Source organism: Arvicanthis niloticus, chromosome 4 (genome assembly GCF_011762505.2).
Source record: "Arvicanthis niloticus isolate mArvNil1 chromosome 4, mArvNil1.pat.X, whole genome shotgun sequence".
Taxonomy (NCBI): domain Eukaryota; kingdom Metazoa; phylum Chordata; class Mammalia; order Rodentia; family Muridae; genus Arvicanthis; species Arvicanthis niloticus.
This window is the reverse complement of record NC_047661.1, coordinates 12901689-13029349: the sequence shown is the minus strand read 5'-3', so window position 1 is coordinate 13029349 and position 127661 is coordinate 12901689. Positions and strand designations below refer to the sequence as shown.

At 40.9% G+C, this 127661-nt stretch overlaps 1 protein-coding gene and 1 pseudogene across 4 annotated transcripts; one reads left to right on the top strand and one right to left on the bottom strand.

The window, feature by feature from the left end:
* The first annotated feature begins 24376 nt into the window (after positions 1 to 24376).
* Ect2 (epithelial cell transforming 2) lies at positions 24377 to 79994 on the top strand. Of its 4 annotated transcripts, none has more exons than XM_076932198.1 (25): positions 24430 to 24559; positions 29014 to 29169; positions 29710 to 29789; positions 29894 to 29986; positions 31828 to 32010; positions 32417 to 32506; positions 33551 to 33658; positions 36897 to 36970; positions 38382 to 38512; positions 38901 to 39016; positions 39112 to 39174; positions 41039 to 41261; positions 42750 to 42886; positions 47683 to 47802; positions 49502 to 49570; positions 51495 to 51605; positions 52608 to 52704; positions 55446 to 55527; positions 57059 to 57137; positions 57498 to 57617; positions 62220 to 62358; positions 64771 to 64925; positions 73709 to 73816; positions 75165 to 75308; positions 78726 to 78956. In XM_076932198.1, exons 2-25 carry the CDS (start codon positions 29040 to 29042, stop codon positions 78813 to 78815), a joined length of 2742 nt encoding a protein of 913 aa, XP_076788313.1. In that variant the 5' UTR covers positions 24430 to 24559; positions 29014 to 29039; the 3' UTR covers positions 78816 to 78956. The 4 variants fall into 4 exon arrangements, with proteins under 4 accessions (XP_034356743.1, XP_076788315.1, XP_076788313.1 ...); XM_076932199.1 differs by having other exon boundaries at positions 24438 to 24573; XM_034500852.2 differs by lacking the exon at positions 29894 to 29986 and having other exon boundaries at positions 24377 to 24559; positions 78726 to 79994.
* LOC117708046 (small nucleolar RNA SNORA17) lies at positions 69685 to 69809 on the bottom strand (annotated as a pseudogene).
* Positions 79995 to 127661: the final 47667 nt, after the last annotated feature.

The following is a 127661-nucleotide window of genomic DNA, read 5'->3' as shown; positions in this document are numbered from 1 at the left end:
GAGAGACCTTGTCTCAAGAAAACCAAAGTATCAGACAAAGAAACAAATAGAAAACTCAAATAGTTGCACTGTGCAACTTCCAAAGCATGTAAACTATCTGATCCAAAACAAAGATACTATTGCAAAAGACAACACAAGTCCTCTCTCTAGAGAAAGACTTGGAATGGACTCTAAATTCAGTAAGTGGTTTTAAAAGAGAGTTTCTGGGCAGAGTGGTGCACACAGCCTGATCCACACTGTGAGTTCTAAGACATCCAAGGCTACATGGTGAGACTCAATGGGGGTGGGGCATGGCATAATGCAGAGAGAGAGAGAGAGAGAGAGAGAGAGAGAGAGAGAGAGAGAGAGAGAGAGAGAGAGAGAGAGAGAGAGAGCTTTACTCCTAGCAGCCATCCAGCTGGAGAGCTGGGCTTTAAGCTGAGTCCATATCTAGGGACTTTGATGGTTTATCACTCATCTCTACTGCTATGAAATAAGGAATATAAGCTAAGGATAAAGCTCTCTTGGTGGAATGCTTGCCCAGCCTACAAACAGCCATGGGCTTGAAGTCAGCACTGCATGAAAGAGGGTACAGTGGCACATGCTTGTAAGCCCAGCACTCAGCAAGAAGGCAGATCAGAGTGTCAAGGTCTTGCTTGGCTGTGGCCATACCAAGGAAAAGAAAGGAGACCAACTTCCTGACTAGGCTATGCAAGAGTGGGTCTGATCTCCCTAAGAAAGGACCATCCTCTCTCTTGAATAGCACATCAAATACGGCATGAGAAAGGAGGGGGGAGCTTTGTCTTCATCTGTTACAAGAGTTTTACTTCTTGAAGAAATTGATTTTCTGACCTTCCTGGCCCAGGACAGCCAGCAAAGCCACAAACCAATGTCATCAAACTGTCATTTTCAACGTTTCTCTGGGTCACTTCTTGCTTTCAAAGCATTGCTTTCTGGTGGCCTTGGACCTAATGACCACACTTCACCCAGCACATGGCTCTGGTTCCGAGGCTTGGAGGAGTTATGCAGGAGAAATAGGGAACAGGGTTTAAGGATAAAACTACTGTTCAGCTTGTGAACATTGATTGCACGGTGAGTCCAAGGTATGGTAAAATTGATGACATCGTTTTCTTAAAGGTTAGTTAAATCAAACAAGCCAAGTACATAGTGCGTAGTTTGAAGTGATCACAGTCGTCTGGTTAACATGTCTACAATATTGTACTGCGTGATCAGGAGGTTGTGTGAGGTAATGCCCTGTGAGTATCTTATAAACTGAAATTCCAAGAAGAAAAAAAAAAGCCACAAGCATGTCAGTGGGTTTGTAATGCTGATCCATTAGAACTTAGTGACTGTGGAATGCTATAGATCTGGGGCCAAAGTCACTTGAGCTGTCTCTTGTACCCTCCCCCTGCCTCTTTTAGAAGAAGTCTCTGTAAGATCACTGACACAGGCCATGAGAGTGTATAGCCCATGACTGACCTCCAAGGTCTCCTTTTTCCTTTAAGAATTATTCTGTGTTCTGTGCCAGCCCATCCATCAGCTGTGAGATGTTAAACTCATCTTTGTATGTATTCACCTCACAACTAGGAATGATGGACTTAGTCATATACAGCTGGATATTCTGTATCTTTTTTTTTTTTTTTTTTTTTTTTTTTTTTTTTTGGTTTTTCGAGACAGGGTTTCTCTGTATAGTCCTGGCTGTCCTGGAACTCACTCTGTAGACCAGGCTGGCCTCGAACTCAGAAATCCGCCTGCCTCTGCCTCCCAAGTGCTGAGATTAAAGGCGTGTGCCACCACCTCCCGGCATTCTGTATCTTCTTTTTAGAAATACCTCTTCATATCCTTTGGCCATTTTCATTACATGGCCCTTCAACTTAGATATATTCTGGACATTTACCTCATGGATTGTTTGGACTTGAAACACATTCTTAGATCCTCTGCCTTACATGTTCACTCTGCAGACTATTTTGTTCTATGGAGGCTCTTTGGCTTTATAAAACCTTGTTCTTATGTGTCTGCTTTTGGTTTATGTCACAAGATTTGTCTCCCAAACAGATGCACTCACTCCTGTTCTCATTGACTGTGTAAAGCATTCAGTTGTCATACTTAAGTCTTTAGTCCATTCGAAACTGATACGGTTATGAGTTGTAAGATGAAGATCTAATTGCACTCCACTTTCTAAAAACATAAGGTTTATTATAAAAAGCTTTTAAATGATAAAAATCAACCAAGAACTGGGGAGCAGGCTCGGTGGGTAAGAATACAGTGCAAAATTAGACCTGAGTTTGAATCTACGGCCTCCAAGTAAAAAGCCACGTGTGGCCCCAAGTGCGGGTAATCTCAGCCCTGCAGGAGGTAGAGACAAAAAAAAAAAAAAAAAACAAAAACAAAACAAAACAAAAAAAAAACAAAAAAAAAAAAACCTTGGCCCGAGCCCTACTGGCTGCCAGTCCAGCTCCAGGTTCAGGGGAAAACTCTGTCTCAGTGACTCAGAATAAGGCTGAGAGCCACAGAACAGGACACCCAATGTCTTCCTCCATGTCTTCCTCCAGCTTACATGTCCACAATGCTGAGGGTAAAGGCTCGTAGCACAATGCCAAGTGGATCATTTTATCTGTAGATGAAAATAGATGTAAATTTTCATTAACTTGAGGAGGGCAACCTGGCAGCTGTAATGTTCCAAGGTGTGCACATGTCATCATGTGCTCTTCTTGGTTGTCAACTTGACTACATCTGGAACTGATTAAAAACTCAAACAGCTGAACATACCTATGAGGGAGTTTTAGAGGTCAGGAGACCTACCTTAAATCCAGATCATTTGAGGTCAGAAGACCCACCCTAGATTGGGGCCACACCTTCTCATGTCCTTCATTGTCACTTGCCAGTTCATAGGTCATGCTCCTGAGGCGTTCCTTTACAGGTATCAAAGCCTATATCTTCAAGATCCTGATATCCATTGAAGACCTGCTGAGACACCCAGCTTCATGGACTCAACAACTCCCGGATGCTTGGCCATTCTGTTGGGATACAGCCATTATGGGACTAGTTGGACCACAGACTGTAAGACTGCAAGCCACTTTATTAAATCATGCTTGTTGGGGAGATACTTTATTTTCTATACACACACACACACACACACACACACACACACACACACACACCAGTTCTGTTCCTCTAGAAACCCCTGACTAATACAACACACTTAAATTTCCTCTGTGTGGAGTTTCTTCCTGGGCTCTGATGCCCAGCAAACTCAGGGCAGAGCCTTTTCCTAGGACACAGGATGTGGGAGACATAGATGGGGAGGGGAGAGAGCCCTGATAGTGACTACTTGCTAATTGGCAGGACTTGAAAGGGTGTTAACCTGGAGAAGGGCTGGAAAGTATGTGACAGATTTTATCTTGGTTTGACTTAGTTGTTTTAGATTCTAGAGACACTTGCTGCCTTACCTTATACCCAAGGCTCACTTTGAACTAGAGACCCTGCCTTAGCCCCTTGCTTATCATCATGAGCTGACCTGACCTGATGGATTTGAGATGTGCTGGATTACACAAAAAGCTATTACAGCTTTGAGAAAGGGAAGGATATTGCAGAACCCCGAGGTTTTCAGAAATATGGGCAGCTGGGTAGATGGTACCCACAGGCAGGGAGCTGGGTGTTGTGGTACATACCTGTAATCTCAGCCCTTGGCTGGTGGAAACAGGAAATGCCGAAGTTCAAGATCATTTGCTACATAGTTTATGGCCAGCCTGGGCTATATGACACCTGTATCAAAACACATAAACAAAACAAAAAAGAAAAAAAAATCATAGGAGAATGTGGTAGTTTGAATAAGAATGGCCCACATGGGCTTATATATTTGAACGTTTATTCACTAGGGAATGACATTAAGAATATTAGGAGGTATGGCCTTGTTGAAGGAATTGTGCCACTGGGGTGAGGGATATGTTTTGAGGTATCTCTGCCTGCCTAGGGATGAAGAGGTAGCTCTCAACTCCTGCTCTAGCATCTGCCTGCATGCTACCAGGCTCCCCACCATGATTTCCACAGATTCGCCCTCTGAAACGACAAGCAAGCCCTCGTCTCTACTAAGAATTGCCTTGGTCATGGTGTGTCTTTACAGCAACAGTCGAGTGACTAAGGCAGAGAGGAAGATATTTGGGGAAGAAAAGGTAATATCAAGGAGCTATTTAAAGCTAAAGTTTAAAAACTTGTGTTGTCTTTTTCTTCTGAAAACTTGTGTTTCCAAGGGGAGATTCCGGCGGGCAGTTCAATGTGTGCATTTAGATCCCAGGAGGGATCTGAGGTAGAGACTATTTACTAGACTGACAGTATGAAAAATGAGAAACCCCCGGAGAGTATAGGCTAGAAGTGACAAGCCCGCAGAAGAGCAGGCAGGGAAGGTCAGCCTGCGGATTGGCTATGAGTTTCCCTGCCTTTTCACCGATGGTAGCTGGCTCACAGTTAACACCGGGCTTTAGTGACTCAGTTGAAGAACAGCTCCTGTTTGTTTGGTTGGTTGGGTTTTTTTTTTGTTTGTTTGTTTGTTTGTTTTTGTTTTGTTTTTGGGGGGTTTTTTTTTTTGTTTTTTTAACTGTACCTTGGAGCTGAGGGTGTGGATCTGTAGATGAAGACTTGCTCTGTGGATGAAGACTTGCTTCAAATGCACAGGCTTTGGTATCCATTGTCAGCTCTGAAGAAGAATTTTTTCTTTTTTTCTTTTTTTTTCTTTTTTCTTTTTCTTTCTTTCTTTCTTTTTTTTTTTTTCGAGACAGGGTTTCTCTGTGTAGCCCTGGCTGTCCTGGCACTCACTCTGTAGACCAGGTTGGCCTCAAACTCAGAAATCTGCCTGCCTCTGCCTCCCAAGTGCTGGGATTAAAGGTGAGACGAATTTTTTCTAATTACACTTTTTCTTATTTTTGAGAATTACATATACACATACAGTAAATTGTGATCATATCCAGCCCCCATTTTCTCCCCCAAATCCTACCCAGCATGTCCTCTCCCTAACTTCATGTTTTCTTCCTCTTCCTCCTTCTCTTCCTCCTCTTCCTCATCCTCTTTTTCATAACTCACTAAGTCTAATGAATTAGTGCTGTCCATGTGTGGATGGGTGTGGGCTCAGCTCCTGGAGCATGGAACCTATCATTTGGAACACACTCAGAACAGTGATTTTCCCTCCATCAGTAGAGGGGATAAGGCCTGCACCTTCCCCATCTCTGCTTCAGTCCTGGCTGGGTTGATCTCATGAAAAGCTTGTATCAATAACCACACAGCTGTATGTCTGTGTGTGTGCTAGCAATGCCATATCCAGAAGCATTTCCTAGGTCTCCTCCCCTCTGTCCTGCTCTTAGATTCTTTCTTCCTCCTCTTTTGGGCTATTTCCTGGGCCTTGTTGGTGGGGAAGGGTTGGCAGATTTGGTATAGGAGAGTATGGGAAGACTTGTTAAAGACACCTCATGGTAATTAGCTAGGAGCACTCAGTCTCTTATTCTCAGGACTTTGATCAACTATGTCTCTATTTAGACTGACCGTCTGCTGCAAACAAGAAGCTATGACCAGAAGCTTCTGTGAGCAAAGTTGAGAACAGCCTGTGTCTGCGGATATAAACATCAGTATTTAGGAGGCAATCGGACAACATGACCACTGTAGCAGATTTTACCCTAGGACCTATGGCCTGCTCAGCCATGGTGTTCTGACCAGGATTCCAATAGTAAACATGAACTCCATCAGAAAGCAATTATGTCTCCCCCATTACAGCCATGCCATGATTGGACCTGTGGGTACATCCTGCCTATCCAGCCAGCATCATAGCAGCCAGTGCTGAGTAAATCCTTTGGTGTCTTTCCTCTCAGCAGCCCACAATAACATCTTCTGGGACTGGGATCAGAAGGTGTATGTGTGTTTGTGTGTGTGTGTGTGTGTGTGTGTGTGTGTGTGTGTGTGTGTAGTGTAGTGTTTCCTTTTAAGATTTGCTTTTGAAGTTCAGATTGTATTCTTACTTTTGTTGTAGTGAACTGGGAATTACTTTTTCTTCACTACAAAGACCTCATGAATACCAGACAAGCATTCTACTGCTGAGCTTCATATTCCTAGCTGTATTCTGAAATTTTTATTTTGAGATAAGGTCTAGCTAAGTTACTCAGCTACTCTGAAACTGGAACGTCTCCCGAATCAACCTCTCAAGTTCTAGAATTATAGGTGGAAGTCATAATACCCTGTATTGCTTATTTTTTTGTAACATCTTCATATAAATTAAAATTATAGCCAGGTGTCTGTTCTTATGATTCTCATCCCACCCACACGAAAGATCTAAGTTCCCTTATAGACCACTTCATGAAAAAATAAACGTCAGAAGAAATATACACCATGTAAGGCCAGCAGCTCAGCTCTGGAAAGAACACCAGGCCCAGCACACTTGGAACGTGAGCTCCTATGCATCGCTGGCCATGGCCATTTTCTTTCAATACCATAACTCTAAAGGTGTTCGACATTTTTAAAATTCCAGGGAGGCATCAGCTAAGAAGAATCAAAAATAATAATGATAACCATACAGAAACAGTAGAAAGCACACATTCATATCCACAAACTTAATACTTTTTAACAGGTAAAGTTTAAAATTAGTAATATACTTTGCTATAAACATAATTTTATAATTTCAGTTTGTTAAATGTACATGTAAAATTTGAGATTTTTTTTAAATTTGCTTATTTTTAGATAGGACTTTGAATTTGCTTTGTAGCCCAGGCTAGCCTAAAACAATCTTTTTGCCTCATCTCCTCCAGTGCTGGGGTTACAGATGTTCTCCAGCATGCACAACAAAGGTAATCTATGAAACCTATGATTTTAATAATTATGAGCCTGTTGTGGTGGTTGGTAAATATCTGTAGCCCCAACACTCATGAAGTAGAGGCAGGAGGATCAGAAGCTCAATGTAAACATAAGATACATAGTCAGTTAGAGGCTAGCTTGAGCTACATGAGACCCTGTGATGGTTCGTATATGCTCTGCCCAGGGAGTGGCACTATTAGAAGGTATGGCCCTGTTGGAGTAGGTGTGTCACTGTAGATGTTGGTTTAAGACCCTCATCCTAGCTGCCTGGAAGTCAATCTTCCACTAGCAGCCTTCAGATAAAAATGTAGAACTCTCAGCTCCTCCTGCACCGTGCCTGCCTAGATGCTGCCATGCTCCCACCTTGATGATAATAACTGAACCTTTGAACCTGTAAGTCAGCCATCCCAAATAGATGTTGTCCTTTATAAGACTTGCCTTGGTCACAGTGTCTGTTCATAGGAGTAAAACCCTAAGACAAATGTTGGTACCAGGGACTGGGGTATTGCTATGGTAGGCTTGACCATGCTTTTGTTTGGAGGAATGTGGATTTGGGAACTTTGGAAAGCACTAGAATTCTTTAAGTTGGGTTTAATGAGCTATCCTAGTAGGAATATGGAAGACTTTGTTGTTGAGTGTGTTTTTGAGCTGTGCAGACCTGGCCCAAGAGGTTTCAGTGGAGAACTTCAGTATGTGGCCTAGAGACTGTTTGTATGGTATTTTGGTGAAAAATGTGCCTGCTTTTTGCCCTCATCTGACAAGTCTACTTGAGTCTAAGGTAAAGAGATTTATATTAATTGCATTGACATAGGAAGTCTCAAAATAGCCCAGCAGAGACTTTGTTCTCTGGTTAAGTCTCATGAAGAGTGTTTTGAACAAACGTAGCAAGCTTTAAAAGGAAAAATATAAAATATATGGTTTAAGTACTAAAGGGGCACCAGGAAGTGAAATGGAGCAGAATCCTATTCTAGGAGATAACAGATAAAGGGATTTTGGAGCAGGATTCTTCCCAGCTAAATTTATATCCAGGCAAGGTGGTACACATCTTTAATCCCAGAAAACACAGCCAAACAGATGTGAGTTCAAGGCCAACCTGGAACAAAGCTGAGTGAAAAAAAAGCTTAAATCCAGGTGTGGTGGTAATCCCAAGGATTACCACCTTGGTAATCACGCCTTTAATCCCAGCATTACAGGAGACTGACTCCTAGATCTCTGAGTTCAAGGTCAGTCTACAGAGTAAGTTCCAGGAAAGCCAAGCTTATACAGAGAGGGGATCAGAAAACAGAAAGCTGGTAATAGAATAGGGGGGCCATGTTCCAGCTCCACAAGCAGCAGAACTTGGCAGCTTCAGCCATGTGGCTCTGGGCTTAGAGTGAAAAATAGAAGGGACTACTGGGACAATTGATGTTGGTTAGCTGGAGCTAAGAAATTAGCGGTGAATAAGAGACCAGCATCACTGAGGTGAAATCTTCTGGGAAGTGTTTTCTGAGAGCACAAAGTTGTGTTCGAGATAGCCAAAGCTGTACCTCATGTTGCAGCTGGACTTGGTAATGTGTAAGAGTTACCCAGTGGTACTGGTTTTGAAGGCATGAAGGGGTCATGAAGAGCAGCTGAGGCTCGGCACTGTGACAGGCCATGGAAGACCAGTGGTGAAGGTGCAGCTTCAGCTACAGTTGATGGCTCAGGACTGAAGGGGTCATCTAAAGGATTTGAGGTTTGGCACCATGAAGAGAGCCTATGAGAAGCTATGGGTGAAGCCTGGTTGCAGTGGAAGATCCCACGAGGCAGAACAGAAGAAATCTTAGACCAATCTGATCTAGGCAGCAAGTCTAAGACTGCCAGGGCCACACAATGAGACCTTGTCTCCAAGGCTCACTCACAGCCAAGCTCTCATTTCAGAACTTGGGAGCAGGTGGAGACAAGAGAATTGGGACCTTTAGGTCGCTCTTGGCTACTTAGTGAACTCGAGGCCAGCCTGGGCTACATGAAACCAGTCTCAAGAAGAAAACAAACAAACAAAGAAACCAAAGCACAGATGGGTTTATAATGTCACGTCCCCATTCTTGGGAGTAGTGATGTGTTAGTTCCTTTGTTTCTCACCTTCCTGAAGATAAGACGATAATAAAAACACCGTCACCAATAAGAAAAGGCTTTTAATTTGGAACAATGAAACTGTAATTTAAAATTACTGATAATGATCTTAATTATACAATAGTACATGTAATGACTGTGTAATCTTCCAGGAAGAAGCATGCAAAATGTGAATGAAAAATTAAAGAAAATTGTGTCTAGTGAAGGAGGAAATAGCCCAATATTTTAATAGCTTCCATAAAACAAGTTCAAGTAGGTGTGAAAAAAGGTGGAAATGATGAGCCAATGCATTTCCCTTTACAGGCCTGACTGTATCAGGCCCCAAAAACGCTCACATTAGTGCTCACTGGAGAAACATTTTCTTTTTTATGTATATTGACCAAAATTACCTCTCGATTACGGATAATTAGCATAGCTGTAAAGCTTTGTACAAAAATGAAAGTAGTGTGGTAGGGGTTCTCTGAGGCTGGGGATGGTGTTCTTCTGGTAGACTGTTTCCCTAAGCAGCCATAAAGCCCTGGGTTTAACCCCAGCACAGCATCTACTAGGCATGGTGGTGCCTACCTGCACGTGGAAGGGGCTCGTTTTATTAGCTACATAGCAAGTCTAGAGAAGCCTGGGCTTCATGGGGCCCTGATTGGATCACATCAGTGTGTTTCATGGTTTTATACCTAGTGCCTAGTACCTGGCAGGTAAATGCCCGATGACTAGATAGTCATGCCGATTCACTTTGTCATGTTACGAGAACTGTCTTGCTGCTCTATTTTATTTTTGCTGTGTTGGTGTTTTAAACAGTAGCTCATGACCTTAAAACTCCTGAACCCCCTGCCTCCACCTTCAAAGTACTGAGATTACAGGTGCCTGCCACCACATCCACAAGGCTGGCTCACCTGAATTTTAGATGTCTCCGGTTGATCACAGTGTGGCAGTGGTGGGGCATGGGGAGGGTGGAGGTATGGTAGGGTGGGAAGAGGGTGTTCTCCACCATTCTCCCATTCTCTACCTCTCTGGTACTCTGAATCTCACACTCTGTGCTTGGTCCCTTCTGGGCTTTTAGCATGTCCATTACTGCGAATTTATGAATTTATGTCTTCCTGATCCTGTCATCACTGGAGGCCAGAGTTGAGTTCTTCCACTCAGGCCACTCCTCTGCCCGTTCTCCTGGGACCAGATTTACTGACATGGTGAGTGTTGTCAGTTTCTGGGGAAACCCAAGTCAGTTAAAGCTAGCCTGCCATCCAGCCACTCAGGAGACTGAAGCAGGAAAACTGAGACTCCACATTGGATTCAAGTCCTGGCTAAGCAGTTTCATGAGACTGTTGCAAAGTGAAAGCCACAAAGAGAGCAAAGTGGAAAGTATAGAGGAGTGCAGCCTGGTGCTTAGAGCGAGCCCTCGCCTAGCACGGGGGAGTCCCTATGTGTGACTGGAAGTATAAGAAAAACAAAAACGGGTAGGGGTGGGGGAAAAGAGAAACAGTGAGTTACAGGCAATAAAAGGTTTACATTTGGTGAATAAAAATGAACTTGACAGTGGTCTGATTTGGCCTGCCTCCTATTTCACCTTTGTTCTTCAGAGTCTAGGTGTATACAATAGGTTGGCCTCAAGAGTCCATCCTCCTGCCTCTGCCCCTGAGAAATGGGATTGCACATGAGTTCCTTTTAATCTGACACCACTAATCTTTTTACAGTCTCCATAAGGTGTTTGTTTTGATTAATATTTTATTCTCTTATTAAAATTATCACAATGCCTTCTTTTTTTATTCTGTAAATGCAGTAATAAAGTTCACTAGATTTTAAATACAATAATCCTCATTGATCTTAATGGATATCCACAGGAATTTCTTCTCTCTCTCTCTCTCTCTCTCTCTCTCTCTCTCTCTCTCGTGTGTGTGTGTGTGTGTGTGTATGTGTGTGTGTGTTTTGAGACAGGTTTTCTCTGGGTAACCCTGGCTGTCCTAGAACTTACTTTATAGACTGGGCTGGCCTCAAACTCATAGAGATCCACCTGATTCTGCACCAAATTCTGGGATTAAAGGTGTGTGCCGCCGCCACTTGGCCAGGAATTTTCTAACTTTTATGCTTTATGTCAAGATACTACTTTGTCCCCACCCTCTACTTTCCTGTCTCAAGATCTCATGGTGGTACATTAATGTCCTGCTATAAATGGTCCCTCATCTTGTATTTGGTGATTTTTAGACAGATATTGCCTAAACATTTGATAGAATTCCCATTAAGATGTAATGTGAAAACCTGCTTATGTCCTATAATATGTAATCAAGGTCAGATAGCCATGACTTTTGTTGTTACTAGTGCTTTCTCTCTCTCTCTCTCTCTCTCTCTCTCTATATATATATATATATATATATATATATATATATATATATATATTTTTTTTTTTTTTTTTTTTTTTTTTTTTTTTGGTTTTTCGAGACAGGGTTTCTCTGTGTAGCCCTGGCTGTCCTGGAACTCACGCTGTAGACCAGACTAGCCTCAAATTCACAGAGATACACCTGCTTCTGCCTCCCAGGTGCTGAGATTAAAGGCATGTGTCTCCATCACCTGGCACCATTACTTTTTGGTGAGTTGGATGCTGTAGTGGTTTGAATGATAACATCCCCAATAGGTTCTGGCATTTGAACACTTGGGTCCCAGTGGATGTGGCTTTGCTAGAGGTCACTGGGAGTGGGTGGGCTTTGAAGTTTCAAAGCCTCAGTACATTTTCAGTTCCTCTCTCTGCTTCTTGCTTACAGTTTTAGATGTGAGCTCTAGGCCTTTTTTTTTTTTTTTTCCGAGACAGGGTTTCTCTGTGTAGCCCTGGCTGTCCTGGAACTCACTCTGTAGACCAGGCTGGCCTTGAACTAAGAAATCCGCCTGCCTCTGCCTCCCAAGTGCTGGGATTAAAGGCGTGCGCCACCACCGCCCAGCGCTTTATAACAAGTCTTAACTGAATCAGTTTGGTACCATCTAACATTAATTCTCTTTCATTCATAACTGGGCTGGGTATTGATAAAAAAACGTATTCAGTTCTTAGGTAATGTGCTCAAATGTCAATTGAAAGGTAAGTTATTTCACCCTTGATGTATTAATTCTTAGAATTCATAACTAAATTTATTATTCCTAGGAACAATTTGATTACAAACACATAATAAAATGTTAAAAAATGTTAATTCATATTTTTGGTATTTCAAGGTTTTTGTTATTTTTTGCTTTTAGGCACTGTGGACAAAATGATGAGCAGAAAGGCCATGCCCTTTCAAGTGCCAGAGATAGGGAAACAAACATCTCTCCAGTCACTGCACCAATACCATAGAAGAGAGAGTCACAGTGTTAGGGTCTTGGAACTGGGGATTCTGACCGTGCAAGTGAGAACAGTCCTTGGGAAGTCAGAAATTAAAGGAATAGAGAGGGGATGCTGGGGATGTAACTCAGGTGGTAGATACTTACCTAGCATGCTCAAGTTCCTAGGATTGACTCCAGCACCTACCAACAGGGCATGGCAGTACATGCCTGTAACCTCAGTACCACACCTATAACCGTAGCCCTTGGAAGGTAGAGGCAAGAGGACCAGAAGATCATGGTTATTCTCAGCTCCAGAGTACCATGTCTCAAACACACACAAGCACATGTGTGCACATGTATACACACACACTAACTAGGCAATAGAGGAACAGGTAGGGAAGGGCAGGTATACATGCTGCTAAGGAAGGAAAATAGAGGTAGAACTCAGGAGAAGGACAATATAAATGGGGATGAGCTCAGTGGTAGAGCTCTTGCCTAGTGTGCAAGAAGTCCATAAGAAAATGAGTTCAATCTCTGCGTGTGTGTGTGTGTGTGTGTGTGTGTGTGTGTGTGATGTAATAGGCAGGTATAATTTAGGTCAAGCAGATCCTACTAAAATGAAGTATTTTACAGCAGACATGACCTTAGATTTATGCCCTATGTTTTGCATGTTGAAAGTTGTACAGTCTTGATGGTATACAATGTTATTTGTATGCTAAGTTTTGAGAATGCACTATGGAGTAGTGCCTGTTATTAGATGCTGGGGAGTAAACTGAAGCCAATCTATAAGGCTTCTATAGAAAGTGCTTTTTTTATTCATTCGGTTTTAGTTGGCTGTTTTTGTTTTTGAGATGGCGTCATGTCTTATAGTAGGGTGTAGTCTTGAACTATGTAGCCTAGGCTGCCCTTTAACTTATAATCCTGCTTCAGTCTCCTCAATACTAGTTTTAGTTTGTTTGTTTCCATTAATTAATCTATTTATCCATTAATAATGAATCTATTTATCCATAAGCGCACCCTCGCCCACTGAGGTCCAACCAGTCAGTCCAGTTAGGTAAAGGGGACCCAATGGTAGGCAACAGAATCAGAGACAGCCCCTGCTTCAATTGTTAGGGAACCCACATGAAGACCAAGCTGCACATTTGCTCTAAATATGTAAGGGGCCTAGGTCCAGCCCTTGCAAGTTCTTAGTTGGTGGTTCAGTCTCTGTGAGCCACCATGAGCCCAGGATAGTTGACTCTGTAGGTCTTCTTGTGGTGTCCTTGATCCCTTTGGCTAGCTCAATTCTATTCCACCACTCTTCCACAGACTCCCTGAGCTCTGCCGGAGTTTGGCTACAGCTCTCTGCATCTGTTTTCATCAGCTGCTGGATGAAGCCTCCAAGGAGTTATGCTAGGTTCCTGTCTGTAAGCATAGCAGAGTATTATTCATAGTAGAGTAGAGTTGAATAGAGGCTGGCTCTTTCACATGGGATGGGGCTAGTTGGGGCAGTCATTGGTTGGCTGTTCCCTCTGTCTCTGCTCCATCTTTATCCTTGAGCATCTTGTAGGCAGGATAAATGTTCAGTTGATAGTTTTGTGGGTGGGTTGGTGTCCTTATCCCAACACTTGGAGTCCTGCCTTGCTACAGGAGGCCACTTCAGTCTCATATCCCCCACTAGTAGGGAATACCTCCCTTAGGTACCACCCTGCACTGGGACATCTAGTTCCATCAGGACTAAGTGCACCCTCTCCCTAGGAATCTCAGCTAGGGTCATCCCCCTAGACTCCCGGAACCTCCCTCATCCCAGGTCTCCAGGCCCAGAGATGCCCCCCACAATTTCTGTTGTCACTCCTAACCCTCTCTTACCCCCATGTCCCCACACCTGATCTCCATCCCCATTCCCCTCTTTACCCCCTCTCCCACCCAGCTCTCTCTCTCCAGCTACCTCTGAAGACTGCTCTATTCCCCATTCTGAGATATTCATGCGCCCTCCCTCAGGCCTTCCTTATTACTTAGGTTTTTTGGGGTCTGTGGATTTTACCATGGGCATTCTGTACTTTATGGCTAATGTCTATTTATAAGGGAGTTTATACCATGCATGTCTTTCTGGGTCAAGGGTTACCTCACTCAGAATGATATTTTCTAGTTCCATCCATTTGCCTGCAAATATTATGATCTTTGTTTTTAATAGCTGAATAGTAGTCCATTGTGCATATATACCACATTTTCTTTATTCATTCTTCAGTTCAGGGATATCTAGGTTGTTTCCAGTTTCTGGCTATTACAAATAAAGCTGCTATGCACACAGTTGAGCAAGTGTCTTTGTAGTATAGTGGGGCATCTTTTGGGTATATGTCCAAGAGTGGTGTAGCTGGGTCTTGGAGTAGAATTGTCTCATCAACAAGCCTCCCCTTTTTCAGTGTAGACCACTGGATTCAGTATTATAGAGGAACAAATGCCTTTGTCTATACGTATGTTGTCATGTGTTGTTTGTGCCTTGCTGAGGAACTAGCTCTGGAGGTGGCACTTGGCCTTCCCACTTCAGATTCAGGGATTCTTTGTTTCAAAACATCCTCCAGCCCCTTCCCTAAGGCAGACTGGTCCCCTAACTCTGTAACAGGAATAAGCTAGAACAAGAGAACAGCCAAAGAATAAAGATGCTGTGATTATTACTTATCTCCTGCTATAAAGCTCTGTCCCTATCTGCTACTTATCTTATTCAAAACCATAGTATGGCTGTGGTAGATCACTCTACCTAAGTGTATGAAGACTATCCTGCTGAGTTTTCTATAAGCTTTACTTTGGCACTTACCAAGCCCTAGAATTTGACAGTACATACACAGGAAATGTTAACTTATTTTGTATGCCGTTTGGATATATGGATTTCTTTTATCAAGGTGGCATTATGCAATTCTAGCTTCCAAGACAAACAGCTGCCACTACATCAGCTGTACTAGTTTGTGGGTCTCATAGCTATGCTTGTTGATTGTTGACCTGTTAACCTTTATGTCTTATAAGTGGACTGGATGAATTTTAAGAATGGCCAAAAAAAAAAAAAAAAAAAAAAAAAAAGGCTGGAAAGTTTAAACAAACTACAAAAGTCTGAGCAAAGAATGTAAAAGGTCAAAAGACTGATCTCAAACCTCTGCTTAAATCAAAAGAGTCACTGGTCTAGTCTCCAAAATAATTACAACAACTGGCTTAAAGAACAAAAATGTATGTCTAATCAAAGTGAATGTAAGTGTTTGGTTTTTACTCAAGTTTTATCTAAATATTACACAGTAGTTAAAAGTACCAAAATGCTGTAGCTAACCTTCTGGGAGTTTAATAACATATTTGGAGGCTTATCTGTGTGATAAGAATGATTAAAGAGGAGAATATTTCTCTCCTTGTGTAGTAGTAAATAATTAATCTCAGCAGGGGGTTCTACCCCACCTTGATCATTCAGTTCTCTGATGAAAAGACACATAACCTTTATATTTATAATAAGCCTTAAACAGCTGGGCAGAGTCTACCCTCTATGTTATTATGTCTACTTCCCTATCATAACCCCAAGTAATAAACTGCCATATTACACCTGGGCTGCTCTGAACTTCAGTTGGCTAGCCCTCATGGTCATGTTTTTATAATTCACTTACCCCATGGTGTCTTCTCTCTCCTAGCAGTCTCCTTTTCAGCCCCCAAGCCTGAGAACAGAAACTCTGCCTCTCTCTCTTGTGCCCAACTATAAGCTGTAGGCATCTTTATTTACCAATCAGGGACAAGTTGGTAGGCAAGCTTACACAGTATCATGCAGGTCTACAAGAGATGTGAGAATCTCCTAGTCCCAGCATTACAGTTTAGCATTACAATACATAGCAACAAACCAAACCTCAACCCTTTTGTTCTCCAAGGTCATTTCCAGAGGACTGTGGGGCAACTCTCAAAATGCTCTGTGACGTTGAGGAATCACCTGTTCTTTTGTTGGGAGGGCAGAGATCACACCAGAGTGTTTTAACAGTGTCCAGTTTCTGAAGAGGAGGGTCAGTACAGAGAAAAAAAATTTCCCCCAGGCTTTAAGGGAAGCCAAGGTCAAAGCAAGGCCTTTGAATTATTCTCACATAATGAACCAATTGATTAAAAAACAAAACATCAAAAAACCCCCAAAAACAAATAAACAAACAAAAAAAACCCAGGTGGTTAGAAGACCCAGAGTAGCTCTCAAGCCCAGAAGACCCATGAGGACTAAAGTCTCAAAAGATCTTGACAGTTAAAAAAGAAAAAGTGATTAATTTTAGCTACCTGTGTGGTCTTGAACATCCAGCAGGAAGATGTCCAAAGATTTGAAATTGTTGTGTAAGTTAGTAAGTAATTAAGTTAGTAAGAAACAAGCATTAATTAATATCAGATATCGGAAATCTAAGTCAATGGATTGGAGTCTATAGCTTGTTAGTGAGTGCCTAACAAGCATAAGGCCTTGGGTTGGATCCCTAACACAGCACAAACTGGATGTGGTTACATGCCAGTAATTCCAACACTGTGGGAGATAGAGACAAGAGGATCGGATGCGCAAGTTGGAATTCAACCAGGAAGTAACTGGAGGCCAGTCTGGGACACATAGGACCTTGTCTCAAATGGGGATGTGGAGGAAAGAAAATTAAGTCAATATGAGCTTATTGATCTATTTTGATATAAAACTCTTAAACTATGGCTTTGATCAGCCTAAGCACTGTAACCATGTATACATCAGTGATTAGTATTAGATTTATAAATACATCTGTAAATAGTTACCCTGAAATGTTTTGGGTTCAAACTTAGACAACTGATAAAGTAACAAGAAAAAGAGGAGTATTATGAGATTGTTAACTTGCCAATTTAAAAAAAAAAATTAAAAAAAAATGAAAAAGCCAGAAAAAATAAAAATAAAACTATATACGCAGTGCTGGAGAGATAGGTCAGAGGTAGGGGACATTGTCTGTTCTTCCAGAGAACCTGGAATCTCTAACTCCCACATGGTGTCTCACAATTGTTTGTGACTCCAGTCCCTGAGGACCTGATGGATTCTTCTGGCCTCTACGGGCATCAGGCATGTCCGTGGTACACAGACACAAATACACATAAAATAAATGTTAAAAAATTATACTTAGACACCTAACCTATGCCATTGGAAATAAGACATGGATATATATCAAGATAGTGAAATATTTGCTTTGTGCTTATTTCCCTTCTCTTTTTCACACACACACACACACACACACACACACACACACACACACACACACAGAGTTCATAAACACTCTGGTATATATATGGTATATGCACACAAATATTAGTATATGCACATATATGAACATTTTTGTTTTGTTTTATTTTGAGACGGCAATCCTAAGTAGCCTTGTATGGCTTGGAACTTACTATGCAGACCAGGTTGGCCTCAAACTCACAGAGACCCACCTGCTTCTGCCTCCTCAGTGCTGAATTAAAGGTGTGTGCCACCATGCCTAAGCAACACATGGTTTGTTTTTTTGTTTTTGTTTTATACAGGACTGACTCTTTATGTAGCTAAGGACTTGATATTTCTGCCTCCATTTATTAAGTGGATTTAACATATTCTCTACTATGCCTACCTCTATAAATACATATTAAATTCACTTAGGCTAACTGTAAGGGTACAATATGATCTTGCTCTTTAAAATTATACCACATAGTTGAACAGTGGTGGCATACACCTTTAATCCCAGGAGTTGGAGGCAGAGGCAGGCAGATATCTAAGTTTAAGGCCAGCCTGGCCTATGGAGTGAGTTTCAGGTCAGCCAGGGCTACACAGAGAAACCTTGTCAAAAAAAAAAAAAAAAAAAAAAAAAAAAAAAAAAAAAACCACCAAAAAACAAAAAACAACAAACAAACAAAACTCAAAACCCCCAAACCAAGAGTACACTTTATATTTTTTCATTATTTTTCATTTTTGTTTGTGCCCCCATGCCTGATGTATATGGTGCTAGGGTTGGAAATGAAGGCTTCCTGTATTGCTCGGCAAACACTCTACCAGCTGAGGTACATCTCAGCCTTGAGGTCTTGACTGATGAACATCATGTATTTTTTTAATAAGGAAAAAGGAACTAAGGGAAAGTGAAAAGGGTATGGACATGTAAGGGCCTTGAAAGAGTGACAGCATTCCTGATAGATGAGAATCCAGGATGGCTGAACACAGCTTGATCAGTGAAGGATCTCCATTTTATATTCAGGACTTTGATTTTTTTTTTCCCCCCGAGACAGGGTTTCTCTGTGTAGCCCTGGCTGTCCTGGAACTCACTCTGTAGACCAGGCTGGCCTCGAAGTCAGAAATCCGCCTGTCTCTGCCTCCCAAGTGCTGGGATTAAAGGCGCGTGTGTCACCACTGCCCGGCTAAGACTTTGAATTTTTATTCTGTGGGCGGTACAGGAAAACGTTTTAAGTTTTGTTTCTAATCAGGAATGTGAACACTCTAGAAAGGCTGACTCGAAGGTGGAGCTGTGGTTGGGAAGAGAGACTGTAAGTCTGAACTCTGGCAGGGAAAGGCTCAAACATTGTTTTTGCTTTTTGTTTTTGTTTGTGTTTTCTTCAGGTAGTTTGGGAGAATAACGTTGGGTTGTGCTCCTGTCGGGGAATAGGTACGGAGAGGGGAGTAAATCAAAGATGACTTTGAGAGATAATTTGGGAGGGAAAATTAAAGGAGGAAGGAAAGGAAAACACTGAAAGCAGGGGGTGGCGGTGGGGGGTTTAGGGGGACCACAGTAGCCACTGCCTGGAACCTAACGCCAGGGAAGCAAGGCTGGATTGTGATGGCTTTCAGGCCTACCTTGGCTATAGCTAAAACTCTAAACAAAGAAACTGCAAGACTGATACTGAAGTGCCGAATGAACTGGATGATCTGAGGCCTTGGCAAAGGAATGCAGGGAAGGTTGAATTTAGGAAAATGTTTCATTTGTTTAAGGATACTGTTTTCTTATTCCTGTCAGAGGGTAACTTACAGTTTTACTTAGGTTTTAACCCCTCTGTTCTATATATCCAGTTGGTTACAAATTCTGCTAATTTTTCCTCCCTTCCTTCTTTCCTTTCTTTTTTCTTTTATTTTTCAAGACAGGGTTTCTCTGTGGTGTAACCTTGGCTGACCTGGAACTCACAGAGACCAGGCTAGCCTTGAACTCAGAGATCTGTTTGCCTTTACCTTTGTCTCTTGAGTGTGGTGACTGAAGGCATGCTTACACTGGGTGATTGCCTCTATTTTTAACTAAAACAAGATCTCATGTAGCCTGAGCTTGCCTTGAACTCACCGTGTATCTGAATATGATCTTGAATTGTTTTTATGCTGTCACATATTTTTTAAGAACTTTAAAACTCTGACAGTTTTACACATGTATACAATGTATCTAAATCATACTTAACCCCCAACTCCTCTTCCTCTACTCTCAAACCCTCTCCCCAGTCCAATCAATGCTGTCTGCATGCATATGAATTTGGGACAACCCACCTGGCATATGGGCAGCCTAATACCAACCACACCATCAAAAAACCAGAACTCTCCCCTCCCCCAACAGCTTTCAACTGACAACAGCTGAAACAGTGAGGGCCAGAGCTTCATGAGCTCCAGGTAATCATAGCTCTGTGTGGTCCTGAGTATAATGAGTCTGTCTTCTGGAATCCAGGGTCTCACCATTCACTGCACTCCTCATCCTCGGTCTCTTCCGTTCTTTCCGCTTCCTCTTCAGTGTTCTCTGAGCCTTGGAGTGTGAGTAGGCGTGATGAAGATCTTGCTTAGTACTGAGCACTTAGCCTCAGCTCTCTGTCCCACGTAGGAGGGTCTCTGTTGACTTCTGCCCACTGCAAAAAGAAGCTTCTCTGACCAAGGTTAAGAGCAGCACTAAGGGTTAGTGAGATGGCTCAGCGGTGAAGAGCACTGACTATTCTTCCAGAGGTCTTGAGTTCAATTCCCAGCAACCACATGGTGGCTCACAACCATCTGTAATGGGATCTGATGCCCTCTTCTGACATGCAGATATATGCATATGTGGCAGAGTACTCTACATTAAATAAATTAAAAAAATTTTAATTTATAATAATATACAAATAATAATTTATATATTAATGATAATAAAATAATCAATTATATAATAATTAATAATTTATATATTTATAATAATTACATTAAATAAATTAAAAAATAACCAGAAAGAGAGCAGTGCTAAGCTATGTATCACATATAAGTATTTATAAGGCAGTTTTACAACATGTTTGTGCAAGAAAACAATGGTAGATGCTGCCTAGGGCCTAGGACCTCTGCAACCATGGGTTTTAAAGGAGGTTTACAGCACCAAGCCTGAATTCTTTTCTGGAGCAGGCCTCGAATTTTATCAGAAGACAGTTGGTTGCCCGAATAACAGTTATGCACCATTGCACCAGCAGACCCATATTTGGTGGCATGAGCTTGAATTTCTGATCCTCCTGCCTCTACCTCCCAAAGCGGAGACTGTACGCATGCATCACTGTGTCTTGTCTAGCCTTTTGGTTTTGTTCCATTTTTTGTTTTGGAGACTCATTGTATAGCTTGGTGATAAGTTATTTCCCTGTCAGTGAAATGAGCCAATTTGAGCCAGATTAGAATATCTAAAGGTTCCGGGCTGTGGTGGTGCACGCCTTTAGTCCCAGCACTTGGGAGGCAGAGGCAGGCGGATTTCTGAGTTCGAGGCCAGCCTGGTCTACCGAGTGAGTTCCAGGACAGCCAAGGCTATATAGAGAAACCCTGTCTCGAAAAACAAACAAACAAACAAACAAACAAACAAAAGAATATCTAAAGGCGGGTTTATTGGGAAGCTGTTCTCAGGTGGGCAAGTTCACTGACTCCAAGGATTGAGGCCAGGGGAGTCGCCATGGGGGTGGAGGAGCAAAAGGGATCACTGAAAGAAGAAGAAGAAGAGAGAGAAGGGCAGAGAGACCAAATGTCTGGATTATATAGGGAGAAGCCTCTCTGGGGAGGGCAGCCGAGCCCCCCTGGGCTGGAAAGTTCACTGTTGGGGGCGGGGTATGCCGGGTAGGGACTGAGGGATGCTGGGAGAACCTGGAGGCCAGGTCTGCTTCGGTGTGTGAATTCTGCACCTCAGTCAGTCCCTTGTCCCAGGGTCCAATCTTGAACCTGTCTTCCTTCTACTGCCTGAGTGCTGGAATTATAGGTGTCTGGATTATTATTCTGAGCATTTTGAAAAGAGATCAGCCACAGTACGTAAACAAACTAGTACCTGAGATTTATTCCTTTAGAAGTTCAAGCTGAATATGCCACGGAGTTCATTTAACCTTATTTATAAGTATGTTAATAAAAAGATTGTTACCATGTAGACTCAGAAGCAGGAAAATACTTAAAAGAGCTTCAGAATCAGGCAAAGTTATTTTTGTTACTCTTCTCCTTGTGAAAACCTTTGTGTGGGATAAAAGGCAGTTCCATTATGAGGTCAAAGTCCTTGTCTGGTCCATCTCATTCCTAGCATACTTTACTGGGTGCTCAGTGCTTATTACACAATAACTGAGTAAATTACTGCGAATAGTTCTAACTCAGTCCCTACCTCTGTACACTCTCTGCTTATCAAAAAGCAAATAAACCATTGCCTTAAATACTTCACATTAAAAACATGTTTAGATTCTAACGTTTTCTTCTTTGTGTATGAGTGTTTTGCTGGACGTAAGTATACATCCCACGTGCCCGACTGCTGCTCATATTCCGTCAGACAAAAGCCAAAGATGTAAGATCCTCTGGAACTGGATTGGGGTGGCTTTCAACCACCATGTGGATACTTAGAACCAAAGCCAGGTCCTCTACAAGAGCCACAAGGGCTCTTAACTGCTGAGCCACTCTCTCAACCCTCCCTGGCTTTCTCCTCAAACTACCAGCAGGAGGGCCTTGTGTATAAAAGCGCTTGCAATACAACCTGATGACCTGAGTCAGATTACTCAAACCCACAGCTGAAGGAAAGAACTGACTCTTGAAAGTTTTCTTTTGACCTCCAAGTAACACAAGACAACACCCCCACCCCCACCACCACTCCCCAGAGTATGGCTTCAAAGACTGAGGATGGTGCTTCTTCCTTTCACCAGGATCTGCACTCTGCCGGGCACAGTTTGGCAGCAATCGTCTCTCACACAATCATCTAGAATGCTCCCTGCCAGCATTTCCTCTAGAAATCCAGCACTTCCCATGTAGTGTTTTCTATATTAGGCGATCTTTACACCCATCTGTTATATCTGAGTTCCTTTATATTTTTATGTCCAATATATATATACATATATATACATATATATACGTATACACACACACACACACACACACACACACACACACATATATATATATATATATATATACACATATATCTGGGTCTCACAGATCCCAGGCTGGCCTGGAAATTAGTATGTACCCAAGAACTGTAGCTCCCCATTCTGTGGTGATGGGGTTACAAGCCTGTACCATTTCAGTCCCCTCCATTCTGACAGGCTGGATCTATACCTTAGTCATGCTTTCCCCCAAGCAAGTACAGTGGCTTTCTTACAGCTAATATAGACTTGCTGAGTAAATAAAAGCCTGCAAGTGAAGATAGTATCTCTTCTCCATTTCTCAGCAAAGTGATGCCCCAGCTTAGAAAGGCTAACATAACCTTCCTGCACTGAGATCCTACATTCTCACCCGAAAGAGTGGGAAGCTTGTTCTCCTCAGGCACTGTGTGCACAAAGGAAGCAGGGCTGTCTTTGGCTTAAAGTATTTTAGTGAGGAGAATGTTTGGAATGCCAGACACACCCAAGTTTAAATTGCAAGCACACTTCCGAGGGCAATTTCAAGGCCTATTCTTCTGCCCTAAAGGCTAGTACTGAGCTCTCGTGAATAGCAGGCCTTACAAACTGGTAGGGAGAAAAACCCAAAACCAACCAAACAGACAAAGACTTTAGACTGTTTTACTCATTCTATGAATTCATCATAGACTTGTCAAGCTGCTAAGGTTGTCAAGAAGTTCTTTTGTTTTTAAAGTAGATTTTGAGCTGGTGAGTTGGCTCAGTGGTTAAAAGCATTTGTTCCTTTCACAGACCTGGGTTTGATTCCCAGCAACCACATGGTGGTTCATATTCCTCTGTAATTTCAATCCCTGGGGATCTGGCCTACTTCTTACCTCCAAGTGCACTAGGCACTCAGGAGATGCACATAAATTCAGGGAAAATAATACATGTAGGAAAAAAAGTCAGACACATAAAACAAATAAATCTAAATTTAAAAAGTGGTTTAAAAACCTCTTATTGAGGCCGGGCGTTGGTGGCACACGCCTTTAATCCCAGCACTTGGGAGGCAAAGGCGGGCGGATTTCTGAGTTCGAGGCCAGCCTGGTCTACAGAGTGAGTTCCAAGATAGCCAGGGCTACACAGAGAAACCCTGTCTCGGAAAAGCAAAAAAAAAAAAAAAAAAAAAAAAAAAAAAAAAAAAAAAACCTCTAATTGAGATTTAGGGCCTAGCAACAGATCCAAACAGTTGGTAGGGATTTGTTTTGAAAGAAAAAAAAAATAATTGTTTTGCAGGTCTCCTGGGTAGTCTAGGCTGGTTTTGTCCTGCACCTCCAGCCCCATCCTCTTTAGTATGTCGGGTCACGGGCTTTGAAACCACACCCAGCTAGAGGTGTATGTTTAAGTGATTGTATTATAGAACATTACAGCTAGAAACAAATTTCAGAATAGAAATACCGATCCTAGGAAACAAAAAAGATCACTTCTTTTCTAGACTTCAAAGAACATTTTTACGCTGGGGGTGGGGCAACCCACCGAGAAGCAATTTTACCTCAGGCGATTCTAAAATCTCCTTACACATTTTTTTTTTTTTAAATTACTCAGATGCAAGCTTGTCTTCAAAAATAAAATCTAAGAACTAGTAAGAGGGGAATGGTTTGCGGTGCTTGCTACTTTTTCTAGAAGTTGGAGGTGATGGTAGAGACAGTTCATCAGGAAACGGGCTGTTTACTGAGTAAACAAGCGGTAACCACAGAAACACCTGCTCCATCTAGAGGCGCTGCGAAGCCACGCCCCCCTCAAGCCTACATCCGGGCACTCCGCTGACGTTCACACCCTCCAGCCGTTTAGCTTATTTGAAACACAAGCCCAGCCAATCAGCCGGCGCCTCCTGGAGGCGGACGTTGAGATTGACCAATCAGCAGTCCGCCCGAGGTTCCACCCTATCAAAAGGAGGTTGACAGCGCGCGCCAATCAGCATGGCTCTTAGAGAGAGCGCTGGGTTTTTTGAATCAGAGGCGGTAGCCTCCCTCGAGCCATGGCGGCGTCAGTGAGGAGACTCAGTGTTTGAGAAGGATAAGCGAGGACTGCGCCGCAGTGGTTACTTTTTTTTTTATATCTGAGCACGGTGAGGACTGCGGGGTGAGTGTGGGACGGGAAGGTATTCGAGAGCCCGGAGCTGCGTACGGGCCGTGGCGACCAAGGCCGGCGTCCCCGCCGGTGAGCTCCCACGGCGGTGTACCTGTCTGTCCCGCTCCCCTTCATCCTCTTTCCGAGCATCCGCCTCCTCTCCTGTCCTCTGTTCTCGTCCCGGGCTTCCCTTGCGGGAATCTGGGTTCTCCTCCTATCCTGCTTCTGTCGGGAGCCTCAGGGTGAAGGGCGCAGTTGGGACCGGGATTTGCCTGCTCTCTCGCCCGCCCGCTGCAGCCCCGAGCTGCCTTGATTGTCTTGTGGTTTCCCTCTGGAATTCCTGCAGAATTCCGATTTTCGATTTTTAAATATAAGACACAGGCCGCCCCGCCCCTTCCTGGCCACAGATGTGTGTGGTTAGTGGTTAGCTTAGCGCCCTCAGAGTTAGACTCTGCTTGGGGTTGCTGTGTGAGCAACTTTCTTAGCCACAAACTGGATATGACAATGACATTTGCCTTTTAGGATGGCTGCAAAGGTTAAATAATGGCAAGGGAAAGACTTAAGATAGTGACTGTAAAATATTGAGCTCTACGTAGGTGAGAATCGCTAATCACACTATTATCAATAACGTATTCACTATTGTGGTTTTATTTTAGTTCTTTACTCTGGATGACGTTTTTATGAAAAAAAATGAGTTTATTTAAAAGAAAAGCTAAAATGACTATTTGTTTAAATAAATCCATGTGTTGTGAGACAGGGTCTTAGGTACCCCAGCATAGGCTTGAATTGTGGAGCCCAGGGAGACACGGAACTAACTCTACCTGCCTGCCTCCACCTCTTCTCAAGGCTCGGATTACAGGTGTACTTTCACCTTGCCCGGTTTCTGAGGCGCGCGCGGATGACTTCATGTACGCTGCCGCAGAATCACATCCCGAGGCAAAGACGTGCTGTTTTTACGATTCCCGATTCCATTGTGTTTCTTTTTAAAAAGTCTCGAGAATCTGTGAAAAGGAAGAAAGTGGCAGGTGCATTTCAGTTTGCAGTGATGGGTGCTGGTTGTGTCTCTAGTGTACCACGTAGCTCTTTTGCTGTATATTATGAAGCTGTTTTGGAAATGATCTATGCATTTAAGTATTTTCAGTGTTTTGGGATGTAGTGAGAAAGGGTTCAGTTGTGTATCTCCTACCTCTGTCTTGTGGGTGCTGGAATTTTAGGTCTGTGCCACTAGGCCATACAGTATATTATCAGTCAACTGGTGATTTTTAAAGAGGGTCATGTAAACTAAGGTATGGTTAAAAGTTCATTGTTCATAGAAGCTTTGGCACATAGTTGCACATAATTATAGGCTGTATTTTGACTTTTTTTTTTTTTTTTTTTTCTGGGTCTGGGAGATTGAACTCTGAAAATCTTCCAGGCTTTATCACTACATTACACTTCAAGCCCTAGTATATTTTAGTACATTTATACACTGCGTAATGATTAGATCAAGACCATGCTGATACCACTGGAAGCATTCAAAATTCTTTCGACTAACCTTTTAGTTAGGAATTGGAGCTTCTTAGGTGAAGTTTTGGTCTAGATAAAGTACTGTGTTCTTCTAACCATTTCATTATTATTTTTGGCTTTTTTGAGAAGAGGTTTCATGTGACCCTCCTGTCACTACTATGCCCAGAGCATATGGTTGGGCTTTTTGATTTATTAAACTCTTTCTGAACCTAGCTTGGCTTTGTGAACGTTTAATCCCAAGTCTCTGGAGCGTTGACACATGAGTATTGATGATGAGTTTCCTAGCAGTCTGGACTGCAGAATGAATTTCAGGCCAGCATGGGTTACATTGCCAGATCTCATCCCAAGAGCAGCAGTCTCAACTTCACAGCGGTCAGGTCCTCTTGCCTCTGCCTTCTGAGGCGTTCTCTACCATGTTTGCAGTTTCCTTGTTTTAAAATGCATATCTACTTATTTGTTCCCTTTAAACATTTATGTATATTTGTTTGTTTGGGCTGGGATGCACTATAGCTCTGCTTTTCCTAGAACTCACTGTATAGACTAGACTGTCTTGAACTCAGAACTCCACCCATTTCTGACTCCCAAGCACTGAGATGAAAATCATATGCCACTACACCTGGCTCTTAATTTTTTTAAAGGGGGCACTTTTTAAAAGTTGAAAATAGTTCTCTCTTTCTCTCCTTCCCTCCTTCCCTCCTTCCTTTCCTCCCTCCCTCCCTCCTTCTCTCCTCTCTTCTCTCTCCCTGTTTTCCCTTCCTCCTCTCTCCCTCCCTCCCCCTCCCTCCTGCTCTCTCCTTTCTCCCAGGTTCAAGCTTCTTTGATGGTGGCTGAACAAGAAACTGATTTATGGGTAGCTAGCCGAATGTTTATAGAAGTAATTATGTTGTGACATTTTTTTTGTTTGTTTGTTTTTTTTTTTTTTTTTTTTTTTTTTTTTTTTTTTTTTTTTTTGTTTTTCGAGACAGGGTTTCTCTGTATAGCCTTGACTATCCTGGAACTCACTGTGTAGACCAGGCTGGCCTTGAACTCAGAAATCCGCCTGCCTCTGCCTCCCAAGTGCTGGGATTAAAGGCCTGCGCCACCACCGCCCGGCGTGACATTTCTTTAAGTGACTTAGAGCCTTGTATTTTATACTGGAAATGAGTTTTAGGAGAAGTAGGAAAACTGCTGTATGAAATTGGTCATTGCTTCTGAATAAGGACAACTATTGGAACTCTTCTTTAGAGACCTTGAGGATGATTGCCATGGATAAGACAATAAACAATATGGAGTTATGAATATTGTATAAATGAATAGTTATTTGTCCTTTCAATACCTATTGAGTTTCTATCCTAGCCTCCATTTGAGTTGCAGTACTATGGCTGCTTCCTTCACATGGAAACTGAGACTTAACTTCCTGCAGAGCGGAGCCAGGAAGCAGGTGTCTAGCTTAAGTATCTTGAGTTTTACAACTGTGTGTAGGTCTATACTGTGTATCCATATACCTAGAATCACCACCCAGAAATGGAGAGTTGTACTTTACTGTTTCTCTGGAGCAGACAGCTTAAACTGTTTCTCTACTAAGAATCTGAGCAGTCTTTGATTACTTTGTGAATCTAAACTAGGGAGAAGTGGATCAGACACTTTTGAGTAAAGTGAGATTAAGCTCTGGGGTAAAGATGAGACTTGGTTTTATTTGCTTGATATTTAAGATATTTATCTCCTAGTCCAGTTAGGTATAAACCCAGATCCTTCAGCATTCCAGACAACTCAAGCTCCGTACTTCAATTAAATTTTCTGCCCTGTTTGCTCAACTGTCCAGTGCTTAGGGCCTAGAATTCTAAAAGAGCTCTCTTTCATAGTCCAGATTTATAGTGGTACTAGTTTTGTTCAAATCCTGTGGGGGAATTTCGCCTGCAATTCGGAACTAGGATAGGGAAAATTAGTCACTGACTCCAAGTAGAGAGGGCAGTAATAATAATTGCCTGCTATGTACAGGTATTAATTATTAATGTCTGTGGCTCCAGGTACAGTACTAATTTATATTTATTTGTCTTGTCAAATCTTGGAGATATTTGCGAATTAATATAAAAGTACCAATAATATATAAGCTGTACAGTGTCCTTGGAAAGATTCTGAGAATCCACATAAAGGTGGAGTCGAGTGATGATTGAACTTGGGCATGCTCCGTAGAGCTGATCACCATGAAATATGCAGTTAGTTATAAAGCACATTGCAATTTGGGCTTGAAAACCACTCAGAAACTCATTGCTGGTGCATAGAAAGAATTTGACACTGGGGTACCTTGATTTGATACTGACAGGAGTTTTGGGCAGGAGGACAAGTTGAAGAGTAGAGCCAGGGTTATTGGTAGGTAGATGTTGTGTAGACATTTTGTAGGAGAAATATAGGGTTGAAGACAGATGTAGAAGAAAGGTAGAAAAATATTTGTACCTTTTGTATGTAGGGAATTTTCTGTGTTCTTTTCATGCACTTTGTTATTGTATTTCTATAAATCATGCCTGAGCAGTTTTATTTTATAGAAAAGAAAACTTAGGCTCATGGGGGTTTTGAGACAGGCTCTTGTACCCCACATTTGCTTTGAATTCATGTTTCCAGGGATGGCCTTCATCTCCTGATGTTTGTACCTCCACCTTCTGTGTGCTGACATTATATAAGCATGACCATCTACCCCACCTCCTGGGCCCAGCTTACAAATTCTAGATCCACAAGTACAGGGTCTAAGTCAGTGGCTCTCAGTCTGTGGGTCTCCATCCCTTTGGTCAGCACATATCCTGTATATCAGATATTTATGGTATGGTTCATAACTGTAGTAAAATTATAGTTATGAAGTAGCAATGAAGTAAATTTGCAGTTGGGGAGGAACTGTATTAAAGGTTCAGCATTAGGGAGGTTGAGCCACTGTTCTAAAGCTTATTGCTCAGTGATTGTGTTTTACTGTTTCAGTCTTCATACGCAAAGTAGTGCAAACAATGGCTGACGACAGCGTGTTACCATCTCCTACTGAGATAACTAGCTTGGCAGACTCTTCAGTGTTTGATTCTAAAGTTATTGAAATGTCCAAGGAAAACTTGTGCCTAGCGTCTACTTCAGCTGTTGATGGTAAGCTAATACCTGCTTTTAAAAACACACAATTGTTAATTAAATCATAAAATTCTTACTACTGAATTTTTATTGAGCAATTAAGGGTCTATGTCTACATTCCTTGTCTATCATTTGGGTTAAAATGTTTCTTCACTTTGAAAAAGGGAATGTAATCTTAGTGTTGATACTGCTTTCTTTATATTGAGGCAGCCTCCCTCGTATAACCTTGTTAAGCTGGAGTTTATTCATGCTTAAGTGAGGAGCTGCTTGTGGTTAACTGCTTTGTAATGTTTTCTTAAGTTTCATGTACTTTAAGGAGGAGGGTCGTGCTTCATAATGCTTCTTTACAGGGAATTGTTTCTTTAGTGTTGTATGCCTTTTAAAAAGTGATATATGGTCAAACATTTTTGTAGGAAATTCTGAGTTAGGTTGTTTTAACTTCTGGGAATATTCTGCTCTCCTCAGACATAGACTTTTTAGCTAGAAAGAGGGCCTAGGAATTACTAATTGTGCTGTTGGTACCTCATAACCACATTGAAACATTTTACATCCTAATAGAAGAAATGCCTCAGGTTGAAGCAAGAGTGATAATGGTGCAGGAAGCTGGGAAACAAGAAGAGCTTCTAAAGGCCTTAAAGGTAAGGAGTTGGGTTTGTTGTTCATGTCTAAAGAGACTCTTCACCCAGCTTTGTAAATACGTCCCTACCTTTCTTAATCTTACACTTAAGTCTCTTTTCTACAGACTATTAAGATAATGGAAGTCCCTGTTATAAAGATAAAAGAAAGTTGTCCTGGAAAATCGGATGAAAAATTAATAAAAAGTATTATTAATATGGTAGGTCAAGCATCTCATTGCATGTGGCATGCTTCACTTCCCTCGATTGAATTACCTCACTCTGGTGACTGGAATCAGCCATGAGCTGTGTTGTGCACTCTGAATTAGAAATGTTGGAAGTAGCTTGTTTTAGAATCAACTTGTTTCAGAACTTCAAAATCATAGCATCTATTTCTATTAGAAATTCAAATTTTAGAGACTTTGCTATTTAAGAAAAGGATGTAATGAGTACAAAGGTCTGATAATTTTCTTAAGTGTTTCAGTACTTCCATTAATTTTATGTTTCGTTTAAATTCTTGATATTTTCCAGTGTACAACAATGAGCAGTGATTATCAATTACTTTGCCTTAAAATTTGTAGTATGTAAATTCTTTAGTTTGTCTTCATAATAATCACTATTTGTTATATTTTGTCAGATTGAATCCAGGGTCTCATGCATACTGGGCAAGCATTTTACTACTGAGTTAACGCCCTGGCCTTCAGTTACATTACTTTGCTAGGGCTGGTCAAACAAAGAATAACAGACTGCATGAATAATATCGATAGATTAGAAAGTCTAAAATCAGTGCCAGCGTCCTTTGGTCTGCATATGGCTTCCTGCATGGCCTTGTAATCCGTCTCTGCTGCTTATTATGTTCAGGTTTCTTAGGTGCACCTGAGTCAGACTGGATGAGGGCCACCCTGGACACCTCACTGTCTCAGCTGCATACAGTCACGTTGAGAGATAAGGTTTCATTTTTCATCTTGGGTTAGCTTCCAACATAAGAATTTCAGGGATAGAGGATTTGACCAATAACTCCACTCTTTCAAATTAAAGCTCAAATAATTTATTAATATATTCAGTTATTTTTTCTCTTATGTTCACACAGGAATTATGTAGGCGCTTTAGTTTTGTTTTGTTTTTTGTTGTTGTTGTTTTGTTTTTGAGATAGGGTTTCTGTGTAGCTCTAGCTGTCCTAGACTTGCTTTGTAGATCAGGCTGATCTCAAACTCAGATCCGCCTCTCTTTGCCTCCCAAGTGCTGGAATTAAAGGCATGCAGTACCACATCTGGCCCATTTTTTTTTTTAAGTGAAGAGACTTTTAATAAGATATGCCTTTGTATATCATAAATGTGTCCTAATGCGGCCAACTTGAACTTGGTTCATGGTATCTCTTTACAGTGTGTGTATTGAAATGAAAATGTTAATCAGTAACTTTTACTAAATGTCAGGGGATTTTTTTTTTGAACATATCTGCATGTGTAGATTATCATTTTTCTTGTTCCAAATAAAAATTGGTGGACATATAACTGATGCAGTATATCAGAATGCATGTACTTAAATGTTTTTAAACAGTGTAGCCTAGTGGCTCATGCCTGTAATCGTATCACTCAGCAGGCGGAGGCCAGGAAGATGGCTGGCCTGGGCAATGTCAAAACTTGCCTCCAAAACCAAACAATAAAGGCTGTGACAATAGCTGATGGGGAGAGTGCTTGCCTAGCATGCTTTGAGTTCAAGGTTCAGTCCTCATTACTACCAAAAACTAAAACTACAATACCAGAAAGGAAATTTTCTGGTGTTCTAGTATCTGGAACTTCTTATGCATGCTAGGTGGTTTATAGGCCCGAGTCATGGAACCTTGTTTATGTCTTAACAGTAAGGTCTTAATGTATATGGGAATATGTGACATATAAATTAGAGAAATAGGTTCTACACTGTTATATGTTATGTTGGTAATTATAGGCTTTAAGAGTTAAATTTTCTAAAAAGATGTCAAAAAATAGAGGAGTCATTTTTAGGGAGTCGTATATTATATGACCTGTGAATTATTTTTATTTGTAATAACTATGAAAAAATCCAGGAAATGAAAGTGTCCTGTGTAACGATGAACTCAATGGAAGAATTTGAAAGTTTGGATTCTCCAGAATTTGAGAATATATTTGTAGTCACTGACTTCCAGAATTCTGTCTTCAATGACTTATACAAGGCCGATTGTAGGATTGTTGGACCACCAGTTATACTCAACTGTGCACAAAGGGGAGAGGTAAGAAACGTATGTTTATCATCTCAAGAATACATTTATATTAATGCATTCTTTGAAAATTTATAATTAGAAAATGCTGTTAATTATTGCGTGCATGTGGTACTTAGAATAATTTGTTGTTGCTGGGTATGGTGGCTTATTCCATGAGACTTGGCTTCCAAGAAAGTGTACACGTAACCCTTCTTTCCACTTAAAACTGCTACCATAGCCATTATCATAAGACTTTAATTAGGAAAGTTATTGATTTTTTTTCCCTTTTTTTAACATTATGTTTGTGTGTATATGTGAGTGTGAACCTTGGGTATTGAAAAGTTAATTGGCAAATAGTGAAATCTGTAAGCTTCAGGAATGTTTTCTAAATTCTAACTGAAAAGGAAGCTCATGGCTTCGAAATTGTGTCCTCCAGCCCTTGCCATTTTCCTGTCGGCCGCTGTATTGCACGAGCATGCTGAACCTGGTGCTCTGCTTCACTGGATTCAGGAAGAAGGAGGAGCTCGTAAGTATAAGGCCACTGCAGGGACACTGGCCTAGTAATACAGAGTTAAACTGCATGCCCTCCCGCCTGCCTGCCTTTCTCTCTCTCTCTCTCTCTCTCTCTCTCTCTTTTCTTTTCTTTTCTTTTCTTTTCTTTTCTTTTCTTTTCTTTCCTTCTCTTCCTTGTGTCATGACTTCATTAAAAAGTCTTGCCAGATTAAAAATGCTGACTATCAGGTTCTAAATTTTAAAGAAATTCCTAAGTTAAAAAAAAAAGAATGTTTTGTAAGTGATAGTTGGCCCGTGAATTAATAGAAAGTTCTATAACTGTGTGAACTATTTTATTCTCTTGTTAATTATTAGCTACATTGGTTAATTCAATTTTTTTTTTTTTTTTTTACAAAAAATGAATATTGTTTTAGAAGCCAAGCTTTAGTATTTTTACCACCATAAATAAGTCATAGACGCTTTTTTGGTTCACAATATTTCCTAAGTTGGAACTAGTTGAGTATTACTGTAATTTTGTGGGGAGAATATTGAGGTTATATAACCTGATATTAAAACTCAATATTTTGTGGCTGGAGAGATGGCTCAGTGGTTAAGGACACTTGCTGCTCATGATAGAGCAAAAGTTTGGTTCCCAGCATCCGTGCCCCGTCTCTCAGCTCCCTGTAATACAGCTCTGGGGGAACGCCTGCGTCTGGCCTCTGTGGGTACCCACTTGTGTATGTACATACTCACAGGCACATAAATAAGATAAACTGTAAAAATAATGATATTTGTTTGTGGGTATACATACAGATTTGGCTCCAATTCCCAATATTGTAAAAAAGAGAAATAAGGTGATTAAATGAAAATGACAAATCCGGGTCTTTAGTATTAGAGTTGGGTGTCTATTAACTTAATACTTGTGTATTGTTTATCTTTGTATAGATTTACCTGTAGCAATAACAAGCTACTCTTTTAAAAGTTTTTTAAAATTTTGTAAATTTTAATGTTAAATGAATTATAAGTACAGATTTTGTTCAAATGATTAAAATCAATTTTGTTTAATTTTTCTTTTGAGGTCGAATTGGTGACATTGGTTCATCATATGGGTGGAGTTATTCGAAAAGAATGTAATTCCAAAGTAACACATCTGGTGGCAAATTGTACACAAGGAGAAAAATTTAGGGTATGTAAGCTTACTATTGTCGTTTTTTCAGTATAGTATGTTTACTGTAATGTTTATTTTGAGATGGTCTTATGCTATAGTCCAGAATAATCTAGAAATGATTGTGTAGTCCAGGCTAGCCTTGAACTCACTAGTGTCCTGTTTCCGCTGCCCATCTCCCTCATAGGCATGATCTACCATGCCTGGCTTGGGTTTAATAACGTCACTTTTCTGTTGATTGTACCGCTTTTGAGGATCAGATGGAGGTTTGCCATTGGAATGTCAGTAGAGGGTTTGTGACACAGCTTAGTTATAGAGTGCTTGCTTGTCACACATGGAGGGACTCCAGTTCAGAGCACCGCATACCTGTCCTGGTAGTGCATGGGTGCAATCCCAGCATGTAGACAGTAGAAACAGGAGAGTCACTGGAGTAGTGTCTTTTCCTGTGTTAGGTAAGTCTCTATCTCAAAACCAAAACCTTGAGTGAGGCTGAAGTTAGATGTGAGCTGTGTGATGGGAGGGGTGGTTGGGAGATGGTATTGCTAGTCAAAGCTGTATGACCAGCAGTGACAGCTAGGTCAAGGACTGTGAGGACAGATACTTCACATGGTCCTCTTAGAAAACAAGCCCGTGTCTTTGAATATGTAAATTGCCTCTATGTTTTCTTAAAAAGAATTTTTAAAAAGGAGAAAATATTTTATATTTTTCTCTCAAGAGAGGGTCTTCTTTTGTGGTTTGTGATAGGGTCTCTAGTTTTGTAACCCTTGCTGTCTTGGAATTCAGTGGCTAGGCCAGGGTGCCCTGAAACCCAAGAACCCCATTCTCACGTGCTGGGATTACAGGTGTGCATCACCATTCCCGCCCATGTAGCCCAGTTTAGCGGCAGACTCATGATTGCTTGCCTCAGCCCGGGTGTTGGGATTATTGTACTATGCCACTGTGTCAGCTGAATCTAACTTCCTAGGGTAGGAATCTATTGTGAGCTGCAGGTGAGTTGTGTACTTGATTTATTTTGTGTCTGTCTGTGTTTACATGTGGGTGTGTGCTTGTGCCATGGCCCATATGTGGTCAGAAGACAGCATGCAGGGATAGGTTTTCTCCACTCCGTAGGCTTTGGGGACTGCATGGTGACTTCTTTTTTTTTTTTTTTTTTGGTTTTTCGAGACAGGGTTTCTCTGTTTAGTCCTGGCTGTCCTGGAACTCACTCTGTAGACCAGGCTGGCCTTGAACTCAGAAATCTGCCTGTCTCTGCCTCCCAAGTGCTGGGATTAAAGGCGTGCGCCACCACCGCCCGGCGCATGGTGACTTCTTAACCACTGATCCTAGTTGAATTATCTTAACAGGAACTTTTCATTCATTGTCAACATTCTCAGCGTATTTATGTAAGAAATTTCCTTTAATTTTGTGTGTTTGTGTGAGTGTGTGTGTATGTGTGCGCACATTTTTATATGCATGATAGGCTGGAAGCATCATAGGTACATTTGAAAATTAAATTCATTACCTTATTTCTTCCTATGTACTTAGAGGAAGTAATATTGGTCAGTGTTATTAGTGGACTTACAGTTTGTTTATTGTGGTAAAATATACCTAAAAGCTACTGTTGGAGTCATTTTAAGTTCATTGCCGTTGTCTGTATGTACTATACTGTGCAATTATTGTTACAGTTCTATTAAACCTTTGGTTTCAATTCTTGAGGGCTACTACGTTTATACTTCATACCTCAGATAAACACTTGTTTTCTGGTTTTGTAAATGTCAGTATTCTAAATAACTTGTTAAGAGAAATCTTACTTGTCTTTAATTGTATATTAAATGTCAAACAGTCCAGTAGTACCGTAGTTATGACAACTTACCTCCACCCCAAATATATGTATACAAACTATCAAAGTCTCCTAGGTTCAAACACTTGTGTTGTGAAGGTCATTCATTTGCAGGTCAGTTTTAGCTGTACGTGGGAAGCGTTTCATTGTCCATTCTATAAGTACTATATAAGTAATAAGTGCACTACTGATAAAACCTAAGTAATATACCTTTGTTTCAAGATTGGAATATTGTAAAACAAATTATTCTATATTAAGTAATACAGCAAGAGTATTCTATTCTGATAACTACAAGATCACACATAGGTGACTTCATATTTGCCTTAATGGTATCAAGGTCAGAGTCAGAGATCCTGGTGCTAGCTACAGTGCCATAGCCATCCTTCTGCCCCTGCTCTACCCAGGCTGAGCACTGCTGTTAGAGATGTTTGCTTCTCTTCACTCTAGACCTTTTCCTAAAAAAAGTTCATATTCCTATGAATTTAGTGACATAATTGTGGTATCGTGTTTCCACCAATAGACTGCTCAGGGGGCCGGAAAGTGCAGCCTAAGCTGTGTCAGGCTGAAGCTGGGGTTCCCCGACTCCTGAGTGTCTAGTCACTGTTGGAAACCACACAGAGGAGTAGGGAACGGAGGGTTGGGGGTCGATAAGGCTGGGGCCAGGGTATCTCAGACTCCTGGACATCCAGATGCCGCTGGAAGTCGAGGAGGAGGCTGTGGAGGATGGGAATGGGGAACTCAGGTTTAGCTCAGTAGTGGTGGTGAGTCTGGGAGTGCAGAGGGACCTTCTTAGGAGACTTAGATGGTGAGGCTCTGTAGACAAAGGCTTTCTCCATGTTCCCCATGGTGGTTCTTGATGAGAGCGATAGTCCTTGGTTTCAGATTGTTGACTGATTGTTCAGTGTGGAAAATGGTTTTATACCATCTCCTCAGGGTGGACCAGAGATTAAATAACTTTTGCAGGAAAGGATGTCTGAGAAAGGAAGCTTATTAGTTAAACTTTCAGATACCTCATTAGCATGGAGAACTCTGTTGTGGCCTATGTGACCATAGGCCATGTTCCTTTGTAAGGAGTATGGTCATGTGACAGGGGCCTGTTCGGAAGCAGGCGAGCTTCTAATCCGAGCTTCTAATTCAGCCTTACTAAGTTTGCTGGCATGGTCCACTGCTTGACAGTCATTACCTGTTTTCTTTTGCAGTCCTGTTTTAGCCTGTACTTCCAAGGTGTGAGCCGAACAAAAGGAGAAATCAAAGAGCTATACTTATAGAAAATAGAATAAAAGTTTGGGGACCATGGAACTTATTTTAAAGTCACCATAAGTTTAACAAAATATAATGTAACATTCTGCTATAATTTTATACATATTCTTTAGAAGCACTTCCCTGAATCCTATTTTTTAAGATGAAAAAACCCATTGTAATTGGTGTTAATATTCTTAGGTTGCTGTGAGCCTGGGTACTCCAATTATGAGGCCAGAATGGATTTATAAAGCATGGGAAAGACGCCATGAACAGTAAGTGCTTAGGAATCCATAGTTGTGTGGATTCAACATGTTCATTTTGTTTGTTTGTTTTTTTAAATATTTGTCTTTTGTGTGTTTGTTTTTGTATATTTGTGTACTTGAGTGAATATTTTTGTACTACATGTATACAATGTCTGAGTAAGCCAGAAGGTGTCAGGCATCAAATCCCCTAGAAGTAGAGTTACCATGTGGGTGTTAGGAGTCAAATCTGGGCCCCTGGAATAGCAGCCAGGGTTTTTAGCTGCTGAGCCATCTCTCCAGCCCAACATATTCTTATTTTTTAAAGTGTAGTTAACATTTGTTTTAAAGATAAAGCCATGTGCTAACAAAAACTAAATTTGTAAGTAGTATAGAAAACATGAATTCTTTGAATAGCTTAGGGAATAAAACATAGGTTATAAAACAAATAATCTATTTATAATAGATATATAATAATAAAATAAATAAGACATAGGTTTTATTAAAATAAATAAAAGATTTGGTATCATTGGGTTTTACTTTGTAAAATCATGTCTCAGAATTAAAAGGACTTTGTGTGTGCCTGATTGTATGTGTGGGTATGCGTGCTGCAGCACAGGTTTGGGGGTTGGAGGGGCACTGTGTTCTCCATATACTGTATATGCATTGTAGGGACTTACCTTAGGTGGTTTGGAAGTCACAGCAAGTACTGTTACCTGCTGAGCTCTCATGGGGCTGAGTTTTGTAAAATAAATTCAACTGGGCAGTCCAGATACTTTGGTAGGTGGAAGTACTTGCTACCAAGCCTGGTGACTTGTGTTTGATTTCCAGGGCTCACATGACGGGAGATTAGATTTGTGGGCATTATCTGCTGACTTCCATGTTTGCACTGTAGCACCTATACATACACTTACACATACCAATACATTGTTTCCATTATCATAAAGTTCTAAAATTTATCACTTACTAGCGTAATGCTTTCAGATATCTGGATTATGGTTTTTTTTTTTTTTTCCTACTTTATGTTTAGAAACATTTGAATTGGTCCTTAAAATTTATTCTTTTTTTGCTAACCTTTCAGTTGTGCATTGTCTGCTATGGTACATGAACATTATGTAAAATTTCATGAAATTGGAGAAGGTCTGTATTACAGAGTTTCAAATGCCCAGCCAGCATTTGAATGAGGTGGAGGTTGTGTGTGATTATTTTGTCAGATGCAGTGACTCCCAGGCCTGTACATGTTAATTTCAACTTCTACTAAGCGGCATCCCGGATGACCTCCTCAGACAAAACCAAAACCAACTGCTTAGGACTTTATGTAAAATATTTACAATAAATGTATTTGTTCATTGTTCTAAGACCTTGAGAATTACTGATTTCACAAACTAATTTGCCTAGCTGATGGAATCTAAGCTGGTTTTAGAAGTGCACATTTTATTTTTAGGTGTTTCTGTGCAGCAGTTGATGACTTTAGAAATGAATTTAAAGTCCCTCCATTCCAAGATTGCATTTTAAGTTTCCTGGGATTTTCAGATGAAGAGAAACACAGTATGGAAGAAATGACAGAAATGCAAGGTCAGCGAACATGATGCATGTGGTGGTTGGTATTGTCCAGAGACGAGCACCTGAGCAGATCTGGGAGGGAGTTTCTAGACTGGGTGAATGGAGGTAGAGGACCCACCCTAAATGTGAGTGGTACCATTCTGTGCACACAAAGATGAAAGTAAGCTGAATGCCAGCATTTATGTCTCTGCTTATTGTGGTGTGACCAGCTACCTTGTGCTTTTCCTGCCATGGCTTACCCGTCATCAATGGACTGTACCCTGAACTGAGCAAAACAACCCCTTTAAGTCCTTGTTAGGAATAACTGATATTATATAAATAACCACTTTATAATAAATAGCTGCTTTGGAGATGGAGAATAGTTATTTGGCTGATCTGTCTGTGTTCCTATTCTCTTTAGGAGGTAGCTATTTACCAGTTGGGGATGAAAGGTGCACTCACCTTATTGTTGAGGAGAATACAGTAAAGGAACTTCCATTTGAACCTTCAAAGAAACTTTTTGTTGTCAAGCAAGAGGCAAGTAACTCCAGAATGAAATTAGTTTTAACAATACTATAGCTTCTTTGCTAAGGTCCTTTTAAAATCTTAATTAAAATATTTTTCTCTTTTAGTGGTTCTGGGGAAGCATTCAGATGGATGCTCGTGCTGGAGAAACTATGTATTTGTATGAGAAGGTATGTTTTTGCTCTTGCTTCTGTGAATTTGTGCAGAATTGATACTATTGTATCCAGAACATTTAGAAAGCATGGTATAATTAGTATTATCTAGGTGTTTGTGAGAAATATTTGAAAATATTCAGACATACATACATAGATACCTATTATTTATACATCTATACATATACATATATATACACACACGCATATATACACATTTATTTAGACGCTTGATCTCAAGTTCTTTAAGGTTTAAAATATGCTTTAGATGTAGTGAGAGAGCTCTTCAAACTCTTATTTGAACTTGGAATATTTTTAGGAAATACTGAAATCCATTCAGTTCCCTCACTGCTTATTTGTGAGACACAAGGAAAAGAAGTGTGACTCATCCTTTCTCAGTCCATGCTCTAGAAAGAGTAGCTAGTAAAAATACAAGCTAAGCAATGTTTCTTCAATGCAGAAGGTACTTTGAACCAAAACGTGTTGGGTTGCCACCTATGGTGGTGTCTGGACCACTTTTTTTTTTTTTTTAAATTGGATATTTTATTTATTTACAGTACAGATATCATCTCCTTTCCCCATTTTCCCTCCCTAGAACCCCCTATTCTATACCCCTCTTTCTTTATGTTTTTATACCATTTTGATTACATGCATGTAATAAGGTCAGTTCTAGGTAGAGGGTCTAGCAATACAATAGATGTCAATAGTTGAGGAATAAGCAATACAATAAACACAAATAGTCAAAGAAAATGCAAGGCATTAAACCCAGTTACATGAACATTCCTGTGATCACTGTTTCTAAAGGCTTATCAGGATGACCAAAGTATTTGAGCCTACTTCCCTGTCCTAGTCCAAAAATCATTTTCTTGTCTAAAGCATGCTTCCTTGTTCTAGCCTAAAATTTAGAATCCTGTCTGAAATTACTTCTTTGTTCTGACCTAATATTTAGATTCCTGCTTGAAATTACTTCTTTGTTTTAGTCTAATGTCAGATTCCTGCCTGAAGTCTACTTCCTTGTCCTTGGCCAATGTCATATTCCTGTCAAGCAGCTCCTTGTCCTTGGCTCATGTCAGCTTCTTGTCAAGTAGCCCCAAAGGCTTTCAATCTCTCCCCCTTTTTTATTTTGTTAACAAGACTGAGCCTGTCTTAGGTTGTTCTGACAATAATGCTTTCCTTACCGGTCATGGAATATGCATTATCAAAGGCAATTCACTTCTATCTTAGGTTAGTAAGGCTCTGTGCAGAATTGTACCCGTCCTTGGCTTGCCAGCCTGTTAAGTTAATAACTTTGTCTGGGGGGTTCATTTTCAGGTTTAAGCCATGTACTTTGCCTGCCAACATATTGATGTTGTTAAAGATAAGCTTTAACATGATGGGCAGGAAGGAATAAAAGTATTCCCAGGACAAGAAGGGCTAGCCTGATCAAGCTATATATGCCATTCCCGAGGTTTGTCCAAAATGGAAATACTGAGCTCAGGCCATGGATAATTTTATCAGGATTATCTGCAGCCTCAAAGGTCAACAGAACAGCATTCTTTAAATTCATAATCTTATTATGCAAAGTTAACACACCCAGAGAGGTGTTCGGATTATTCCAAATATCCTACAGCTGTCTTTAAATTTTTTTCTAATTATTATGACAATCATTGTGAATTTCAAAAGTAACACACTACTCCAATAATATTTGTCATGACATTTGGGATGGCTCCTAACGTTCTAAATAAAGCTTCTGAATTATCTAGAAGACTATAAGATTGTAAGAATTAGTGTACAAAATTTGGGGTTTTGTCAGTTGAGATGTATTTTCCATGTTCCTTTTTGTAAGAACCATCATAGTAAAATTAAACACTTTGAATTAAACACTTTGTGCTTTTGATTTCAGGCTAATACTCCTGAACTCAAGAAATCGGTGTCTCTGCTTTCTCTAAGTACTCCAAACAGCAACCGTAAAAGACGGAGATTGAAGGAAACCCTGGCTCAGCTCTCCAGGGAGACCGACCTCTCTCCTTTCCCTCCCCGCAAGCGGCCCTCAGCCGAGCATTCCCTTTCTATTGGATCACTCCTGGATATCTCCAATACACCCGAGTCCAGCATTCACTATGGAGGTAGTAATTCATGTTTCATGGAATTAATCTTTAAGACAGAGTGTACTGGAATAACTAATAGAATAAGTCCCTGCTACAGTGAATGAACTGTAAAGGCTTTTCTCTTAATATCTTTGGTCTAGTTGAGGAAACAAGACTGTTCAAAACAAAAGCTGAGCATAGCTGGATAAGGTGATATATCCCTGTCATTCCAGGACTGGGCAGATGAAGTCTAGAAAGTGAGTTCGAAACAGTCTGGCCATTATGAGACTCGGCCTCAAAACAAAAACAAAGTCACAGAAACCCAGAAAAGAGAAATAAATTCTGTAAAGCAATCAACTATGCACAGTAATGCTTTTGTTGGACGATTGTTTACTGTACAAGGTGGTGTCTTTCTTACAGGCCACTGAACTTAGAACAGGGGAGTTATAAATTGTCCAGGGCTGTAGCTGAAGAGTGACACATATTGGTTTTGTTTTTCTTTTTGTGACAAGGTCTCATGTAGCTGAGGCTACTCTTAAACTGCTGATGACCCCGTTCTTCAAGCACTGGGTTTATGGGCATGTACCACCATACCTGCGCTAATCTTAATACTCAACAGTTATAAGAGGTCACAGAGAAAGTGAGGTAGGGTGAATAGATAGAGAAGTCAGGAGTGTGTTGTCACGTTGTGTTGAACAGACAAAGACTCCTATAGGTAACCCTGTTAGGATTACTAGCATTTCTTTCGTCTGTAAATACATAGTATTTTCTAGATTTAAGATACAGAAAGTAAAAGCCTTTGACTTCATAGTATTCTGTACAGACTATTAGTACAGAATACTATGAAGTCAAGGGCTTTTAAATTGTCACATATGCTAGGGAAGTGCCCTTCCTCTACATTACCAGCTCATGCTTTGAGACGGGAAGGGGAATATTGCTGTGTGGCCCAGAATGTCCTTGAACTCGTGACTTTCCTTCAGCATGTTGAATAATAGAGATTATAGACTTGCACTACTATAGCTACTTTGGAGACATTTTTGTAAATAACTGTGTAACAGTTATAATAAACTTATTACATTAATAGCATGAAGCGTTCTGTAGTATTTTAGATTTCTCTAGTTGTCTTAATTATGTCCTGATTTCTAATCTTCCTTTTCCCCCAACAACAAGAAAGTCTTGTATTTTAGTCTAAGATCCAGTCTAGGGTCTCTACCTGTCTGTCCTCAGCGTTTAGTTTCTTCTAACTGAGGGATTTCCTTGACTGTAGTGACGGTGGTAAATCTGAATCGTATGGGTTATTTACTTGTAAGCTGTCAGCTGTTTAGTTGGCATTGGGGTTGAACCTAGAACTTCACATGTGCCAGGTGAACGGTCTCCCATTGACCCATATTCTCATCTCTGAATCGGTGACCTTTCTGGCTCTACCACATGAGGAAGTTTTACTTCAACGGAAATCTCTGGCGGTGCTTTATGATGTCTGTGTCACATTTAGATCTGCCTTCTGATGGAACCTTTCTTTTTTTCCAGAAACACCGAAGTCTTGTGCAAAGTCTTCTAGAAGTTCTACTCCAGTTCCTCCAAAGCAGTCAGCCAGGTGGCAGGTGGCGAAGGAGCTCTACCAGACTGAGAGCAATTATGTCAATATATTGGCCACGATCATTCAAGTGAGTGTGCTGTGGCTGTAGACGGATTCCCATTTTAAAACTCCCCCTCTCCCCCCCATCTTCTTTCTATAACTTTGTGTTTTTTCTTTTAAAGAATATTGGGTTTTCTTTTGGGTGGTAGTGGTGAATATGGGGTTGAGATAAATCTTGCTATGTGTTTCTGGCTGGGCTGGTACTTAACACATAGCATAGACTGGCCTCAGACTTAAAGCGATCTTTTTCCTGTAACAGCCTTTGTGTGACCTTGTGGCCCTGGCAGTGTCTTGTGTTAATTACTATCAGGTACTTGTTCCTAAAAACTCTTGTAAAAGGTGTGTGTCATGCGCCCCCACCCTCCCAAAACTGGGTTGACAACACTGATGACATTTGGATTTTTATAACTTCCACAATGTAGGTTTTTAAAATTTACATATATGAGTACACTGCTCCTGTCTTCAGACACACCAGAAGAGGGCGATGGATCCCATTACAGATGGTTATGAGCCCCATGTGGTTGCAGGGAATTGAACTCAGGTCCTCTGGAAGAGCAGTTGGTGCTCTTAATCACTGAGCCATCTCTCCCACCCCTGACTTCCACATTGTTAAGATACTGCTTTATGTTTAGAAGCGATAGAATTTTCTGAAATTGCTCTATTTACTGCTGCATATATGTGACAAAAGATAGTCTATACTACAGCTGAGAAGCTGTCCAATACTGATATCAGTAATTTGTTCAGGCTTTTCATGAGGACTTCTGATCCTCCTGTTCTCCCTCTTGAGTGCCAGGACTATAGGTGTACACTACTCTGCTAGGCTTATGGGTGCTGGGGATGGAACACAGGGCTTCCTGCACGCTCTGCCTGTTAGGCAAACACTATTAAGTACTTCAGTACATCCTCAGTCCTAGGTTTTTATTGACATTGTTATCAAAACTACTTTTGAAACACAATTTTACACAAACAGAAAAATAAAAAAGTACGGTATACAATAAAGGTAAGAAAGGCTGGGGATAACGCTCAGAGGGTAAAGTGCTTGCTGTGCGGCGTGGGGCCTGAAGCTTGGATCTCCAGAACCCTGTATGCTGGGTGAGCTTCCCTGCTGACTATGACTCCAGCCTCGGAAGTTAATGTGGGTCCCCAGAGCAATATGACTAGTAAGGCTAGCTGTGGGATAGGCCAAGACCTGCTTCATTTCAATGCATGAGGTGGAAGAGCCATGGAGGGTGATTCTCAACATCAGCCTCAGCCTCCCACATGCATGCACATGCACACACACTCACACGCCATACACATGCACATGTCACCATTACAGGGATAGGCGAGTGCATATGCAAAATAGCACGAGGCACAGATTTCAGTGTCCATATCATTAATACTACTTACCAAACTTCTAAGCTGCTGAGCAGTTTGTCTTTTCTAAAACACAGATTCACACCTTGCCCCCAATTTTTGTAATCGGGGTGAACTCTTATCTATTAAAAACAAATAAAAATACTTAAAGAAAACCACAGCTGAGCATAATAATACAAACCTGAAGCCCCAATACTTGGTAGGCTAAGGAACACAAATTCTAGGCCAGCCTGGACTACCGTAATAAGAGCCTGTCGTCTTCAAAAGAGAGAAGCAAATTTTGGGTACTTTTTTGATCCAGGTGGATAAATTAAAATTAAGTGATTTTTGAAATTGTTTCCAAAAAAAGAAAGAAAGAAAGAAAAGAAAGAAAGAAAAGAAAAGAAACAGAAGTCCTAAAAGCTATCTTAAAAGAGAATGCCTTGGGCTGGGATTAGTTCACTGGCCAAGCTGTAGTCTGACACACTTGACATTGCATTTAATCCATAATTAACACGATGGCTATAGGGGGAAGGAAAGGAAACAACTGTCATAATGCAAGTCATAGTCCTTGAGAACCTTCACTGAATTTACGTTAAGCAAAGTAGCATGAAACGTGCCTCCAATCTAATAATCTCACATGTGTAATTAAAGTTTCAGTAAACTGGGCATGGTGACTCCTGCGGGTAGGCCAGTTCCCTGGAGGCTGTGACAGTTGGATTGCTATGAGTGCAGATGCACAAATACAGAGATCAGAAGACAACTTGCAAGGGCTGGATACAAACCTCCATGTGGTTTCTCTAGATGGAGGTTGTCAGGCTTGGTTGTGAGCATCTACCTGCTCAGCCATCCGACAGCTCTGGTGGCTTAGATTCACTCACTTCTGTCTTTTGTGCTGTTGTCAGTATATGTGTTAAGAGCCAAACGAACAATGTGTATGTTCTTAACTGTTAAACGATTATTAACTTTAATATTTACTTGTTCTTGGAGGGATTTGCATGACTGCAGTCTGAAATCAAAACTGTTCTGTATTCTCACATCTCCCTGGTTTTCTTTTTTGAGGGGATCACATAAGTGGAATCCTGGTGTGTACCCCCTGAGGCCTGGGTTTCTTCAGAATCATCTAACTGGAGTGTCTATAGCTTCTTTCCTCCCTCCACTTCTTTCTCTTCCCTGTTTTCCTCTTTCTGACAGTTTGGCTATCTAGGCTGTCTGAGCTCCAACATTTGATTCTCCCTGTCCTTGCTAAAACACACCAACATGTTAGTGCACAGAGAACTGTCATGTCAGGGTTTTTATGTTGTCCTTTTCTTCCTGAGTTTTGAGAGTTCTTGGAATGTAATTTTGAGTTTTAGTCCTTTGTCAAGTGTGTGATTTTTAAATATTTTTTAAAATAGTATATAAATAAGAAAATTGCTAAATACATTATTAGATTTTTTAAAAAATTCTTATTAAAGTGCTTATTTTTTGTTTTTATTCTAGTCCACATTTTTGAGGTCATGTCTAAGGATTTCACCTAAAATGAAATCAAGAATATTGTCTTCTAGAAAGTCATGAACTTAGATTTTACTTTTCCACCTATGAACTGTTTTGAGTTACTTTTTGCAAGTAGGTTTTTGTTTTTTGAGACAGGGTTTCTCTGTGTAGCATTTGGTGTCCTGGAACTCATTCTGTAGACCAGGCTGGCCTCGAACTCAGAAATCCACCTGCCTCTGCCTCCCAAGTGCTGGGATCAAAGGTGTGCGCCACCACTGCCCGACTGCAAATAGGTTTTTATTCAGGCTGATGTTCATTTGTGGGTGTAGCAAATGATATTCTAATATCATTTGTTGAGACCATTCTTTGATGGTTAAGACTTACTTAGCTCTGCTTGTGCTTTTGTTTGTTTAGTTTAGTTTTTCTTTTGGTTTTGTCAGACAGGACCTAATGTAACCCAGGCTAGCCTCAGTGTTGATATGTAGTGTTCGATGACCTTGAACCTGGGCTCTTCCGGCTTCCTTCCTATAGGTTGAGATTGCTAATGTGGCTTTATATTTATATAAATTGCATCAGTTTTCATTTCTTGGATTTACTTATACTGTACCATACCATCTTGAATATTGTTTTTTTTTCTATTATGAAATAACTTTGTATTTCTTCATATATTTCTAGAATCTGATTTTCTGTCTATTAGAAAGTCCTAGAATTTGATTGGTATTGTCATGAAACACCTAGATCAACTAGCAAGATAATTGTCATTCTTCTGTGTTGAGTGTTTCCATCGGTGACTGTGTGACTTCATTTATTACACCTTTATTTCACCTGTCAGCTCTGGTTTTGAGCATGTGTGTCTTATACCAAAATGCTTAGTTTTTATTTTATATTGGATGGCACTGCTTTTTACATTATTTAATTTTTTTTTTAAACTTTTGGGATAGGGTCCCACTATTGGCTATTCTGGAACTTGCTATGCAGATCAGGATGGCCTTGATATTACAGAATCCACTTTACTCGGCCTCCTAAGTGCTAGGATTAAAGTTGTGCACTGTCACCAAAGCCTAAGTTTTGTTTTAAACTTATTTCTGGGTCCTGTGAGTAAGATGCGCAGGCCTTTTGTGTTTATGTGTATGCTGCCTTTTTATCCTGTGCCCTTGCTGCTCCTACTTATTCAGTTTTTTTTTCCTTTTTTTCTTTTTCTCTTTTATGGACCAGTGAGATGGCTCAGTGTGGGTAAAAGCACTTGCCTCAGACACTCTTCATGACCTGAGTTTGATCCCAGCGCCCCATGATGGAGGGAGAAAATAGACTTCTGAAAGTTGTTCTCTGACCTCCATATGCGCGTTTTGCATGTGTGCACCTATGTTTTCTCCCCCTTCCTTCTCCTCTCTTTTTCTCTCCCCTTCTCCTTTCTCTCTTTCATATATAGCCATGTACAATAATAACAATAACAGCAGCAATAATAATAATGTTGATATCAATAGTGGACAGAGTTCATGTCTTTTCATATGAGATCAAGAAATCTAGTTTCTTTGCTACTGCGTTTCTGTGCCACCATTTCTAAAACATTTAGCATTTTATTATGTATCTAGAAAGCTTCATTGCATTCTTAAATTTTCAACAAAAAACTTTTTATTAATTCTAATAATTTATTTGGTTCCTTTTAAAAAAAGATATATTTTTATTTTATGTGTATTGAGTGTTTTGCCACAGTGTCTGTGGAAACCAGAAGAGTTCATTGGATTCCCTAGGGCTGGAGTTACAGAAGGTTGTAAACCACCACGTGGGGGCTGGGAGCAGAACCTGCGTCCCCTGGAAGAGCAACCAGTGCACTTACCCACCTTCTGCCCCTCCCCCACCTTGCATGTGCATATGCACAAAGTATATCAATATACGAATGAAATAGAAAGTGTTATGAGAATTCTGATGTTAACATCATTGTTTATTATAGCTGTTTATATTTTAGTCTTCTTTTTTCTCACAGTTAGCCTCATCTAGATTTCCCCCATTTAGTTATTTCAGGTACCCTTAGAAGAAGAAGGACAACGTGGTGGACCTATTCTTGCACCCGAGGAGATCAAGACTATCTTTGGGAGCATACCAGATATCTTTGATGTACACATGAAGATAAAGGTAAATTTGCATTAAAGGGTGTGTATGTTTATTGTAACATTTCAGGTATTTCAACCTAGCTAAGTAAATCAGTTTTATATGTAAAACTTACCTCTCACAGTGTATCTGGCTTTGTGCTCATGGCGGTTCTCTAAGACATGACTTGAGGCTTAGATACGGGAAGTGTCTTCAGTAAAAAATTTTGCCTTATTTTATGTGTATGAATATTTTGCCTACATGTTTGTATGTACACCACATACATGCGTGGTACCCATAGAGGGCATAGAAGTTGGCATTGGATTCTTTATAACTGGAGTTAGAGTTGTGGGTGCTGGAAATTGCACCTGGGTTCTCTGAATGAACAGAACTACTCTAGATTCCTGAGCCATCTCTTTAGCCCATTCAAGTTCTTGTGACTATTTTGTGCTTTAGGATGACTGAGGAAGGTTATGAACTAGGGATTAGCAAATCATAGTTTGTAGGCTGCATCAGGCCCTCTGTCTCGGTGAAGAGTCTGACTGCAGAGCCCGTGCATTTTCATACTTTCCTTTCCTCATACCTTCTTTCCCCTTCCTCCTCCCAGAGGGCTCCTCACCTCCCCACCACCCAACTTCATGGTCCTTGTCTCTTTTACAAAAAGAAAAACGTAGCAAACCAAGTAAAAACAAAAGATAGACCCAAAAAACAAAACATACAAAACAACCAACCAACCAAACCAAACCAAACCAAACAAAACCAAACAAAACAAACAAACAAACAAAAAAACAAAAAACAAAAAACAAGACAAATATAACAAAGCAAGACAGATCCCAGAAGAAAGAAAGAAAAAAAAAAAAAAAAAAAAAACCATGGATTTTAGGTTGACCAACTGTTTCTGGTATGGAGCCTGTCCTGGAGTGTGTTTGCTAAACCCAGTGACACTCCATTGCAGAAAACCAGTTCTCTGTTTCCCAGGAAGTGTCAGTTCCTAATAACGTCGTCTTCCTTAGGTTAGGACTTCCTTACGTCTCCTTCCCCTTCTCGGTGCTTGGGTTCTGTCTGGCTTAGATATGTGCAGGTGTATGCTGCTACAGTCACTGTGCTCAGTTCTGTTGTGTCTGGAAGATGCTGGGTTTTGAGGGCTCATCCAGGATGGCTCTTAGTATTTCTACCTTTTCTTCCACATAGATCTCTGAGGGGAGAGGTTTGGTAAAGGCATTCCATTTAGGACTCAGGGTTCCAGTCTCTCATCTCATTTGATACTTTGTATGGTTGCTTCTGTCCTGCAGACTTGAATACTAACGACAGAAGACATATGGCCTTGGAATATTTACCATCTGTCTCTTTGAGTAAAATTTGCTTGACCCTGCTACAGGTTGTAATTTTTAATGACTTGTATTAAATTAGTTGCTACAGCAGCAGGATTAAAAATAGCCTTTTCATAATTAATAAGGTCAGTCAACTTTTATAGCTAGTAAGACAAAACAACCTATCAGTCATATTGGGGAATTAAGATTGGTCTGTCTGACAGTGCTATTTATATTTTCTTAATTAATCCAAAGGCTGTTGTCTTTGTAGACAAAAATTTAATTCTTTGTTGTGATAAGAAGTTTGCACATAACATGGTACTGCAGAAGGTGAATGTTTTTTCCCAGCAGAAGATCTCATGAATGTTGTCAGATGTGTAAGGAGCTGTTGGGTTTAAATGTTTGTTGGTGGTGTTTTTTTTTTTCTTTTTCAGGATGATCTTGAAGACCTTATTGTTAACTGGGATGAGAGCAGAAGTATTGGTGACATCTTTCTTAAATATGTAAGTGTTTGTTTTAGAGTTCACATTTAAGTGGTATCTCATTAAGGACTGACAGGGAAGGAAATGTGAAAATGCCTTTTCCATGATTATAAGGTCTGCTAGGATTGTTTTCAACTTCTTTTGAAACATGGTTTTAATATGCCTGCTGAACCAGAAGATCGTTAGAACACAGCTGCATAGTGACTTGTGTAAAGTTATCTGCTATGCCCAAATGGTTATTTTTATATGTGTGTATACTCACACACACATACACATTTCTCTCTCTCTCTCTCTCTCTCTCTCTCTCTATCTATCTATCTATCTATCTATCTGTACACACACATAAATATATTGTTAATCTCTTTGTCTGCCTCTGTGGAATTTGCAAGTCAGAGGCCTTCAAACTTTGTCCCAACAAAAGGCCTACAAAATCCGTGTAGCTTACATTTAGTAAATAAATAATTGGTACTAGGTTGTCTGGCTTACATCTGTAATACCATCGCTTGGAGGCTGAGGCAGGAGAATTGCTAAGAGTTTGAGGCTAGCCTAAACTTAAAGTGAGAACCTGTCTTAAAACAAACAAAACACACACAAAAAAACAGAAAGTATTTTCATTTTCATGAGGTCCTGTGACTATAAACTGCTTTTTTTGAATCCCTTAGGCTGGGATTATACATGTCAGTGCATGATGTTCTTTCTGAAGCAGTGCTCTGGTTTTCTGAGGCCTTTTCCTCATTCTTATATATGTTTGTTCAGGTTGTTTGAGGACTCTAAACATAGAAATCCGTTTATTTGATGACATTTAATTGGCCAAGACATTTTAAAAATTTATTTATGTAGTTTATGCATGATTTCTCTTTGCATGTGTGCTTTCATGACAGAAGAGGGCATCAGATCTCAGTATAGATGGTTGTGAGCCACCTAGATGGTTGTGAGCCACCATATGGTTGCTGGGAATTGAACTCAGGACCTCTGGAAGACCAGCCAGTGCTCTTAACCTCTGAGCCATCTCTCCAGCCCTAGCAAAGAAATTTTCTTCATGTTTTGTTTGTAAAGATTGTATGTTTTGATTTTAGTGGTATTTCTATGTGTGTGTGGGTACGTGTACGTGTACATCAATACAGACAGGTTCTTGCAGAGGCCAGAAGGCACACTGATTTCATGGGCTTGGAGTTACAGGATGTTATGAACACTGCCTCGTGTGGGGTATTGGGTAGTGAATTTGTGCCTGTTGCAAGAGCACTAAATTCTCTCAACAGCTATGCCATCTCTTCAAAATTTTTCCTTTCTTAAGTTGCATGTTTTGGGTAATAGGATTGGTATTTAGTGGTGGTTTGGATTCTTCAACAAACAATAACATGTAATTTTAGACTCCATAGATCAGCGTTAATTTGATTTTAAGTATTCTGAAAATAGGTTTTGAATGCCAAATTCATAGATAAGTGTCATCATGCCTAGATTATATGATGCTGGGGAGCAAACCCAAGGTTTTGTTTATACCAGGCAAACACTTTATCAATTGAGACTCAAAAATTTGTCCTGTTTTAATGTGTGTGTGTATGATTTGTGTATGTGTGTGCATATGTGCCCTTATTTGCTGTTTTATGTCATAGGCCATGGGTACCAGTTGATGCAGTTTGAATAGCAATGAAAACAGATTTTGAGATGGACTCCCACTCTTAATACCCAGGGTATCCTGGAGCGTGGTAGGCCAGTGTGCTCTGTAACTGGCAATCTTGGCAGTCATCTTGACTTCCTGAGTACTGAGGGCTACACCATTGTGTTTAGAACCAGTTTATTTGTAAAGGAAAGTTTTGTATTAACAGAAATTGTGAGGAAACGTTAAACTTTTTTTTTAATGTAAATCTAATTGTTGATTGTGTCACAGATCATTGTCTGAGTGTGATATTCATAACCAACTGTTTTCCTTTTTTTTTGTTTCTAGTCAAAAGATTTGGTAAAAACCTACCCTCCATTTGTAAACTTCTTTGAAATGAGCAAGGAAATGATTATCAAATGTGAAAAACAGAAGCCCAGATTTCATGCTTTTCTCAAGGTAGTATAATTTCTATCATAAAATTCTGAGTCACTTCTGAAAGAATTCATTTATTAATTTTTTAAAGAGTAAATTATGTTAGTAAAATTCTACTCATATAAGAACACCTTAATACTGGTCTTAAAATCAGTTGTATCTGGGAGTGTTTATGATGTTTAGACATAGAAATTTGGAATTTTACACAGCAGAGGCCACAGTGTAGTTGAGTGAGTAGGGATATTGTTTTGGCTTTTTTTTTTTTTTTTTTTTTGTATCGATGGGGATTGAACTCAGGGCCTTGGAAATGGTTGCTCATATGTGGTTATTTTCAAAGGAAATAATGTCTATGTTTAGTTCTCGAACATGCTTTTTGACACTGTCTTGCCTTTAATGATTGTTTTTCCCCCACCAGTGCTTTCTTTACTTTAACCAGTGGTGACAGCATAGTTGACGTGGTATAGTTAGTTTTTATAGGAACTTAAGAAAGGCCCGTGTATACAACTCTAGAGGATTACACTTTGTAACATGTCAAATCTTTTCTCAACAAGAGAAAAGTTTAGGCCTGGGAAAATTATTGAGTCGTGGTGATGTGCCTGAGAGCAGCTCCCATCCTGTATGAGTTCTCAATTCATTTGTTGATTGATACACTCGCGCAAGTGCGTGTGTGTGTGTGTGTGTGTGTGTGTGTGTGTGTGTGTGTGTGCGTGCGTGCGTGCGTGCGTGCGTGTGTGTGTGTGCGCGCGCGCGCGTGCGTGCGTGCGTGTGCATGCATGTTCCTGTGTGTCTTTTGTATAGATGTGCTCATGCTAGTGCTTGTGCATGCGTGTGCAGGTCAGAAGTTCTTTACCGTTGTTGACTCTGTAGATCTGGGGTTTGGTTTGGTGACAAGTGCCTTTAGCTTCACAGAGTCACAGTCAACTGCTGGCTCTTTTCGATAAATTCTTGGTGGAGACATTTGTTTTGAAGTTTTACACAAAACTTAAAACTATTTTTGTGTGTAATACATTAATTACTTCCTTTTAGATAAATCAAGCTAAACCAGAGTGTGGACGACAGAGCCTTGTAGAACTTCTCATTCGGCCAGTACAGCGGCTACCCAGTGTTGCTTTACTCTTAAATGGTACTTGCGTTACCTAGTTTGTTTGTTTTGTTTTGGGGTTTTGTTGTTTGCTTAATTTTGTTATCTTAGATATTCTTATTCAATAGTCCCCCCACCCCCCAGCAATCTTTGAGAAGGTGAGTCTTCTGTAGCCAGGTTGATCATGATCTCATGGATCTGAAGATGACCTTGGATATCTGTCTCTCCAGTCTCCTGAATGTAATAGTTAATATCTGGTTTATATTAGTGTTGGGAGTTCCTGCCCACAGCTTCATGCTGTCTGCCAGCAGCCCCATCCTCAATCTGGTACACTATTTTTTGAAGAGTTGATATCCTTATTTTCAAAGTTTATTAGGTCTTAGCATTAAAGTTTTTTATAGATATTAATTTTTTGATAATCTTGAAAAACAGTCTCTAAAGCCACAAATTCTCAGTTTTGCCTGATAGTCTTTGCTGTAATAGCTGTGTCCTTCTGCTTACAGGGTCATTATATCTCCTGGTGTCACTATATCTAAATCTATTTATTCAAGTAACAAAATTCCTACAGAGACCTCACAGGAAAAGGACTCATACCTGTTTCTAGTCCTCTTAATTTTAGCTAAGTTTTTTACATTTGAGTTTTCTATTTAACCTTCTTTAGAATCTTAACATTGGCAGAGTGCACAGTCCATAAGGTTGATTCTGACTGTCTCCAGATCCCAGGCACAGGGCAGTGCTTTGTAGTTGCAGCACTGGGGAGTGGAGCAGAGGATCACAAATTCCAGGGACCAACACAGAAAGTTTGAGGCTCGCCTAGGAAATATAAGACCCTGTCTCAAATTAATCACTCACATTATCTGGTGTGCAGTTGCAGTACTCCATTTATTTTAACACTTAAAACTGCAAGTATCAGTGGGATTTTCTATCACAACTTTATGATTAAATCTTACTTCTGGCTAAAAAGTGTATGTCATTTATACTCAGTTGACTAAATTAAAGTAGGAACTCAGAAATATAATGTAATCTTTTTTCAACAATGTTTTGGTATAAATTATAGGGCTAGCAGAAAGGGGAATGTTTTTTCTCTTACAGATTACCTTTCTAGTCGGAATTGCCGTAGTTCTTTAAGCCTATTGTACTGTGTAGATTATGCTACTGTTTAAATAATCCAACCTTCAGGTTTTCAAAACTGAGTTTTTAAAAATACAATTTACATATCCAGATTCTTCATTTATTGATTCATTTTGGGGTTAGAGTCTCACTTTAGGCCAGGCATTTTTCCAATCTAAGCCTGCTGAGGTGGGAGCAAATTCCTAGCTCTTAGTAGAACTTTATGTTAAGTAGAAGTTTTTCAGATGTTTTCATGACTAAAATGAAATTGTAAGCATTTTTGTGTTATTCCACATATATTAGGTTGCTGTGGTGTTAGGTTGGGTATAGCTTGTGGTATAAGGATGATGTCAAATGAGGCATAGGGAACATAGAAAAGAACCTGAGAAGAGCCAGGCATAGTGTGTCCTTAATCTCAGCATTTGAGAGGCAGAGGCAGGCAGGTTTCTATGAGTAGGAGGCCAGCCTCTTGTACTTAGAGTGACCCTGTAACAAACTAACAGCAAGAAACCCCACCAAAAAAAAAAAAAAAAAAAAAAAAAAAAAAAAAACCCCCAAACTCCCCAAAGCCTGGAGAAGCAGAATTAACCTGTCAACCATGAATGTCTACAATAGATAGCAGAAAGCTTTCCCTTAAAGTATGCACATGCTCTGTAAAGGGGCCATATGTCATATGTCCCTAGACCATACATGGAGTAGTGTATGAGATACTTGAGCATCATTCAGCACGGTCAAGATAGATTGAGCTGCTACAAGTCTCCCATTATGACTGAGAGGCATGTGACAAAGCAGTGTTTTTGTTTTTGTTTTTAGAAGTCAGTGCTAAGTAGTTTGGAAACTTTGATGGAAGAAGACAGTGTTATTAGAGAACTTAAACTATTTTGATTGTTGTTTTAAAATATTGTATGCTTGTGGGTCACGGTAGCGGGACAGCTGTGCGTTTGAGTGCCCATAGGGACCAGCAGAGGGCATCAGAGCCCATAGTGTTGGCGCCGTAGGAGTGCGCCGCCTAACTTGGGTACTGGGCACTGAAGTAGGCCCTCTGCAAATAGGAGCTCTTAGCCACTGAGCCCCATTGTTTTATTTAAAGCCACTGTAGTCCAGGATATCCTGAAACTCACAATGACTTTTTACATATAAGTTAGGTTTTACTTCTGTTTAATTGTATCTTGAAAATATTTTATGCTGAGTAATTTTTGGTTTAATATAATTAAAGCAGTTGGTGAACTGATAGATGTTAATACTAGCGTGGCACCTCCAGTTATGTGTATGAGTGGATGATCTACAGTAATGTTTTCATCTCTGTCTCTCAAGTGCTAGCATTCAGAGCGTGCACGTCATAGTTTTAAGGAATAGGCAAACCTAGGACAGGGCACATATTAAACAAGCGTCCAACCCCTAAAGCACATACCCAGCCATTGCTTTGAGAATAGGCTGTTACTGTGCAGTCAAGTGTTGCTCCAAACTTGTAATCCTTCCTTCCCTAACTCCTAAGGTTCGGGATTACAGATCTGCTGGCCACAGACTTCTGCTCAAAATAAGAGTTAGATGTAGATATTATCATTAAAAACAATTAACCTATATTAAAAATACTGGTGTATTTTTAAGGCATAGGTGGAAAACCACTGAACTCTTTTTAATCATGGAAAAAAAAACCCATTTTATTATTACAGATCTTAAAAAGCATACAGCTGATGAAAACCCAGATAAAAACACTTTAGAAAAAGCTATTGGATCACTGAAAGAAGTAATGACGTAAGTGGTTTATATTTTGCTTTGTGTGTGTGTGTGTGTGTGTGTGTGTGTGTGTGTGTGTGTGTGTGTGTGTGTGTGAAAGAGGGACAGAGACAGAGAGAGACAGACAGAGAGGGAGAGACAGACAGCGACAGAGATTGAGTGTGTAGTGAACACATGGGCTCCATCATAGGCTAGTGGAGGTCAGAAGACAACTGGAGGTTGTTTCCTCCTTCCACTTTTACATGGGATTATGGGGTATGGGGTTGTAAGTGCTTTATGTGTACATTTATCTTGCTGGTGTTTGTTTCCATGTTTTTATTGGATTAGACTAGAAGTGATAATCTTTGTCATAAATAATAGAAAAGTATTAATAGCATACTTTTGTAAAATACCTAATTTCTTTCTTTAGTATATTTACAGTTAAAGTAAGTATTGTAAGAATATATTGATCAAAATATTTATTTCTGACTTTAATTATATGTACAGAGACAGTAATGGAAATTTGAAAATGGCCGTGAATGCACAAATAGATCTTTTTGTGCTCCAGAATAAACGGCTTTTCCATGTCATTCACATGCATATGGTCTTTCTCATGGGGATTTTCTTATTTCAATTAAATTTTGGTTTACAAAGATGTATTTCTATAAGCCTTGCATTCATAGGTCTTCTCACCAGCAGATTTTTTTCCTACTACTACTTTTTATATTTCTTGAATAAATTTTTCATGTTAATTAAACTTCATTAAGTGAAGTCTTTACATATTCCATAAAGTCATGAAGTTTCCTCTTGTAGAATATTTTCCCACTGAACAAGATCCTAACCCCATACAAGTTTTACATTCCTAAGGCTCCCTGTTGTTGAGCAAGGTGTGACCTCCAGATAGTCTCTCTGCCCCCCACTTCCCAGTGGTCTTTTATATTGACAGTAAGTTTTGCACCATGAGTGGAGGTGTTCCCGCATTTGTTACCCATGAGCTGTAAGAGAAAGTTCCCCTACTCTTACATTCATAAACTACCCAGTGTAAATTCTCAGAGATCTAGTAAGATGTGATTGTTAACTAAGGCCTAGTCCAATAAATATATCTTTGGGCTTTTACTATTACATGTTTTCTAGTTTTAAGAAAAATCTTTGTCTGACTGATTTTTAGTTTTGGCCACCAGGGTAAAAGGCAAATGGAGACTCTAAACCATTCTGTCCAGAAACAGTAGTGGTTGTGGCTGTTTTCTTTGCAATGAAATGACTGCCATATGACTTGAGAAGAAAACTTACCTTTAATGCAAAGTATGTTTCAAACTTGAGAATTTTGTTAACATCAAGTATTATATAGGCTAATTGTATTGTAGAAAGTGTAAATCACAAGTGTTCTAGAGTGAAACATAACATTTCTGAAAGATTCCTTGGAATAATTTTTACTATCAGGATGTTTTGAAGGAATATTTATCTGATTCATGTATCATAAAGTTGGGCTTTGTGACATGAGGTTTATTTGGGTACTGATTTCAATGTCTATATTAAAAGAAATTTTATAAAACAACCATTAACTTTTCAGACATATCAATGAGGATAAGAGGAAAACAGAAGCACAGAAGCAAATTTTTGATGTTGTTTATGAAGTAGATGGATGCCCGGTAAGTAGCTTTTGTTGGTTACCGTTATTTTCTGCTTGAGTGAGTGAGGTTTCTCTGGTTTCTGAGGTTTCTGCAGTCTCAGGCTGCTGAGATGCATCTCGTTGTGAGCACTTGACTGCTCTTAGGAAGAACCCATGTCCAGTGACTCCATCTATGACTCCAGCTCAGGGGACCGGATGCCCTCTTCTGGTTTCTGAGTGGACAATTACACATAGAGCATATACGCAAAGAGACAACATACATATAAATAATAATAGTAACATATCTTTAAAAATATGTTGACAATCATAGCACCGCTTTTGAATGACCACTTGTAAAAGTTACTTGATAACATTTGACTACTTCTGTTAATGTTCACAGGCTAATCTATTATCTTCTCATCGAAGCCTAGTACAAAGAGTGGAAACAGTTTCTCTTGGCGAGCACCCCTGTGACCGAGGAGAACAAGTCACTCTCTTCCTCTTCAATGACTGCCTTGAGGTAAATTTGTACTCACTGAAGTGTAACACTGATGTTTTTTTATGATCTGCCTAAATATTTAAAATAAAGCTTTAATTGAAGTACAATATAGAGATTTGAGGTCTATTTAGTTACTTTAAAAAAAAATGAGACAATTGCTGATTTCATAATGTGGAAAACTTTTGGGAGAAAGTCTGATATTAAGTTTGATACAAATTTCCAGACTGCACACTAAGTCAGAATTCCTTATATGTAAATGCTTAGATGATGAGTCCCGGGGAACCTTGTTTTTATGTATATTTATTTAAGATCTACAAATTGGGGTTCTTTGTTTTTAATTAAAATGTAAGTAGCCTTTGCGGCCAAGATGGAGGCAGTTGAAGAGCTAATCTGATAACTTAGTACTGTGACTCCTTGAGTTCTTTCTTTTCTTCATTGATAGAGCCCCAAACTGGCCTTGACTTCTGGGCAGCCCTTCCACTCCACGCCACTCCAGCCTCCCCAGTGCTGGGATGACAGGCATGAGCCACAATGCCAAATTGGGTTCTTTAAAATAAGATTTTATTGCCGGGCAGTGGTGGCACACGCCTTTAATCCTAGCACTTGGAGGCAGAGGTGGGCGGATTTCTGAGTTCGAGGCCAGCCTTGTCTACAGAGTGAGTTCCAGGATAGCCAGGACTACACAGAGAAACCCTGTCTCGAAAAACCAAAAAAAAAAAAAAAAAAAAAAAGAAAGAAAAAGAAAAGAAAAAAAATAAGGTTTTATTGATGAGATGTAGCAATTCTAAAACTCTCACCTGTATATGTTCAATATTTTCTTCCTAATAGTACTCCACAGGCAAACATTGAGTTTTACATATGTTTAATGCTTTTCTTTTAACATGCATTTTAAAATAACCAATATAATGAGGGGACTTGTCATAGGGTTTCTATTGCTGCAATGAAACACCATTTCCAAAGCAACTCGGGAGGAAAAGGGTGTATGTATTTGGCTTAACTTCCATGCACTGTTCATCACCAGAGGAAGTCTGGGCAGGAACCTGAAGTCAGAAGCTGATTTGGAAGCCACTCTCATGGCTTGCCTACCCTCATTTTTTCTATTTTATTTTATTTTTTGGCTGCCAGCCCAGGCATAGCAGGAATGGCACCACCCACAGTGGGCTGGACGCTCCTATATCAATCACTGAGGAAAATGCCCATAGGCTTGCCTACAACCTGATTCTATGGAGGCATTTTCTTAATTAGGTTTCTTCATCTCAGATGACTTTAGTTTGTGTCAGGTTGACATTAAACTAGCACAGGTAGAAAGAAATACAGTGTTCTTTATTTCAAAAAACAGACATTAACAAGAATACTCTTTGACATGCTTGTTACTGGGTGACTTTCTGTTGCCCTCATTCAAGTGTCTGCTGGCTTTGCCTTTTCCTTTAAGTTTGTCCCTTCCTCTGCCCCTTACTGCCCTGCTTCTTTGAAAGAGCTCCCTCTTCCATTACGTACTTTATTGTTTAACGTATAAAACACTAGCCAGTCTCGGAAACTAGGGCACGCAGAGTAGGCTAAAGTGCCGTAAAGTCTCGAGGAAGACCTGCCTCTGATGAAGGCTCTTGTACTTAGAGGTTCAGAAGTGATGCTGTCATTTAGCTAATAATGGTATAAAACCCACAAAGTAGAGTGAGAATCTGATACACAGTTGACAATGTGGAGTGAAACAAATGTCATCAAAGTAACACACTGGTGATTGTGAACTGCCTGACTCCCAGCAATGAGCGTTTCAGCCTGTTCTGCTTTTCAGAACAAGGTCAGGAGTCAGTCTTAATCCCATTTTACCTGAAGGTACATTACCAGGGTCTTAGCTGTATACGGTCTGACTGGTTTTCTTTTTTTCTGTTAATAGTTTTTGAGGTTTTTCCTGTTGAAATCTCTAGGTCTGCTGGCCTCATTCTGTTAGGTTGGGTTATTTAGATTTCCTTAACAATTTGTTATGGAATTTATTTTGTTTTTAGTACAGCAGTGATTTGTTTTGATTTTTTTTTTTTTAAATTTTATATCCCCTTCATATTTTACCATAATTGGCTCACGAGATCCCTTCTGCTTTAATTTTTTTCTTTTTTAATAAACTGTCTGGAACCATGAACTGTCTTTTTTTTTTTTTGGATTTATTTATTTCATATATGTGGGTACACTGTCATTGTCTCCAGACACACCAGAAGAGGATCCCATTACAGATGTTTGTGAGCCACCATGTGGTTGCTGGGAATTGAACTCAGGACCTCTGGAAGAGCAGTCAGTGCTCTTAACCGCTGAGCCATCTGTCCAGCCCCTGCTTTAATTTTTATTGTGGCAATCCCTGTACCTTCTCAGGCCCCCAGCCTCAGTCTCTTCACCTTTGTGAGTCAGTGACTTTGTGTCCTCGTCAGGGTTTATGTTGCTGTGATGAAACGCCATGAGCAAAAGCTCATGTCTTATCCTTTCACATCATTGTTCATCATCAAAGGAACTCAGGACAGGAACTCAAACAGGGCAGGAACCTGAAGATAGGAGCTGATGCAGAGGATGGAGGGTGCTGCTTACTGGCTTGCTCAGCCTGCTTTCTTTAGAACCCAGGTTCCCCATCTCAGGGGTGACACCACCCACAATAGACTAGGCCCTCCCACATCAGTCACAAATAAAGGAAATGCTCTGTAGGCTTGCCTGTAGCAGAGTCTTTCAGAGGCGTTTTCCCAGTTGAGGTTCCCTCCTCTGGTGACTGCAGCACGTTCAAGTTGACACACAGGTTGTCAGTGATCAATCCTGTTAGCCTTCGTCTCGGTTGCTTGAATAGAAACATCTGTTTCTTCTTACTGCTTATCTTATTTTGAGCCCAGCAAGGCCTGGCCTTGTACTCTGTTTGCTTCATCCTATTCAGCACACTCACTACTAGTGTGTGTACCACAGCCCAGATGCTCTAGTCTTAAGACAGGATCTTGCTGTGTCTTCTAGGCTGCTGTGAACTCCCTCAGCTCTGAGGTGCTGCGTTACAGACATGTGTTACCATGCTTGTTCAGCTTCTGTATTTCTGATAAGTTTGAACTGTAGGATTCACACTCCTAGGTAGTACATTCACTCATGTAAAAAAAAGTCTCAGCAAAATTGAACCAAAAAAAATTGCGTTTACTATTTTAATTCTACATAACCTAAAACCCAGAGCAATCACTGTATTTCTACGTTAAGAACTGTTGAATATCATTAAAATCTATATTGTCTTTATTACAACAGATGACTTTTAAGAATTTCCCATTTGAATATTTTATCTGTGCTTTAGGTTTTTATCTTTAATCTTGGTTTATTAGTGCTTGTGCCGTCAATTTTAATACTCTTCTTGTTTCCTTTTTCAACAATAAACCTTAAAATAATATATTCCATTTAGCCAAACAAAAACAAAGCATATCTGTTCATTGCATAGAAATCAGAGTATCTGGTACTTATTTTTCATGATGTGTCTGTAAGTGAGCCCTTGTATTTGTGTGTGTGTGTATATATATATGTATATATGTATGTATATATATATATATATACACATATATATGTATATATGTATGTATATATATATACACACACACATATATATGACATGTCATATATATGTATGACATGTGGAGTAGACACATCTGTGTCTGCGTTAGTATGGTTATGATATACTGACTAGCTCACCTTATTCATTAGCTCAATACCAGGTAATATATTTTTAACTGTGTCTCTCATATTCAAGATGACCAATCTCAATTCAAGTACATGTTAATGTTCATTTTGTGTTAATAAGTGCCTTTCAGTAAAATCTTACTCCTGCAAAGGAGATTTCTTTTTTCTTTCATTTTTCTTTTCTTTTGGCAAAATCTCAATATATCACAAATCATAAGATCTCTCTGATTTTGCTCTTCTCCAGTTACCTATCTCTTCCTTTGCATGGGTATCCAGTTAAGGTAAAGTTGTAGCCTAATACAGCACTCTGAATTTATAATTCCTTTTGCTTTTGTGTGTGTGTGTGTTGTTGTTATTTACTTTTTGAGACAGCTTCACAGTATGGCTTGGAACTGAAAGTCCTCTCCTGCAGTGCCCTCCCTAGGCTGGGTTCTCAGGTTTGGATGTATGCTTAATTACTCTTCTGAAGCTTCCCTTTTCAATATTATATAAGCAATCGTGAGGACAGGAACTACTTGATGCTTCTTCTGTATTATTCTGTCACTAGGAGATATTTCAAATTCTTAACTTAAACTAAAGTTAACACCATTTTGAACCCTAGACTCCTGCCCCAGAACAACTGTTCCCATGTGGGGTGGGACTTTGATTCTAGACCTCTGCTGCTGTCCCTTGTGTTCTTGTCCTTTCATGCTCTGGGGGCCCTTGTGCTCCTTATCCCTACATCTGTTTTTCTGATCGTGAACTTTCCTAATATGGATATGAGTATCTGGCTACATAATTACATGTGTGCTTCTTTGTCAGTCTCTTGCTTTTATTGCATAGTAACTGGAATGGCTAATCTTCAGATTAGTTGCCTATACATTTATGTGATTGGTGCTGTTATTTTTAAATGTGCAAAATTTGGCTTTATCATAATAATGATTATGACTTTCTTTCTACAATCAGATTGCAAGAAAACGGCACAAGGTTATTGGCACTTTTAGAAGTCCTCACGACCGCACCCGGCCACCAGCTTCTCTGAAGCACATTCGTCTAATGCCTCTTTCTCAGATTAAGAAGGTGCTGGACATCAGAGAGACAGAAGGTAAGCTTATGCCCTGGGGAAGCATTTGTTAAATAAGAATAGCTTGTCCTCATTGAGACTTAGATTTATTACTGTAATTTTTTTTAATGTATACATTTTCTTCACATGTGGCTCACCTCTCCATCTCAACTCCATTTCTAGGTATAGACTCAGTGTTTTCATTGTTTTAAGTGAAAGTGTTACACCAACTTGGGGAATATCCTCTCTTAAGAGTCAAATGACTTTAAAATGGCTATGCATTAAAACTTGTCTTATTTCCACATCAAAACTTACTAAAAAATTTTCAAAATCTACTATAAATGTCCAGTTTTATTCTGGACCATCTATTTTAATACTTTTTTTTTTTTTTTCATTAATGATGCATTTTGGCTTCTTTTTTTTCTTTTTTCCCATTAAAAAGTTACGGATGTTTAGTTAGTCTGCATGTCGGTGTACTACATCCATACAGTGCCAACAGAGGGCACGCTTTTCCCTGGGAGTGGAGCTAAGATGGTTGTGAGCCAGGTGGGTGCTGGGAGTGGACCCAGGTTCTCTGGCAAAGAGCCAGTGAGGGCTTAACCACTGGGCCATCTCTCCTGCTCCAGGAATGTCTTTAAGATTTGGAAAGGGGGTTGTGGGAGTGATGACAAGACCAATGTGTAAAGGTGCTTGCTGCCAAGACTGATCTGAATTCAGTCCCTGTCACCCACATAGTAGAGGAAAAGAACTCACTCCCACACTCTGTCCACTAAAGCCCACATAATCTAGTGTGTGAGTGTGCATAGGAACAGACAGTCATACTATTTTTTTTTAAGAAAAGATAGACGTTAGTATATATATATATATATATATATATATATATATATATATATATGAGGAATTAGTGCACCAGTGACTGGTAACTTGGCAAAGGGTCAGATACATACACACGTACATATAGAGAAGATGGGTGTCTTGGCTTATTCTGATAATAGATAGCATTTGGGAGACAGAAGTATGCAGACATCTGAATTTGAGTCCAGTTATGGGTACATAATGAGTCACTGTTCTCAAAGATAAATAATAAAAATATAAGTAGGCATGTGTACATGTGTGCGCGTGAACACACATATGTGTGTTGCATGTGTGCCAGTTTTCTCTTGCAGCAATTCCTGAGATAATCTATGTCTAAAGATATTTTGGCTGATGATTTTGGAGATTTCAATCCATTCTCTTTGGTCTCACTGCTGTGAACAGTGGTGACATGGTTCTTCATGTCTGAGAGCATATGCTGGATGGAGCCTTGTGTCTGAGCTGTGAAATGGAAGTGGTCAGGGTCCCTCACGGCATGTCCTTAGCCATCTACAACTTCCCATTCATGCCCAGCTGGAGACCAACCTGTAACACAGCTTTTGGTACATCCTGATCCAAATTGGAGCACTGTCCCAAGGAACACTTTTCCTTTTTAACTTGTCTAGTACTTGATCTTTCTTCAGGTCTGAATAGGCCCCAATAGACATCTGCCTTAAGTCATGCTATCTGGTTAGCCAGCACCAGTGTTGTGCAGTCATGGTCTTGGTGTAGGAAATCTTTTCTTTTGTTCTTTAAATAAAGTTAAGTGCTTTAGATGATCTGCTCCTGTGTTTGTTGGACAGACGAGCAGCTCCTTTTCATGTATGTTGCTGCTAGTCAGACCTAGGGCTTTGCACCTGCTTGTCCGGCACCCTACAGCTGCGCCACATCTCCAGTGCCCAGTAACTTACAAAACTTGTTTTCACCTGCTCAACTCCGTGTTTATTAGAGCCTATGATAAGACATTTATTTAAATTAGGTTGTGAAAGTGTTGAGTACACATGAAGGGGTGTCTTTAAGATACAGATCAGGGAGGTAGAGAGGCTCTTGCTCTCCAACCTGGTAACCTGAGTTCAGCCCCAGGGACCTTTGTGAAGGAGAGAACTGTCCTCCCACAAGCTGTCCTCTGGCAGCCACATGTTCATTCATAGCAATTTTATGTTGGTTTGTTTGTTTTCAGATTTTTTAGCATTGTAATTTTAAAATCGTTATCTTAGCATCTCAATTACAAAGCAATTATGTTTCAATATTTGTATACTTCTTGGGATGTGATTTGTATAAGTTGTTAGTGATATATGCTCTCATTTTTAGTTTTGAAATTAAATACTAGAATGCTAAGAAATGTTATCTATTTTTCATTAAACTGTCATGGAGACATTTCAGTGTCACAGAGAATGCTCCTTACTTGTTCTCAGGTTACTTTGGTTCCTAATGTAGTATATATGGTTATAATTCTTCCCAGTGTTTCAAATGACTGTACTGATGCTCCCTTTTTGGTTGAAGAAAAGCCGGGCAGAGAGAGGAGATAGTTGATTTTGAAAATGAAATGAAATGTCTAATAGCTAAGGAGTGACACTGTTTCTGGTTTTTCTGGAACCTTAGATTGTCATAATGCCTTTGCCTTGCTTGTGAGGCCACCAACAGAGCAGGCCAATGTGCTGCTCAGCTTCCAGATGACATCAGAGGAACTTCCAAAGGAGAGCTGGCTGAAGATGCTGTGTCGACATGTTGCCAACACCATTTGTAAAGCAGATGCCGTAAGTTCTTAAACCTGTGTCAGATACAGGTATAAACACGCAGTGCAGCCAGCCAGACTGACTGACTGTACATTTCCAATGGCGAGTTAATCATGAACTGGAGAGAGCCTTTAGTTTTATTTACACACTAAAACCTAGGTTGTTTAGGAAAAGGTTTTTACATTTTTAGGCCCATGAGAATCCCTGATTCCCAGATGGTCAGTTTTAGCTTTCTAGCTCTGTGGCTGCAATTTATAGTGAGGCTTTTGGGCACATAGAATGCTCCGTGTGTTTTTTGCAGATGCTTTTCCTTTTAATCAGAGGGTTTAATATATAGACATTAAGGTAATTTTGCATACCTAATGTCTTGCAAGTTGTTTTCTAATTTTTATTTTTTAAATTAAAAAAATTATCATTTTGTGTTTTGTCTGCATGTGTGTTTGTGCCCATGGAGGCCAGAAGAGCCCATTGGATTGCCTGGAACTGGAGTCACACATGGGTGTGAGCCACCGTGTGGGTGCTGGGAATCAAACTTCTGCCAGTGCTCTTAGCTACTAAGCCGTCTCTCCAGCCCCTTTACATCAAAAACTTTTGAAATCCAGTAATGAAAGTCTTTGCTCAGCGGTGTTCCAAAGTTTCTGCAAGCTCTCTTCATTCCTGGTTTTCTGTTTTCCTTTGACTGTATTTTGGGATGGCCTGCCTTTCAGCTCAATAGTTTATTTTTATTGTTTGACTTATCTTGATATTGATGCTTTCTCCTATTGTCCTTGTAACATTGTGATTTTTTTCTGTACGATGATTTTTAAATTGCTTCTATCACTATTAAGTGTGTCTGCTAAGTGTTGAATCTTTTCTGTCTTCTTGAAACTTGAGCTTTTTTCAAAACTGTTTTTTGGGTTCTTTTTGTTTTTTTGTTTTTGTTTTTTTTGAGTTGCAGAGTCTGTAGTCCATTGCAGTGATGAAGACAAGACAGTGGGAACTCCTTGTGGCCGGGTACATCCTCTCACAGGGAAGAAGCAGGGCGATGCTTTTGCTTCCTTCTCCTTCTCTTTACATAGATCAGCACCCCAGGATGATGCAGGAGAGTGCCACCCATAGTAGACAGGCCTTGTCGCATCAATTATCTCAATCCAAATAACCCTCCAAAGGCACGCCTAGAGGCCTGGATTCCATATGATTCTAGACTCAGATTAACCATACTGGTGGTTGAGACATTCTTTCTACTGTTGGTTAATGTGGTTCTTCAGTTCAGTCCCTGGTTTGGGGACTGTGCTCAGTATTAGTTTCATCATGGTATGCCCTTTGTTGAGTTTCAAGTCCAGGGCCTGGACTTAATTCTTTCCAGGCCAGAGGCGTCTTCCCACTTTGCTTCAAGAGAGAATGATGCATTTTGCTGCTTTGAGTGCATCTTGGTTAAGTTAAAAGCAGACACTGTACCCACTCGTCTGGCTTTCCTTAGCACCTAGGACGACGATCTTGTTTCCTATCACTGTGTCATCTTGCTTGCCACCTCAGCCACTGTCTTGCTTCGCTCCTATCCTGTAGTTTCCATTGGCATTCTTAGGTATGGATAGTTCTGGCAGAATATTCCTCTTTCAAAGTGCTTGGAACCAGAAGCGTCTCACATCTTGGCAAGTTTTTCAGATTGTGGAATATCTGTAGACTTTCCTGGTCAGATATATCTGTCATCTGAAGTTCTGAGATAAATTGTTCCAGAACTCAGTATTGAGTGCACATTTTGGATTTCAAATTTTTGGAATTGGATTTCACATTTGTAGATTAGGGAAGCTTGACTGTAGTAAAACAGAGAGCATTGTGTTCTCCTTCCTATTGAGAGCAGGTGGAAGATTGCTTTTCCTGTCAGGACAAGTTGCCAGTCCAGTTTTCTCACAGCAACACTTAAAGTACCCTCATACCAGAGGGATTACAATGGAGAGCTGGGTGCGATGACTGCAAGGAAATGAGTTGCCAGTTATTTGAGATTCTAAAGTAACTCTGGGATGAATTCAATCTTCATATGGGATCTGGTTGTTGTTAATCTGCAGAAATGATACAGCAAATAGAATCTGTTGCTGAAAGAGACTGACACTGCTTAGTAATAACAGTATTAAGAGTTGCTTGGCCTTCGCATGGGAATAACACTTTGCCATAGGTACACTTGCCTTATGACACTGCAGTTTACACATAGCTTGGTAGGGAGCAGTGTGGCTTATGCAGTCCTTTCTAGGTGGATAACTCTGTAACACTGAAATGCGAAGCTAATGGGAATTTTTGCTTAAAATGTAAGTATTGGCTTATTAGCTATAAGATGAGTAATCAGTAGAACTAAACTACAAGCAACAAATGCAGAACGTTTCAGATAATATAATTATCCACAAGATGGCAGCAAACATTTACTTATGTTCTGATTTATACTTACACCACAGGATTATTCCAATCTGTTGAAACATTTTTTTCTTAAGATTTGCTTATGCATTGACAGATTCGCTGACATCAGTAAGCTCTTTTCTGAGTTTAAGGTTTCACACATAGTAAAAAAATTTAAAGCCCCTACTTTAACTCTTATTTGAGAATATTTTGCCATGTTGAAGAAAGTTTGTTTCTAAATATGTATGTTCAAATGATATAAATATATGTGCAACTGGTATTTTTTAAAGCAGTTCTGATTCTTTGAATCAATATTTTTGTTGTTTTTTTTTCTAATTTCCTAGTCCCCTAAATAATAGACGCTTGCTCATTTTGCCGAAGTCTCTGATATGTAATCCCAGGGGTCCTCAGACCAGCAGCCACCTTCTTGCCTTAGCCTCCATATTCTAGGATTACCACAGCAGCTTGAGGCCGTTTAACTGAGTAAAATAAGTATGATTATTTTATTGTATATATACTGTTTCACTTATTGTGACCATTTGTAAATGAGTTAATAAAGCTTTCAGGATAAAAGAAAACTTTAAAACCATCCATGTGAAATTAAAGCCAAGAATAATGACTGATGGTTGTATAGCAAATAGGCATCTTTTTCCTCAGTCAAATCTTTACTGGATCTGTGTCAATTTCACATCATGAACTCCAATTCCACTCTTCTCCTCTCATACCTGCCTTCCATTCTTCTTCCACAATAGAGAAAAAAAAAAAATCTCCTCGTGGAAGCTGTCGTGTCACAGTGTGTCCCACAGTGTACCCTTTTGTTTATACTTTTTGCCTGTAAATGTTTGTTGTGCTTTGGTTTGCTTCCAGGCATCTGGCTTCTGCTACACTCTCAATACTGGAACCACTGGGATTCCTCTCAGATCTCCCGTTGTTGCCCTTTCAGCAATCCTGTGGTTTGGGATCTGTAGGAGTGGCCTCCTCATGTACTCCAACAGTTCATTGCTGGGATAGATGTTAGGGTGGGCCAACTCAGTGCCCTGGATTGGGACCTGAGCTTGTCAGCCTGCTGACTCTCCAATCTCACACCATTGGGCCAGCCAACCTCCCAGTCCCTCCCACCCCCACCAAAAAAAAAAAAAAATCAGGATGAGCTCTACTGTTGCAGCAGGTGAGGGATTGGGCCAGCTCTCTTGCCTGTCATAGGTGGCATGGCAAAAGTGGGGAAGGAGATCTCTCACTCAACAACACTGTATACAGACAAAGTGGCAGGGCTGGCTCTCCTGTGCTCACACTCTCAGGGATGGCTTATGTGCACACCGACCCCCAACCCCTGCCTCCCACCATCACCATGGTCATCTCTACTGTGCTGCCCAGGTGAAAGTGTACTGCCCCCTCTCCTAATTGCTGCAGCTGGTGAGGAACGGGGTCAATTCTGTTCTCATAACCCCCGTGTTAGGTTTCCGGCAGCCTACCAAAGGTGGCAGAGGTGAAATGGGGAGGAAACTATTTCTCCCTTATCCATGCCACTGCAAGGGAGTGGTGGAGGGGAGACAAGTGATAGGGCCAGCTCTCCTCATGTTCATCCACTGGTTAGCTCACCTGCAACTACTGCATCGTTGGGAATGGCACTCTCCCAGTGTATGGCAGCTGGCTAGGGTTGGGGGTCAGGTCTTCTACCTTCATACACCAGAGCCAGTTGTGCACAGCCCTTAGATATCAACATCTCCCTAAGAGGCATCTTGGATCAAGGGCATCTACCTGGCCTTTGGTAACAGAACCCCCCAGCTGCTGCAAGGCCATGGACCTAGACGCTCCCCGCCCCTCAGTTAGTTACAGCACAGTCCAGGATCCAGGTGACGTCATTGGTCATTCACATCAGGATGTTCCTCACTACCCCTGAGTCTCCAATTCTATCTCTTTTTATTGTGCCCCCACCCTTCTGTTTTTCTTTTTCTTCCATTTTTCCACCACTTACTTGCTCATCTTAGTGACTCTTGTGATCTCTGAGTATCTGGAGTCATCTCAGAAGTGGTCTTAGGAGCGCTTGCTATGCACATCTTGTGCATTATAGCGCTGGGCAAGGGCCATCTTGGGCATGGTCTGCTCCCCCAGGCCTTTGTGATGCCAGACTGGTGGTCATCTAAGGCTAGCTCCTTGTCCAGGCATTCTGGCACTGGTCTGGTGGTCAGCTCCTCACTGGGTCCACCTGAGTGGCCCCATCCGAGGGTAATGTGTCTCACTCCTGCCCCGGGGCCCATGGTTCCAGGTGCAGTTCATCTTGTATCCAGTTTGCTTCTCACCCTGGATGTCCATGTTGGCTTTTGAGGCACCAGACTGGTGATCATCTCAAGCTAGCTCCCCATCTGGGACTCCTGGCACCAACATCAGACTGGTGATTATCCCAGACTTGCTTTTTTTCAGGGAATGGGAATCATTTAAATGTTTACAAATCAGAACAGAGTGAAGGCATGGCCTGTCTCTCTGCCATCTACTGATGCACATGGGACATAGCAGCCACACTTGTCTTTTAGGGGCAGGGCATCAAATCTTTGTGTTATCTCTGCTCTCTAATTATATGATGCCTCCTGTGTTTTCAGAATATAAAATGTATCTCTAACACACACCCCCCACACCCTTTTAATGCCAACAGTATAGTTTTACAAATAAATGATCTTAAGTGTTGTCATCTTTTGCCAATCTAGTTAGTCTAGAATGCCCTATGCTATCATTTAGTATTTTTGCCACTAACTCAATGTTTCTAATGTACCATGTGTGTGCAGTGCCTGTAGAGGCCAGAAGAAGCTGTTTGATCCCCAGAAGCGGAGTTAGCAGATGGTTCTAAGTTGCATGTGGGTGCTGGGAAACATGACTAAGTCCTGTGCAAGAGTAGTAATACTCTTTACTGCTGAGCCGGCCCTCAGACCCCAGAGTCTTAAGATTTAAACTTCTTCATTGTAAAGAACATGTATTATATTTATTGTAAATAAAAGCATATAATGACTGCATTTATTTTTGTAGGCTTTGTTTGCACAGCTATGAAGTTACACCCCCATTGGGAGGCAGTGCACTGCTGCAGTGTACACTTGATGTGTGGTGCTGTATGTAAAGCAGGGCAGGGAGCAGAACCTCACTGTTAACTGTAGCCAGAGGTGTGTGTGCTCACTGAGCGCCAGTCACTGCTGAGGAGGTTAGACAGCTCGGGCCTGTCAGGACCCTGAACAGCCCAGTAAAGTAGTGAAAGCTCACAGTGTGTCAGTACTTGCCTTTAATGACATCTCAGTAACATTTGTTATGAAATGTGTAGGAATCATCTATTAAGAAACATGCAAACTATTTTAAGAAGTTTGTATTTGAGTAGGATTATAGTTCAATGGTAGAGGGTTCATCTTGACAATTTCCAAGACCTTTCAATAGCTAGCACAAAAATAATGAAACAGAAATCTGCAATATTGAGCCCTTGATTATTCCTAAGAATGTTAATACACAGGTGTTGATTCATCTCTAATTAGTTTACGGATTTCATCTGTCTCTAAAATCCTGTGGAAAACTTTCAAAATTCGACAGAATGATCCCTAAGATAATTTCTAAAGAAAATACAGTGATAGCTAGAAAATTTAGTAGTGCTACTACTATTTGAAATACTAAATTATGCTTAAGGTTTAAATGTGGCATGTGTTTATTTGGGGGAGTGGATGTGTAAGCCACTGTGCTCTTGTGAAGGAAGCCAGGAGGACAGCTCAGAGGAGTACGTTCTTTCTTTCCACCACAATGGTTCTGGGGGGATTGAAATCCGGCATCAGGCTTACAGACAGACACCTTACTCACTGGTTTCATTTTTCTGGCCCTAAAATTGTACTTTAAAAAATGTTATAGCAATCAGAATGTATTGTACTGTTTTAAAGTTTATATATGAACCTATAGGAAGAGTAAGATAACAAAAAACATATTACACAGATGGATGTTTTGCCTGTGTGTATGTTTGGGCATTCAGTGTACAAGGAGGCCAGCGAGGGCATTGGATCTCCAGGCACTGTAGTTACAGACGGTTGTGAGCTGACGGGTGGGAGTTTGGAATCACACTCAGGTCCTCGGGAAAGCAGGCTATACTCTTCAGCTCCAGAATAGATGGTCTTGAAGTAAGGCTATCGTATTAGTGTAGACCATAGCTAAAGTTATTAGCCCATGGAACTACAAACATTTGTTAAGTATTTAGAACTTAGATGTATATTCTATTTCTTTCCACATAAATTATAAATGTAAGTTAAGTGTGAAAAAAGTGAGACCATTTAAAAAACAAATACATGTGGCGTGTATTGCCTCTTTTAAGCAGGACTTGGTAAGACAGAAAGGATATAAGGAAAGGATATAATGAGGTGTCTGTATGTTAATAAGGAGTGTGAAATAAAAATGGGCAACAATACTTTAACTTTTTTTAAGATACAGATACCTGCAAGTACTATTATCTGTTGGGGTTGGATTAATCTGTAATTTAGCAGATGTGTCAAATGGAAAGTGTCTGAAGGAGGCAGAATGACTTGCTTTTTTGCTTTTAATTTTAAAAGATTCATCTTATTTCTAGCTACGTGTACGCGTGCGTGCGTGCGTGCATGCGTGTGTGTGTGTGTGTGTGTGTGTGTGTGTGTGTATGTGTGTGTCTGTGTGTGTGTGTCTGTGTCTGTGTGTATCTGTGTGTGGAGGTGTGTGCTTGTGAAGGGAAATGGGGGACGGAATAGCATCGAGTCTCTGGGCTGGAGTTACGACAGATGGGAGCCTCCAGACAGCAGTACTGAGGACTACACGCTGGCTTCTGCTACAGCGGTGTGTGAATTAACAGCTGGGCTACATCTCCGGCCCCAAGTGTGACTATCTTCATGAAGAAACTAAGAAAGCTTTAGCAAAATAAGCTATTTGGCTGTCAATGGTGGAGTGCAAAATAGGCATACATATTTGACTTTTGTTATGTTTTAAATAGCCATTTGTGATTGTAGGACATGCTGTTTAATATGTTGTGCTTGTGGTTTGCTGAGTACTCTCAGGCTTTCTTCTTGTAAGTGCTTTGCCTAGACATGCCAGATACTTTCTCCACTGTCTCTGTGTGTGTGTGTGTGTGTGTGTGTGTGTGTGTGTGTGTGTGTATGGGGAAACTTTCAGAAAAAAAATCTTTCACAAGATGGTATATAGTTCTGCAGTTGCAGACTAGTAGTGCTAACTTGTGGCTTCTCAGTTCCTGAAGAATGAGGTCATTGATCTTTTTTTAGTCTAAATTTATGGATTTAAAGTGAAAACCTTTAATAGGAATAATGGGTAAACTTCCCTTTGAAAGTCCAAGTGATCTTTGTAATTACTTGGAGAAGGGCTGGCTGGTACTTTAGAAGTGGTGGGGTCTGGGAAAATGGAGCCAATAAATGAGGCGGACTAGAGTCTTATACAGTAGCTTTATTCAGAGCATTAGACAATTTATTATAGCCCTGAAGGTTAAGACGAGCCCTGTGAATAAATTGTACAGTCATACAGATAAGCTCCAGGTGACAAAGACATGTTTTTCCATAGAGACATAAACAGATAATAGCCAGTTGTACTGAATAATCTGAAGTAAACTCACTCCTATCCACCACACCTGGGAGGGACATGAAAACAGTGCAAGAACAGTTCCATGTTTTGAAGAAACTGAGGTCACAAGACTTTTGACTTGCTTTCTTAGAGTTGTCTCACAAGCGTTCAGAATTCCCCTTGTATGACTCCAGTTCTTGGACGTGTTCTGACAAAGGTTATCTTGTTTTAAGGGTAATTTTGGTCCATGATTCTTAACTTACTCTAGGAGGGGCTTTTTCTCCATGGGAATGTACTCTATAATCTGTGAGCCCTCTTCTTTGGAAAGAGCATTTTGCTCATATTTATACAAAATATTTGCACAGTTTCCAGGGTGTAACATACACCCTGATATCTAGCTGCTGTTTCTGTAGGGACTTAGGATGTCGGGCCAGAACTTCTAATTTAGATTTCTTCCCGACACAAACTGAGGACGAAAGTCAGGTGTGAGTCTCTTAAGGAAAGTGTGTGTTTTGTTGGTTTTGAGGCATCAATTTAAAAGATCATTCACTGTTTTAAATAATGTTCAGCTTTAGGGTTATTAGTAAGATTTTATATGGATGAATTCCCTGTTTGAGTTATGTGGTCTATGGTAAACTGTTGGTTTACACAATAATTATTTTTCATTATCCTCAAGCAACTGTTTTTCAGGGTAGAAATGAAGTACACTACAGTTTGGGTGACACATGGATCAGGTCCAGGACGTATTACCACTGGGCCACATCCCAGCCCGTGATACACGTCTGCAGTAGCTTCATTTGTAAATGTTACCATGTGTGGGAGTGTGCATGAGTACTTAATGGTTTGATTTTAGAAACAGTTGGTTTTTGAATTTGATTTTTCAACAGGAGAATCTTATGTATGCGGCTGATCCAGAGTCCTTTGAAGTAAATACAAAAGACATGGATAGTACATTGAGTCGAGCATCTAGAGCGATCAGAAAGACTTCAAAAAAGGCGAGTTCTATTGAGATTCTGGACATCTCTCTAAAATGTGCTTTTCATATTAAATTAAAAGAATGCTGCCTTCAACACCAATAATAGAATAGTCTAGAGCTGTTGTGAGGACCTGAGTTCTGTCTCTAGAACCTATGGAGCCAGGCATTGAGACATTGATAGTCCTAGGTCTGGAGAGACAGTCAGGAGCATTCTTGGAGTTCAGTGGTCAGTTAGTGTAGCCTATTTCCTGAGTTCCCTGGCAGTAGAGATGCCATCTTTAACAAGAAAAAATTAGAAAGCACCTGATACACATCAGAGGGCACACATGCATGCACACACACACACACCACGCACGTGCACACACACAGGCACACACACACTCATCAGTCTACAACAAACTGATCTACAGTACTTGGAAATGACTCACAGATCACATTTCATAATGTTCAGTGACTTCTTTGTCACGGCACTTACAAACAGCTTGTTGCATTCTTGTTGCAATGACTGTTGTATGAACCAGACCTGAGTGAGTTGTTGGTGTTTTAGATATAAATGCATTTACATTCATCTTAAATAATGCCAAAAATGGTTTTCAACAGAGCATGACTTGAGGTAGGAAACCTAGGATTTATTCATGTAATCATCTTATATTAGAAATGGGAAGTAGACGTGAGCTGGGTATGCTGGTGCACACCTTAATACCAGTACTTGAGAGGCAGAGGCGGGTGGGTCTCTGAGTTCCAGGCCTGCCTGGGGGCTGTGTAGAGAGAATATGTCTCCAAAAAAAAAACCCAAAAAGAGTAGGAGTTTCAGAGAGCCAGAGGACATTTGCAGCCTTATAGCTGTGTTTTGTTTCCCTTTGAAAGGGAGGCCCTGTTCTACCTTTGTATCTGCCCTCACTTAACACATGTAACATAGTAGACAAACTAGGTACAGTATGATTCAGAAACTCCTTCACTTGCAGTAAAGAAACTGGCGTTTAAGTGGTTTTGGATTGCACATCTACACTGTGGCAGAATAAGAAAATCCTTAGCTGAGGTTTAGCTGAGGATAAAGCACACAGAAGTCCTGGGTCCAGTCCCAGCCCTACAAACAGGAAAATAGAAAACAAGCAGCACAACAAGCCCTACGTACTTGTGTCCTATTAGCGACCTTCCTCCCCGCTCTCTCCCATTGGAGTTGAGTGCTCCGACCTGCAGGAGGGGATAGTCTAGCACACGTCATTTCTCACTGTATGTACCAGAGAGAATTCGACCACATCCTATTGTGGAAAGTGACAGATTGTTGGCTTTCTTTATTTAGTGGATTTTTATGGACATCTTAAGTTTATTTATCTGTAACTAATACTAATGCTTTTAAACTTCAGGTTACAAGGGCATTCTCTTTTTCCAAAACTCCCAAGAGAACCCTGCGGATGGCTCTTTCATCATCCCATAGCTCAGAGGGAAGGAGTCCTCCGAGTAGTGGCAAACTTGCTGTGAGCCGTCTGTCCAGCACATCATCCTTAGCAGTAAGTATTGGCTTAATGTGGTAGGACCTTCTTAGATGCATACGATGGTGTACTTTAATAATATAAAGCAATCTTCTATTTTTTTTTTAACTTTTAGATAGTTTTTAATTGAAAGGTTTAGATTAGCTTATGAAGTAATGGAGTTTGTTTTATTTTCTAAACATCTAACTTTTATTTTACTAAACATCTAACTTTATTTTATAAAAGCAACTGAAAGATTCCCCTCACCCCTTTATTTTTAGACAGGGTCTATGTAGCCTTTGCTATCATGGAACTACTATGTAGAACAGGCTGGCCTCAAACTCTCAGATCTGCCTGTCTCCCTTAGCCTCCCAAATGCTGGAATCAAAGGTATATACACCCATGCCCAGCTAAGAGTCTCCTTTTATTTAGTTAGATGCATACCTACTATATAGTTTATTAGATGTGAAAGTTTTGTTATACCTCTCACATAATTCTAATTTCCTTAAGAAGAGAAGCCTGTTTTGGCCTGGCTTTTCACTTTATAAATGTTATATTTCTATTTGATGAGTTCCAATAACATTGGGCTAAGGTTTAATTTCTTTTCAATTGGCTTGATGTATAGGATGTAATCTCTGCAACTGAAGTACAGAGATTTCTCTGGAATGTAAAGTCAGGCCGGTACTTAGGTGTTCCTGAACAGTCTGCATACAGTTTTGGAATGATTAGGTGCAGACATTTTTTTTGTAGCAGTGTCACATCATCAAAGTAACCGTGTTCTTACTGAATGATTAGTAACTTGAGCTACAAAGGCTCGGGAGATCAAGTGGCTGTCGGGTCAGTAATGCTCACCTCAGAGAACAATTATATAATCGAAATTATATAATTTATATGTATATAAATTATATATAAAATAATGCACAGGTGAGTAATAGTTAAAGAGCATGAAAACCCAAGTTTTCAAAGGCTTGTTTTGGTGTTTACCACTGTGTAACTTGTAGCAAGTTTTACTAAAGATCTGCTTCACTTTTCACAGTAAACAAATCTACAGTACTGGCGAGGGTCAACTAAATGTATGTTACATGCTTAGTATCTGGGGCGTGATGTGCTCTAATATTAATGAGTAGTTAGTTTTGTGTCATACAGAACTAATACAGATAGGAACTAATACAGGGAAAAGTTATCTTTTAAAAGCTAGTTGAAGTCTTTAACACTCGAAAGAGTTAGAGCCAAAACTGAGTGTGTTTGTAAACACATGCAGAGTAGGGCTGGTGACACAGCTCATTTGGTAGGTGTTTGTCTCAGGTGCACAAGGCACCCAGCACATGCTAACCACACACCGGCGGTCCCATTGGAGTGGAGGCAGAGCCACAAGTCCTAGGTCAGCCTTTATGTAGCTATGGAAAGGATTCTGTCTTTAAAAAAAAAATTTTAGACAGGAAAAGAAAATGAAAAAAAAAATGTGTGCAAAATTGTAAACACAATGCAGACAAGCATTTGTTTGTTAGATTAAACATCTTCTCAAGGCCAAAGGTTTATCTTGTGTTATTTTTGTTGTAAATAATGTAAATGCCATTGCCTTTAAATCACAGTAAATGATGTTTAAAAAAGGAATTGTAGAAAATTTATATTTCTTGTAATACTTTAATACAATGTACAGGAGAAGTATCTAAACTATCTTAAGACTTCCACACTCTCTCCTCGGTGGCCTGTCCTGTTCTAACCCTCAGTCTGTTTCTATATGCCATGATGGATTAGGTCCATGCTGAGTGCTAAGGTCCCACTGCTGGGCATGCTCAGTACTCCACGTGTCCATCTCCATACCGTCCTGCCTCCCCAGCTCGGGTTTTCAGAATTACTGGAAGAAAGTAACTAATTGTTTTTTCTTTTCCAAATTTCAAAAAAAAAAAAAAAAAGCCAACGCTGACATTTGTGAATAACTAGGAGCTTCGCCAAACAGTAGTGGAGACCAGTCTCATGGAGTTTGATGGGAGCTCCTTATAGTTGAAACTTGTATTTGTGGAAGAAAAGGAAACACTCTTTCTCCATTGAATCACTTTCTGTGGGTTGGGTCTTTTGAATTCACAACATTATTGTTGCTTTGAATTGATAGTAAGTTAGATTAAATAGGCATTGCATATTGCCAAATAAAGATGGTTTTACAAAAATGAAGTTCACAAGAAGCAGGTTTTATTAAGCATTTTCTCTGTTAGGAGAATGCTCATCTAAAGGAGTGCAGTGACACATTTGTGGCTGTTTATAGTAAATGATAAACTGCCTGAGGAGGGGGAGAATTTCCTACTGAAGTCCTTGTCGTATCACTTGAGTGCTTTATTTTAGTGATTTTACTCCCTTTGGATGAGAACAGAGCCAGTTGGCCCTGGGTTTAGGTATAGTTAGCCGTTTATATGCTTGTTTTAAAAAAGTAGACTTTTAGTTTATCTTGATTATACCCACTCTTGGGCTTTAACCTTCTGCATGTTTTGGGCATAGTTTAAGATTCTAATGATGATTAACTTTGACCTTTGAAAGAATAAGCTTAGATTGCTCAGCAATTTCATAATAATTGTTACTCAGAATGCTGTGGTTCTATTCAGTTTTCACGTGGAGTTAAAATATACACCTATGAAAATGCACACATATACATATAGGAATTTTGCATCTAATGCAACAACACTCTTTGGGAATATATGACTTAGTTTTAAATGATTTCCATGATGTCTTTTTTTTTTTAAAGATTTATTTCTTTATTCTATGTATATGTGTGCACCATTGCTCTCTTCTGATAAATCAGAAGAGGGCGTCAGATCTCGTTACACATGGTTGCTGGGAATTGAACTCAGAACCTCTGGAAGAGCAGTCGGTGCTCTTAACCACTGAGCTATGTCTTCAGCCGCCACGATGTCATTTTTATCCTTCCTAATTTTGCTTTAATAATCCAGAAGAGAGGCCTGGAGAAGAGGACTCAGCAGTTAAGACATTTCCTGCTCTTTCAGAGTAACCAAGTTTGGTTCCCAGGACCCATGTGAGGTAGCACACACCACACCACACACACTTACCTTAAAGCATCTGTGCAGTCTAAGTTGCTAAGCCTCCAAGTCAGAGGACCCAAGTTTTTAACTAAAGAACCTCCTGACTCTCACAGACTTAACACTGAGGCATCAGTGCCTCACAGAAGAAAAGACACCAGTGCTGTTACTAAGCCAGCATCTTCTGGTGAAGTTAATTAACATCTGCTGAATCAGTCAGTCATCTAGCTTTTGTTTGAGAATGCTAAGCTAGTTTTAATTGTGTTTTATTCTGACTCCTTTTCTTTTATATTTAAAGAGACTGGAACTGCTAGTGTCTAGATTGTCATGTTAATTAGTAGGGGGTAAGAATGGTAGGCATGGCTCTGAACTCTGCTACAAGTTTTGAGAAAGAAAATGTAAATTATATTTGTCTTGTCTTTTATAGGGTATTCCATCTCCCTCTCTTGTCAGCCTCCCTTCTTTCTTTGAACGGAGAAGTCATACATTAAGTCGATCTACAACTCACTTGATATGAAACTTAAATGCTGTGGGATCTCATACTTCAATAAGATGCTGACTGACTTACATGGTACTTGGAATTAGCACTTGGTAAAAGTTGTAGAGAAGATAAGAAGTAACACTAACCAACACTGTTTGATTTTCTTGAAGTACATTTTTCAAGATAGTCTATGTAAAAAAAAAAATACTAACCTTGATGTAATTTATCTCTTTGTTTGAATCTCACATCTGAAGACCAGTGACTTAAGTTATTTTTGATAATCAGTTCCTTTGTAACCCTGATACAGTAAACTATTGGTGGGTGCAAAATACTATTGTGTATTTGTATAGTATCTTGAATGAATTTTTGGAAGTACATATTTGTGTATCTCAGTTTGTACAGAGACTAAACAGCAATTCAATACTTGCTAAATAAAAACCTCTGATTAAATTCTAGAGGCTTGTTCAGTTGGATTGTTTGATGTACGTAACTGCTCTTTTGCGGTTTATTTTCTTTTAAAATAAGAGACCTAACACATAAATTTTAGAAGATACATTATTAACTATATATTAATATCATTTGGATTTTTTTTTGCAAATTGAGATAAGGAGAAAGATTACAAAACACTGTATATGTTACGAAGGTAAGATATTAGTATGTACTTTATAATTGTTTCAGAGACTTTTACTTTCTTGTTCTAGACACTAGCAAATCTTGATTTAGTTTTGACCACTGTATTGAATTTATTTCAAAGGATAAGACCATGGGAAAACTATGTTAAGAATTGCTTCTGTTCTCTGTACAGTTGTTTTGAAGTTGTCTTAGTTTTGCTAATCGCCTGTGAAATACATAGATATAATCTTTGGTCAACTTTTTATTCTGGTCATATCATTAAATATAAGATTGGAAATTTATTGTCAAAAGTTTTGGGACTCTGCCATTATCTTCTGCAGTAATGTTTCTTACACTCAGCAATACAGCATGACTGGGTTCCTATGGCCAAGTGCGTTTTATTTCCTACATGTTCAAGGGAGTATTACAAGTCTCCTTGTTACATAATTTTCAGTAATCTGCGTTAATAGTTTAACTGACTGGATTTTTTTTTCTATACCATGTATGTGCCACTTCACAGGTTAGTAAATGACCTTGTTTTGCTATATTTTAAAAGCAGTTATATTAGCAAGAACTTTGTAAATAAATAGCTTTAAAATACAAGTATCTTTTATGTGTCCTGTCCTAATTTCTTTAGAGAAGTTTTCATAGACACATATGAATGCTTCTTTAGTCTCTGGACTGCTTTGTATTTATCTTATTCATGTGTTTCACTAATGACTTTGAGTATTTGTATACTGGGCTATGTGTAGTATCGGGGGCGTTAAGCTCAACTTTACAGAAGGGTGTAAATCTGTATTACATTTAAAATTTGTGTTTATGTCTGGGTTCCTATGGCCAAGTGCGTTTTATTTCCTACATGTTCAAGGGAGTATTACAAGTATACACATGTATACACTTTTTCCTCCAGGAGAAAACACATAGCCGTTCTTGTTTATTGGAGATGGAGGTATTGTCCTGCCACCAAAGACTGAGTTTTCCAGGGGAAGAAATAACAGAAGTTGTGAACTTGGAAAACTATTGGGTGTAATGTTTGAAAATATCAAATAAGCAAATGTCTGGGTTTTATCATTAACTGTCTGCTGTAGTGCATTGAAGCGTTTCCATTATCAGATAAAGGCAGACTGCTTATGTGGTAAATGTATTAAGAGTGTATCATGCAGAATTATCAACAACTCTTCCTTCTACTTAGAAAGTAACACATGTCTTATTTATTATTAAAGCCTTTACAATTGCTTTAAAGCTTTTAGACCATCAGATAGTGTTCTTTCAAGAATGCAAGGGTGGTTTAATATCAAGATATTTATTGATATCATTTATATTGACAATGAAAGTGAAAGATAATAATTAATCACCAAGTTTCAAAGGTTGATTAATAATATTCTTCCATAGTTCTGTTCTGAGGACCACTTGACAGCACAAACAGTAACTATATTTGCTGGAGTTTAGACCCTCTTTCTCTTGTTACACAGACAAACCACCACCGAGCTATCTTGTGTTGCTAGCCTGGACACTGCATTTCTTTATGAAGTATAACAAAGAATTATGCTAGTATGTAACCAAGAAGAAAATGACATGGTGGAAATCATTAGTATGAGAAATTGAAAACTAAAAGTCTATTCGTGTAAGGGAATTCATTCTGTTCTGATTCATTCTGTTGAGGAATAGGAATTGGTACCTTGGGGCTCGAATGTTCTGCAGGTGATACCTTGGGAATGTGGGTGATTATGTACAGATATCTCATAAATCCTAAAATTTAAGATATGATCTTGCCAGCAGAAATAGCTTTAAGCATATCTCACAGTTTCAAGCAAGAGAAAAAGCCTGACTTGAAAGTAAGCTTGCAATTAAAATAGGTGACCCATGAAAGATAACTAGATGACCAAGTAGAAAATAATGGACCAATACAAAAATACATACCTACCTAGATGCAAGTGCTCAGGGCCAAAGGGGTGCCCTCGTGGGTAACATGTCCATGCACTACACGTTTGTGTGAGGACCTCCCTCAGCTCAGATCTTCAGAATCCATGTTAAATCCTGGCATAGCTCTGTGTGCCTATAACCTCAGCACTGGGAGGCAGATGGTGGATCCTGAGACCACACTGCTAGCCCAACCCTGCCCAGAGGTAAGCTTCTGGCTCAGTGACAGTCCCATCTCAAGGCAGTGATACCTATAGAGAATAAAAGAGGAAGGTGCCTGCTGGTCTGTTGTGGCCTCTGTGTTTGTAAATGTATATAACACACACACACACACACACACACACACACACACACACACACACTGATAGTAAAGAGCTCATAATGGATAATAGACCAGCATGATTATATTTAATAAAATCTGTAGTGAGGGACTGTAGTGAAGGCTCAGCAGTTAAGAGCACATGGTAACTTACAATGGGTTATACCTTCAGATTCAGGGATGCCCTCTTCTAGCTTACAAAGGCATTATGTAGTTCTGTGGATGTATCACTATTTTATATATAGTGATACATATATATAATATATATTTAAAGTATATACATTCCCATATATATAGTGATATATATGATAAATGTTTAAAATATTGTGAAACTGATCCTTAGAAGTATAAACTAACATAAGAGAAAAATTTAAAAATTGAACATAATCCATTTAATAAAGACAACATTATTGATATCTTAATATTTACTACTTCTGGTGAAAAACTGCGAAAGTACTCTATTTATTCCTAGTATCAAAATAAAATGTCTGTAATCCTTATCCAGAAAATTTAGAAATACTAAAAATTCTACCATCCATTAGCATGTACTCTCCCTACATTGTGGGAGTAGACCAATACCGCAAAGTCAGGTCCACTGATGTAGGATCAGGTAAGAAAAGTTCACCTACACCATAGAGTACTTGAAGCTAATTTTTATCTGTATATGGAGTGATTTCTAGAGTACTGTTTTAAAGCAATCACAAGATTCAAGACAACAGTTTTGTTTTTAAGAGCAGATATTACATGTGGTTGTACCAGGTCTAAACTGAGCCCACCGCAAGCTCCAAGGAGTTTCACCTAACTCAGGGACCTCTGAGGCTGCTCTTCTGCATAGGTACTAGTCCTTGCCTCCTGGGTGGATCTTTGTGTAGGGAAATTCCAAGTAAGTTGTTGAGGTCAAGGAAGAAACGGAAGGAGCAGAAGCGTGACTGTTGTGAAGCTGAAGCCGGGGAGAAAGAATGCTTACATAATACAGAAGGTGCAGCGCTCAGTCAGAGGCTGCTTCAGGAGACCACGAGTGTGAGGTGACATCTCGTGGGTTCTTGCCCAAGTGTCAGCCAGGAAGATAGCACAGTGGCCTGTCGATTGTGGATCCCATGGTATGTACTTTCATAATCAGATGAAATGGAACATCTTTACAAGAATCTCTCAGGAATCCTTTGTGCTGTCAATAGGGCTGCTATCAGTTTGTATCTGAGCAGCTGGACTGGTCTATCTCCTGCTAGTGAACTGGAGCTTTAATGCCCTTTCATTTGGTTTTATCTTCTTAATCAGTCTAAGCTGTATTTCTGTCAGAATCACAGATGTATCTTAAAACTCATGGAACTTAGGCAAGAGACTGTCCCTCAGCTTTCTTGGTGGTCCCATATTTATTCCCAGCTTCTGGTGAGGTGGATAAGTACGTGTTTAGTTTCTTCAGAGATCTCAGAAGGCTTTAGCAGAGCCCTGTATGTGACCCTGTATAAGAATTTTCCAGAAATACAGTGAAATAATCAAGCCCTGAGTCTGAGGGCCTGAATAGGGAGCTGACAGGCAAATGGAAATACTACTTTTAAAAATCCCAACAGGCTACTAGGCATTGTTCCTTTAAAAACACTGTGTTTTGAATTAATCTCCAGTCCAGGTTGACCCTGCTCAGCTCAGGCTGACCTGCCTCTACTTCCCCAGCACTGAGATGTCATGTTTGTGCCAAGACACCTGGTTTATGTGGTGCCGGGGATGGGCTACAAAGCTTCCTGTATGCTAGGCATACACCATGTCTCATCTTTCAGGCTCAGTCGGCACTTGAATCTAGTTATAAGTGAGAAAAAGGCCAAGGAGACTCAGACATTCTTTGGGTACAGGCTGCTGACTTGGACTTTTCCCTTTAGCTGTGACACTTAAAACTTGGGCCAGGCAGTGGTGGCACACGCCTTTAGTCCCAGCACTTGGGAGGCAGAGACAGGTGGATTTCTGAGTTCGAGGCCAGCCTGGTCTACAGAGAGAGTTCCAGGACAGCCAGGGCTACACAGAGAAACCCTGTCTTGAAAAGCTAAAAAAAAAAAAACAGAAAAAAAACTTGGGAATTTAAGCTGCATGTTAATCCTGCCACTCACAAGCAAGGTAAGGACCTGTCTTTTAGTTGATGAGCCTTTCCTCCAGGACACACCTAGATTCTTTTAGGTCATTTATGCCGTGCACGAGTCTTGAACTAGAACCCTTCAGTGTGGCCGTTTCTCTTGTCAGTTTATTCAGTGACGTTTGGCATAACTGACCACGCCACTCTAGCTTTGTAAGTGTTCACAACATGCTTCTTTGCGGAGTTTCTTAGCTCCCTACTTCTCTAAGTGCTTGGGAATATCAAAGGCCGACACGGAGGGCGTGACAAAACAGACTTGCAAAGCTACTAGAAAGCAAGTCACTGATGTCTTAATCTAAGCAGTTTAGAAAGCCAGCTTCGGAAATTGTGGCTCCAGTTGAGGAATCTTATCAGTTGAGGAATCTTATCCTCACAGTTCTGTTTCTTTGGAAACATTGGTGGCACCAGAGCCTTAGATGGGAGTTCTTCAGAAGCAGAGCCAGTAGTCTATAGAGTTCAGATACATAAATTAGTCTTACAGCAACTGACTCACTTCATTTCCGAGGCTGCTATAACTTAGTCCACGTCTGAAGCTCTGACACCAGGGGAGCCAGTGAACAGAGGTGTGACAATAAAATCCCTGTGGCCAGAGAAAAAGAACATGGGGGCCCCAGAGTAAACGTGGGACACTGGCTTTTTCTCTAGTTAGGCTTTCAGTGGGTTGGGTGTTATCCACTCACATTGGTGAGGGTAAATCTTCACTCAGTTCTCATAGAAATAATATGGATACACCCCCAAAATAGTGATTAACGAGCTATCTGGATATCTCTTAATCCAGTCAGGTTGACACATGATGTTAACGGACATTCTGAAGCCATCAGTGAAAGGTAGTCCTTTCTCTCCAGAGCACACTTGTTGACAGGAAATCTCCTAAAGGGATCTCTTGATGTCGGTACAGGTGAACATGGAGTCTTCCTGTCTGGACAGGTAGAGAACATTCTGCATTATTAAACTCCTGAACTTTATGCTTAGCAACCCTTCCTCCATCTGTGTCCTCCCATTTACTGCATTCACAGCAGGGGAAACAAGACCACACCTTTGCTTCGGAGTCTCTGCATTGGTGGTGTCCACACCCACTTTGCACAACAGCAGGACAAGTCACTAAGTGTCTTGCTGCTATATTCAAGGACCCCTTTTTGCCTTGTTTCCAACAATTCTCATTTCTTCCAGATACTTCTCAGCACACACTGAGCATGCCATCTGGTAGACATACACGATCTCCTGGACGATTCAGGTACTTCTCTAGAGGATGCAGTCCTTCCTGCTGGGATCCTTCTGGGTTTTCACTGTGGAATCATTAACATCCACATTTCCTTTTGGTGGTTTGTTTTGAGATGGGGTCTCCTGTATGTATCCCAGGATGACCTTCAATGTATTTCATCTTCAAGTGTGGCCTTGAACTCCTGATCCTCCTGCTATGCTTTCTAAATGCTAAGTAGGATCCAAGCATGCTCTACTGCTGCTAGCAGCATCTGTGTTTCTAAGAAGCACTCCCCACCCCACAGCCATCACTAGCATAATGTTGACTGCCTTTTAGTATACTTTTTCTTTTTTTAATGTATTGGCGTTTTGCCTGTATGTATACAATTATCTGGTGTACACAGAGGCCAAAAGAGGGCAGCAGATCCCCTGGAATAGATGGGTGTGAGCTACCTCGTGGGTGCTGGGAATTAACCTGGATCCTCTGCAAGAACAGCTAGGTCTGTCAACCACTGAGCTATCTTCATTTCCCTCTCTTATTTGGGTTTTGTTTCTTTTGTGCTAGATTTTTTTTTTTTTTTATCTGTACAAGTATATGTTGTACCTTGGGCAGTTTTCTCCATGTACACTTTTACTCTCCCATCTCTCATTTATATTAAACTGATAAAACTTGTTAAAATTATGGTGTACAACATGGTATTTTGGAATATAAGTTGTAGAATATATGTTACCTCCATACCCACCAATATAAAGTTTTGTATACTTTTGTATATAATTCATGTATCTTCTCACTGGCCAATTCTCTACCAATTTCTGCTTGTTGTTTGTTTTTGAGGCAAGTTTCATATAGCCTCAGTTTTCCGATCCTCGCATCTCTGCCCCAAGTGCTGGGACTGCAGGCATGTGCTCACGTGTATTTGTTTCCTGTTGATGACATTAAAATGTAGTGGCTTATTTACAAGTTAATAATGGATCGTGTGTGTGTGTGTGTGTGTGTGTGTCCACAATGGTCTATATATCTAGGCCTTTTCTCTAACTGAACACAACAGCTCCCCCAATCCCCACAAATCCCCTTTGTCTGGAAATGAGAAGTACAGTGTCAGTCTGACTGCAGGTCAGTGGGGCAGGTCAGTAAGGCAGGCTTCTAGGAGAGAGCCCATTCCTAGTCTCCCACCTCAGAGCTCTGGCTGTTTCTTGGCCTGTGATTGTCACTGCAGTCTACAGAGGTCTCATTGCCTTCCCTCCTAGAACAGGAATGATTCAATCAGGACATTCCCACCTGGACATTCCTGGAATCTCAAGTGCAGTCACTTTTACAAAGTTCCTTTACCACCAAACTCACAGAATCCTGAGCTATGGGGACATGTCACATGTGTGATAGCAGCTTAATGATTTTCATCCATAAAAACATTGTAGTATACTTGTCAAGATCAGTGGACAAGCCATTACCAGACAACTCACTTTGAATTTCCGGTGAATATATAAAAAGTTACTCAATGTAACAGGAAGTAAGACTACAAAAATGAAGTAATGCAACTTTAAAAATGAAGGTATGATGTGCTACCGACAGGGTGTGCTGTGTGCCACAATTTACATAAGCAATTCTCATCGAATACAGATACCGCCAGAAATTTTGCAGAGAGATAATTGGAACGTTCAGCCCTAACTGGGAAGTCTCCATCAAATCCTTCCCCTCAGAGCTCAGGGTACCTCTCTGAAGAGTGTAAGAGCCAGAGGGGATCTAGGACACCAGAAGAACAAGGCCTCTAACATGAGCAAAGGTGGTATAAAAGTATGCACAGGGCCTGCATGGGTCTGCAGTAGGCTCTCTTTCATTTATATTATGGCTTCCAATTTAGTGGTTTTATGGGATTCCTGTGGTATGACTGGATGAGTCTCTAATTTTTGTGCCTTCTCTTGGGCTCTTTTTCTTCTGTTGGTTTGTCTTGTTTTATCTTATATATTTTTTATTATATTTTAAAATCTCTTAGAAGCTTGCTTTTTTCTAATAAAAGTCAGGACAGGAGTGGATCCAAATGGGAGAGAGGTAGGTAGGAACGGGAAGGAGAAAGGGGAAACCATAGTCGGGATATGTTATGCGAGAAAAGAATTTATTTTCTATAAAAAGAAAAAAGAACCCAAAATCCTAAATGCCCCCAATTGAGACTATTTTAAGTTTTCAGCATAGCACCAAAGTACAGAACTCTACACCTAACCTGTCTTTTAAAAGACATATGTATTTATTTGTTTACTGATGGCACGTGCATGCCATACAGAGGGCAGGGAACATTTTTCAGGTGTATGTTTTCTTTCACAATGTTGGTCTCACATATCTTCCTGGGGTTGTCAGGCTTGGCAACGAATTCCTTTACTTAATGAGCCATCTTGTGAGCTTCCGACCTGACCTCATGGTAAACTGAAAACGCTGTATAAGATTACCTTCAAGCTCTGTGAGTAACGTATACATGATATATTATTTTCATGTTCGTTTGCATGTTTGGTCACATCCCCAGTATATCTCATTATGTGCACACAAATACTCCTAAATATGAAGCAGATCTTGTCCTAAGCATTTAGTTCCAGCAAGGGATACTCAAAACAGAATAGTCCTAAGGTATACTTTGTTGCATATATGGAATTGTTTCTTGCCATTGTGTTATTTTAGCTTGCTTTTATTTTTTTTATTGGATATTTTATTTACACTTCAGATGCCACTCCCTTTCCCCATCCCCCCCCTTAGAAAACCCCTATCCCATGTCCCCTTTTCCTTTTTGCACTCATACATTTTTTTTTAAATGTTAATCAAAGGCTTTATAAGTTTGGTAATGCTCAATCAGAGGTGTAACCCACTACCCAACCTAGATATATCAACTATCTTTGACTGGTGGAGATACATGAACATCTGCCTCCCTGTCTCCCCCCTCTTTCACTCATCACCTAGCTTCTCCTCTCCTTCTCCTCCTCTCCTTACTCCTTCTCTTCCTCTCAGTACTCCTCCCACCTTAGCTCCTCCTACATATCACCCTTCCTGTTAAGATAAAACTTTTCTCTCAAAATACAATTAGAGCATAATTATGCCAATTTGTACCAGTGAGGTACAAGATATTCCTAATACCCAGTCCATCATTTTGTTGACTAACCAGAACCTCTGTCATCTATCCTAACTAAAACATTTAGTCCTGAACCTGGCTTTTTCCTTGGCTTTAGGATGAATGTCAGCTGAAGACCATCCACTCAAATCTTTTCTCTCAAGGTAAATAGCCAGGATTGGCTATGAGGCTATAAGTTTTCAACCCCGTCAGAAATCCAGAATGACTGAGTTAATTATAATTGTGGGAAGCACAAAGCATAGCTTCTGAAACTTAGCATAGCTTCTGAAACATAGAGACCTCTGAGCACCTGGACACTCCCTCTACTACAAAACATTGGAGCATCTGTTCTTCCGCCTTCTGGCCCAGGATCCTCTGACGGACCTTAGTGCTGCAGAATTATTAAGGGCTGACTACTCTGTCTAGGCAGATATAATCAGTCGACTATTCTGCAAGTGTGTCCTTTTCTGGACAGTAGTTTGTCTGTAGATGGAAAGAGGCAATTCTTGTCTAGTGGCTGTCTCACCACAACTCGAGTAACTCCAAAGATGCTCAATTTCTTCTTAGAATTCAGGAAGCTGTCAGGAGCAGACAGGTCTCTAATCAAAATGAACATTAATACAGAAATGTTTGTCATGTCAATTCTGTGGACTTCTGACGTCTTGAAAACCAACTATCCATGTAAGGTAATCTGGACTGTTGTCTGTTAACTCCACTCAGCTATTTCTAAATAAAACATAGAAAACACCCTAACAGTAAACTCCAAGCCATGAATTTGCTATAGTCCCTTAACTCACAGGCTAACCATCTCAAATCTGTTAAAAAAAAGTTCAAGAAGGACTGGGTCTAAGCCTTGTATTCCTAAATGTGTTATACTGGTACAATGCCTATGAGAGTAATATTCATCTCACTTTTATATCAATAAAAAGCTCGTAGCAATAAAAACCTTAAAATTTGTAATCAAAGTAAATTGGTGCCATTTAAGAATTCATATCTTCATCTTGATAATAATTGTACAGATGTCTACTAATAGGTTATGGCTATGCAATAAATCCTAGCTAATCCTCTCTGTTCCCACAAAACCACTACTTTTCACCATGGGAATAATTGTGATACATAATATATGCTTGACCCAGGAAGTGATACTATTAGGAGGTGTGGCCTTGTTGGAGTAGGTGTGTCACTGTGGGGGTGAGCTTAAGATCCTCACCCTTTTGCCTGGAAGTTAGTCTTCCACCAGCAGCCTTTAGATGAACACATAAAACTCTCAGCTCTGCCTGCCTAGATGCTACTGTGCCTTGATGATAATGGACTGAACCACTGAACCTGTAAGCCAGCCCCAATTAAATGTTGTCCTTATAAGAGTTGCCTTGGTTATAGTATCTGTTTGCAGCAGTAAAACCCTAAGATAGAAGTTTGTACCAGGAGTGGGGTATTGCTGTGATAGGCCTGACCATGCTTTTTTTTTTTTTTTTTTTTTTTTTTTTTTTTTTTTTTTTTTTTGGAAGACTGTGGATTTTGGGACTTTGGATTTTGGAAAGCAGTGAAATGCTTTAAATGGGCAATCCTAGTAGGAATATGGATGACTTTGTTACTGAGAGTGATTCGAATTGTGTGGACCTTGACCAAGAGGTTTCAGTGGAGAATTTCTATATGTGGCCTAGAGACTGTTTTTTGTTGTATTTTGGTGAAGAATGGGCCAACTTTTTGCCCTTGTCTGAAGAGTCTGGCTGAGGCTAAGGTGAAGAGACTCAGATTAATTGCATTGACAAAGGAAGTCTCAGAAATGCCCATCATAAACTTTGTTCTCTGGTTAAGTCTCATGAAGAGCATTTTAAACAAGGGTAGGAAGCTTAGAAAGGAAAAATATAAAATATATGGTTCAAGTATTAAAGGGACACCAGGAAGTAAAATGGAGCTGAATCCTGAGTTCAAGGATATTAAATTAAATTAAGGGTGTAGTGACCTTGGGGCAAATCCTACCCAGCTAAATTTAAGTCCAGGGGTGGCAGTACAAGCCTTTAATCCCAGGAGGCAAAGTCAAGCATATCTCTGAGTTCAAGGTCAGACTAGAACAGAGCAAGTTCTAGGTGAAGAAAAGCTTAAATCCAGGTGTACATACTTTTAATCCAAGGAGACTGGTATGCAGATCTTTGAGTTCAAGGTCAATCTACAGAGCAAGATTTAGGACAGCGGACTTAGACAGTGAAGGAGTTAGAAAACAGAAAGCTGGTGGTGATGTAATAGATCAAGCTCCTGCAAGCAACAGAACTTGGCAGCTTTGGCCATGTGGCTGTGGCTTTAGAATGAGAAATAGAAGGAATTACTGGGACAGTTGATGCTGGTTAGCTGGAGCTAAGAAATTAGTGGTGATTAAGAAGAAACCGGCATCACTGAGGTGAGATCTTCTGTAAAGTGTTTTCTGAGAGCACAAAGAAGCTGTGTTCCAGAGATAGCCAAGGTTGTACCTCGTGCTGCAGCTGTACTTGGTAATTTGTAAGAGTCACCCAGGTGTTACTGGTTTTGAGATGTCAGTACCATAGGATGATCACCAAAACCAGCAGCAGCAATGGAGTTGACCAATCTGAGCTTAGAGTGCTGCAGAGGGCAGAGCTGGAGAAGTGACACCGGCCCTTTGGAGGAGCCCAGAAGATCATGTGTGGATCACAGACATTGAAACAGGAAGCTGTAACACTGAAGTTGCCTTGGAGACTCTAAGATGTTTGAGATGCCAGAGCCATAGGCTATCTGCTGAGGAAAGCTGCTAACAGAGAGTGGAACCAGCTCAAGAGAAAAGGAGTTTGTTGCAGTCAACAAAGATGAAAAAGGAGTTGAAGATCTGTGTTCTGAAGTCCGCTTTGACATCAGACATGGAGGTGCAGAGTCTGGAGTTTGCTGAGGTGGTTTCCTGTCTTGAATTGGGGATTACAGTTAGATGATTTGATGAGTCTCAGAAGAGACTTTGAACTTTGGACTTTTAACATTGTTGAGACTTTGGAAGTTGGATTAAATGTACTTTTTATTATGCTATGGCTAGATATAGGCCCCATAGACTCATGTGTTTGAACAAGACTATGGGGGCCAGGGAGTGGTACTATTAGGAGGTGTGGCCTTATTGGTGTAGGCGTGAGCTGAAGACCTTCACCCTAGCTGCCTGGAAGTCAGTCTTCCACTAGCAGCCTTCAGATGAAGATGTAGAACTCTCAGCTCTGCCTGCACCATGCCTGCCTAGATGCTGCCCTGTTCTTACCTTGATGAAAATGGACTTAATCTCTGAACGTGTAAGCCTGCCCCAACTAAATGTTGTCCTTGTAAGAGTTGCCTTGGTCATAGCGTCTGTTCACAGCAGTAAAATCCTAAGACAATATCTTATTATTCACATATTATTCAGTAGTGGCCTCCCTTGACAGCCAGGCACTCCACACTGGCAGCCTATTGGTCAATGGCATGCTCTGGCCCGACTGCCACAGACTGTGGACACGTCTACTTCTGCCTCAGTCTGCACCACCCTGTAGACTGTTGTCACTGCAGATTCTTTCTCTCCATGAAGATGCTGTATGTGGGGGTTACATCAATATTCTTACAAAGTGTTTGCAAAGGATTTATAAGCTCTTATTTTGCTCTCAAAAAATTGTACATCAAAGATTACTAAAAAAAAATGTTTGTTTGTTTTTTTTTTTGTTTTTGTTTTTAAACATGTGATCTCATAACACAGCTATGGACGTGTTCCCATTTTCTTATCGCTAGCCTCCAGACGGCGACTCGATGTGTGACTGGATATGTTTAAGATTCCACTAGAACTGTACACAAGAAAGCAGACAGTGATTCTTTGAGGGGCTCTCTGAAAAGCACTCAACATTCTAACAAGTGACATCGATTTCCCTGAAGCTTCTGCCTAACACACCACATATCTCCTATCTCTGGAACCAATTCTTTGCATTCATATCCATGTTCATACATACAAAATTGTCTGCAAGATGTAAGCCCTCGAGTGATGTAAAACTTCATAACTGCATGCTCAAAGATCCTCACAGTCTATAATAGTGTTTAATCTAGGCTATATAATAAACACCAAGTAATTAAAAACAACAAAAACCAAGACTGAGATTCTCTAATCTCGCCATGCTATTTTGTATGCTGACATTGGCGGAAGCACCCGCCCTACCATCTGAGCCAGAAACCCTGCTCTGCTCTTGCGCATGCATGCTCCTCGTTCCTTCTAGCCAGCCCATTGATCCCAGGCTCTTACGGTTTTGTAAATGAATCCATTTCCTCGTCAGCAGTTCATCGCTGGACTTTACTTGAAGCATGTTGAAATTATTATTTAAATTGGCTGCACCCGATATGTCTTGTGTTACACAGCTGCCATGTTCCTGACTAGGCTAGGCCTGAGATCTCAAGCAGCGGAGTATACTATGGCTCAGACCGCAGGCTCAGGCAGCCAGAGACACCAGCCCTGCCACCCACGAGACGCCAGGTGGGAGATGGCTCTGCCAATCTTCCACGCTGTCTCCACAAGGCTGGGCTGAGCCCAGACCATCCCGACATCCACACGGTACCTGGTAGGAATGAGACTCTAATGCTTAATCAAAGGGTTATATGTTTGGTAATGCTCAAAGATTAATCAAAGGCTTTATATGTTTGGTAATGCTCAATAACAAGATGCCCACACAATTGGAGATGTTTCCCAATTAACTAACCTAGATGTAAGTTGTTACCCAGAGTCCTGATACATGCATGGTTCTCCATCTTCCTACATCTCTGTCTCAGCTCCTCTTCTTCCTCCTCCCCCTCTTCCTCTCCTTACTCCTCTCACCTTAGTTTCTCCTAGCTTGTGGGGAAAATTCTCCGCTACAGAAACATGCACAGCTTTCTCCTGGATCTGCTTGGTAGCCTTCAGTTCTAACCTGAGACACACAAAAGCAGATCCTGGGATAGAGGCTTCTGCTCAGGTTTACCAGTGTAGTTCACCCGACTTGAGACAGAAGGAGGAAAAGCTAACAGCTTGCTTTTATCCGGCTGGCCACTGCTACAAACCTCTGCTGCTCAGCCCTGTGGAAACTCTTTACCAGATATGTGAAAAGGAGAGAGGCAGAGAGCTCTCTCAGCCTTCAAAGCCACAGTTCAGGAGCATGATTTCAGTCCGTTGTGATCCTGGGCTTCACTTGTGTGAAGACCCAGCAATGCTGACAACTCAAAGGCTCGGACGTTCCCAAGGCACATCCTCTATCCTGGCTTCAGCAAGAGCGATGGTATCTGAATGATGGCTTAGGTGTGTTCCGTGAAGCACTCTGTCCACCCCCATGGTTTCCCTGTTCACCTTCTATAGCCAGAGTCTCTGTAAAAGAAACCGATTGTGCCATTTTCCTGCTTAAAATCCTTCTCCTGGATCCTGTCATCAGGCTGGCTGACAAGGGCATTTACCCTCAGAGCCGTCCCATGAGCCCTAGCGGTAAGGATGTTAAGCACTGTGTGGAGGAGGAACATTAGGTAAGAGGATGGGAACCATGAAGGGGCCTCCAAGTCGACAAATCACAGGGCACGCTTGCACATTGCTATTTATTGCAGAACTAGTCACAGCAGCTAAGTTATGAAAACTAACCCAGTGCCCAACAAATGGATAAAGACAATGTAGCAAGCACACAGTGGGGTTTTCCACCCACAGGATAACGAAGTTATGTTGCTTGTAGGGAAATGGACATACATGGGAATTAAACAAGTTAAGTCTGTCTTAGGGAGACAGATAAATGCTTTCTCTCACTTCTCATACAATTTCTATAGATATGCAAAATCGTGTGTGTGTGTGTATGTATGTATGTATGTGTATGAAGTAGAATCGAAACTGTTTAAGGGAACAAGGGGGACTAGTGGGAAGAGGAAAAGGTGAGAAAAGACGGCAAGAGAGATAAAGTGTGCAATATAAACCTGTGTGAAAATGCCCGTCTATACCTACGCAGTATAATGAACGTACATATTGAAATAGAACAAGCTGTTAGCTTGGCCATCTTGGAATGGTCCACTGTTGTCATGGTGCCTATGAGAAGTGTAAAAACCGGCAGGCATGTGGCAGCCTCAGGCAGCGCCTCAGCCCTCCACAGTAGGAGCCACCAGCAGCCACATGGGCTCAGATGGAATTGGGCCATGGCCAGTGTCACTGTGTTGGGCTGGAAAAAATACAACAAGATATTAGTGCTGGACCTCCTGGAAGCTGGAGTCTTGCTGCCAAGAGATGTGGTAATTCTGTCAGGGAGGTGTGGGGAAGGCCTGGGGAAGCATCATAGCCTGACAAATTACTTTTTAAACTTCTAAATAAATCAGCCAGGTTGAATTCATTTGCAAAAAAAAAAAAGTTTCAATTTGATATGCTTTGTTTTGGCAATCTCAGTTTTCATAGACACAATATTTTTTTTTGCCAGATTGATTATAACTTTATATTTTTAAAAGAATAGAATGACTTCTAATTTGTTTAGAAAAATAATGAATACTTGTAACACTGGTTTCTTTCTTGTTTCTTTTTTCTTTCTGAGACAGGGTCTATGGCATCCTAGGCTAGCCTCAAAATCACTATGTAGCCCTATATTAAGGATGTCTCTGAACCTCCTGAGTGATTGCTATGTATCACCACACCCAGTTTAAAGCTATTCTGGGGATTGAATTGTGTCCATGCCAAAAGCGTTCTACCACCTGAGCGACACCAGTAGCCCCGGACTCCTGTGTTCCAATGGCTGCAGTCATAGTTGTAAACAGGAACTAACTTTGCTGCTCTACAACTGTCAGCTTTAGGTATTATTAACTGAACCACAAAATCTTAAATATTTTAAACTGGGTACTCAGGTAGAAAGAATAGTTGTTCCTTTACAACCAAATGACAGACGTAGATAAACATCGACTTAGAAATATGTAGAAATGACACATGATGATTTCAGAACATTCCTCACCCTCCACCTTACCCCGGGCTAGCAGCAACGAGTGAGCTTTCATCGGATTCACCATTCATTAAACTCCTCTGTGGGCTTAATCACACTTACAGCACAATAATAATTGATGTTCATCTTGATGTCCTTAAGCGATGCAAAACCCTGGGACCTTCATAATCATGAGAACACAGCTAAATGATGTTCAAGAATAATTTTAAGTTATTTTAAGCTAGGTCTATAGGCATTTGTGATAGATGTATTTGTTTTCTTGCCATATTTCAGAACAGTTCTTGTAGTATTTTCCATAAATATATACTATAAAAAAATGTAAAGGAAAGTGGGTGGAGGGAGGGCTGCTGGCAAGATGGCTCAGTGGGTAAGGACTGATGATATAAATTCTGTCCCCAAAATCCACAGGGCAGAGGGAGACAGCTGACTCCTGTAAGTTGTCTTCTGACCTCTACTTATATGCGGATGTACCCTCACTCTCACATAAACAAAAATTCAAAAACAACAAAGCAAAGGTTCCCCCTTGAATTGGGTGGTAAGATAAAGCCAGGGATGAGGGAGGTACTCTCAGTGACTGTAGAGGGTTTGCTCGTTAAAAAAAATGCATCCTGTATCTCGTTCCAAGCACCAGCATCTACACAAATGCCAGTTCTCAGCTATCAGGACTAATTCTGTAGTTCACATTGGCCAATCCATATCCAGTTTTCATGGAGATGTGAGGTGTTGCTGGAAGGAGGTAGATCAAATGACTTACCACCCTGTGGTGGTTTAAATCAGAAATGTTCCCAGCAGGTTCATGACACTTGGAAACTCAGTGGTGCTGTTTTGGGAGATTATGGAACCTTTAGGTTGTGCAGTCTTGCTGGAGATAAAACATCACTAGAGGAGGACTTGATTCATTACCACCCTGTTCTCTCTGCTTCCTTTGTATAGTTGATGTGCTCTCTGCTCCCACAGCCTACTGCCCGGAGTTCCCTCACCATTGTAGGCTGTCACTCTGGAACCTTAAACCAAAGCCAACTGTTTCTTCTGTAAGTTGCTTTCAGACTTGGCACTTTATTGAAGCAATATAAAAGTAACTTATATAAAAGTTGGTCCCTAGGATGGGGTATCCCAAGCACCACTTTTACTGCCTTTTTGCACCTCCTTGCAGGGACCCCTTGCCACACATTTCCTGGCCTCAGTAGCTGCCTAAAACCATGGATGAGGAAGGATCCGCAACTTTCATTTTTCACGCCACTAAAGCCATAGGAATGATATACCAAGTGTTGACTCTTGCCCTCTTAAATTACATTTGCAACAGTTCTTTATGCTGTTCTTTTCTGGAGCAGGACACCCCCAGGCTTCCTCCGTTCACAAATTGGAAGTTTAGCTGGGTGGAGTCTTGTCCTGAGGGCACCCTTTAGTTCAATGAGGAGCTGAAGGTCTCTACTGAATGACACCAATCTTATCAATGGCATCCTCTCTTTCAACACACGTAGCATTAAGCTTTCTCGTACCCTTTTTCTCTTCAAACTGTACATTCCATACTGTTCTTTTTGTATTTCTTCCTGCTGTTTTTCATTGTGGACCTGCATACAATTTATTAGTGATAATTGCACCGCAGACTCAACATCCTGCTGTTTTAAAAAGCCATGTTAGGGAAGAGTTTGATTGAGCTCTAGGGTCTAGAGGACTAGATGTCCACAGTGGTGAGGAAGGCATGACCACAGGCAGCCAGAGCAGAAGGCTGAGAGATCACATGTCAACTGCACAAAAGGAAGCAGCAGACTAGAAGTGGGAGTCTCTCAGTTAGGGTTTTATTGCTGTGAAGAGACATCGTGACCACTGCAACTTATAAAGGAAAACACACAATTGGGGCTTGCTCACAGTTTCAGAGGTCTAGTCCATTAATCATCATGGTAGGAAGCATAGTGGCATTCAGGCAGACTGGAGAAGGAGCTGAGAGTTCTACATCTTGATTCCCAGACAGCAGAAGTGAATGCCACACTAGGTCTAGCTTGAGCATTTGAGACCTCAAAGCCTGCTCCTGTAAAACCCAAATGAAAAGGACCTCACCGATCTGTGGGGAACTGTAGAGGCACCCCAAATCACTCATGAGAAACACAACTTGATGCAATCGCAAGAGGTTTACTGGCTAGCCAGGGCTGTCTTCCCAAAAGCCCACGCAGGGGCAGAGGAATTCAGCTAAGAACAAAAGAAGTTTACAGCTTTTAAGGGGGAATCTACAAACCAGGTGGGGGTGGAGTTAGGGAAGGGGGAAGGCTGAGAGTGGAGTTAGGGAAGGGGGAAGGAGGGGGAACAGGTCACTAGGTCATCGATACATTTGATCTCAAATTCTTAAGATGGATGGTGTGTCACTTTATAATTGGCTATTTCGAACTAGTTTCACACTATATATCATGAGCTCCAGTTCAAGGGGGTCAGGCTAATCTCGAACTTTTAGCATCCTGGCACCAATTGTCTCAGGGCTGTTAGTTCAAAGCATGGCTAGGCTAATCTCGGGCCCATAGCATCCTGACACCATACATCTTAGAGTTTGTTTAGTTAGGGCCATCTGTTCAAATGCTCAGCTAATTTCCTGGGACTGAGGCGACACAGTGTTTGACTTACAGGTTTTTATGTCTTTGCTTTAAGAGTAGGGTTCAGGGGATCAACTTATGATTTTTCTATCTTTCACTCCCACAGTGGCACACTTCTTCCAACCACCCAGTCCAACACCTCCTAATATTGCTACTTTCTTATCACAAATAAATCATAAAGACTCGTCTTCTTTATCAGAAGTAGTGGTTTGAATGAGAAACATCCATACCCCCACCGGAACTTTGAACACTGGGTCTCCTGTTGGTGAGCCAAGCATTCAAACACACCAGTCTACGGAGGTCATTCCCATTTCAAACCACCATATAAGCTCTCAAATTTCACCCCAGAGCCTCCTCCAGCAAATCTATAAGCATTCCATAACTTTCTCAAATAATGCCACCAGCAGGAAGACCAAGTGTCCAAAGTTCTGGTGGGGGTAGGGGGTGTTTCTCATTCAAACCACTACTTCTGATAACGAATATGAGTCATTACGATTTATTTCTGATAATCCTGGCAACGTGTTGCATTTGGAAAGTTTAGTAACACAAGTGAGTGGCACTCCACTGGCTAGAACTAGATGCAATATTTTTTCTTCTAATCTCTACAGGACAGTCATTAGCCATTTCACACCTGCTGATTTCCCGCTTCCTTGAGAGACGTCACTGATGGGTTTCTGATCATTCTCCACGAATCACATCTTTCCATTTATGTTTATCGACAAGAATACTCTCCTCTTACTCAGTTCTGTTCAGTTCAAGGAGATAACCAACACTCTGAACTTCAGTTGAGCTCTGGCCTCTCACAGCTTGCGTGGTTCAGGATATGGTCTGGTATCTTGCTTCCTTTGGGTCTTAAAACTTTATCTCTGTCTTTACTCCTTCTTCCTGGAGTTCTGTGGGGAAGAAAGAAGTCAAAGCCCTGGGTTGTCTGTCAGACCCTGGGATGTCTGTCAGGCCCTGGGATGTCTGTCAGACCCTGGAATGTCTGTCAAACCCTGGAATGTATTGATTAGTAATTCCAGGCCCTGGAATGTTGGTTGCCTGGCAACACCAGGCATTTTTGTTGTTTCAGGTATGCTACTGTCTCCTAAGCCTGGGCCTTTTTCGATTTGTCTGCCTGAGGTAGGGTGTTCTTTTCGTTTTAGAATGTCAAATTTCTAAACATTCTCTTGAAACTCACCTTCCAAACTCAAGGTAAAGAGACAATAACAGTTTTTCTTCTCAGTGGGGGAAATAAAGCTCTCAATTGTCCTAAAGTGAGCAGTTCAATGGTCCTGAATTGTGGCTCTTAAAGAAGATTTTATGAATATTCACGAGGTGAGTAGCATATTCATGAATTGCTGTGGCCCTTTTTCCTTCCCAAATCATAGTGGAATAGACTTCCCTTGTAGGGCATCTCTTCTCATGATTCTCCAGAAAGCCTACAAGAGGTTGGGTCAAAATCACATTGTAATTAACACGGAAGGTAGTCAGGGTTATCTGAGGATGCAGACCCCCACATTAGTGCACATCTGCAGCATCTGTGAAAGTCTTCTTGGCCCTTCGAGTCTGATCCAGTGGGAAGGGCCCACTTGCAGCCTGCAGGGACTTCCATCACAAAAGGCCAATCTGATGTCAGCAAATATCTCTGCCAAAGACAGCTGCACTTTTCCTTGGTTACCCTGGGTTTATCTCCTTACCTGGTAAAAATAAAGCCTTTTCATACTGTTGTTTTGGTAGTGAGCTAAAGCTTTAAAACCTGTTTTCTTCTTCCTCCTCCTCTTCTTCCTCTCCTCTTCCTCCTCTTCCTCTTTCTCCTACTCCTCTTCCTCCTCCTCTTCCTTCTCCTTCCTCTTCCTCCTCTTCTTTCTTCTTCTCATCCTCTTCTTATCATCTTCAAAGATGCTTTGTGTCTTTTATCATTTTCCTTTCACATTTCTGTTGATTTTCACTGAAATAAGAAAAAAATTAGTCCTGTCTCAATATCCTGTTACATTTACAAGTTATTTATTTGAGTGTATTGTGGGTAGGGTAGAGGCACATGCTATGTATGACTCTAGTGTTGGGCTCAGGTGATAGCCTGATGGGAGTCAGTCTTCTTCTGTCATGTGGGTTGTAGAGATGGAAGCAAGATTTGTTGGGACCTAAGCTTGAGTCCCTGTTTGGGCGCCAAAAAATGTTGGGAGCCGCACTAGCCCCACGTTTGGGCGGGCAAAAAATGTTGCGACCAGAGAAAAATGTTGAGGCCCTCTCCACTCCTTGCTTGGTGGCCACTGTATCCCGGCCCAAGCTGCCGCTCCAGTCCGCGGGTCGGGGTTCAGCAAGAGAGAGAGTGAGGGTGGTCGCGAGGAATGGAGACCAGACAGAGTGTTTTTCAGTTCCGTTTATTCTTCAGTCTCTCTTCTTAGTCCAAGTCCCAAGTCTTGAGTTCCTAGTTCCTAGTTCCTAGTCCCTAGTGCCCCCAAGTTCCAAGTTACTTCTTCCAAGTTCTCTTCCAAGTGCCTGCTACCTAATGTCTAATTCCTACTCCAAGTTGTACTCCAAGTTGTACTCTCTGAAGTGCCTTCTACCTAATGTCAAGTAATCTGTTACTTTCTCTGTCTGCCTCTATCCTTTTATATGTCTCACTTCTAAGCCATGCCTTTTGGTCATGCCTTTAATCATGCCCTTAGGTCTTTCTCTCTAAATCTGATCTCTACACTTCTAAGTCAAACTCTTAAGTTACACACCTTTAACCTCACACACCCAAGGTATCTAAATCAAGATTATCGGAGTGTGCTCAGCTGTTGTAGGCTATTGTAATCCAAGTCTCATGTCAGGGTATATGGCTCAAGATGGCTGCAAAGCTGATAGCCACTTTTCTGCTAAAAGTCGGCCCCCAACAAAGATTTGGTGACAAGTGCCTTGATTTGCAGAGCTGTCTGTTTGGTCCTTGGTTACAGCTAAGTCTTACAGAGCAAGTGGACAGAATGCGCTGACATGCTCAAATGCTTCAAATGTGGATACTGTCAGTCCAAGTAGATGACATTTTATTCAACTGATGTATCTATTTTACCCATTTAATTCATTACACTGACACCCATTTATTTGAAATAGATTAGGGAACATTAATAGCTGCCCCTCTCCATGCATTGAAGTTACTCCATCTCTTATTCTGTTGCTTACTTTGATTCCAGCTGAAGTATATCTTTTTGCTTTCTCCTATGGTAACAGGCACATCTTGTCATCTGATCTTAGTGTGCAAATATTTGCTTTAGAAGGAATTGAAGATTTTGTTCCATATTCACTCCGTACAAGGAAAGCTCTTGAGAAACAAAAAAGCTGTACTGGCTCACTGGAGATGTTTGATTTTGTGCACATATTCATGGGTAAAAGTTGAGAATGTGTTGCAGGGGAGTCTCAGCTTTTCTTCCTGGTAATATTGAATCCTGTGCAAACATAGCCTCGACATGTTCCACGATATCTTGTCAGTTTCTGCACATCATTATATGCAAATGTCCCCCAAGAATGCTGAAAAGCCTATGGAGAAAGTGCAAGAGCCAACAAAGAAAACTATTGAACCACATGGCAGTTTTTAATGTTGACAAAATTTCACTCTCATACTCGTTTTAGGAAGCAAACCGAGTGCCCAAACAGAAAACATACAGGACAGACTAGTGTAAGACCCCCCTGAAGGGAGGACCTCACCAAAGCCTCAGGAATTCACGGCCACCCAATAACTCACAAGATACCGAACTCCATGCAAGCAGCAAAAGATATATTTTGATCAGCATGCTGAGGTCAAGACCCGTGACCCATGTAGGGGCAGTGGGGTCTGACCCCTGGGCTTTGGAGGTGGAGGGAATTTAAAGGCAAAAACCACAAGGAAAAAAACCACAACCCAGGAGGTGAACCACAACCCAAGGGGAGTGAAGGGGGGGTTATTGGAAAGCACCTGTGGAAAGTCCCAGCCCACTATTTAGTTTTTGACAGGGTCCAAGGAACAGTCATGGGGAACATTTTGTATATGCTATTCTCGAAGAGCCTATTCATAATCAACCATCTATCTTGTAGTCATCCAAGTTCCTGAAACACAGAGCTCATGACCAAGCTGACCTGCACTCTTGGTTCTGCTCATCCTGTTAGGAGTTTTTGAAAAATTTTAACCCTTTCACTAGCACAGCTTTGAAGTGAATATAGAGCTAAGCTGGCATGTACTGCTTCGAAGCCTCTTAGGGACTGTGGAAGAAGGAATTGCCTGTTAGGTGATATTTGGGTTATAAAATTTTGGGTCAGCAAAGTAGTGATCAGCGATTATATGAAGAGCTGGCTCTCTACTGGCATCAAAACAGTACACATTGCAAACATGGTACTTTTGATAATAGCCCAAGCTCCCGGATGCCCTTCTCTGTAGACGGGTATGGAGATACTGTCACAAAACCCCTATTTTTTTTTTCAGCTTCCGGCCATGGCTGTAGTCTCTGCACTTAGGAGACACTGCGACCTTCAAAGGCGTCTCGTCTGTAGATGGCAAAGCCAAGTATGGTGCTTATCAGCTGATAGATGGGCTGATGATGCAGGTAACAACAGTCCAGACAGGGGTTTATGGGAAGTTTGGGCATTCGGAAGGTCTTCCCATTTGTCACATGGGTTTGGCATGTAGCTTAAGAAACAATGAGTGGGCGAAGGGAGAAGCCAGTCCTGTCATTCGGTGCTGACATCCAAGGCTTCAGGGAATGATTAAGGCAAAGCAAAAATCCTAAATCTTCAGAAGAAAAAGTTAGTGAAGTTAGCAGTGTGAGAAGGAGGGGTTATGGACATCTCCTGGGCAGGGTCCTTGGGCAGAGCCTGATGTCTTTTTAACAGGAGTCCTGGCAGCTGCCTTTCCTTCCGTCATGGAAACATTCTCCCCTATGGATGATGGAACAACAGGCACTAGTTTATTTTTTCTAAACAGGGTCTTGAGGGTGGTGAGGAGTCCCAAGAGATAAGGGAGCCTGCAAACAAGCCAAATCCACCGAGTTCAATCCCCTTGACTCACACAGTGGAAGAAGAGGACTGACTCACACTGTCCTCTGACCTTTGTCCTCTGACCTTTACAAGCATGTAACGGCAGGCACTTCCACACAATAAAGAAATGAATCTTTTTTTTTTTCTTTAAAAAAAAAGATAAAATGGAGTCTTTTGTAGCCCAAGCTGGTTTAACTCACTACATAGTCAAGGAGGACCCTTCAGTTTTAGATCCTTCTGTTCCTGAGTGGTAGGACTCCCAGGTATATACCACCACGCCTGCTTTCTATGGTTGTAAGAATCAGTCCTAGAATTTTGTGTATTCTAGCCAAATACTCTACCAACTGAGCTACATCCCAGCCTAAGCCCAAGGCACTACATCAGAAGTGGAGAGCAGTCCACATCTGACAGCATCCTACAGAAGCCTTGATTCTAGGTTTCTTAGAACTTATGATTCTCTCCCTCTCCCCTCCCCCCTCTTTCCCTCTTTCTCCCTCTCCCTCCCTCTCTTTTAAAAAGACAGACTCTCATGTAGCCTGGGCTGTCCTTGACTATGTATCCAAGAATGACGTTGAACTGTTGAGTGTTCTTTCTTCATCTTGGGTTACATACATGTGCTACCATGCTGGGTTCCTGTGGTGCTACAGACCAAATTTGGCCTCAGGCATACCTTAGAAGCACCCGGCCAACTGAGCTACATCCCCAATCCAAGGTCCATCTTAGACATGTAGGCAGCCCTCACCAGCACCAGTCTTGATGGTTTCTTTATTCAAATTTCCTAGTACCTTAGATAGTCTAATTCTGTAATTCATTAATTTTATGTGTATGTATGTTTTATCTAGAAGTATGTCTGTGCATCATGTATGTGCTTGGTGTTTGCAGAGGCCAGATCCTGTGATGGCTTGAATAAAAATGACCCCTTAAGGCCCACAGGGAGTAGTGCTATCAGGAGGTGTGGCCTTGTTGGAGGAAGTGTCTCTCAATCTTTTTTCCTGCTGCTGTGGATCAAGATGTAGAACTCTTAGCACCTTTTCTAACACTATGCCCTCCTGCACACTGCCTGCACACTGCCTGCACACTGCCTGCATACAGCCTGCACACAGCCTGCACACTGCCTGCACACAGCCTGCACACTGACTGCACACAGCCTGCACAGTGTCCGCACACTGCCTGCACACTGCCTGCACACAGCCTGCACACTGTCTGCACACTGCCTGCACACAGCCTGCACACTGCCTGCACACAGCCTGCACACTGCCATGCTTCCCACCATGATGATAATGAACTAAACCCCTGAAATTGTAATCCAGCTTTGGTTAGATGTTTTCCTTTTTAAGAGTTGCCATGGTTACGGTGTCTCCTCACAGCAATAGAACACTAAGACAGATACCCTGTGGCTGGAGTTACAGGTGGTTGTAAGCAGCCATGTGTGTGCTGGAAATCAAAGTGAGTCCTCTGAAGAACAGTCAGTACTTTTAACTGCAGAGCCACTTCTCCAACCCCAATTTCTGTGTTTGGGTTTGTTTTTGTAGTAGCCCAGCCAGATACAGAACTCTTCTGCCTCAGTCTCTTGAGTGCTGTGATTACAGGTGTGTACTCTCTCTCTTATGAATTATTCTAGTGCATAATTTTGTCACAGCAGCCCAAAGGGACTAAAACACAGAAATGTTTCACATGATTAGAGAGTGGGTCGTGTGATTGCTACCTTGGTTCACCTAATCACAAGCAAGCAGGGTCACTCACTGCTTGTGGCTGTCAAGACACTGTCTGGAGGGGAGAATCCTGCATAGAGTACAGCCTATAGTAGTAATGTACTATCGTAGTAATGACATATATACTCTTATGTCATCCCGCACCAGGAGGGTGGAAGAGAATCTTATTTACAATTTTCTTAACCTACATGGCTTATAATTTTCATGAAGTTTGCTCTAGAGAAGAAGTACTAGGGCCCAGTGAGGATTGGCTTTATTTAGTAGTGAACATTTTGCCTTCCATTACTGCTTGCTCCTCCACAGCCAACTCTCCTAACCAAGGGCTGCCTCCTAACCTTGGCAGAGGCCTCCCTATCCCAAATACTGATATTTAGATTGATATAGCAAAAGAATCCACCCAGTCACAAGTTGGGGGAATGTGCCTCAGTGGTACAGTACTTGCCTGGAGGATACACGTCTTCTGCTCAATCAGTGCTGCAAAAATAAAAACTGTTACTGATATAAGTGTGTTGTATCTTTTAGAAGGCAAAGTTGAAATCTTATGGCATTGAGTGAGATAGTAATTTTAACCTGTTGAATATTTTAGAAATAGCCATGATAACCTTCTTCCCTAGACTCAAGGCCATGAGCCGGGCTGCCATGTCTTCATGCCCCAGACCTGCCTTTCCTGGTTAGCAGAATTGTCTTTCCTCTTCCAATGAAGTAAGAGCGCCGCACCAGCGTTGTCTCAAAACAGCACGTCCACAAACAAATGCATGATCTACAAATGGCGATTCATGCCTCGTTTCAGAATTCCTAGGTTGGAATGTTGACATTCACTGGAATTAAGATGAAGCATGTGTTTGCTGGTGGTCATTCAATGTGTTGGAGAGAGCACGGTTTTACAATTCAAAACATTTGAGTCAGAGGCAAAAGTTCAGTGGTAATATTCTGGCTGGCAGGAAGACCTGAGATCCAGCCCTAGAACCTGCATTAACAACAGCAACAACAACAAAAAAGGTAGGTGTGGTAGCAAGCATGTATAATCCCAGCTTTGGGGAGGCAGAGATAGGCAGATATCTGGGGTTCATTGGCCTGCTGGCCAGCCTAGCCTACTTGGTGAGTTTCAGACCAGTAAGAGGCTGTTTTTCAAAATAAACAAACCAGGTACATGGCAGTCAAGAAGCAATACTTGAGGTTATGCTCTAGATTTGAGACACATGTGCATGCACGCTCGCGTGCGCACATACACGCACATACATACACACACACACACACACACACACACACACACGCATGCGTACTTATGCACTGGTATTCTATTGGCTGTCATGTCATTGGCACACCTCTATAGTTTCCTTATTATTTTTTATTTTATTTTTAATTGTTTTTTTGAGACAGGAATTTCTTTGTGTAGTCCTGGCTGTCCTGGAACTCACTCTGTAGATCAGTTTGGCCTCAAACTCAGATATCTACGTGCCTCTGTTTTCTGAGTCCTGGGATCAAAGACATGTTTCCCCCCCCCTCCCCGATGCTTTCTTCTTATGATGTCTAACAGGATTAAATAAAACTTGTATGAAAAGATAGTATCCCAAGTGTCAATTAATTCTGTCTTCTCGTATGTATACTGAGCCTGTCAACATGCTGAAGAATAGGAGAACCTGTGGCAGCCTCACTGATTGGGATTTTAACAATGGTCCACCAGAAATAAGTATCTGGAAGCACAATGTAGAAGTAGGTTCCCACGCAGCACATTTTAGCTTTTATTATGATTCTCACCTGGGTCATAGCAGCAGCTCCTCTGATAGTGTGCTGGAGTAGCTACATGCAGTTACTTTTTCCTAAGGAGTAAAGAAACTCACAAAATATTTCATCCTTACTGAGCTCCGAGGGCAAAAGGCACGGGCTAAGCCAGAGGACTCATTTTACAGACAAGGAAATTATTTTTTCCCTCCCCGTCTGAGTAGTTCCTCCTGGGAGTCAGAGAGCTGATAGAATGCGTGCTTCCCCATTTTCCTTTCTCCCAGGGAATAGCTGGGTGATTAATGAGATAATGAATGTGAGGAGAACTCCCTGGAGGAAAAGCGTTTCATAAACATGAAGTGTAGACTCTGCTGACTCACAGATCCCAGCGGCTAAGAGGTGTGGATAAATCTTTTGGTATGAATCCTAGCTACTTAATCTACATACCTCGCACACCTTTAAAAGCTGGGTTCTGGAGCCTCTCCTAAATGTCAAACTGAGTCTACATATAGCAAGATTTATCATCTACTTTGTAGTTGATACCAAGAGTTTATGAAATTGAATGATTCATCTGTCAACATTTAGCAGAGTGGTAGGTGGAAAAGCACTCTGGATCTGACCTGGTACTGAGTGGCTCGTGAAGTCTGGAACTACATAGCTGGGTTCTCATAATCATTCAAGAAAAAAAAGTCTATCTCAGAATTGTTCTCTTGAGGACAAATGGCTGTTTTCAGTACCTGAAGTTTTTCTAAAAGAACAGAAATGGTGTGGTAAAGATGTAAGAAGCCCCAAACAAGGGATCAAACCTTGCAGCTGGAAGATTCAGATAAGTGCTCCATCCAGCTGTTCTCCTAAGAACATAAAACGTGCCAGGGACATACAGATGCTACTGTAGATGTGGCCTGAAACTCTGGATTCTCCCTCTGGCTTTCTAGGATGAAATGCAAAACAATCCCAGAAACACAAATAAATAGATAAATGATTTTCTAAAGCAAACTCGTGTGTCCGGTGTGAGTTAGGGCATTTTTTGTTAGATTAGAAGAACAGCCAGAGGGTGTGGCAATTGGTACAAGTTTAAGAGTGGTCTTTCGACAAGTGGTGGTGGGGCACGCCTTTAATCCCAGCGCTTGGGAGGCAGAGGCAGGTGGATTTCTGAGTTCGAGGCCAGCCTGGTCTACAAAGTGAGTTCCAGGACAGCCAGGACTACACAGAGAAACCCTGTCTCGAAAAACCAAAAACCAAAAACCAAAAACCAAAAACCAAAACCAAACCAAACCAAACCAAACCAAACCAAACAAAAAAAAGAGTGGTCTTTCTAGGAATGGCTCTGGGTTGTGGGTGGAGCTCAGTAGAAGAGCCCTTACCTGGTGGGCACAAGGCCTTGATGCCCAGCACTGCTGACAAGCTCTTGAGAAATAAATATCCTTTCTCTCTACACATTCCAGAGCATGGCTTCCTTAGTTCAGCTTCATCTGTTTACTTTTTGCAATGCATTTATCTTTTAAACTATTTTTGTCTGTTAATAGTTCTCATAATCCCTTTATTTTTATAGATTTAAAAATCAGCTTATTAAATAGCATCTTGTCTGCCATCCCTGCGCATTTCCATAAATGTTTGACAACAGGGTAGCCATTTGGAAGGGGATTAAATTAGACCCACATTTCCTCACACCATGCATACACAAGAATAAATCCCCAAAGATTAGAGGTTTAAATTAAAAAAAAAAAAGTAAGAGCAATATAAACATGAGAGAGAAAACCAGAGTAACAGTGTAAAGAAATCTTCTAGAGCTTTGGCTTGGAGTTCAAGCTCAACAAAAGGACACACTGAGAAATGTAGGCAGACACAATTTTTTTTCAAGTCTTTCCTGACTGAATAAAAATGTAAGTGACCAACTAGGACAAAATACTGTGACAGATATATTTTCTATATAGATGTCTACAGGGCTTGTAGAGATAGAGACAAAGACCAAGACTTCATAGTCAAGTGTAGGTGGGTGAAGATTATCAACAAGCACAAAGTACAAAATAATGTCATCATAAGAAAAATGTTCAAATTCACTTACAAGTTTTCATAAGATGTAGAAGCTGGGAAGCATGTTCTGTTAGTTAGCGATGCTATGAGGACAGACACTTCCTTCTAAGTTTCTGGTAGAAGCTCATAAGAGTGCCACTGTGTTAGTCTTCTTGTTGCTGTGAGAAAACACCTGACTAAGATGACAGATGGACAGACAGACGGACAGATGGAAGGAGGGAAAGAAGGAAGATTTTGTTTTGTCTCATAGTTTGAAGAGACACAGTCCGTCTTTACAGTAGGGAGGCCTAGCTGGTGGGGCATGAAATAGTTGGTCATGTTATGTCAGGAATTAGAGTGATAAATATTGATATTCCGCTTCCTTTCTTTTTGTTGTTTGTTTGCTTGTTTGTCTCGATACTCCAAGTTATGCAATTGTTTTGTCCATATTCAGGGCTGTGCTCCATGTTTAGTCAAATCTTCCTGGATACACTCTGTAGACACATTCAGAGGTGTTTCCACATGTCTCTAAAGCCAGTCAAGTTGAGACTGGGGATGATTAACCACTGGAAAGCAAGTCGGTTAGACTTAACACAAGGTATTATTCACCTGCATGTCAGTTTTAGGAATCTACTCTGAAGACTTTCTCAAAGCAAAATAAGTTAGGGTGAAGTTATTATTTGTAATTGTAAGGCATCAGGAGCAACCTAAATTCCGATGCATAGGACTGTAGTTGAATAGCTTCTAATACAGACAAGGGAGCATCACATTCCTGTGAAGGAAGACCTCAGTGAGTGGAGATGAAGTAATTTCTAGGTCTTACTAAGTAGCAAACAAACTAACAACAACAACAAAAACCCCAACAAAAAGTATATCTAGCATGCTTCTCTTTATGTGAGAAAGATGGATACAAAAATGTAAGAAGAACACATCTGTGCAAGAGAAATAAAATCAAAGATAAACAAGAAGCTAGATTCCTTAGAGATGCTGGGGGGGGGAAGGGTATGGGAAGGAATGGATGGAGCTGGGTTAGTAGTGAAATGGGAGCAATGCTTCTCTGAGTTCTCTTGTAAGTACAGGGCTATTAGAACTAGGCTGGTGTTACCCATACATTTCCCTCTGCATATAGTTACAGTCAAATGGAGAAACACAAAATGCAATGTAATCTGTAAAAAATGAATCTAAACTATTCCCCAGGCTCATGTTCTAAACACCCAGCTCCCAGCTTTTGCTGCTACTTTGATGGCTGTGGAGCCTGAGAAGGTGGGGTCTGGGTGTTGGAAGCAGGTAAGTAGGGGGTAGATCTTTGTAAGTTCAAACCCAAGCTCTGTTTCCAAGTCAGCAGCCATGGGAGGAGTCTTTCCATATCCTCCCTCACTTTCATGTTTTCCCTGCCAGAATAGATTGAAAATGCTCAGAGACTGAGCCAAAATGAACCCTTCCACACTTAAAATGTTTCTGTTAGTATTCTGGTCATAGTATCACAAACTAACTTGTATACTGGCTGCATTACAAATGGGTGTCATAATCACACTGAAGAACAAAAGGACTAACTCATTCAGCTCGGGAAAACAACACTTTGCCAGAATGATGTGAGATAAAAGTTGAGAAAAGTTGTATATAAATATTGTTGTATAGAAATACAGTCAGTAAGTTTGTTTCCTGTAGGTGTAGCCTGGCAACTACGCAGCTACTTTGCATGGATCCTAGTATTGAATCTATCATTGATGGAAGGAAGAGTCTCCATTGTTGAAAAAAGGAATTACAGATAAAGAGGGGAGAAGAGAACGTACCCCATTGTGTTGGTTTCGAATCAGAAAAATTACTTTCTACACACACACACACACACACACACACACACACACACACACACACTTCCTAGCTTTGTCTACTGAGAGGGCCTAGGAGAAACAATATCCTAACAGTCATGAGCACACTTGGCAATATAATATTGTTTTGTAAACACTATTTTCCAATAAAAGGAACCAGGGATTCTTGGTAATGTGGTTGGCTTGAGAGCTAAGGAGATAAGATATGAAACTAGAACAGCTTGTGGCATCAGAAAATAAGAAACAGGCAAGGAGAGCATGTCACTGGGACATGAGGGCTGCTGCTAGCCCCAAATGGGAAGAATTGAATAATAAAATATACAAGTTCAATGTTGGATTCTAATCAATAAAATAAATATCATTAAAATCACATGGGCCTAAATAAATAATGAAATAAACAAATAAATAGGGGAAAGGTCAGGTCTTTCCTATAGAAAAACAATCTACAGCCGGGCAGTGGTGGCACACGCCTTTGATCCCAGCACTTGGGAGGCAGAGGCAGGCGGATTTCTGAGTTCTAGGCCAGCCTGGTCTACAGAGTGAGTTCCAGGACAGCCAGGGCTACACAGAGAAAACCTGTCTCAAAACAAACAAACAAACAAACAAACAAACAAACAAACCAATCTACTACCCAAAGACAGAAGGCATCAAGGGAACGAAGTATTTACCAGGTAAGGGCAGCTGTAAGGACAGCTAATGTCAGGAAGGCTGAAGTCACAGGGCAACGGTGTGTGGCAAGCCTCAATAGACAGCCATTACGGGCAAGCCTCAATACACAGCCATTACTGGTGTGGGAGATCCCTTGCAGGTACTGCTCAGCCAGTGATCAAGGTTAATACCACCATTGCCATGAGCTCAATTCATTTACCCTTGGATGTGCTCTGAGGAAAGCAAAGAGAGTGTAGCAGTATGCTTGTCCCAAAGGCTCAATGTCATCAGCAAGCAACAAAATAAAAAGTCCATGTTAAAGAACACTTTCCAAAATAACTGACCAGGACTTCATTAAGAGTGTAGAAGGACAAAGGGAGGCATGACAGGACAGATGTGTGGAGAAGAATAAGAGGCTGCCTTGTGATGTGCCGACTTTGCCAGTCTATGCAGCTCTTGTCTGTTGGGCCTGGGATCTGAGGATCTGAAGGAATAGGGAGGACTATAGTCTGATGCTGAAGACAACTGTACTTCAGTTTTTGTGTACTTTTATACACAAATGTGACAAAGACAGTAATGATACACATAAGGTTATTTGAGTTCAGAAAAAACATGTAAGCAATACTAAATATTAACAGGGCAGCCCTTTCTGAGAACTTTCTCAGGACAGACCGATTTAAAGACAGTTACCTGGCACACACTATAGATTATATCCAGGAAAGCACAAAAGCAAGGCAGGAGGCCATGTCCAGATTCAGGGTACACTGACCAGATTGGGTTCTATAGCTATGTCCTGATATCCAACAAGAATAAATATGTCTTAAAGTGAATGTAAATTTTGTCACAGGAAGCATGAAATCAAGTCCAAGAACAATCCAGAAAACACAATGCATCTGATGTAAAAGGCCCTCTGCCTTTTTTCCTAGAGTCTGTCTTAGAGGTCCTCCAAGGCATTATTCACCATGCATCCCTCTCTTGGCCATGTTCCAATGGTGACGGGTGGTAGGATCCTGGAAAAGAGACAGGTGTTGGGTGGAAAATGGATACAGCTCAAATAAGGTTTCCTTAATGGCATTCTTACAATACTAATGTCTTGGTTTTGCTAATTTCTCAAGTTATTAGCTATTAGCACTATGGAAAGTGGAGTCAGTGGTATAAATGAACCCTGAGCTATTTTTAAAACAACTTTGTAATTCTAAAATATTTTAAAATAAAGAGATAGGGTGTCATGTACTATAGGCTGGCCTAGAAATCACTATGTAGCTCAGGATGACCTTGAACTTCTGATCCTCTCCCTTTACTTCCACCTGAGTGTTTCAATTACAAAAATGCACCACCACACCCAGTCCTATTTGGTACTGGGGTCAGAGCCTAGGGCTTCATGCATGATGGACTCTACCATACCCCAGGCTTAGATCAATTTAATTACAAACTGTATCGATGATAATTCACATGGTTAAAAATACTGTAGAAAGTATCAACCACGCGTCAGTTCCTAGTTTTTTTTTTTTTAATTAAATTTAGTTTCTGGTTTTAATTAATAATACTTTTATATTAATTAATCAATCAATATATTGTGGCGAAAGGAATCAAGTTCAAGGCCTTGTATCTGTTAGGAAAGTACTCTACCACTGAGTACATCTCCAGCCATGACATAGCCCCTGCCCCCTTTGAGAGACTTTATTTGTGTGTGTGTGCTCATAAAGGTCAGAAAAGGGTGTTGGGGTCCTCTGAAGCTGGAGTTACAAGTGATTTTGAGCTACCTGACACTGATGCTAGAGACAAAACTCCAGTCCTCTGAAAGAGCAGCAAGCTCTCTGAACTACAGAGCCCTTGGCATTGTCTTTTGATGCATCCAAGAGACACATTAAGAGATGCATGAGACGGCTCTTGGCAAAAATATAATAAAGTAACAGTAAATATGTAACAAAAAAGTTAGGAAACTACTTTAAAATAATGATCAGAGTAAGGCATAGTGTATGGGTAATATAGGATGGATAGTATACTATCCATATACGTTGTTGACATCTCTTATCTAATAGAAATCTATGTACTGCACTTTCATGTGACTGGCAGAGAAGTAGGGACATTCATGGTTGCATCATTGCAGAGCGGGGAGGTAGGCATTGAGCTATGTCGTGTGATGACTATGACACCACTTGGAGCAGTTTTCAGCTCCTTGAAGTCTTTTGGGTGTAGCATCATGAACTGAAACATCCTGCGTAGCTCGGCTTGAAGCAGTGTGGAGCATATGTGCATGGTTGTCAAACAGCTTTCCCATTCTTCAGGAGTAAAATCCTGTGCCCATAAAAAAAAGCAACTTGCCCCTGACCCTGTGTTGGTTTGAATAAGAATGGTCCTCATAGACTCATAGGTTTGAATGCTTGGTCATCAGGGAGTGGTACTATTTGAAACGATTAGAAGGTATGGATGGTCTTGTTGGAGTAGGTGTGACCTTGTTGGGGGAACTGTGACACTGACAGTGGGTTTTGCAGTTTTAAGGGCCCTAGCCAGGCCCATGGTTGTCTCTTCCTGCTGCCTGTGGGTCCAGATATAGAATTCTCAGCTCTTTCTCCAACACCATGTCTGCCTGCGTGCCTTCATGCTCCTTGCCACAGTGGCGATGGACTAAATCTCTGAAACTGTAAGCCATCTTCAACTAAATGTTTTCCTTCCTAGGACTTGCTGTGGTCACGGAGTCTCTTTGCAGCAATAGAACACTGACTGAGAAAGACCCCCTCCTTTAGCTCCTGCTAAACATCTGCCTTAGTTTATTTTCCTGTTGCTATGGTAAAATGCTAATGAAGCGTAAGGGAAAAGGATTTATTGTGGGTCCTAGCTCAAGGATGCAGTCCATCATGATGAGAAGTCGAAGGTAGCCGGAGCTTGCAGCAGCCGGTCAGGTTGCATCTGTGATGAGGAAGAAAGATGAATGCACGTGGCTGCTCAGTTCCAGACCCTGTTCTCATTTCTTTGGGATATAAACATAGAAGAGGGTTTGATGTATTATATACTTTTTAATATCAAAATGTGTTATATATCCAAAGAATACTCCATTGATACTGTATATGTATCTATAAGCAGACACAGAACTGTAAACATGATGATTTAATTTCATGTATTTAGTTGAATCGGCCATAAGATACCCAGATATTTGGTTAAATATTTGAGAGTGGGTCTTTTGTCTACGAAGAGACTGGTATGTAGAGTGGGGAGCTGAGCAGAGTACAGTGCCTTCCCCAGTTAAGTAAGCAAAAGGGTGGGAGGACTCAACCACCTCTGCCTGACTGCTTGGCTGAGTCACCAGCCACCTGTCCTTGGCCCAAGTTTTATACCATTGGCCACTTTTGGTTCTTTCTGGACTTCAACTGAAACTTACCATTAGCCTTTTGTGTTCCAGTTTGCAGACAGTTGATCACAGGACTATGGATTTCACAACTACATGAACGAATCCTCTTTATTTCTCTACATACATAGAGTCAATTTCTCTGTATAAAATCTCTCTATAAAACAAATCTCCACATTATATATCTAAGCCTATTGTACTGTCAGTTGCAATGACTTAAAATGAAGACGCAACGAAAAATTTGGCAATAGTGAAAGCTTCCGAGCATGCTACAACCAAACATTAATTCGAAATCCAATTTATAATGAAACATTTTTTGACAATTCCTGCTGGTGCTACATTGCATGAATTCACTGCTGCCTTGGTTCTGAACACATGACATGCATACTTCATGTTATACATGCCATCAGGCCACATCATGTTTGTAAATGCTGCCCAAAACACCTTGGTTCAGATTCAAGACATGTTATTTTATATTATGTATTTATATAGAGCAGCACTGGCTATTATAAAATCAAAATGTCCATCAACTCTAAGAAACAATGAAGATGCTTTATGTCCTGTAGTAGCAAGCCATTAGATATGTTTGAATCCACATTTGCTTTCATATTAAACATTTTAAAAGTTACTCGTTTTTACTTGATGTGTATGGCTGTTTTGTCTGCATGTATGCATGCACACCGTTTGCCTTCAGGAGCCCCTGGAGCTTAGGAGTCCCTGGGCACTACCCCAAATCAGAGTTACCTGCAGCACCATGTGGGTCCTGAGAACCACATCTGGGCTCTTGAAAAGATCAACAAGTGATCTTAACTACCCAGCCATCCTCATAGCTTCTGCTTTCGTCTTTAACAAATGGTAAAATTATGTTCATCAAAGAATTGTTTTACAGTTTGGGCTGGAGAAATGGCTTAGTGGCTAAGAGTATGCACTGTCTGAATGCCATAAAAGACACTAATCTGTGTTAATTTCATAGTTGAGCCTAAATGATCACCTAAATGGTCCAAGCCATGAAACTCACAACTAACTACCTGTAACTGCAGATCCATAAGGAAAAGGTGCTTCTGTCCTGGAGCACCCATGCTCACATGCACACACACTCACTCACACTCATACACACACATATGTACACACTCATTCACACACATGTATACACACTTATGCACACACTCATTCACACACATATACTCACACACACATGCACACAAATATACACATTCACATGCATACACTCACACATAGTCTCACATGCACACTCATATGCACACACTCACGCACACCCACATGTACACATACACATGCATACACATGTAAAGTTTTATATGCACCCTCACATGCACACTCACATGCACACACACACACACACACACACACGTGAACATACATTTATACACACAGCTATTCTTTTTTGAAAAGTAAAAATAAAATCTTAAAAAATAGACTTGTTTAAAAATAAAATTCTTTATACTTTTTAAAAAGTAAAGTAAATGTTTGGTTTGTTCTTCCTTTTTATGTACTTACATGTCTGGGGATTGTGTACATTCTTCTCTAGAGAAAAGGGATCATTAGTAGAAAACATTTAAGAAGCTCTATTATTCACAGTATAATTTCACACTGAATGTAGTGATGTACAACTTTAATCCCAGTGGATCAGAGGTAGAGCAAGTAGAGGCTGAAGGATCAGGAAGTCGAGATCATCCTCTGCTGGACAGTGAGTTCAAGGCCAGCCTGAACTATGTGAGACTGAGTCTCAAAAATAATCTCTCTCTCTTTACACCCCTTTAAAAACCTCGTCTTAGAAGTCACACGTCACCATGGTTTAGTTGTTAGAAGTAGGTCACTAGGTCCAACCCCACCTGACAGGACACAATAATCACAAAGTGAGTTTTAGAGAGTCTCAGAAGCCATTAGCCTCAAACCATAACAGGGATGGCCCAAGGAAGAGTTGGGTGGGGTGGGACTAGATGACGGCCATTTGTAGCTGGGACCCAAGGAGTAAATAGTGTTGGTGAGCATTTAGGCTCAGCTATGAAATCAAAGACGATTGGTGTCTTTGATAGTCCAAAACCAGAGCAAGTACCACTCTACAACAGTGTGTGGCTGAAGACACACGCTCATAAGGCAAAGCTTAGGAAAAGAGAAGCAGGGAGGGCTGGAAACACAGCAGGATGATCAAGAGGGAGAGCCATGGAAACAGGAAGGGGTGGGTTTCAATAACGGAAGTCACCTCGAGACTGGGAGCTGTGGGAAGGTGAGTAGAGGAGTTAGTCATGGGCTTAGCAGTTCCAAGGCTTGGTAGGCTTGGCCGGACTGGGTTTGCTGAAATGGCTGCGATGGAATGAGGCGCTTGGATGAAGCCGGGGAAGTGGAGACGCTGGCTTTAGCCGTCAGAAGTCTATATGGGAGTTTTGTTCTCCCTCGTCTCTAAGTCTGATGTGACCTTGCAAGTTGTGATTATCTGAGGTGGACAGTAAATTCCCATTGTTCCACCCAGCATCGAACACAAGGCTACATCCTTGACCGTTTGCTCGGAACTTCCTCTAGGTACAAGCACGGTCTCCATTTCTTGAACACGTACTTACTCTTGCGAGCTCTAAAAATGGAATTCCATTTTCACAGTTGCAGATCACATGAAATGCACTACCCATCAGCAGTCTCATAAATATTCAGCCATTGTACCTTTCCCCAAACAGCCAGAAATTTATTCATTATGCTGAATTGCAGTCTCACCCTTCCCTCCTGCTCCTTTGTAAGGAGAATGGCAATATTTAGGCAGTTTTCTCAACACCCCAGCCTTGAGGGAATGTAAACATAGGCATAATTGATTTTCTGAACTTGCCTTGCTCCGTCCTATGTTCCAGGGTTGTATGCGTCATGGCTGGAACGACTGACAAATGGGCCCTGATTGCTAATTAGGAAACGGAATACATTAAAAGGACCGCACATCTATCCAGCTTGTTCATAGTGCAATCCCTAGAAATATGAAGCCTCTCAACACTCTAGTGTTTGTTTAATTACCTACTTTTTTTTTCTTTGATCCAAACATGCAGGAACTACACTAGCCAGAGTCTGACAGGTCAGGGTGATCCACGATTAAATGGCCGGCTGACTCTGCTCCACCTTGACTCATCTTTCCTCCCGGTGAGGTCGCAGTCTCCCTCAGAAAGCATTTCTTCCCATCATGTATTGGCTGAATAATGAAGGCTGCTGCTCTTATCCCTGCTTGAAGCTCAAATGTGCGGGGTAATTTCACTTCAAGGATTGGTGAAATAGGAATTCCATCCTCTGCTTTTTTCTGACTCCAGAATAAAGAGGTCTTTTTGTATCAGAGCCTCTAATGGCAAGGCAAGACCCCTGGGGTTCCCATTCTTCCAGGCATCACCTCGGCAATCAGCCTCCGGCCCCAGAAGACTAGGCCATCTTTGCCTTTGTACCTGAAATGAGAGTTCACTACTCACCCCAGGAAATCTGTGGGCACCTGCAGGCTGAAAAGTGAAAATTGATTTCCTTTCACCTTGTCACAGATCTGAATGTCACCTCAGAAAGTCTCGGGATTTAATTGATCTATGACAAGTTCATGGCAACCTCAGCCCCCTCTTGAATAATTAAGAATATTAACCAGGTTGAGAGTAACTGACATCCCTGAGAAGTGGGGGAATCTGCTTCTCCTCTGGAGATCCTATTATAAAGCGTTTGAGTGGAACCCACATCTTGCAAGTGCTTTTGACTAACTTCACTTTGTCATTTGGAGGTGGCTTGGAAGCCGCCAAGAAAGCTAAACTATAATACTTGTATGTTTTTTACTCCAAACTTGGCACTTAACGAAGAAGCTTCTAGAAGAGAAACAGAAGGTTGAAACTTTAGATACATGAAATGAATTCTGGGCTCCACCAAAAGTCTTTTTGTCCTTACAACAAATAGAGAAGTAAAGCCAGTCATTTGTACATTGATGGGACATTTGTTATATATTCATTCTGCACTGCTTAATTACCCAGTAGACAGATTAGGTGTGCTTGTGGGGCCCTGCAAAACAGGGTATTATATTGTCTGCAACTTAGATTAAAATCATTCGGCACGGGAAGTATGATCCATATGTGTGTGTTTAGTTAGCCTAACTTACCTCCAGGGGAAGCTTGCTAATATTTGAAGTACCCTAATCAGAAATACACACTTCAGGGAAGGCTAGTTAGCATTTGAAAGACTTTAAATCAGGTACCTACTATCAATATAGATCTCTCACTCATCTCAACTAGCACTAGAGGGTTTATTAAGGAGCCCGAGGGATGCCAGCAATAATTTCAAGTTAGTCAAATAAGCTATAGATTGGCTAGAAATCTGGCAACAGTGGCCTTGCATGGTGACCGCACAAATATCTAGTGCTTATGACCTAGGGTTCTGCTGTTGTAAGACAAGCTGATTCCTGCTACTAAGATGTCATTATATTTACCTTGAGTGAGCCTGTCATGAAAGATATTTGTTGCAGTGCTCATAATAACAAGGAGAGCATGATTTTTCATGGAATCCATGAATTAAAGTTGTAACAGTGTGGGTGGCTGAAAAACTGATGGGGTTGGGGGAATGGTTTCCATGAATAACGACCATGGAAGAATCATGGAAATATTGTTCAAGAAACCAGATTTTCATAATGTGGTTTCTTTGAAGCAGGAGAAATTCCCGTGTAGAAGATTTGAAATTTCTGCGACTTCTACAAAATTGAAACTGGAAAAAAAAAAAAAAAAAAAAAAAAAAAAACGTTGATGACTGAGGAGAGAGCTTAGTGGTTAGGAGCAGCAGTTGCTCTTCTAGAGGACCAAAGTTCTATTCCCACATGGTGGCTCACAACTGTCTGTAACTCCAGTCCTAGGGGATCCAATGCCCTCTTCTGGCCTCCATGGGACTGCATTTGATGTACATACATACACACAGACATCCATACTTAGTTAATAAAAATAAGGTCTAAAAGCTTTTAAAGTGATATGGTGGTGGTGCAGTATAGAGGAAGTCTAGTCTGGCAACATGGCTGCTCGGGGCAAGGGAATCACATCCCAAGACCTTGTAGGTCTATATGATCCAACCAGAATGCAGACATAACCTGGGTTACAGCATGGTCTGGCTGGAATACAGACATGCCCTTAGTATACACTTTTAATCCCTAAAAGTAACATTAAGGTTAATTTGTAGAAGGAAGTAGCCATGTTTGAAAGTGATGTCTAATTGAGTGGCAGATAAAGTGATGAATCAGTGAAAGATTTGACAGGATGGATCAGAGATAAGGTGCTCCCAACTCACTGAGAACAGCAGAGGAAAGAAAGGTTATGAAAGAGCAGGAGAGAGAGAGAGAGAGAAAGAGAGAGAGAGAGAGAGAGAGAGAGAGAGAGAGAGAGAGAGAGAGAGAGAGAGGAGAGAGAGAGAAGAAGAAGGAGGAGCAGAAGAAGAGGAAGAGGAGGGGAGGAAGAAGAAGAGGAGGAAGAGGAAGAAGAAGAGAAAGAGGAGGGGGAGGCAGTTTTACTGTGACAGTTTTATAAAGATAGACTTCTGGTGAAGACAGAATAGGTCAGAGAATGAGAAGGAGCCAGACGATTAGAACAAATTGCTAGAGTTAGTTTGTGGCCAAGTACAGTGTTGTGGCCTGTGCTGCCCCACATTTGGGGGCCAAAAATGTTGCGGACTGCTTTATCAGTATTGGAACCCGCACTGCCAAAAGCCTTGGGGGCTAAACTGTTAGAGCCTACACTGCCCCAAGCTGCTCAGGTCTGCGGGTCGGGGTTCAACAAGAGAGAGAGTGAGGATTGACTTGAAGAATGGAGACCAGACAGAGTGTGATTCAATCTCGTTTATTCTTCAGTCTCTCTTCTCTCCAAGTCCCTAGTTCCAAGTCTCTAGTTTCTAGCACCTAATCTTAGTTCCAGTTGCTAGTCTCTTTCCCAGTTCCAAGTTCTTTCTCCAAGTGTTAAGTGCCTAATACCTAATAATCCTTCTTGAGTTCTCTAGTCTAAGTGTCTTCTTCCTCAATGCCTAATTCCTACTGATTTCTTCTGTCCGCCTCTTACCTTTTATATGTCTCCCTTCTAAGCCACACCTTTTTGTCACTCCCTTAAGTCTTATCTCTAAATCTGATCTCTAAGTCACACCCTTAAGTCACACACCTTTAAGTCTCACACATCCAAGGGAAAATCCTGGGTATCTAAAACAAGATGTTATCAGAGTGGGCTCAGCTGTTGTAGGCTATTGTAAACAAGTCTCTTGTCAGGGTATACGGCTCAAGATGGCTGCAAGGATGATAGTTGCCTTCTGTTGGCTCCCCACAGCACAGCAATTCATTGAGAAGCCCAGAGATGCCAGTTTGAGTCAGTCAGCTTGGAGAGGAGTTTTGAGCCAGAACAACTGAGTTGAACCAGCCATAAATAAACATCACCACCAACCCCACTTGGTGACTCTGTTTAGGTAGGTTTAGAAGGTGTGGTCTTGCTGGAGGAAGTGTGTCACTGGCAGTGTGTTTTGAGATTTCACAAGTCTTGTGCCTCTTTCAGTGTACTTCTTTTACTTGCTGCTTGTTAGAGATGCTGTGGTCAGCAGTTCCTGGGCTGTGTCTGGTGCTGGCTTCAGTGCATCCCCTCTGCTATTATGGCTGACTCTTATCCTCTGGAATGGTAATCCCCAGATAAACCCTTCCTTCTATAAGTTGCTTTGGTCATGGTGTTGTGTTACAGCAACACAAAAGGAAGTGATACTTACATATGCACATGCATGTAAACATGTACATGTATATTTGCTGCCTGGAGCTATGGAAGAAAACTAAGACATATATACTTAATGCATCCAACAAACACATCACTCATTCTTTATGCTCCAGATCAAAGTGAGTGTAACTCTTGCCTTCAGTGTGATTTCAGTATTTGGAAAATGAAGATTAATGGGCACATATAAAGTAGTTGGGATGGAGTCACTTAGGGGTGTTGTGGAAGTAAATGTTTGGAAGCAGTGTCTTGTGGATGACTTCCATCTTGGTTGCAGGAGGAAGAAGGATGAATGACATCACTAATAGAGAAAAATGGGGAGGGTTAGAGAAAAATAACTGGAGAATTGTGACAGGATAGAAAGGCAGAATAATGTGGGGGACACAAAAAGGGGAGCCCCTCTACATGAAGTTCATTTGAAACCTTTCACCAGAAAAGAAACAGGAATTCTAGCACAATTACAAAGGCTCAAGGTCTCTCTCCCATCTCAGCTGTAAACCTGCAATGTTCTTGGGGATCTCACCGGAAACCCACTCACAGGAAAGGACATGTATTTGAGTTCTTGTACCACCCTCATGGCTCCTGGATATTCTTTATCAGAGTATGATATCCTTTTATCCAAGCCATCCCTTGAGCTACTCTTTAACCCCACTCATCAAAAGGAGAGAAAAAGTGATAAAGGAGGTGGCTCAGTGGTTAAGAGCACTGCCTGCTCTTGCAGAGGACCTGGGCTTGTTTTCTGGAATCCACATGATGGCTCATAACTGCTAGTAACACCAGTTCTAAGAGGTGCTCCCATGTCTTCTTTTGTCCTCCAAAGGCTTCTGCATGCACATGGTGCACACACACACACACACACACACACACACACACACACACACAGTAAGTATTGAGAAAGAGACAGACACACACAGAGACAGAGCAAGAGAGAGAGAGAGAGAGAGAGAGAGAGAGAGGATGATTTCTTGATTACCTTTAAAGACAGAATTTGAGTTAGCATGATAGCAAGATGGTGCTTGCACACACAGAGCATACAGAGTGGAAAATGATGTAACTTGAGAACTACCAATAGGAGAACACAGCTACTATTGGGTGTGTCCTACTCTTTGCAACCTTCACCCTTACCCAGAACCCCACTTTCTTTGAGTTTCTCTTTTGCAGATCACACTTACTCATGGGTAAGCCACACTCTCCACAGTTCTTTTCTGGGAAGATGCATGGTTCATCTTTCTGAATCCCTCTTGCTCTTCTTATCTCCTAACAAAATAAAGATCTTTAGTTCTGTGCTAGTTAAAGGTCTGGGATAGGAATTATTTTCTGTGCTAAAGCAATAGTTCAGACTTGGCTTGAGTTGAGGTCTCGAAAAAAATTTAGGGGACTCCTCAGGTTGATGAGGGTGGCAGTGTGGAGCTGTGTTTCTGTCCCTTCACTGCCGACATAAGATAACAAAGAAATCAGTGTATATAGATGTTTCTAGGAGGGAATGGTGAACGATGTCAAATATTGAATAAATCAAATGAAACAAAGAATTTAAACATCTATTTAAAGTGACTCATTGGTAGTATATGCAGGAGGGATTTTTTTTTTTTTTTTTTTTTTGGAAGCAATTGAGTCTTTAGTTTGAAAGATGAGGAATGAGGAGGGAAAAAGAAAGAAAAAAGTAGAAATGAGTAAAATGCTAAAAAGCATAAATACAGGCGTGGTAGAGATTATTGACATGGAGCTTTGGAGAGTTAGTTACATTCTGCTTTACATGGCAAAGGGGTAGAACTCTATGTAAGTGACTTTCAGTGGCTGGGGAGATGGCTCATCTGTAAGTAATGGCTTGCAAACATGAGGACATGAGCTTGGTCCCAGAATCCATGTAAATAGAGCCCAGGTGTGCCCTTGCTGTCACAGTTCTAGAAAGGCAGAGCTGTACAGATCCCTGGAGAAGCTTCTTACCTCTGGACAGCCAGCCCAGCATACCGGAAAAATATTAACCAAAACCAAGGTGGACAGTTCCCAAGGAATGACCTCCAAAGTTGAGTTGTGGCCTTCACACTTATGAGCACACACATGAAGGTGCACATATGTGTGTCTACACACACACACACACACACACACACACACACACGGAGAGAGAGAGAAACAGAGAGACAGAGAAGCAAAGAGACAGAGAAAGAGGCAGATAGAGACAGAGAAATATGTATATATACACACACACAGAGAGAGACAGAGAGACAGAGATATTGAGATAGACTTTCAAAGAAAGGAAGCAAGGTAAAAACAACCCAAAGTAATGCTAAAACAGTAAAGGAGACATTGTTAAAAATAATCAATTTCAAACTTGTTTGTTTAAAGGAAAACGAATGCTCATTATTGTATCAGTGTGTAGTAAGATATGGACTGTAGACTGTTGGCTTCTTTAGCAATTGTAGAAGCACCAGATGGATGGAAGGTGTCCTGTGAACATTGCTGCTGAAGGGAAGCCTGGGAGAGGCGCCATGACCAGAGAGGCCTGCTGTCTCTGCTGTAGCTTTGACAGGCTACTTTATATAGGACACAGTTCCAGGAATGACACTGCCCTTAGAGTGAGTCAGCACCTCTGGGACTGTCACAGTTTTACTGGAAGTACCACCTTATCTTCATGAACAATTGCTTTCAGGAAATATGATGGGAAACAATTTCACATTTACTTACTCTTCAGGGTCGTTCTTCGCCAAGCATTGTTTTCATTAAAAAAGTACATGTGGCGTCAGTGGGCAATCAGAAGCTGCCAAATTCCACCCCAGACCAAAGGTGAGGCACGAGCTAGTCTGGAGCCAAAAGGATGGCTTTTAAGGTCAGATGGGTTTGGGCATAAGTTCCAAATGATGTTCATTATCTGTGTGGCTTTGGGAAAGTGGCAAGTTATTTAGCCTTTTTGCGATTCAGTTTCTACAGCTGTATAATCAGAGGCAAACATCTTTACAGAACTGTTGTGAAACAGTTTAAGTATATACGTATATGCATGCATGAATACATACACACATACATTCACAGATACATACATATATGCACACGTACATGCATGCATATGCATATATATGCTTGCATATACCTTTTACACTTAAGTTAGAGAACCAACTTATGCACCCAACAGTAAAGGCATAGATAAAGGAAATGTGGTTTATATACATAATGGAATTTCCTTCTGTCACCAGGAGCAAAGCTATGTGCTTGAAGGAAAGTGGATGCATCTGGAGACAGTCATATTAGGCAAACTAAGTCAGTCTCAGAAAGACAAATATTGTAGGTTTCCTCTCATTTGTAGATCCTGGATCCTATATAGCTACACAAAACCATTGTGCACATGCAATATGGAAGTAGAAAGGAGACTGTCTAGGTCTTACACTCTAGGGCAGCCCTTCCCATGACTCCTTTCACAGAAGTTGCCTAAGACCAAAAGAAAACACTGATGTTTTTTACATCACAATTCATAAGAGTAGTGAAGATACAGATATGAAGTGCCAATGAAAATAGTTTTACAGTTGGGATCACCACAAAGTGAGGAACTGTATTAAAGGGTTGCAGCATTAGGAAGGTTGAGAACCACTGTTCTAGGCGATCAATGAGAGGAGAGAGGGTGGAGGAAAGGGACAGCTATACTCAATGTAAAATACATTGTTATGTGAAAATAGAAGTAAATAGATGTAAAATAAACACAGATTAAACAAATAGGGATGAAACTGGGTTTGCAATCTTAGAATTCAAGAGCTCAGCCTTGGGGGTTCTCAAATTCAAGGCCAGCCTACGCCACACAGTGAACTCTAGGCCAGTGTGAGCTACCTAGAGAGGTTTATTTCAGTACAAACAGGAAAATGATTGTGCTTGCTTTTCTTTGCATAGGGATGGATGTTGGCATATGCCTGAAATTGTGCCCTTTTGAAATGATTTGATGGCTCCTCTTTAACCTTTGTCTTGGTCTAAGACAAAGGTTAGACCAAGTTGATTAGGTTAGACTCCATTGATCAGTGCCTTTCAGTCATGTAGAGTAATGCAGCTACCAGCCCCTCCACAGGTAGAGGGTGTGACTACAGGCTTCAGAGCCTCCAAAGATTTTCATATTAATGAGATACCTGAAGGCCAGAGGGCGTAGCTAATTAAACATTCTTTCCCAGACCCTCCTCTCTTCCTTTTTAACTCAGGTCTGCCCTGAGAGGGGGGGGGGGTATAGCCAGATTCATCTACTTTCCGCCATGACAATAAACCTTTTAAACCATGGACTTCCTTGTGTCTTTGGGGCCTGTTGTGGAGCGAAATGTATGCCATCCCTTGCAGGGTCCCTGGCCATTTCTAGCCAGTGCTCTATCAGAAACCAAGCTATCCTTCACTGTCCCACAGCTGGGCTAAAACACTACTGCAAAATCAACTTAAGGGAGAAAGGGTTTATTTTGTCTTCATCACTGCTGGGAAGACATAGCTATGGCAGCAACAGGAGGCTGGCTGGTCACATTGTATCCATACTCAGGGAGTAGAGAGTAAACAGGAAGTGGGGGCAAGGTATTAAAGCCTCAAGGCTTTCCAGAGACTGCACTGAGATTCTGCCTCTTAAACGTATTCTAGCCTTCAGGAGCACACCATCAGCTAGAACCGAGTGTTTAAACATGTGAGCCTTAAAAGGTGACAGTTACTTTTAAATCAAAGTAGTTATTAATTGGGGGGGGGGGGGCACAGTACAAGTATCAACAGTTAAAAATACAGAATTTATTTCAAGATACCAGCACCATGGTAGTTTTGTTTTTTGTTTCATTTGTGGTAGTCCTGGATTCTGGCATGTGATTGTCCTGTGTTCTACCATCCAGCTACTTCCCCAGCTCATGGGAAAATGTTTCTATGGAGTTGTGAAGGCTTCTGAATACCAAGAAAGGAAAGGTAGCAAATTCAACCACAGAGAAATTAAAAAACGTGTGCATGGCCTAAAGCACCAGCAAATGAATGAACAGAACACTTGTGTCTTGAGTACACCCTCAGGCAAGCCATGATCCGTTCCAATCCCTCTCCCTCCTGTTGGCACAGAACTGTTCATATGGGAAGTCACAGAGTAGATGTGGAAATCAGGTGACCATGTAAACACTCTGGCAGCGTGTGGACTCCACTCCTGGGTGTTTCAGCCAGGCTCAGGGATCGAGGTGATATAGATGGGCAGAGAAGGGGTTCTTGTCACACAAAATTATGAGTATGGGAAGGGCATGCACAAACTCAACTTTTTTTTTTTTGGTATGGGTCTGCTTAAATAGCTTTGTTATATTTATATGATGTTTGATTGGTGACTGATGAGAAAAGTCTCTATCTACCCAAAACATAAAAAGATAAAGAATAGGCAGGATAAGTGACTGTAATTTTGTGACTTTATTTTGTTGAGCTAGAACTTGAAGCCAGGACCACATGCCAGGTCCTTTACTAATAAGCTACATTTCCTGCTCCTCTTTCTCTCCTCCTCTTCCTATTCTTCCTTCTCCTCTCCCTCCCCTCTTCTCCCTTCTTCTTCCTACTTCCTTTTCTCTTCCCTCCTCCTCCTTAATTCTCCATCCCCTTCCCCTCCTGTTTCTCTTCCTTTTCCTTCTCTTCCTTTTAAATTATAACAGTACATTCATAAGGATGGAGTGATAGTACTGCAGGAAGAGATATTTGGAGTGCAGCAAAATACAATGTTGAATCCAACATGCTATTATAAAGGAAGAAAAGGAAGAAGTATTTAGGGGGCTGGAGAAACGCCTCAGCAGTTAAAGGTACTTACTTCTCTTCCAGAAAACCTGGGCTTGGTTCCCAGATGCGGATTTCTATGCCCAGACATCTTCTGTCTACAGTGCAGATGATGGCATGGTCAATATCTCTGGCTTCAATGTTATATAAAAATTGTTTTCTATCATCTCTGATTGTTCAATGAAGAGCTGATTCAGCCAATGACTGAGCAGAGGAAATAGGAAAGCTGGATATCCGATCCCAGCTAGGAGGGTCCCAGGAAAGAGAGAGAGAGAAAGAGAGAGAGAGAGAGAGAGGGAGAGAGAGAGAGAAGGAAGAAGAAGAAGAAGAAGAAGAAGAAGAAGAAGAAGAAGAAGAAGAAGAAGAAGAAGAAGAGAGACCATGAGGAGAGGAAGAGAGAAGAGAGGCTATGAGCCAGAAGGTCCAGGAGGAGTCATGATGAGCAGGTTACCGAGGGATTCATCATGAGAACACACATGGAGCAAAGCAAGCCAGGGAAAAACTCAGACTGAAGGTAAGGAACCACTTAGCTGACAAATAGCTTAGAAGGTTACAGTAGATGAATATCTGCCTAGTAATATCTCTTAAAACTTGTTAATAAACTTAACAGGTTTTTGTGTCAATTAGACCTGATCTAGAACAGGAACAGATAAGGCTATCATCTTTAAGTTAATGCCTACACTCTAGTTCTTCCAATAGTTCCAATGGCTTCTAGCCTTTGAGCATATGGGCATGGATGTGGTACACAGACATACATGCAGGCAAAATAATCCATCCACTTAAAGTAAAATAAAAATGATTACAGTAAAAACTATTTAGTATATACTTGGAAAATCATATTAATTACTCTGCTGAGATGACGTAAGCACTAAAAACTAATAATATCACTTCCATTGCTTCATATTCTAATCTTCACAATTTTATCCTCTTAGCCTGGGCTGCTTCCACATTTTCACACCAATAAGCTTACAAAGTAACACACGATAGGGTTAAAATGTAGTTTCAAGCTACCACAAATTGGTGGAGATTTTAAAGAAAGTCTTATGTAACCTAGAAAAATAACTAGCTAATATGTCATGATTCCCACATGGAAACGGTGATGTAATAGGGAATGGATGTTCATTTTTTCCATACTACTGGTCATTGACGTGGCTCATAGGTGTTGTAGCTAGGTAAGACTGTTAATCACATCTTTCCCTTGTCAACTGTGGAGTATTTTCTGGAACCATGGAAGCTAGACTATAGAAAAGTGGTTTTCATATCAGACCCAGCTCAAACCATGTGAGTCTTGTGTCTTAGGTGTGTGTTGTCTTCATCACTAGGGCCCAACCTCAATGTCTGAGAGGCAGTTAAGAGCTAAGAGCTTTTGATAGTCTATGTTGTCATGGGAGTCACTGGGACTATCCTGACCAACAA

What these genes read in the sequence shown, in the direction of transcription:
- Ect2 (XM_076932198.1), top strand. Translation starts at nt 29,040, where the DNA reads ATGGCTGACGACAGCGTGTTACCATCTCCTACTGAGATAACTAGCTTG. An exon ending in CACAAGGAGAAAAATTTAGG is followed by an intron (nt 33,659 to 36,896) that starts GTATGTAAGCTT and finishes TAATATTCTTAG; the next exon opens with GTTGCTGTGAGCCTGGGTAC. An exon ending in GTGACATCTTTCTTAAATAT is followed by an intron (nt 49,571 to 51,494) that starts GTAAGTGTTTGT and finishes TTTTGTTTCTAG; the next exon opens with TCAAAAGATTTGGTAAAAAC.